Below are 118,733 nucleotides of genomic sequence, written 5' to 3' on the forward strand. Positions count from 1 at the left end.
CATAGGACTGAAGGGGGAGAGGAATCTTGTTATTTTTAAGGACAAAGAATAGTCAGCATTTGTTATTTTGTTTCTATTTTTAGATTTAAGCTTCAAAATCAATCAATATTTTTAGAAAATCTACCATGTAAAAAGCACTGTCCAGTCACTAAGGACAGAACTCCAAGTATAAACATAAAGACTAACCTACTGTTACTAAAAATTATAGCCATTTTACTTAGCTGCCTTTAGCAGTATTTGAGAGTGAATGCAAAATTTCTGGAAAAAACAAACCAATTTTGTAAGGTTTTATGAACAAAGCGTCCAAATACTCCTTTCTACTTCAAAAAACTTTCATTCTTAAATCTATCCACTCATAAATATAAATTTTACCATCTAACACACACACACACACACACACACACATTTTGGGGGAATTTAAAAAAATTCTTCACTTCGCGTCTATGGCATCTTATTTAGTTCCCATTATTTGTTTGTTGGGTCAGTGAATAACCTCGTGCAACAATCTTTCACCTTCCCAGCCTTGCAAGGTCCGCTGACCGCCCCTAACCCAGTTCCAGCAGCCTGGTTCCCTCACCCCCAATTTCCTTTCCATTGCACGCTTCCGTGTACCCCGGCTTTCCTCTTCGGGACAATCTGTTCCCGGCCAGAGGAAAGGGCCCCCAGCGTTGGATCCTGAAGTCCGAGCCGGCCAACACCGCACACATGTCCTGCGGCGGGACCCGCGCCGAGGGAGGAGCTGGCGAAGGGGCCCCGGGCAGTCGGAGCCGCCGTGCAGCCCTGGCTGGAGCTGGCTGCGAGCTGGAGGGCGGGAGGGAGGGGCGACACCCTCATCGCGGTTCGGAAGAGGGACAGAGCAGCCGAAGTACACTCTGACGCGGAGTTGCGGCTTGGGTGGGAGGCAGCACCTTCCAGCGGACGCGTCGGTCACCTGTGAGCAGTTCGCAGGGACCTGGTGCGTCCGAGGGGAGCTCCCGGGCGACCGGCTTGGGCGCTGCGGACGCGGGTGCCAAGGGGCGGGGGTCGGTGGGCGGTGCGAGGGCGAGGGCGGCGCTGCGGAGCCCGGGATCCCCGGAGCCCCGGGGATAACTTCGGGCCTCGGCGTGACGTGGAGACCCTGAGCGGTTTCTGGCTGGTGGAGACAGAAAAGCCGCAGCCTTTCTCAGACGTGGCCACTGCATTTTCTCCTGGCTTTAATTCAGCTTCCAGTCTCAGTCCCAGGACAAGCTGCCTCAGAAAGGAGAGCTTCTGCCAGTGGACCTTCTTCTCCTGAGGATGGTAGGGTTTGCTTAGGACTGCAGTGGTGCGGGAGACTGACCCAGTCCACCGGAAGAGGGGCCCAGAACGTGCTGGAGAACCGGGCAGGGCGCCGGGCACTGTCGGGGCTCCTGAGAGGGTAGGGTGCTGTGCGGTGTTTCGTGGATTCCAAGGTCCCTGCCGGTGCCTGCGTTGATTTCGCTTAGGAACCAGGTGCTTTGGTCTGTAGCCGTCCTGTGTCCCAAGCCAGTTCCCCAGTACCACTTGGGTCCACCTCCTCCACGTAAACTTCGGATTCTGTTCCTTAGCAACTTCCTCGAAGAAGTTCGCACGGAACTGCTGGTGACAGCCCCGAGCAGGGAGGACCGGCAGTCTCCTGCACCTAGAAGAGGACGCAGGTTGGACAAGGGTTAGAGTAGCCTTCTGACGGCATGGTCCCCATGCTTCTGTCATGGCTAACAGGATTAGGGACTGGAATGTTCTTCCTATACTTCTGGCAGACACTCCTGTTCCCTTTCTTCTGGGCTGACTTCTGGTACACGCTGAAGTTGGTGCGCTATGGAATTAGGCTGAAGATGTACAGCCTGAGAGGGGAATTGGTCACTATGCTGGATAGATTCCTGAGCCATGCTAAACAGCAGCCCCAGAAACCTTTCATCATCTACGAGGGAGACATCTACACCTATCAAGATGTGGACAAAAGGAGTAGCAAAGTCGCCCATGTTTTTCTGAACCATTCCACGCTGAAAAGAGGGGACACTGTGGCACTGATGATGAGCAACGAGCCCGATTTCATCCATGTGTGGTTGGGCCTGGCCAAGTTGGGCTGTGTGGTGGCCTTCCTCAACACCAACATCCGCACCAACTCTCTCCTTTATTGCATCCACAGCTGCAAGCCCAAGGCCCTAGTGGTGGGCGCAGGTAGAGTATGGGATGTGTCTGCTTGTACAGAATGGAAACCCTGTCCGCCTTCCTGCCCTCTTGTTTCATTAGAGCAGTTCACAACTAATGTTTTGTGGGTGTGATGAAATGCACATCTTAAGAGTACAGAGTACAGAGTGGTTTTAAAATCCCATGACTGGGCTAATCATTTCCTCTGTTGTAGATCAGTAAATATCAAGATAGGTTCAGGAAACTTATGAAATCTCTGTTTCCTTCTCTTTGGGGAGAGGGGTAATTTTCCTGCTTATTGGTACCTTCCGTAATTCCAAGAACATGGAGAGATGGAACTTGGGTTCTAAACTTTGTGTTCTACAATTCTAAACTTTATCAGTTCTGACAAAATATTTAATGATTAGGAACATCGTCTTGACTGCATTATGGAATGCTTACCTACCTCTAATCATAAGATTGCCAAGGTTGATTTCATTTTCAGAACAAATATGTTTAATCTGATGTGCATGAATTCCTGTCTCTGTGCCTGCTCTTATTTGCCTGCCTGCAAGTTAGGATCTGCCTGGGAGGTTTGGGCTCCCACTTCTGGGCCAGTGGGTGGACTCTTGACTAACCTAGTCCTCTTCCTCTATTCCTCTACCCCATCTGTGCATCATTTTCATTCTCCTTTTGGTTCCCCCTACCCCAGGGGATTAGGATGGCTTTGGATACACATATTCACATTCAAGTTTGAAGAAAAGTCTTTGGTTAGTACCATGACTAACATTTTGAAAGAACACAGAAAGATGGGTTGCTTAATGAAAAGGAATTGTTTTATGAAAGTTGATACTTATTTGGTATAATACAAAGTTTTTTTGTGTATTCTTCTTGTGGGGGCAGGAGAAAGGATCCTTGGCAAGGGCCTTAGTGAAATATGTAAGTATTTTGGATTAATAGATGCCTACAGATATGTCAGATAAAGTTTTTAAATTCACAGAGCAGTTTGAGCTAATAATCTACATGTATATACCAGTGAACCCTAAAGTATAGAACTTTCCAGGTATCCTTTATCACATAAAGTTCACACACCACATAATAATGAGTTAGGCAATATACTGAGAAAAGGATTAGTCCTTCAAGGCTATGTAACTCTTTCTAATTCCATTGTCCTTCCAGCTCAACTTGTGACCTGATAAAGCAGCAAAATGTTTACTCTCAGGCACTGATTTTTATTGGGTTTAAGCAAAGCAGAGAGGAGCCAGAAAACTTCCCTTGTGTAATTTGTGTTTATTTTTTCACGCAGCAGTCATGTTCTTCAAGGTTGAATTTGGAAAGAGGCTAACTTGTGGTAAAGATTTTTTGTACAGTACCAATAAGTAGAATAAATGGGTCACATCACACAGAATTTTGATAACTTGGTGAAACAATGTTTACCACTTGTGCAGAGGCAAATGAAAATGTGAATGCAGCAGGATGTATCTGCAGATATATTATGATCTTTTATTCCACTTCCCACACTACTGCCCAGTGTAATTTAGATTGCTGAGTTTCTGGAGCAAATGGCGACTTCAAATTATGCTAAAATTGATAAAGCCATAAATTCCCTTTAGAAGAGCAAGCTAAAAGGGCCAGAGTATCTCTGAAAAGATTTCGGTGGCAACCCGAGAAGCATACCATAGCTGGGTGTCTGAGGGATTGCCCTTTAAGTGTATAGGGCTATTTACCTCTCAAAATAGAGCACTCAGACTTTGCTGTTGACTGAATTGTTGATTAATTAGGTCAATTAATCTCACAGTTTAACTTGTGTCAGCTCTGGCTTTGCTTGCCAGTACCTAATTGCATAGTTTCCTTGTTTTTGTTTTTATCACCAGTAGCCAGTTTTTGCATAAAAAGCCACTTTGGAATGCTGAAAATTTAAGCCAAAACCATTTGTTTGATTTGCTCAGTAAGTAGGTGGCTGTGGAAATCAATCTTAAATCTCACTAACTACTCTTTATAAGGTATCCCCAAAATACATAAATTACATATGTTTCTTTGAAGATGGCAATTCCATTATGATCAATTAGTCGATCTTTTTTGTAAGATAGAGCTTAGATCATAGTCACCTTGCATTTGAAATTCTCATTGTGAACAATTGTGTTCTTGACATCTTGATTCTAATTGGTAAACAATATATTCATGTATTTTTTAGAATTTTTAATTTTGGGATTCTTAGATTCTCATTGGGTGTTTCTGATGGCAACATACTTTTGAATCCTTATATCCCCAGGGAGAGTGAATGGAGATAGAAAGATAGTCAAGTGATTTAGACAGAGAGAAACCAGACAGAACTGAACTTCTTATGGTCTGCCACTGTTAACTGTGTGATTGTAGATAGGATTATCAACCACCCTGGGCCTCATTTAATCCATTTGTAAAATGGAGAAAATACCATTTACTTCAGTGTAACTCTGAGGATCTAATGACCTGGCTTTTGTAAAGTGGTTATTATAATGCCTGGTATGTGCTAACTAGATCTTTGGTGAATTGAAATAATTGCTATTGTTATTGCAGACTCGTTCTGGGACTCTTGGTAGGGAATCTAATTTGGACTTTGCTGTTACAACATGATTTAGTGTCAGCTATAAAAGAGACAAGTATTATATTTGGAACACTTTATTTACGTGTTTTAGCAAAATTTTACTTTTCAGAAATTGTATAGAACCAATTTCAAACAAGTTTTAAAGGCCAGGCCAGATAATGTCCATAGGGGTAGGCAGTTTCAGTCATGGCAGAGTCAGTCTGTCAACTGTATCTCCAGGAACAAGGAAAAGGAAAAGATATCAGCTAAGCCACCTGGCAAATGTTATTCTTGTTATTTTCATTAACAATATCACCAGTTGTCATTTCCTCAGGCTGACTCTGTGTAAAGTACTATAAGTGATTTGCATACTATTTATTGTATCTATACCATTTTGCCTTAGAACACATGTCCAGTGGCATCCCAAATTCTCCTGGGATATTTTAGTACTTATTGAAAATTAAATAGGACTTAGATTAAAGGGTTTATATTAAACTTAGTGCTCTCCTTCCCTCGCCCCATCTTTCAACTCTGATATTGCTAATAGTACATGTTTCCAAGATTACCATCTACCTGTTTGTGCTTTTCTCTTTACTTAGAGCAAACAAAAATGTTGGGATGCTTGTATACCATTTTAATAATTGTATGTAATTATCTGTGTATCCTTTGGCAGGTTTAGTAATATAATAATACCTTCCATTTTTAAAGTACATTATAGATTACAAAGTATTTTTACACATACTATCTTTTGTGATCCTTACCACAGCTAATATTAGCCTTATTTTAAAGATGAGGAAAGCATGGTTTAGAGTGGGTAGGTGACCTTCTCAAACACTTTTATACAAGAGAGGCAGTATGGGGACTGCAGTTCAGATTTTCTGACACTAATTCATAGAGCCTGTTTGGTTCAGCTTCTCTCTCCTCTTTATTCCCTCATCTCCATCTTTTCCTTTCCTTTCCCCTTCACCTATCCCCTATCACCTATCCTTCCTTCTCTTACTTTCCATCCATCTACCTTTATTTCAGTGTCTTTTCCATTGAAACCTCGTACCTGAACATCCTGTCGCTATTTGTGGTCACTCAGTGGCATAATTAAACTTCTCCTAGCCAGTTCACAAACAGATACTTGTGCAGCCTTGAGAAATAGGCCAAGAACTAGGATATAAGCTCTTTGAGCTGAGGAAGTTTGTTTTGCTCACTGCTAAATTCTCGGTACTTAGCACACAGGAGAGACTCAATAAATATTTTTTGCCCAGATGAATGAATGAATAAATGAATGACTTAATAAAAAACTAAGAGGTGTAGCTATGGGCAATTGGTAACTTTTTATTTGCTTAGACATTTTTTGCTAATAAATTGTCCACTCTCTGCTGTCCATTTGGTAACCTGTTTGAGAGTAGAAATATCACTGGGATTTCTTTTTTATGTTATTTTTTATGTGTTGCTAAGTGTTAGAATCACAACACACTAAAAGGTCAAAGTCCTTTATTCACACTAGGCATCTACAAGGTTTTGGGTTTAACTTGCATGAATATATTTTTGCTCTCTCTTCTTTCTCAGTATACCACATGTATTTTAGATTTGATAGTATTTTCTGTTCCAACATAAAATCTTTTGAAGGATTTCAGGATTCTCTCATAGTTCACAAGAAGTAAATATCCTGTCAGCTCTATAAACGTATACAGTAATGCATGCAGTCTTGCACTAGTTTTCATGAACTGTTGCATTCAGACATGCAGGGCAAATGTTCCAGTTAACAGTTGGGCCATTGTATGTCTCCAAATGACTTCCGACCACAAAGGCATCTGCTTTTTAAGGACCAAGAGGAAGAGGTAGAAGAAAAATAAAGAAATAAAGACTATCTAAGTTTTCTAGCAAGGACTGTGTATTCAGATAGATAGGATGTATGGCTTGTGTGAACTTTTACTATCTTATTCATATGAATGACAGCCATACACATGTATTTTAGTTATTAAAGCATTTCTTTTTAATTATATTTAGTAAAATGACTGTTTTGCATATATGTTTTTTTTTTTCCATTTTAAACTTGGCTAGACCACTTCCACTCCAAAAAAATAATAATTAATAATTGAAGGGAAGCTTAAATTGCTTCAGTGATTCATGAGCTGGAAAAGATAGTGTTCTAAGCACTGATGCATGCATGGTTTTTCTTTACTGATCATGGGGACACTGACTCTGGGTTTTTGTTTATATCAACTATTGAACATGCGTTTACTGTGAGGGGATACTACTTGAATACTGGCAGAAGCGAAATCAATTTAAAGGGAGGTTGTGCTTCCTCAGGGATGTGGCAAGGCTGAATGGGAGAAATACACATCTTGGAGTCAGGCAAACATGGACTGTTAATGGAATGTGAGCACTTAGCAGATGCTCAATAAATATCATTGGGTCTTGTGTAAATTAAATGTAAAGCACGCAATAGGACGTCTGGACCATACTGTATATTCAATAAGTGGTTGCCATCATTATTTTTAATTGCACAGTGGCAGAGACAGACCCATAAAGTAAGAGATAAGTCTTTGCACTGTGCCTCTTGGGTTGGGGATTGCAGTGGGTACAATACTATATGGAGGGAGACCCAGGCACGTATTACACAACCCTACTGAATTGCCTCTAGGCAGCTGTCCTGTCCTTCCCAGTAGCAGTGCAGTAAACCTGAAATGTTGTCAGACAGAAATTAGGAGCTAGTCAGTTAGCTCTTCTCTGGCAAAGAGGAGGGTTCTTTTGCCATTTATAACAAAGAAGGTATGAGAAAAATAGCTAACCACTTGAAATGGGGCTTAATCCTGCAGATTAAGCTTTTGAGTTACCTTTTAAAAACTATGATGTGCTTACTGATGGGTCTAACTGTGTCTTGAGGGCTATGCTCTGCATTTACTCTTCCCAATTTTCACTATTGTCCTTGAAAAATTGCAAGCCACATCCACATGCCATTGTGGTCCCATTTGAGTAAAAAATTATTAATTGGCAAAAGGAGATGTGCTGGAAATAACAATGTCTGTTGAAACTTTCTACTTTTCATTTTCTTGAATAATTTTGCTTATAATAGATATACTGTCTACTTTCCAAAGATCTGAGATAAAAGGAAGTGAGCACATAAACCCACTTTCAAACTTGTGTGCATGGATTCAAGGCAGCTAATAAAATTGTTTGAAAAATATGTTATCACAGTTGAAAGACTGGGGCTCCTGTCATACATCAGTTTTGTATCTCGTTTCTTGAGAACATTGATACTTTGAGGAATGGAATCCCAACTTCCCTCTGTCTAGTTATATACTCTTCAGCAGGAGAAGGAAAAGCAATGATCTGACTTGAAAACAGACCAGACCAGTATCCCAGGAACACATTACCGATGGAGGGACCTGGACTTCATCTGTGTCTCAGACTAGGACTCCTCTCCCTTTGGTCCCTATGATCTCCTTCATTCAGCTCTCAACTCTCTGTATAATGAATGTGAGCTCCTTAAATGATCATGTTCATCATCATAACAAACAATAGGAATAATAATAAAACAATAACAATGGCCACCATCTACTGAAGTCTGACCGCGTGCCAGGCACCATAATGAGTGCTTTGTATATAACATTTAATTCTCCCAATCACTGTATGAGTTGCAGAGAGTAATTTTTCAGATAAGGAAATGAAGGCTCAGGGAAATGAAGTGACCTGTCCAAGATCATACAGCTAACAGCTTTTCTATACAGAAGAAGCAGAATTTCAATCCAGATCCATCTGGTTTGAAAGGCTACACTCTAAGGAATCAACCAGGAACTCTAATGTTTTGCTGAAATGATGTGTTTTCATTGGTGGGATAGGGTCCACAGTATAGATTGGAACCCACTCTTGGTGAGTCCCTTTGTGTCCCAAGTGTTAACTTTTCCCAGTCTTCATTTCTTTCTCACAGACTCCAATTCCTGCTCCCATAAACACAGAATAAAGCCAACGCTGTATGTAGGATTGTTAATTTTTTCAAGAAAAACGTATTTAATTTTGCCACACCTGCATGTGACCTGCTAAATGAATAAGAAATTAGATGCATAAATCTTTAAATTAACTTGGCAAATAACAAATGAAAAATGAAGTGAATTAGAGGAAATGAGAATTTTATTGGCTTTTTTCAGGATGAAGACTTTCAGATGCCTTCACTGGTATCACACTATAGGCTGTCTGTATTTGTCAGGGTTTTCCCAGAGAAACAAAACACACAGGATATATACATATATATATAAAATTATAAAGAATTGACTCATGGGACTGTGGGGACTGGTAAGTCTGACTTCTGGAGAGCAGGCCTCAGGCTGGAAACTCTCATAAAGGTATTGCTGAAATGAAATTGAGTCCAAATTCTCCTAAATTCTTCTTTCTGACCACTGAAATAATCCTCAGTTCTTGCTTTTAAGAACTCTAGCTGGTTGGTTGAGGAGACTCCCTACATTGCTGAGGGCAATCTACTTTGTTGATTGTAGATGTAATCAGCTGTACAGGCAATCCATGAAATCTCCTTGCAGCAAAAAGCAGGCTAGTGTTTGCTTAACCAGTCAAGTGGTCACCACAACCCAGCCAACTTCACACACGAAATCAAATATTAGACTGTCCAGATATGTGTTTTGATTTATAATTTTTCTAAGAATACTAACAGCATTTATTTTGTAGTAATAGGAAATTTAGAAGATAACAACGGCAATTTGAAATTATCTATTACTTCATAAAAAATACAGTTTAAAAGCCAAGTCAAGTAGACTATTTTCTCTAATGCCTTTTTGTTATTGAGCCCATGTACTGTCCACAGTGAGGACAATCTGTCAATTTCCAAAGCGTATCAGAACAACATAGTTTTTAAAAGGTGATTGTAAACTTTGTATTGAAGAAGGTTGAAAATAGCAAAGAAACATTTGAAATAATAATGATTAGTGAGAGAATAATAGCAGAACCAAATCTGCTTATAAAGCAGCAATAATTAAAAATTATGGTATAAGCACAAAACTAGACAGAGAATTGAGTGGGACGGAATAACTTGAATCACCTATCAAAGGAAAAGAAAGGTCAATAGATTATATTGGGACAACTGATTTTGAAAATAATTATGAATAGCAATATAGATAGGTGTTAAACTTTAGGGAATAAAGTTTGGAGTCTAGTACACTTGCATTCAAATACAAGTTCTGTCATTTATTAGCTTAGGCAGATCAGTTAATTTTTCTGACTTTCAGTTTCCTTCAAATTCCTTATATCCACCTCCTTAAAATGGAGATAACACATACCTCCTCAAGTTATTATAACTATTAATAAATAAATATTTGCAAAATTAGCCGGCATGTTATTCATAATGAAATGAGTACAAGGGCCTGATATGAAGTATTTGTATCTACATCTTCATATGAATTGCTTTAGGACATTCCTTATTTAACCATCATTTTTTTTAGAAACCGTAGCCTCCCTGTGCATTCTGTGACAAGCCTGTGGAGATGCTCTAAGTAGTAGGACAGTAGGTATAAGCATATGGTGAGATCCCTAATTTCTCTTTGGATATTTTATGAATATTGTTTTGTAGTATGGAAGCTAATTTCGTAGTAGGTTTATGAATGCATAGAAGTTTAAATGATTGACAATGTCAGTGCATTAAGAGCTATAAGCAATTGATTCCCTTTCCATACTTTTAAAAGAGTTTGTTTCATGTAGTATAAGATAATTTCAAGAGCTTTTTAGTTTTTAGTGCAGCATAACATAATTTACACTAATGGCACTTGAGAGGGATATATTAAATTTTTACCCCATTGATTTTATAGTCTCAGAAATGTAAACAAGAAATATAATAATATGTAGAAACAAGAAAAAAATTCAGACACAACGTGCAAAAGAATGATAGGCAGGGATCATATTTTACCTGTTTTTATGCTTACAATGACAACACAGTGTATTGCACATGGGAAAATGGATATGTATTTCTTGAAAGAACTATTGCTTTGGAAAGGGAGCTTGAGCCTTTTTCTGCAATGTAATCTTTGTTACAGGTCATATGATTCATATGTTCGATATGTTGAATGACCCAGTATGTTCAAATTAAGCTGTCTCATCTTGTCATATTAGCTTTCTGTAAAGACCTGAATCTACAATGGACCAATGGGCAGAGCTTACTTCTGTTGGCTAGACATCTATGCAGCAGCTGTGGTGTGTGTTTCCGGTGCAGTAAGCAAAATGATGGGCCCGGACACACAACCTTCTTTTGAGGCACTTAACGCTTCTGCAGGTGGTAGTACACTTCACTAAAGTATATTTAAACACATACTAATTTGTGTCAGGACTTAATATTCAGGACTTACTTTTTTAAGTGATGCTAAAAAGTTTTCATTTTATTAAGAAAGATTTGCAGTGATAAGTAAATAATGATTCTTTTCCTCTCCTTGAGTTTTATAATTTTTTTAAAATCCCAATTTCTACCATCCTCACCCATTATCACTATTAAGGAGAAAAGTAATTTATTAGACAGAATGCTATTTGGGAATTCTAAATGTGTCAGCTAAATCAATTTTAAAATATGAAGGAGATGAAATAGTATCTCCTCAGATTCCTGGAAATCTGCTCACTTCCTTTTTCTTTTAAAAGTTACCACTGTTCATAAAAACTGGCTGTTTTTTAGACTCTATATTTCCAACGAAGATTTGGTGACACTGTTAATCATATTGTCTTTTTATTTTCATTTATGTCCCAATTTAGACTACATGTTAAGAACATACATATGTTTGTGCTGTTAATTTACAATTCCAGATGAGGGATTTGAAATTAATGTCAGAAACTCATATGTTCAAATCACCAGAGAGAGTCATGAAAATGAAATCAAGAACTATTTCTATTTTTTTTTTTAAAAAAGTCCAGATAGTTTCCTTCTCCTGTTTTTAAAATTTATTTCTGTCTTGTCTTTTTCCACAGCATTCCTTGTAGTTTTTCGCTTCTCTTTCTTGTCAGAGTAATCTGTATATGGCAGTATGCTGTCTATACTCACTGGAACTAGGTGTTTTATCTGGACTTCTGTATTTTCTTTTATGTGGATTTGTTACAGAAATAAAGATTGAAGAAAAACTTTTAAAGTACCAAATACCCCCACCAGACATATCAACCCCTTATCTGTAGCCCCTTTTATCTGATAATAGTAGGTCTTTTGAAAAACTTTACATTGGATGTCTCTATTTAGCATTTTTAAAAACTTGTTGACTATTGAAACATCTACAAATCTGAAGACAAGAGTTATTTTATTAAATTCTTTTTCGGTCTTAGCTATAGTGATCCAAGTTCTTTAAACCTTAAAAATAATGTCTCAGATTGAAAACTGCATTAACTCCAAAAGTATTCAGTATGCCCAAGAATGTTAATGTAGATTTTTAAGATAATTAATACAGCATTCAGAAATCCTTTATATTTTAGAAGAATATGAGGTGTTATAAGAATAAGGAAATAAAATTGGAGTACCCATGTGGAATATAAAAGTTGCATTTTACCTCCAGAAAAACATGTTGTTAAAGTAAGGGAGAACTAAATTTAAAAGAATTTAAAGAATATAAATAACTGCATGTGTCTCTGAAAAAAAAAAAATGTCTTGCTTATACAAAAGACTCTACAGGAATGGTGACAGTCAGTTTCTTTTGTAACCCCATGATGCTGGGTACTTTAATAGGCAGTGTTTCCTTCTCAAGGACCCAGTCTTGCCCTCTAACTCCCTTCTCTGCCATTACTCTCCTGAGCAGATGACATTTTCCTCTACAATTAATGGCAAAAATGAGAAAGTCTGGTTCAATCTCCAGATTAACTCAACATAGCCTCACCTCAGCAGCTGCTGTTTTGTTATCTTTCCAGGAGATGCTGGCTGAGAGAAGTATCCTTCTTTTCCGAAGCCTGAAATTCAACCCAGGTGCTTGATCCTGTCAGGACAGCTAAGTCCTTCAGGCCCGAAGATGCCGGTTCTCTAGGCTTTTCTACTTCTCTGCCTTCTTTTCTGCTTGGCTTTTGGTTCTGCACCAGCCTTCGTTGATGGCAGGTATGCTCTCATCAGCCTGCTCCCGCTAGAGTCATCACACTCTCCTCTGCACCAAGGAACTCGGCATCTTTTAGGAAAAGTATTCTTTCTCTCCTTTTACTTTCAAAGGCATTTACCTTTATTTATCCTGCTCTAGAGAAAAGGGCATCTCTACATCTCGCTTGAGTTTTGGCACCATTTCAGTGCCAAAAATATCTAAAGCTCAGTGATCCTGTGATTTATAAAGCCATCAGGGAATTCTTCAATATTTAGTGCATGAAAATAGAACTAAATGGTGACAGACAGATGGCTTTTTGGAATAACTAGATACTGAGTTATATTTCAAGAAAACTGTTCAGTGCAGGATCCTGAATTTAGGTTCAAAGCAGGATATAAAAAGTATAGTTCAATTTTTAAAATTAGAAAAAATATAATCTGGTTAATGGAGTTCCCAAAATTCAATGTGAATTGGCCTATTCACATTGATTCAATCAAACAATAACCAGATTTCCTTTTCAGTTGGTCCTCTTGAAACAGAACCATAAAAGGGCTGTGATATTACTCATCCAACATGAGGAGGAAATCAGCATCGTATTTACATTTTATCTCTGTTCCCACTGGCCTTTAATTTAAAAACACAAAAACAAAGACAAGCTGAGTGGTTTGAAATTCATGTTTTGTTTTTTTGTCCCTAACCCTTTGGTTTTATAGATTTGCTTGGAACAGTAGAAGAAATCCTCCCGAAACTCCCAGAAGGCATTAGTGTTTGGGGGATGAAAGATTCTGTTCCACAAGGCATAATTTCGCTCAAAGAAAAACTGAGCACAGCATCTGACAGGTCTGTGCCACGCAGCTACCATGCTATCTCGAATTTGAAGTCTGTTCATCTTTATATTTTTACCTCTGGAACTACAGGTATGATCAGCTTCTTTCTAAAGCTTAACAAGAGTGGAAAATATTTGCAAAGCCACAGTTTTGGGCAACTTTTTGCCATGTGCAATCAACAAATCTGAGAAAGCACGAATCTGAGAAGACCTATGCTTCTTAGATCTTAGTACTTTCAAATTTGGATGAAAAGTTAATTGCTTTAATTTTAACTTTGTAAGCTACCATGCTCACATGGGCATTATCTCATTTGAAAAGATATTCTTAAAGATTTGGTAGTATAAGGTGCACTGGAATATCTGAAGACCCAGATCCAGGCTCAGTGGCTACAATGTATGATCTTTGGCAAAATTGTAAGCTTCTCTGATTCTTGGATTTCTGACATAGAAAATGAAGAGATTAGTTTAAATATAGTTCCTAATATCCTTCTATATTTAAGAGTCTGTTAATCTACTTCAAAACAGTTCTCTGTATTCTTGTGTAACAGTTTAATTCCTAAGCAAAATTCCAGCTGCAAGTTAAGCAACTGTACTGGTTCTGATTTTTCTTAGGGCAGTTGGAGCACGGGGCAAACAGGAAGTCTTGAAAGCATTGAAGGTTTGAGAGAAAATACAAAATAGAGTCAAGTAACTGAACTTCGTTTTAGGTGAACAAATGAACAACAGCAAAAAAGAATGGTAAAATTGCTTGAGAGTACAAAAGAAATGTTAAACTTCAATAATTCTTAGGAAAAATTGAATAGAAGGCTTTTGTAGTTACTTTGAAGATGAAAAGGGTTTGATACAGGCACATTAAAAATATTCTGTTACTGATTCTGTGCACAGGTGGTATTTTAAGCAAAAGTACAATTCACAAAGTTTTTCTTCTTCAATTTTTTAAAAAATAATTTGGGCCTAGCAGAATAGAATAGAAAGTAGACTGAATTTTTGATTAAGAGCAGAATGGCTTCAATAAATGGACTGGAAAATGTAATACCATATCAATTTGCCAGCATAAATGCAGGGTGACTTTAGGCTTTGAAAGAGAATAAGATTTTTGAAAGTGATATGTTTGAAAATGTTCAATGGAAGTTACTGAACTAATTTGTCTTTATGATAGTTTTCTTGTGAGAAATTGAAACTGACTCTGGTCTTCCAAACAGTGTTCACCACTCCACCCCTCTCCATTAAAGAGGACAGGCTGATGCAGGCTATTTATGGCTTTTGGTTCTGCAATATTAATACGAGAGTTTTTCATGCCTTTGCAGAACAGACCAAAACAAAAGCACTGCTAATATTTTGTTTAGTATTTATTTGTCAAAGTTATGCAAGCAGAAGCTTGAAAATTCTTACTGTTTAGATATTTCAAGCCATTTCTGGTTCTGCAAAGCCTCTATGATTAGTATTTTTAGCACTTTCTTTTTATGATTACCTCCACATCTCTAAATAGAATGAGTATGGTACTAGAGACTTAAAAGATATTTAATAGCGAATATCTATTCATTTCTCACAATGGAAGTTGAGGGTTTTGCCTTCTTTCAGGATCATCCCCTCCCTCCACTCATTTTTTCTCTGATGGCTGACACTTTTTCATTTGAGAATAGTCCTAATATTGTTATATAATAATTTTTTATTTGATCAGTATCAGTGTTTATAGTATCATAAATTAGTAAGCACTGTTCTTAGCTGTGCTATATCACATAATAAAATGATATTTATTTCTGTTCATGTGCAACTCCCTTCACACTGGAACAACAGGTATGATCAACTTCCAAAAAGAGTGAAAAGTATTTGCAAAGCAATACTGTTGTTTAATTGCTTACTTAGTTTTCTATATATCTTTGACTGGTTCATATTCAACCCTTTGAGAAAGGGTAACTCACATTTTGATATTGAAAAGAAAGTTTGTATTTTTGTCAAGCCCATCTCTAATATTTTGGTCTTGATCTTTTACTATCTCAGGTTCATTCTTCACCATCATACTAGGAATTCTCTTCACTCTCTCCACTCTTTCCTTTTTCTGATCCCCTAATTCCTAAATCCTAAATTCATTACCTTGGTTTAGTCTTCATTTTGTCAGTGCACTGCTTTCAGTAGCTGACATGGGAGGTAAGTTTTGAGGTCTCACATGTCTGAAAATGGCCTTTTCTCTACCCTTAAAATTAAATTGTAAGGGTAGAATTTGTAGAAATTCTAGGTAAAATTATTCTACTGCAGGGTTTTGAAGGCATTGCTCCATTATCTTCCTACTTCCAGTATTGAAAAGTTTGGTGTCTTCTCAATTTCTTATCCTCTTGGTTTCATTTTCCTTTTTTTGGAAATTTTAGAATTTTTATGGGTCCTCCTCAGTTGTCTGTAACGTGACTTGTCCCAGGGCTAGTCTTATTGATCTACTCTGATGGGACCTATCCGGTGTAAAGACTCATGTCCTGCAGTTCTGAGAACTCTTTTTTTCTTTTTTCTTTCTTTCTTTCTTTTTTAAATAATTTCTGCCTCCCCTTCTCTTTCCATTCTTTCTTTCTCTTCTCTCTTCCTGTTCCCTCTTTCCAACCACATTTGTTGGTTTGTTCATTCTTTCATCTTTGAAACACCTAGTTTTTAGAGATTGGCCTTCTTGGACCCAGTCTGTCTTTTTCTAAACTTTTCTATCCCATTTTCCTTCTCTTACCTTTTGGTTTACTTTTTGGGAGCTTTATCTTCCAACCCTTGTGTTCTCTGAATATTCCTTTCTGTAGCATGTTATTCTTGTGTTATTGATACATTATAGTCTCATTTCGGAGTGTTACACTTTTCCTTTGTTTTCTCAGACATCCTTTTAATCTGTTGGTTTATATTGGTCTCTATCTTTTCTTCTGTTGATCCTTGGCTGTCAGTTCATGCTTAAAAGTGCAGATACCAACAATCAAGATAAACAAACAAAATCCTGGCTAGAAGCTCTGTATGCCTAAATTGGGCTCGTTGACTGCTCAGTTTCTGTGTCTGGGACATTTTGTGGGTGGATCCACGACTGTCAGGATCTTTTAGCTTATTCTTGGGGGCTACTCAGATTCCCCAGAAAGAAGAATCTTGAGGAGTAAAGTCTGTCTGCTTCTGTTCTGGTGGTCAAATGTTAGGAGCTGGAGGACTTTGCAGACTCCTTGTATTTCTCCTATTTTTTCAACCTGTCTTCTTCCTGGTGTTTCCAGAGATTCATCTCCTCCAGAGAATAAATTCAATCTTCTACCAGAGAGGAGGAGGAAATCCAAGACTCTTGACTTTGCTCTTAAACAGAACTTTCAACCAGCCTCCACATTTATCTCTTACTCTTTGAGGTGCCTGGGCCTTTCTGGAGCTCTGAGGGGTCAAATCAGATTTGTTTTGGGCTTCATCTTAAGTTTTAGCTTCTTGGGCCTGCAGTGTCAGTTACCACATTCATCTATCTCTCTAAAATTTTGTTGCTGCCATCTCCAATCCCCTCCCCCCCCCACCTTTTTTTGGGGTCCTGAGGGTTTATGTTTGTGTTCAATCTGCCAACTTATACTTATGTTAGTACTCTTTGGACTTGATTATGTGTGGCCTCACAAATCCCTATGAAAGGCCTTCTATTCCTGGGCAGAGAGGCCACACATTCACCCACTGCTGTGAGGAGTGGAAGGAGGAAAGCAAGTTGCCTGTCTGCTGCTCCATGCCCAGGAGTCATTGCCACTGCCATCCAAATCTCCATTACCTTTTGACTCTCCTTCTTAAAATAAATGAAAGGGATCTATTTTAAGAATTTGGCTCATGTGATTGTGGGGGCTGGCAAGGCTGAAATTTGTAGGGTGGGCTGGTAGGCTGGAAATTCAGACTGGAGTTGATGTGGTAGTATTAAGGCAGAAGTTCTTTTCTGGAACACCACTGTTTTTTGCTTGTAAGGTCTTCAGCCGATTGGATGAGTCCTACCCACATTATCAAGGGCAATCTCCTTTACCTAAGGTCAACTGATTGTAGATGCTAATCACATCTACTGAATACCTTCACAGCAACCTCTAGGCCAGCATGTGACCAAATTATACATATAATTTAAAAACAATTTTTCTTCCAGGTCTACCAAAAGCAGCTGTGATTACTCAACTAAAGGTTTTACATGGCTGTGCTGGATTGTGGGCTTTCGGTGGTACTTCTGCTGACATCCTTTATTTAACCCTTCCACTGTATCATAGCTCAGGATCTCTCTTGGGAATTGGTGGGTGTATTGAGTTAGGTAAGTTTTAATTTTCTGTTTGGTAAGTTATCAAAATGTTTAGTAATCAGAACATGTGCTTGTTAAACTTTGAAACTTTACCGGTAGATTTCAGAATCATTGTGCACATATTATATGATTATTACTTAATATTATGAAAAGAACACAATTTCATGGTATACCCAGTGTGATCCTGAAGTGGAAAGAGCAGTGCCCTGGGAATTTGGCCATGTGGTTTAATGTATATGGTTTGTGTGTACCTGAATGTGGGTCTCTTATTTTCCTTTCCTTCCTATTTTTTTTTTTTTTACATAATTTTACTTAATTTTCTTGTTTAATTAGTGTTTCCAGAGTATAAGGAGCAACAGTTCTTTAGGGGAAGAAAAATGTTTCTGATGTGTGGCATTCTTATGTACACAGAACAATGCTCTCAGCTGTGTTCCTCAGACAAATAAAATATAAGGACTCTATCCAGGTATTTTTTATAGCCTTCTTCATTGGAAACCAGGAACATAACAAAAAAAAATGCAGTTCAGTGAGGGAAATTCTCTAGAAAACAAGGCCAAGGAAAGGAGCTTTGTGATGGATGGTCCAATTTGATCTAAGCTAGAGCTTGGGAGACTCCAAGGAATGGATGAATTTAGGCATTTCACAGGCTCCTCCATAAAAATCCGATCTCATCAGCATTCTCTTAAAGGTGGCATTCCTTGGAAAGGGCCTGGAGACAGGTATTCTCTATTGTCCAGTGTGGGTAGATTCACTGATGGGGTCAACATTCCTCTACAATGAGTAAAATGCTGTGATAACAAGAAACTTTGAATAGATCTGGTACCAGATTATTTTCATTAGGGGGTATGCTTAAGGTAATCAGGGCCTGGACATTTTTTAAAGAATGAAATTTTTGATATTCAGGCCCTAAGACTTCTAAGAAATTACCAATTTTGAGTAACAGAGCTTTTTGATAAATCTACCAGGTAGATTAGTTGATACTTTTACTCCTCTTAAACCAAATCAATTGAGTTATTCAGTATGGACCTAATTACGTTTAGAACTTTGTCAAAAGGATAGTTTTAACTTTAGAACAGGTGATGCTAAGCTCTATGGTTTTGCTTGAAGTAGATAGCAGGGACTGTTTTGTATTGAAACCACTCTTACTTCAGGCAATTAAACAATATGATCAGACCATGGAAGTATATTTATTCCTAGTTCTCTTTTTCAGGATGGCATATATCCAAATGACATTAAAAGTGATTTGCATTAAAAGCAGCAAGCAATCAGAATATTCTTACATACCACTCCAGAAGGTGATGGTATGGACCTTAGTCAGGGGTGTATTACTGATTGGCCAGAGCAATCCAAGCCCAATGCTTGCTATGGAGAGAGCTGACCAAATATCTATCTGAGCTATCCAACAAAATAATGGGTCTGCAGTTTTGAAAGAACTTATTGTCTATTCTGAAAATAGGGTAGAATCTACTAAGAGTCTGCTGAAAAGATAAAATACCAGTAGTGTTACGCCATTTTTATACCATGGCATGTAAATTACATCTAGAGCAATTAAAAAAAATTCACTGTTTCTAATGGATAGATTTTTTTCTTGATCTTGTACTTTTCAAGGGCTGCTTTAAATTTTAGAATCTTTTTTCACATAAACAAGTGTTAGGATGCCTACATATGAACAAAAATTGGTAAAAGCTATCTGGATAGTGTTATAAATAATTGAGAAGATTATTTTTTTGTCTTAAAAGGTTCATCCTCTATTCAAAAAAGTCATATTTTATAGATAACTTCTCTTGCATGTAAGCAGGGAATAATAGCTATACTTGCCTTTTAGTTTGAATATATTGGGGAGCCAGTGCACAGGGAGCTTTTAAAGCAGTGCCTGGTGCATAGCAGTCACTCAGTGGCAGCTACTGTAATATTAGTAGCCAGAGGCATTGCCTTTGAGGAGGATAAAAAATACGTCTCCTTGTAAGCTTATATGAAAAATGAGACTAATTGTTAATCAGATATGGGTTTGTAGCAATTTATAAAAACTTAAAATCACTAATTGATAGTGGACATAATAACCTTAGCTTCTTGGTCTCTGGTTCTTTTTCAACTCATTGTGATCATTAAACTCTTAAAAATTGTTTGACAAGAGTTAGAAGAATTATGTGTGTGTCTAAGACAAAATGGAAATGATAAACATTTTATTTATCAAAGTAAGTAAAAGGAAACTTGGTAGAAAATAGTTTACTATACTGGCCCAAAAGGTAACAATAGGTAATTATTTAGATTGCACATTTCCACAAAATTAGATTTAATATCACTGTCAGTAATCTACTGCTGAATAACAACAACCCCCGAATTTAGTGGTTTAAAATAATGATTTATCATTTCTCACAATTCTGTGGGTTTACTGGGCAGTCCTTGTACTGTTCTGCCCTGGGCCCACTCGTGTGGCTGTGTCAGTTGGCTGCTTGCCTGGAGCTATGAGGTTTAAGATGTCGTCATTCACGTGGCTGGAACTTGGGGTTGATGTTGACAGGACTTCACTCTCCCCATGTTCTCTCCTCATTTAATAGACTTCCCTCTGCTTCCTGACTGGGTAGCAGGAGCATTGCAAGGGGGAATATGGAAGCAACATGGTTCTTAAGGCCTAGCCTCAGAAAGTACACAGATAGGAAGTGATCTCTTCCTCTGCATTTTGCTGATCAAAGCAAGTCACAGGGCCAGCCCAGAGTCAAGACTCCAGGGGAGGGGACTGAGACTTCACCTCTTGATGGAGGAGAAACAAATTCCCATTGCAAAAAGGAGTGCATGGAAGGAATTGTGGAGACCATCTTTGTGAACAATCCGCCCCACATACCCAACAAGTCAATTGTTAGAACTTGTGATTCCGTAGATTCCATTCCTAAACTTGCTGAGGAAATCTGTCAGGTACTAAGCCCTGAAATAAAATATAGAAATCACTCACTGCTACTTGTATATGTGTAAAATGTTAAGTAATTTTATAAGATACCATATTTAGAATATGATCATTGTCCACAATAACCAAAGGTGAGGACCAAGACATTAGAATTTTCTTGGGAACGTATTCATATAACATCCATTGTTATATGAAGGTTCTGCAGTCTTTAAGAAATCTTTTTTATTGGTGCTACTTTACCATCTCTTGACTTCAACGATATTATGAGGTGGCTTTTTGCTTGTAAAAATAGACTATGTACTAGGTGTTCAAGGTCAAAAGAAAGTGCATATTCTTGGTCTCTATCAGGAAAGGTTCCCCTTATCTGGTTTATTTTTCTATGTTCATGCTCTAATTCCTGTAACTCTCCTAATTATTTTGACTGCCAATTTCATCCTGTTTATTGCAAAATGTATACTGGCAGTCAAAATATAGAATTACAACATGAATATTTTAAGAGATTTATAGGACCTTTTAGCCATTAACATCTTATAAGTTACTGTTCTCAAATGAACTTGATATAAATGCTCCATGCTGGATTATGCAACCTAAGAAGTGAGCAAAAGTGTTCTAGACAGAACAATTTCTGTTTTATATTAATTCTGCCCTTGAATTTCTTCCTTAGTGCCTGTCTTTTCCTTTTCTGATAGGTGCCACTTGTGTGTTAAAGAAGAAATTCTCAGCAAGCCAATTTTGGAATGACTGCAAAAAGTATAATGTGACCATATTTCTGTATATTGGAGAACTGTGTCGCTATCTTTGCAAACAACCCAAGGTAAAAGTAATCATTATCAGAGAGAAAACATAATTTAAGAGAGAAAATGTTTTGAGAGGAGAAAAGTAATTTTTGTTTGTTTATTTATATTCCACCTTCTTCCAGAAAACATTTTAGCTGCCTTACAAAGATATATACAAAACCATAAGATAAAATAAATATAAAACAAGGCACAACAAATTAAAGGATATCTATCTGGGAATGTACTAATGTGATTTGTATTGTGGCAAGGATAGGACAGAACCACAGTCCAGCCAACTTCATGTTTAGACTGACTAAAATTTCAGATTATGAAATTAGATATGTGCTGTTTACAGAGAACAATTATTCTAAAGTTAAAGTAAATAATCTCTTAAAATGCTGTTCTTTTAAAAAAGGACTAGTGACATGTCTTATTTTGCCAGGCTGCTATGACAAATACCCCACAATTAAACAAGAATTTATTGTCTCAGTTTCAGAGGCTGGCAATACAAAATCAAAGAGTTACAAAGCCACACTTTCTTCCCCAAGTCTGCAGCATTCCAGTGATGGCTTTTCCAATCCTTCAGACTCCTTGGTTTGAAGTGATCTCTCTCTCACCTTGTGTCTGCTCTTCTGATTTCCACTGACTTCTGGCTCCTCTTGTGTTTCTCTGTTTCTGAATTTCTTCTGTTCATAAAGGACTCCAGTAATCTGGATTGAGATTTACACTGATTCAGTTGGGCCATTTCTAAATAGGATCTTAGAAGATCCTATTCACAAATGAATTGCACCCTGACTCACCTTACCATCTTCAAAGATACTATTTACAAATGGTTTCACAACCACAGGACCTTGGATTAAGAACTCATCTTTTGATGGAATACATAATTCCATCTATCACATGACACTATTGTGCTTGTTTTTCTTTGTATTTTTTCTTATTTTTTCCTTTTGAATAAGTGATTGCATTAGAGTATCTTTTGTTTTGTTTTACTTTAAACTTAAAAAGGAATTTTGCTTTGACTTGCATTTGCCTCCCAACTAAACTTTTGATAAAGTACCCCCATCTGAAAAATAGGCAAGCAGAGAGAGTTGAAACAGCCTGAAATTTGTCTTTGTTAGTTTGTGTGCTATTTTGCCTTCTTAAGTTGTTTTCCCTTTCCCAATCTCATGTCTTTCCAAATGCTATATATTTTAACTGAATGATTTTCAAAACATTCTTAAGGATAAAAAGAAGTGACTCTGCAATAAAATCAACACCAGACCCTTTGGGAATGACCATAAAAGATGTGTCCCCATATGGGGCAGCGCAGCAGACCCTGATGAGCTAATCATGGCCTTTGAGCTGCACCTCTCCTGGGCTAGGGCCTTCTCACTCATCACCTGTGCTCTCACCACACCTGCTTAGGGCATGGATGATGGGCTGGGATGGCATCTCTTTTGTCCTCTAACTAGAATATAGGCACACAGTACTTCCTTTAATTGCCCACGGCACAGCTGAGAACAGGCTACAGGCACTTAAACAAGACTTTTTAAGGAGCTGGGACTACAGAGGAGACATAAACACAGTAAGGAATGTGAAACTGGATAATCTGCTTCATCAAATGCTTTTATCCATTTTGAGCTCGGTGTTTTAATCCGTTTTGAACTTGGAGTTACCATGGAAAGATCTATCTAGCTCTTGACCTGCCTCCTTGTGCCTTCCTATTCTTTTTTTGTGTGTGTGGAGTAATTCAAATAACTAGATTCCCTGAGATCCACAGCCAAGAAACAGAGTCCAAGAAAATTGCTTCAGGGTTTTTGATCTTTCTTCCTTTCCGGGAAACTTGGCCAACCTCAGGATTGTGGTCTTATCTGATGAGCCCCAATAGACCAATCACAATACCACAACTTTACATATTTTCTCTTCTAGTTGTCATCTTATTGTTGGTAATGTTTGGTTATATCTGGACCAGGTTAATTTATGAAATTAATCCCCCCCCCCCCAAATAAAAGAAAAAGCCACCTCAGATGACGTTCCATAAATATAAGTAGTAAAGGACATGGTAGGTACAAGCTAATGAAGTTCTTCACCATCATGCTAAATTGTACCCCTGCCATTCCTATTTCTTAACATCCTTTAATAATAATATCAGCTCTTTCAGGGTCATTTTCTCAGTGTATATACATATTCATTGAATGATTGAATGCAGGCATTTTTTTTCTAAATTACCATCTGAAATAATGCCCCAATAGAAATGAATGTAAATATTCAAAGGATATGGATATTTTTGTGATTTTTAAGAAACAGTTCCAGATTTCTGTTCAAAGTGGTTGAAGCAATTTAGCATGTCATCTACAATGTGGGAGTATGCCTATTGCACAGACCCATATTAGTACTGGGTATTATTCAGCATAATGGTCTTATTGTTGAGCTTCATGGAGAATGGCTCACCATGGCAATGCTTTCTCCCCAAAGACTAAGACATTCTGGGGATGGCTGCTGGTAATCCTTGGTTCCTGCCTTTTCTGTCAGGTGGCACAGGGTGGCATCTTCTTTTTTCTCTTTTGAGTTCCATTGACTTCCAGCTTCTTGCTTCCCATGGCCTTTTTCATCTATGGTTGAATTTCATTCTGCTTATATATGGACACCAGTAATCTGGATTAAAATCCATACTGATTCAGTTGGCCCACCTTACCTAAAAATAACGTCTTTAAAAGGTTCTATTTTCACTGGGTTCACACCCAACGAATGGAATAATGTGATTCTGTGGTGCATAATTCTGAGCCACCTCATCTTCTTAATAATATTTTGTCTAAACAAAGGACACCTAAATGTTTTGTTTTGTGTTTTTATGGAAAAAAAAAGCTGATTTAATTTATTTATAATTTTGTAGACTAGAAACAAACATACAGCCTTTACTTTGTTGAGATTACCTGCAAATTTGGATAATTTTCTAGTTGTAGTTCCCTTTTAAATTTTCTGCTCTGAGTCTTTTACTCATTTATCTGTTTAGCTCTTAATATTTTACCTAATCTGTTTGAACTTTCACTGTATATAATAAAGGTGTTAATAATTTGTTATATTTGCTACAAATCTTTTTCTCAGTGTATTTTCCTTTTAATTTCTTTATGAAATGAAATCTCCTTTCTCCCATCCTAATTTCTATTGCACTAATTTTGGGAAAATATTACAGGCATAGAGAATTTGAGAGAAATGAGAATTGAATCAGAATTCCTGACTGCTTTTAGTTTATTAAATATTTTAATTCTTAACTAAATTTCTGAAGAAAAGATGCTGTTTGTGAAGTAATCTCTAAACACTTACCTGGATGCAAATTGTGGGGGAGGGTGGGAAATAAATATATCTTCACCCAAATGAGAACTTTTTTTTTCTCTTTTTTAAGCAAAGATGCATTATATTGCCTAATCGCCTTTGTTGACTTTAAACAAAACAAGTACAAACAGTTCTTGGCTTTGAAGATTAGGAAAAGGAGAAAGAAGTATTTCTGTTATAACATATTATCCTTTCAAGGACATCTTGTTTTTTTGCAGCCCTATATCTCTTTCAATGAACTTCCCTTGAGGCACAGAGTCTGCTGTGCAGCCAGCACAGCTGGGGGATTCAGGTAAATGCCAGAGAGTGAACAAGCGAAATAAAATGGAATGTCTTAGAAGCCATGGTTTGAAGCCCCATAGACAGTTATTTAAAAGAAATCTTTAATGAAGGAAACAAAACCACATGTTCCCTAAATAAATCCAAATTTGTTGTCAATGACAGAGGAAGTCAGACCCACCTAAGCAACCTCACTCCGAGTTGAGTATTTATGTGCAGTTGCATAAAAACTACCTAGGGTTGGTTTGCCCTGCCTAGAAGCTTTTACCCCCGTCCCTTTCCTTCTCTTTTTTCAAAACCCCAGTTACAAAATTTCCTTTGGCATAAGCAATGGATGTGCCTCTTTAAAACTGTTGGCAGCTCACCATCCTTAAAAAGCCAGAGGGACTGACTCCTCTTTGTCACGGAGAGATGGAGTAATTATTCTCTTTCTCTGAGACTAGGAAAGCAATTCTTTCTGATTTTCCAATTTTCCAAGTTTTCTACATTACTGAACACAATCATATATGATTTTGGATCAGATCTAGTTTTATATTTCCTTAATTAATTAATATTAGTATTTCCTTAATATCGGGGGGCTGGGAATGTGATGGAAGTCTAGATATCGGTGATCTTGCTGCAAGAGTTTATTTTATTTAACTCTGCATAAGGCAATTGACAACCGTGATTATAGTTTCTCTATGGATAAGTTCATGTATGTCACTCATTCATTCATTCAAGTAATACTGCGAGGTTCTGGGTACACAGGAGTGGTTGCATGGTCAGGGAAGGCTTCACTGAGATAGTGACCGGTGAGTCCCTCTGAGTTGACAAGTGAGAACCAGCCATGGAAGAGTTGGGGGATTACGGTAAAGGCAGAAGAAACTGAAAATATGAGGCCCACAGAGATCATGGCTTGAATGTTTGTGTCTGGGACAGTCCATGGACCGATCTTATAGGGCTCTGTAGCCATAGGAGGAGAAATTTGGATTTTATTCCCGTCCGTGCATTTGGCAAAGAGGTAAATGGAACTGGAAAAAAATTATAGCGATTTGGGGTCTGTTTTGAGGGGGAACCAAGACTTGTTAGATGAAAAAGAGGGAGTGAAGGACTGACTAGCATGTAGGATGAGCACAAGTTTTGGTTTAAATGTCAGGTAAATTATGAACCAGTTGCTGAGAAAAAGAACACAGAGATTTGAGGAATGAAAACTAAATCTCTTTTGATTTTGGCATGTTAATTAGCTATCCAGGTGGAGAGATCAAATAGGCAGCTGTAGACAGATTCCAGCAGGAGTCTGGATGCAGAGAATACAGGGCCTATGATGTTATGGTGTGTATATGTGATGCCTGTTTTTCAAGTTACTATTTATAGTTTAACATTTAGGCTATATAATTTGACCATAACTCTCAAGAAATGGTAGGGCACCCATATTTTGATTCTCAAGGCATAGCCTATACTTTTCAGTAATGCATTTTCTTTAAATTATGTCCCTTTTCTCTATTCCATTTTCCTAAATGCTAAGAAATTCACTGGGAGCAAGAAAGTATCCTTGTGATTCTGGATACTTTCCTTAAAGCGTATTAAAAGTTTGAAAAATGGGTTACACTCACCTCCCATTATAAAAAGAGAGGCTTTTAATGCATCTGGATACTCTATAAATACTGATTTTAAAACCATACAAATTGTACTAAATTTTTCACTAGTAATATGCAGACAATCCTGCAGTGATCCCCTAAGTGTTTGCTGTTTTCTTGAAAGGTAACAAAACTAAAATGTTGAATGACAAGATTCAGAAGATGGCAGTGTGAGTTTTTTTTTTAAGACTTCAGTTTAAAAGAAATACACCCATTTTATTTCTTCACGGCAGCCTTTCATTCCTTTCAAGAAGTTTTAAGAGTTTTCCTTATCAATTTTAGGTAAGAGGTGGGGATGAGGAAGATGCAATAGAACCAGAGAGTATAATTCTCATCAGGAAGCTTGAATGATGCTAGATTGACCTGGGTTTCTTGAACTTGTTTGTTTGCTTTACCAGTAATGTTTTGAATGGTTCTGAAGACAATTACAGACTAAAAGCCGTAGCAGTACTTTCTCCATTGTGAAGTGTATTCCTATTTATTGTTTCTTTCCTATCAAAAATGGATATGTTAATGATTGTCTACATGGAAAATCCCAAGGAATCTACAAAAAGCTCTCACAACTAATAAGTAAGTGCAGCAAGTTTGCAGAATACAATATGAACACACAAAAATCAATCACATTTATATGTCGCAATAATGAACATGTAGAAACCAAATTTAGAAACTTAGTATAATTACAGTCACTCCAAAGAAAATGAAATACTTAGTATACACTTAAAATATGTGCAGGATAATCTGATATTATAAAATGCTGTTGAAAGAAATCAAAGAAGAGTAAAAAAAAAAAAATGGATATGTTAAAAATACATTTGCTTTCCAAGAGCAATTTAACAAGTAGTTAAAGAGCAAACTTCTAAGAATGTTATGGCTTGCTTACATTCCACAATTTAAAAAACAATTTTAAAAAATCAAATGGAAAAAAATACATTTGCTTTTTTCTCATGTTTTGTATTTTCTTAGTTTCTTTTTTTTTTCTTAATTATATGCAGCTGTTTATTTAAAATAATTTTCCAAATCTTCCCATAATTTAACAGGTTTTGCTTCACTTTTATTATCTCAAACAGCTAGAAATCAACACAAACATTTTTGTTTTATTTTAACCCCCACATATGCTATGTTAATAACATTTGTCTTTATTAATACTAGAACCAAGCATATCCACCAATAATCAGCATAGATTTAATTCATCTTCCTCATAGCTGTGGTGCCAGTGACAGAGACTTGAGATTTAGCTGATGCTGGATACTATTTCAGGCTCTGTCCCCGAAAAGCTTCATGATTTGGGGAAATCATGCCACCCCTCTATATCTACTTTCTCATCTGCAAAATAAAGATCTAGGTGAGATGATTTCCATTGTTCTATCTGGCTGTAAAATTTCTTGACTTTATTCCCCAACATCTTCATTTACTACTCCATTTACAAGGCATAATTTTCCATGCTCAAGTAAACATGGACTCATTAAATAGTAAACACAAACCCAAATTACTTTTAGTTATTCTAAAATATCACCATTAATAGATACTTTCACATGAACTTCTATTTTTTCACTTCTACCTCTTCATTTGAAGTTCATAATAAAGTCACAACTGTAAAACAAATGCATTTAAAAACACAGAAGATACATTGTAATGACAAAAATATGCAATGATCATGAATATCTACTGTACATTTTGCCAAAGTCAAAAGAATGAAAGACAATACAAAAAAAGTCAATCTTCAAATATATCCTTAACAAAAACTCTCTCCTAAATAGTAAAATCCTCATTTAAGAATATACATCTTTACATGTCTGGACACCAGTTGCAACAAAATGGTGGGAGTTGGGGGACAATAAGACGATACTCTCTCAAGGTTTTCTAGATAAAAATATGTGGGCACCAGGAATTCAGGATTAAACTTTTAAACACACATTTAAAGCAAAATAAAATGAACATTTCTAACATGATAACTGGATGAAACTATGCTACATTTTCTTTTCTTGATAGAAATGAGATGGGATATTTCTCAACAGTAACACCTTAGTAATCACCTAAAAAAATGTGGAGATCCACCTACTCCCCACCCCAGTCATTCGTACAAAACAAGTATCTTCCATGAAATTATCTTTCACATTTACTAAAATATGCTAATTTTCTTAGGACAAGTAATGCTTGGAATACTTTTGATACTTGTTTTCAGATGTGTAGAATTATCAGAGCTGAGATTTTTGAAACCGTCTATGTATTACCAGTATTTCAATCTTTGCAAAGATATAATAATCCTTCCACTGCTGATTGACTGAATTTCCTTAAGCAAATCTGATTTACTATTACAACAGTGATGCTGGTGTAATAAGTAATACTCTCAAGTTTTTCTTTTAAAAAACATGCAATCCATGTAACAGTAAGTGGTAAATATGTTACAATGTACAGTTTCTTGACAAGGAATGACTTTTCAGAGCCTACCGGGAAAATAAACCAAATAAACTGAAAACAGCATTTATGACCTGTTTTATTACTGATAAGCTACAACTAAAATTCAAACAATGGATAGTTTATGCATGTGATATTAAGCAAAAAATCAAAACCATTATAAGTTCACCTGAAGAAACTAAGGATAAGACGGGAAGAAGTTAAATGAGTACAACAACATAGGTCCCAAAGATTATACTATGATTCTCAACAGGATTTTCAACATGAAAGGCATCTACATACAATTTCTATGAATATTACTTATATTAAAAAGATGAATACCAAAGCAAATGTCAGCTAGCTCAGCCCTACCTTGTCAAAGATGAATATTCAGATGAAAAGAAGCTCCATTTGCTAAAGTGCATCTGCCAAACAAATCTGCTTGGCTCTGCTACTCAGAGCTGTCCAAGAGGGGACGGTCACTCATGCTTATTTGTTCATGGTCTGGGCTATTAAAAGAGGAACACAGAATGATGGACTTTTAAATAAAACTAAGTAGTTTATACAGTGGACTATAGAAAAAATGATCCTAAATACATCTTCTTTTAAAACTCCAGAGAGTAAGATAACCTCATTATTTATAAATACTGAAAATGTAAAGGATCCATAGAAATTAAGCATAGACTTTTACTTGAACATTCACTCGATGTGCTCTTAAGATCTCTATGAGAGAAGCACTTATTTTCCTCATATATTTTGGCAATGGATTCAAAAGCAAAGTAGCAGGGCTGTTGAATTCCATGAAACTTTTTTCTTCTTTAAAGCTAAGTTATTCAATATCTTTATTGTTATTGCACTCCTTTATTGCCCGGAATACATCTACAGCAACTCAGCAATGTGGTTGCAACAAAAGTAAGGTAAATAGGTTTACAAAGCATTTGATTTCCTTATTAGATAAGAAAGTTTTCCTAGCAGAAATTCAAACAACTGCAGTTCAAATCAAATTATATATGCTTAACCATTATTTAACTTTATATAAAATTAAATTTAACCCTCACCACTACAAATCTATTAGGAATCAGAAAAGGATTTACAGTACATAAAGTCTTGATCATTGCTGCATTCCACTTTGAAATCACTCAGAGTCAAAACAGCATTTTTCTGAGATTTAAAGAAAAATAGATTTTATAAAAAGGATTCTTTTTAATCACTGAATACATTATTTATTTTTTGTTACTAAGACAGAAACATGTTATACTTTTTCCACTACAATTCTCTCTGAAAGTAATAATTTTCTCTTTTAACTTCTAACAAATGCTACATTTTCAAGACTGAAGGAATTATCAGTAGGCATTCTTTCTTCTTGATCTAAGTTATTTTTCTCTAAAATATGTCAGGTAAGCCTTTAAAGATTCGGGGAGGGGCAGCTTCATGATTTTTTCCCTCAGTAAATTTTGAGGAGGTTGCTCTGGCTTCATGGCTTCATTGTGCTCTTTCTCTTCCTCTTCTTTGTTATCTTCTTCCATTTTTCATCTTCCTCACTGTCTAGAGGCTGAGGAATAAGCTGATTACCCACAAACACATAAGTGTTAATTCTTTGTTTAACTCTCTTCCGTTTCCTTTTTGGTGGCACTCTTTGAGGAATCCCCTTGGCCTGCATTTCATCATTTATGAAATTTCTAAGTGTGTGTCGAATGTAAATACGAGCCAAGTCCTGTAGATTCCTGACAGCACGTGGGGGAGCCCCACTGAATCTGGTCTGCCATTGTCATTCTTACTTGGTTGAACAAGTGGAGCAAATGAAACAGCAAAGATATTTTTACTTTCCCAAGTGTTTTGTCCGGTTCGCATTTGTGTTAACTGATCCTCTATAGGCATGACTAGAATGCCTCCAACTTTTAGTAATATTTTCATGTAGTTTTCATGGTCTTTCTGGATGCCAGTGCCACATTAAATTCGATCATACTGATGGCTGTCAGATGCTATTTGGAGGCAATTACCAACCACAAATGCAGGTTCACAGAACTCAAATCTTAGCAGTGGTTTTCTTTATAGGTTCATGTTGGAATATCTTCATCTTGAGACGGACAGATGATTTCGTTCACAGCAGGGACCTTTGCCAACTTGCCCATATAATTCTTTTGATAAGCTGCTAGGAGATCAGGGTGACCTAGCCTTGCCCTGTAGCTTCCCTCTTAGACGGCTAGTCTAGGTCTAGGAGCTGATTATCAAAGCTATCAGTATTTTTGATGAGGCTCTCCAGTTTTTCGTTGGCATATTCCACCACATCTGAATGAAGCTCAATCCCATGATTTATTCCGACAGGACCTGGGCGGTCGGCGGGTCGTTGGGGCCCGCCGAGCTGCGCGCGGGTCCAGGCCCTAGGGCCCCACAGGGCGGCAGCCGGCCGCCCGCCTCCGCCACAACACTACCGCCGCGCCGCCCGGGGGGAAGCTCTTAGTTTCTTTCTAACTTCAAGTATTTATCATATTTTCTCCTTTCCACAGCTTGTGATATATATAGTCTATCAAAGCACTAAATTTTGGAAACTTTCCTTACTGTGCTTAGAAACCTTTAAAGAATGACATTTTTGAATTATGTAAAATTTTGTTATCAGGGTGTTCTGATTTAGCTTCATTATAATTTCCTTCTCTGTAGCATTCAATAAAAAATTCATTTCATCTCTCTGTGTGACTTAGTAGTTTCAAGCTATTTATAACTTTTTTATTTCTTTTCCCCACATACTTGAAGCATATTGTTATGTGGGTTGAGAAAATTACCTAGTCTTTTGAAATCCAGTTTTTCTTAAGTAAATCAGTGATGCATTTAGACATCTCATAATAGATATGAAAGCATTTAGAAAAGTTGACAAGGTACCAGATCCTTCTTTTCTGCTTAGAAACTACAAATGCAGAAATATGAGGGACTAAGATAAGAAATGAGTAGCAGTATTAGCAACCTAAACGTTAGTAGCACTTGGAGGGAATTCATGAATCTTTTAGAGTGTTTTAGAACCGTGAATGTTTATCAAAGGTTTTTTACAAGTGCTAAGTTTAATACTTAATGATTCATATTTCATGGTTGGTCATTCATATAAAATATCCATGTCTTTTTCTGTCTGTCTCTTTGCTTGTATCAATCATGCTGTCATTTCCAATAAGACTACCTCTATCCATCATTTATGAAATTTCCAACAAATTAGCTTTCTGTAGAAAGCCATGAGATAGTGCATTGGCTGTGGGATCAAAAGACACAGGCTCAAGTTCAAGCTCTTGATATTGTGTGTCTTTGGGCTGGTCACTTCTCCTCTTTGAGCCACAGTTGCTGTCTTCTTTAAGACAGGTGACAATATCTGCTTCTCCTAATTGACAATTCTTACAATCTGGTTATGAGATGTATGTGAAAAAATGTAAACCAGGGAGCCCAATACAAATGGAAAGATTTTATTTTTAAACAAAATATAATGCTTTTCACAAACATCATTATAACTTTAGGGTAATGTTTGTGGGTGCTGAAAATAATTGTTCTTCAACTAATAAAAATCATACAACACTGATTATAAAATCTCACTTAAATGGATAATAATTTTTAAGTAAAACTTTAATGATATTAAATTTAAAAAAATTTAAAAGACTAAAAATAAAAATTAAATGAAATTAAAATTCTGAAAATATCACACCTGTCTCCTCTTGGGTTATATCATCTTGTTACTGAAGATGTGGTATGTTAGTTAGGTTTTCCTCCATTTCAAATTGGTATAACATTTAAAACTTTACTAACCAAGGTTTTTTATTTAGTTAATTTGCTTATGTTCACATTGCCTATTCCTTTATTCTGTCTGTTCCTGTTTTCCTTGCTGTGGACATATAAAGTCAATGTCAGCGTATTCAATCTCTCTCCTGTAGTGGGGGCTTATTCCACTACCTGCTGGAACATCTGGCTCACCGGCAAAGACAAGAACCTTCAGTCAATGATAAACAATTAGAATTTCTCTTTGTAGATCATGTTATTCCCAATGGAAAAAATAATAATGAATTTAGATTAAAAGGTCCAGGATCTAATTCCAGCTTTTCCTCTTGGTCACTATGTAACATTGGATAAGTAATTTCACTTCTTTGCCTCTTGGAGTGAAAGAGCCTGAAATTCAAATCTAATCTTCAGGTTGTACAAGCTCTGTAATCTTGGGCAAGTTACCTTGCTTTTCTGAACACCTGTCACCCCAGTTTTCTCATCTTTATTACAAAATAAGTGTAAGAGCAATTACCCAGGGTTGATATGCGGGTTAATGAGTTAACTTAAGTGTAGCTATTCAAATAGAAAGAGAATCACCGCAATGGTGGGGGTTCTCTGGAAGGGGAGAAAGTAAACTGTTGGAATATATAGTTGTTTCTCTTATTACGTATGGTGTGTTAGTGCAAGCACATGTGTGCATGTAATTATTAGTGGGTTTTAAGAAAAAGGGGCCTTATGTTAACTAGAATCCAAAGGGAGGACTGATAATCCCTAACATATATTATTATGCATTTTTGATAGGTGATCCTTTAGAAATTAGACCAGACTTTTGTTTTACTCATTAAACAACTAGTTAATCCAGGGCCGATGGCACAAATGATCAGCCCCTTTGTTTTCATTATGAATTTATATTTCTTTTCTGTCTCTCCATCTATCAGCAAGCATTCTTTTGTTCCCTGAGAAATCAAGGTTGATACAAAATTAACTGCTATTACACTGAGTTTCCAGAATGTCACTATTCTAGGCATGTAAAGGGACTCTTCAGCTGGGGTGTCTCCGAGATTCTCTGAGTAGAATTAAGCAAATATTCTGGGAGAAAGAGACTGTTTCTAGGAAGTCATTGTTAGAGGCTTATATATTTTAGCAAATGAATAAATAAATCTCTGATCCAAGTAGGAGGCAATTACAGTTCAACTGCTGCCTTGCTTATCACAGCTCAGTAATGACGCTGGTGGGAAAGCAGCTCTCAAAGACCTTTTTGAACAAAGAGAGTCTTGGTTCAAGTTGATGTGACTCCTGTACTTTTATGATCACATCACTTTGATCCCTAGTATTGAAAGCCAAAGGGAAACGTGTCCATTGAAATCTAAGTCCTTGAGATTTGAAATCTCTTGTATTAAAAGCTGTCTCATTCAGCAAAACCTCTTTTAAGTTTTGAAGGGTATAATAAATATCTGAAGATATAATGAGTGCTTTCTGTGTATTGTAAAATGACATACTTTTTGTGTGTGTGTGCGTGCCACATGTGCATAAACATTCCATCACTCCAATAAAACTGTGAGATATTATGAGTGCCTTTTCAGATTCATTGAATAAAGGGCAATACTACTGGATTAGAAACTTGTGTTTTGATGGCTTCCTGTTTTTGACATAATGAGGACAGACTTGGCAAAATAGAATGGCCTTTTGAAGCTTGTTAGAGTTGGTTTCCTTCTTCCCTCCTTCTCTCTTTTTCCCTCCCTCCCTGCTGCCCTCCTTCCTTCCCTTCTTTCCTCCAACAAATATTCTGTGAGCTTATCTTATGCACCAGGCCTATTTCAGGAACTGCCCTAGGCACTGGGTACAGCAGAGGACTGAACAGACAAAAGTTCCTGTCAACAGCCTCATTTTAGTGAGTTCAAATACTATCCCCTCCACTTGTCTGGTGTGTCACTTGGACCTGAACTTCAGTATCCCCATGTGCAAAAGAGGGATAATGTTTCTTATTTTATAGTTATTATGATGATTACAATGAGATCATACAGTAATCTGGACATGGGGGCTCAAACATATCCACTTTCCTTGCTTCTCCTTATTTGACTGCAAACATGGCTTTTCTTCCTGCTCTGCACAATCTGTCCTTGCCGCCTTTGTCAGTCTCCCTCCCTCTCAGTTTCTGTTTGTGTGTTTCTCTAAGTGTGTCTCTTTCTGCGTTGTTCAGCGTCTGTCTCCCCGTATTTGCATGTCTGTGTGTGTGTGTGCACCTCTCCCTGTAATTTTCTTTGTGTATGTCTCTCTGTGTCTAATTTGTCTTGTCCTTTGTCTCTCTCTATATATTTCCTTATGTGTGTCTCCAGGTGCATGTGTATGTCTCCCAGTGCATATTGTGGTGTCTCTGTGAGCCTCTCAGTGTGGGGTCTCTGCCTCTGTGTATGCCTCTCTCCTTGTGTCTGTCTATGAATGTGGGTGACTGCCTCTGTCTCTCTGAGTTTTTCTGTGTCTCTCTCTTAGGGTCTGTCTCTGCCTCCATGTGTGTCACTCTGTGTCTGTGTCTCTGTGGATCTCTGTTTTATTCTCTGACCTTTTCTCTGTCTTCTTCATTTTCTTTCTCTCACCTGCTCCTGGCTCTCACTCTCTTGTTTTATTCTCCATCTCTCTCACTCTTTTTTCTCTTGCTCTATATGTCTATCTCTCTTGAGAGAGATCTGTAGGTCTCTCTCACTCTTTCACTTTCACTGTCTGTCTGTCCATCACGCAGTGTGTTTCTCCCTGTCTCAGTTCTGTCACTCTATGTCTTCCCTTTGTATTCATTTGCTCATTTAATTTTATTCGTTGTATTTATGCCTGCTCTCATCATTCCATTACCAACTTCACTTAACTATTCAGTGATATTTAGATGGTGACCTCATGTCTCAGTTAAAAAGAATTAAAAGGAATATGAATTTCTTCTAAAGAAATCCTGGGTGCACTTAGGATGAGATAAAGAGATTTTTTAAAATGTAGATGACATTCTGCTAGTTTCACAGCTATTTCAATACTGACACATAAATAAGTGTGTTTAAATAGCTGCCCATAGACCCTCTTTTCAGAAAAACGTCTGGATATCCCAGGGTCACGTTTTTAAGCCTCCTGTCACCAATTCTGATGATTCTTTCTTCCTCGCATGTATCACTTTCTGCCCACCCTCCTTTTTCATTTCCATGGTGTGTTCTTGCCTCGCCATCTCTTATCTGAACTGCATCAGCTGCGGTCGTTAACACCTGCCAACCTCCCCATCCGTCATACCAGTTGAAGCCAGGAGAATGTTTCTGTTGCGATCAGATCACTGCCTGAGGCCCTTGCCTGGCTTCCAGTCATCTTCCAGAGTCAACAAATGAGCTTCACAGTATCAACAGCTAGGTAGTCTTTTTAAAAAGTCTCATTGGACAAGTATTTCGCCCACCTACCAGTATGCCCATATGCTGCATAAGAAGTCAAGTCTTTGAATGCTTTGACCAGCTATCACTCACTCCTCTTTACAAATAAAAACAATTTTCAGTTATTTCCAATGTGATAAACCCTTTCCTGAGAAGGAAACATAAAATGTAGACACATGGGAATCGGTATGAGGACGCTTAATGAGCCAATATTTGTAGCATTAATGTACTGCCAAATTAACCAGATGGTGCTTTACTTGTGTTAATATCAAAAAGGTTTTGCTTTTTTGACATGATTTATAATTTGGGCCAGGGGTCTGCTAACTTTTTCTGTAAAGGGTCAGACAGTAAACATTTTAGGCTTTGCGAGCTGTGCTGTGTCTGTTTTCAACTGCTGACCTCTGCTGGTGTATTGCAAATGCAGCCATGGATAATATGTAAACAAATGGGTGTGACTATGTTCTAATAAAACTTTATTTACAAAAACAGGAGGTGGTCTGGATTTGGCCTGCATGCCGTAGTTTGCTGACCCTTCTTGATTTATACTTCATGACATTGTCTTATTGTGTATTCCTTTCAGGTAAAATTTCCACTCCTGTGCAAACTTATTTTTAAAACTTCTGTTTTTTTCTCTCACTCTGTCTATATTTGCATGTACATGTGTATGTGTATATGCCAAAAATAATAACTTTTGGTCTCATTATGGAGGTTCATACAATTTTTTGATGCCTTAGGTGCATTTAATTGGTTTCCTTTCAGAATAATTTTCACATTATTATTACAGAAAAGGAATCATATTATTTTCATTAACATATGTTTCCATGCTGATAATTTAAATCAAGCAAAAATATGAATGTCACAGAAAATTTAGATAATTATCAGAATAAAGTATACTATAGTAACGGTAAATTATATCCCTTATGTAAATAATGTCATTTATGTTTTACTCTTTCAGAAGTACTTACTTTGGGATTCTCAGTTGAGTTATCTTTATGAAAAATTACAAAGAATTGTTTGAAGTACTTTATGCACATGTGCCTACTGAATTAGCTTAAAGATGTTTGTAAAATTTGAAACATATTAGCTGAGGACTTTCCATTACAAGTATTCGGTGAAGTGGAATAAATTTAAAATTAAACTTTCATAAAGTCTGGATTGGCTATAAATGATGCAAATCACTATGTGAAACAAAAAGTTAACATCTTTCTCACAAAATTAATTCTAGATAAATGCAATAATTCAATGTGAAGAAAAGAAGAAGAAAATAACCTATGGAATTTTTTGGCTATGGGATGTGAAAAGACTTTTTAATCACAGATTGAATAGGAATATTAGCAAGACAATAAAAATATTTAATTACAAAAATAAAAGCAGTGAAAATATTAAATTTCAAAATAAAATTAAAAAGAAACATGCTTGGAACTATTGAAACAAAAGGTTAATCGTCTTAAAATATTATCATGGGCACTCAAATTGCTAAAACCAAAGAAAAACAAATTAAAGCCAAAAAAATCATGTTTCCTCATCAACTTGACAATGTTTTAAATTAAATGAAAATCCTAGTGCATTGAGGAAATAGCCTCCTTATCCTCCTCGGTAACATGTAAATAGGAATGTCTTTATTAGAAATAATTTGGTAACAAAGTATTAACATACTTACAACTATTGACCTCTTCCAGGAATCCATTCTAACGAGATGCAAAGATTTATAGACAAGATATTCACTCTATTATTTATAATGGTGAACATTTAAAAATAGACAACTGAGGAAATAAATTGTGGTATAATTAATATTATAATCATGTATACATGGAAAATCATTGTTTTGAAGGATATCTAATAGCTTAGAACAATAGTCAGAATATAACATTGTGTTAATAAAATAGAACATATAGCCATATACATATTGCAACTTTTAATGTATACACATCAGTATATATAAACCAATAATATTATATATAGGATTATAGATAATTTTTATTTCCTTTTTTTGCTTTTCTGTACTCTTGAAATTTTCTATGATGTGTGTGCATTTCAACATCAGAAGAAATTTGCATTTCTCTCCCAACAATATTAAATAAAGTGTCTTTATTGATCTTTCTTCCTACTCCTCTTCTGGATTTTCCTTTAAAGGAGAGGAAGATAGAATAAATTTATTTTGGGAGTTAGATAAAAGAATTAGATACTTCTGGACAAAAATCTTGATCCTAATTTTGATAATTTGATTATTTCAATTACATTGTTTTGGATGACTACTTGTTTTTATTTAATGAGCTTGTAGAGGTTTAGCCCATACAGGTTACAGACTCTGCAATTTGGCTTATAAATCACCTCCATGGTGTTTCCTGAGTTTGCCAGTACATTTTATAAATAATGATACTTGCTAAAACGTATCTCTGATCTGAATAGCATCCAAGAGTTGCACCATATAAAAGATCTTCTCTGTTCAAAGCAGAATAAATCCCAAGATTTGTTAATGGTTTTATACAGGAAAATAGAAGTGGAAAACCCAAGAGCTATTACCATGTCAGATAGGCAATATCTGACCTGTGCATGGGAGGTGGGAACCAGGAGAGATCTGCTCAGGGTGATATTTAATGATAGAAAACTCCTCTGTCTCAGACAGAGTTGCTTGATCTGAATGATTTCTTTACTCGATCTGCAGAATGTTTATCTTAAACTCCATTGATGTGGGTCTAAGGAAATCAGCAGTTCAGAATGCTATTTCTGATATATCCATGACCTTGATTATCTCATTTTATTTTTTAATTTAATTTTTATTTTATCAAAGTAGTACTTTGTACATACTTTATAAGAAAATCAAATAATATTACCTAAGAAACAATACCTCCCTGCTAACAATACTCGATCTCTAAAGGTAAAGACCTTTAATTCTTTTAAGATGGTTTTATTATTTATCTCCATATTTCTCCATAAAACATATGTGCTACCATTTCTGATCTTTCAGTTTTAACTATCATCTATCTGGTTTTCTACTCACATATGCACACATACATGTTTTGTCTCTCTTATGATCCCAATATAATTATGATAGTTTTTCATATGCTATGTTTTTCAATTATTATAAAGACATTCTAATATATAAAGTTTTTCATAAGTAAGCCACATTATGTGTTTATGATTTAATTTTTTATTCAATTTTTTATTTCTTGTAAATAATTATCTAGTTTTCTTTTTTAATTTTGCTTTCTATATGTTACACTAATTCATTTCAAACTCTGTCATAGCTGAAATTTCTCAGTGTGATTTAATAGCACTTCAATTTTAATTAATTTTATTTATTTTTTCCTGAAGACATCCCCCTGGAGCTTTCTAATGAAGGCTTACACCATTCTAGGCTAGAAGTCCTATCATGGAACTTCCTTTTCTGAAAATTCTCTTTGCCTTTTTCCTATGTTGACTCTCCTGATTTCTTGTTACCATCTTTCCTCTTTAAGTAGTAGAATCTCTTGTTTTGGTGGATTACTTCCATCATGATGCAAATGTTCTAATTTGATACCATATCTCATTAATAGTAAAACAGGCCTTTTTTTCTTCACATTTTATCATTTCTGAGTACATGATGAGTCTACACTGAAAGGTATGACGTAGTTCAATAGGTAATGTTCTTCTTTCTTAATTGTGTATAGAATTTGTGTTTTAGAATTGATGGTTTTACATATTAAAAGAAGTAATTTGACTAGGTATGGAATTGTAGAATAGAAATCATTTTGGCTCAAAATTTTTCTATCAATTGTTTTCAAAGTGTATCATATATATAGTAAACTGCATAAATCTTAATTCTTATATATCAATGATTTTTTAACAAATCAATCACATCTGTGTATGAATAAATTTTTTACAAATTAAACACACTAAGGTATAGAATATTACCAGCACCCCAAAAGCCTTCCCCATGTGCCTCTGCCAATTGTTTTCTCCCCAAATGTGAACAATATCCCGATTTCTATTGCTTAGATTAGTTTTGTCTGCTTCTTAAAAACTACAAATAAATTGAATCATATATATGCATTTTATTAGCCCTGCTTTTTTCACTCAACACTATGTGAGATTCATTTTTGATTTTGTGTGTAACAGCAGTTCATTGTTCTCCATAGCTGTAAGTGTCACAGTAGGGCAGAAAAGTGGTCCCCAAAGATATCCACTTCCTAATCTCTGGAACATGTGACTATGTGTTCAGTGGAGAGAGTATCCTGGACTACTGTGATGGGCCCAATCTGATTTCATGATCCCTTAAAGCAGAGAACTTTATTTGACTACAAGCCAGAGAGATACAGCAGAAGGGAAAATCGGAGAAATTTGAAATGTAAGAGGAACTCAATGTGCTATTTCTAGGCCTGAGATACAGTGTCCCACATGCAAGGATGGGAGATGAGCTTCTGGGAGCTGAGGGCAGCCATCAAAGAAAAGGGAGCTTTGATCCTACAGCCTCAGGAAATTACATTCTGCCAACAACCTGAATGAGCTTGGAAGCAGGTTCTTTCACGCAGGCTCAGTAAGAGCCAGCCAGTCTACACCTTGATTTCAGCTTTGTGAAGCCCAGAACACAGAAACCAGCTGTGTTAGCTTGGACTTCTGACCCACATGAACTGTGAGATAATAAATTTGCATTGTTTTAAGCCCCTAAGTTTTTGTTAATTTGTTATGGCAACAATTAGGAAGCTAATACAGGATTATTCCATTGTATGATTATACCACAATTCTTTAAAAAATTTCTTTTACTGCTGATGGATTTGGATTGTTTCCATTTGAGACTAATGTGATTAATGATGCTATGCACATTCTTATATATGTCCTTTGATGAATGTTTGCACATATTTTTCTTAATATACAATTAAGAGTGGAATTGCTAGATCATATTATATGCATACCTTCAGCTTTAGAGTTGATACTGCCAAACATTATTTCCAAAGTAGTTCTACCATTTTATATTCCTACCCACAGTCCGTGAGAGTCCCAGATGCTCCACATTCTTGCCCATACTTGGCTTTGTCCATCTATTACTTTTTAAGCTATTTTTGTAGATGTTTAGTGATAGCTTATGGAGTTTTAATTTGCATTTCTCTGATGAATAATGATGTTGAGCATAATTTTCATATAGTTGTTGGACTTTTGGATATTCTTTCTGCAAGATAGCTGTTTGAGATTTTATCAAGCAGGCAGTCAATCCCAGAGCAGCAGCAAAGCCACTTTGTTGGTTCACTACACTTCCAGTCGGTAGGGAAACATGAGCCCAGATGAATGTATATAGTTTATTACTCCACAGCACAGAAGGCATCATAGTTTTCATGTTCACATCTCATGCCCACAGCAGTTTCCTTTCCCCCAAGTCCCAGGAGTACAATGCAGAGACAAGTCCAGGTGGGTGCTGCGCACATAGGTCCGTACCACATGTCCTTAGGAAACTTGCAGTCATTTAAGTGGCTGCTGGCAAACTTGTGCTCCCTTTAATGCCAAGCAAGGCATTATCTTTATTAACAAGTCTCCTCCAGGAAGAGGAGAGAGACTTTACTATCATGTAACATAAATAAATCTGTTCTGTGACCCAGAAGCTATCTTTAGCTTCCAAAGCAATTTGACATACAAACATCCTGGAAATGATAGTCTGACATATATAGAAATGTCAAGGAGAATTGTCTCCCAACAGATTTTTGTCCATCATTCACTTCAAACTATTTTCTAATTTCCATTGTAGTTTTTTTCATTTACCCATTATTTGTTTAGAATTGTGTCCATTATTATTCAAATATTTAAGGATTATCTAGTTCTTTTTTGGTTATTTATTTCTAATTTAATTTTTTTTATGGTCTAAGAACATAATCTGAGTAAGTCCAGTGCTTTGAAGTTGCTTAAGACTTGCTATAGAATCCAACATATTATAATTTTGGGAAATGTTTCACTGGCACTTGAAAAGAATATGTGTTCTTCAGTGATGATTATAATGTTCTGTATATATAATTTGGGTTAAGTTGGTTAATTATCTTGTTTAAACATCTACATTCCTATAATTCTTTCTTTGCTTGTTCTAGCAGTACAAAGAGAGATAAGTTGAACAGAGATTTGTCTGTTTCTCCTTTTAACTCTGTTAATTTAGCTTTATACATATTGACTATATGTTATTAGGTAAATAGAAGTTTAGGGTTGCTATATCTTCCTGTTGAATGGATCCCCTTATTATTATTGAATGACCCTCTTTATCTCCTGTAATTTTTTTTGACTGAAAGTCTACTTTGTCTGATATTAGTAAAGTTATATAAGCTTTATTTTGGACATTGATTGCATAGCATATCTCTTCCACCCCACTACTGTCTACTTTTATGCAGGCTAAAATGAAAGGTATGTTTCTTGTGAGCAGTATGTAGTTGGGTCTTTTATATTTGTATGCATTCTGGCAGTCTTACTCTTTTACATGGAGTATTTATTCCATTTACATTTAATGTATTTACTAATATCTTTGGGTTTATATCTTCTACTTTGTTCTTTATTTTCTGTTTTTTTTGTTTTTTTCCTTCCCCCTCTTTCCAGTCTCATTTTGGATAACCATATTTTTATTTTTATTGTTTTCCACTGATTAGCTCTTTAGATATATATTTTTTAAATATGTTTTTATTTCTTTAAATATGTTTCCTTAAATACTTTTATTACCTTAGAGATTACAGCATTCATTTTGTCTGACTACTTCTATCTTAAAATAGCAACTTTTCTCCTTCTTTGAAGAAGCAAGGACTTTACTGGGCATTTGGCATTAACTGTATATTGCAGAATATAAATGAGATAGGTATTATTATCTTCTTTTGAAGATGAATGAATTGAGAATCAGAGTAGGGTTCAACATCAACTTCAAATTTATATAGATAACAAATGATAGAGCTGGGAGTACAATCTCAAGGTGTTTTATAAATTTTTTAGAATAAGATTTTCTTCTTAAAATATGCTGTCTTCCTTACCAGATGTTTACCCCAAAAAGCCTTTAGTAATCTGAAATTTAGGAAGAGCTTTTTCCAGATGTGGGGAAATAAAAGCTATACTACCCTGGGCTAGGCTTGCTTGTGTTAACTATTGGACAAAATTACGCAACAGACTTACTTGATTTTTTTTTTTAACTTTCCTTCCATTATTGTATGTATGCAGCTTATTCTATCATTTGCCGCTTAAGTAACAATAACAAAGAAATATTTGGAACCTGGACTTAATAAATTATAAATCAAACCCCTTCTTTTAACAGAGAGAAGGAGAAAAGGATCATCAGGTACGTCTGGCAGTTGGAAATGGTGTACGGAGTGATGTATGGAAAGAGTTTTTAGACAGATTTGGAAATATTAAGATGTGTGAACTTTATGGAGCTACTGAAGGAAACATTTCTTTCTTGAACTATACTGGGAAAGTTGGATCAGTTGGGAGAACAAATTTCTTTCACAAGGTAAGCACAATATTTTCTATAGAGAAGAAATACCTTAAGGTTTGCTAACTCTCTTCTAGATTTTGTGCTTATTAATTAGGGTAAATATTATTAATTTTTTTGTTAAGTTGAGAACTTCTATAAACAAAGTTGTTGCCTCTAAGTGAACTGTGGTGCTTTAGGTTGTGAAAACCTCAACAATCTCCAACTCAAACATAGGAGGGTTTAATAATATCTAATTCTTTTGCTCCATTTTCATATTTAACTTCATAATGCATAAACAGAAAGATAGGCCCTGCCATGTATTAACTTGACTCTTTCAATTTACTTTGAGTATTTTTAAACTACTAGTTCTATTTTGTCTTTTATACCACTCAAAAATTATATCTGTCTCTAATAAATTTTTTTAAAACTATATCAAGATATACTAAAATCTTAAAAACAGCTGAAGAAATTATCTTCATAGGAGTAAAAAACTGACAGCTAATTTCTCAATAGCAACCATGGAAGACAAGAGGCAGTGGATAGCTATCTTCAGCTGGGATGGAGAAAATAACTGTGAATCTAGAATTTACAGTCAACAAGAACATTTTTGAAGAATAAAGGTGAAATAAAGAAAATAATCTCAAATTTATAAAGCAAAATTAATAACATCTCAATGGGAAATAAATCCATAATCATAAGTAGGGTCTTTTATGATAGCTCTTTCAGTCTTTGATAGAATAAGTAAAAAACAACAAACTCAAAAACACAATTAATGATAAAGATATTTGAATAATACACTAAATAAACTACGTGGCATAATAGATATATTATGCCACTGCATCTAATAACTGCAGAATACACATTCTTCTCCAGCACATATGAAACATCTGCAAAAATATACTGCGCCACAGAGAGAATCTAAAAAATTTCAAAGGATTGAATATATATGAACTATGTTCTCTGAAAATAGTTTAATTAAGTAGAAATAAGTAAGAAAAATACAGCTAGATAGTTTCCTATGTATTTGTAAATTAAATATTTCTAAATTTCCATTGTGAAAAAACATCATAATAGAAATTAGAAAATATTTTGAAATATTTTAGGAATATTTTGAAAATGCTACATTTCAAAACTCATGGACTCATCTAAGAACAGCTGAAAATTAGTGAGCTAAGCCTCCATGTCTATAAGTTAAGTTAAAAAGCAACTAAAAGAGACTTTAAAAATTAAAAGGAAGGAAATATTAAAGCATACAAATAAATGAAATAGAAAAGAAGTAGAGCGTCAAGAGATAAAAACATAATTTTTAGAAGTAAAAAAATTGTTATTAATTAATTGATATGTAGAGAGAACTCACAAATAATCAATATCAGAAATGGAAATGGGGACATTCCAGAAGTTTTAGACGTTAATCATAAGAAAATATGTTCAATGATTTCATATCAATAAATTTGAAAATTTAGACAAATTAGGCAAATTCCTAGCAAAATACAACTTATCAAAACTGACTCAAAAATTATCTTTTCACACTAAAGATTATTGCATCTGATTCAAGAATTAATTCATCACCCTAAATAAAAGGAATCAATAGTAAAATATCTTCCCTCAGTCACAAATGGCTTCTCTGATAAGTTTACCACATATTCAAAGAGCAAATAATTCCAGTCTTACAAACTATTCCAGAAAATAAAAAAGGAGATAAAACTTCCTGACTTACTTTATGATTCCCAAGCCTGACATAAGAGTGCAAAAACAGAAGTTGACATGTAGGTGCCAGTCATAGATATACTATGAAGTAAGTCTTCGTTGGTCAGTGACCTGACTCCCCCTCAGCTGTGTTTTCTCAGTGACTTCACATCTACCCTAAGAGTGGAATTGTCACATGATATTGCTGTGGAGGTTTCCAGAGAGCCCTACCAAGCAGATATAACAATTTCCCTTTGTCTTTGAAAACAGCTTTAAGAAGTCCATAATGCAAATCTTAGTGCATCTGAATTACTTGCATTCCAACTTGCTTAGTTTTATAGTATTAGATTTCTGTGTAATAAATTGCCATATATCAAAGAACACCTTGAAGCAATGGAAGAGGGAATATTTAGATTTTGAATCTGTAGTGATTTTTTTCATATCTGAAAGTTGTTGACATACATATGTAGTTTTCATGCTGCAGCTGCTCACCTTTTAGTCAGGCTACTTATTCAAAGCTGGTGTAAACTGCTCTGATGTTAAGAATCTAAAGAAGGTGCAAACTATTTTTATAATGCATTCTTTTTGGATTTTGAGGGTCCAGATGACATCTCGGAAATGCATGTACATTCTGAACATTATGTTCTGAAGTATTTTGGGAATGGAAGTGATGATATTTTTGAGTTTTACATTCTTTGCAGTAAATTTTCTCAATTCATTGCACTGGCTCCAGTACAGATTTGGTATTCATATTAAGTCTCCTTTAGTGAAGCTGAGTCATTCCAAAGTAATCATCCAACAAAGAGTGCAATAAGGAAGGTTTGTATTTTATATTACTGGCTTGACATCCATTATGATTTTATAATGTGTTAGGTTCCTTATCAGACTATACAAATGTCGGTAATGCAAGGAAGTTATGATTATCGCCAGTTTAGTTGAGTAACTTCTGATTTTTCAACTCTAGTTTTTTTTTCCAGTTTGGTAATGAAAGATAATCATTCCTAATACCATATGGATTCTAGCCTGAATTTTTCATTTCATTACGTGTTGTTTTGTAACATAGCAGCAGATAACCAGAAAAAATTGGAGAACAACTGATTTCATAAGTAGGTAGGGAGATTTGAAAAATCCTTCTCTCAAAAATTTACACTTAATGGAGGCTTCTACTTACTATCCCAGAGGGGAATCAGCCTTCAAACAGAGAGAGACTGTTGTAAGTGAAGGAGGAGATACGACAGCAAAACAGAGTTCCTGGGACCCAAAGGTGCCCCATATGTGCTCCCAAGGGAAACAATATAAAAAATGTGGTCACATTGTATTTGGGAGACAAACCCTAGTAAAAGTTATAGACTGCCTTCTCCTTTTGTACAGTATTTTTCATCTGGAGATAGCAATTAGGTAGGAATCAACATGAAATACAAAGAGGAAATACAACTTGAAAAAAGAGAGAAAGTGAATCTGAATAAAGGCAGCTGAAATGTTGTAAAATGCCCCACAAATGTTTAGGAAAATAATTTCCTATAGTCTTAAGACATTGCAGTAATACTCTCTTTTAAAATAAGACCTCAAAAAAGAGGAAAATTCAAGGAAGATGATATAAATCAACAAAAGGAGTTGAAAATTAGGCACGCCAAGTAAAGAAAAAATAGAAAAAAAATGAAAATATTACATAGGTGTACACCACAATAAAGAACTGAAAACTAAACTGGACTGTAGGCATAACGAAGCAACAAGATGGATGGGCTTAAGGAATCATATGAACACAACAAAAAGCAAAGGCAAATAATAATGTCAAAAATAAAGAAAAAAGATAGATACTGAAAACATAGACAATGATTTGACATTTGCTTAACTGGTGTTTCTGCAGAAAAGAACAGATCAAGGAGGAAAAAAAGTTCCAAACCTAAAAGAAGGAAACTTTCTTAAAATGAAGACTTGAATGTTCAGATTAAAAGTGCACATGGCATTCTGGAGGGAAATATGATAGAAAATGAACAGAGAAATATATCCTTGGAAATTACTGAATAAAAATTAAAGAATTCTAAGGAGATACTGAAGCAGAAAAAACAAGGAATGAATGAAGTGTAGGGTAAAGATGGGAAACAAACTCTTCTCAGGCATCTCTCAAAACAAAACCAAAGGACTTAATGCCAGAAAAAAAAAAAGAGAGTAATGTCTTAAGAATTTTTAATCCTAACTAATTTGCTCTTGAAGTATAAAAGCAATGAAAAGATGTTCTCAAAATTTTAAGAAATCAGAAAATATAAGGCCCCTGTATTTACAGAGATGTGATACTTCTTTATGAAATTCACTAAATGACAAATTCTGGTCAACCTAAAGATGAAAAAGAATTTAGAAATTAAGGAATCATGTTGAAAGATTTGATAGAAGTTACTCCATTTAAATATAGAAGATTGTGGTAGGTTGATTTATGTACCCCAGTTTGAACCTGTTCTTGGTGTTGGTCCTCTTTCTGGTGGGTGTGGATCCCTTGTAAATAAGATCTCTTCAAGACATTGCTGTTACTTCAGTTAAGGTGTGGCCCTCCTGAATCAGGTTGGGCTTTACTCTGGATGAGTGGAGTCCTTTATAGGCAGAGTGAAAGTCAGTTGGAAAGAGAAGCAAGGAGAGCCCACCATGTGCATTGCCATATGACAGAAAAGCCAAGGCCAAGGTTCACTGGCAGCCAGCCCAGGAAGCCACGGTATTCAGGAAGAGTCACCTCGCTGACAACTCGATTTTGGACTTCTCCTAGTCTCAAAAATCATGAGCCAATAAATTCCTGTTGTTTAGGCCAACCCATTCCAAGATATTTGGTTCAGCAGCAGGGAAGCTGAAAGTAAGATCAAAAGCCCTGAATTATGATTAGAGATAGAATGGAAATGTAAAACCTGACAACATAAAGACAACACAAACAAAAATGGGGGTTAGTGTGGGAAGAGGAGGAAGTAGAACTGCTAATTCTCTCATCTTTTAGTGGTAAATTAATAGAATATATGTAAAGATAAAGCATGTAATTAATAAAAAGGCTTGGTCTTTTTTTTTTTTTTTTACGTTTTCATAAGTTTTTTTTTTTATTATCCTAAAAGTAAGCATCTGTTAGGGACTTTTAGTGATTGAATCAAGTCCCCACAAAAGGTATGTTCAGGTCCCAATCTCTGATCCTGTAAGGTGAAGCCATTCATAAATAGGACCTTTGAAGATATCAGTTAAGGTGTGCTCATACTGAATGAGTGTGGGCCTTTACCCAATATGGCTAAACTCCTTAGAAGCAAAGGAAATCAGAAATGGGAAAAGCCACGGGAAGCAGCCAAAAGCTAAAACTCAACAGAACCCAAAAGAGAAAGAAGAAGATGCTGCCATATGCATTGTCATGTGACAGAAAAGCCAAGGGACACCAAAGATTGCCAGTTAGTCAGAAGATACTGACCCTGGGAAGAAGCAAACCTTCTAGCCCCTGAAACCAGAGCCCATACATTCCTATCAAAGCCAACCCATTGTTATGATATTTGTTTTAGCAGCCAGGAAACTAAAACAGGGACTGATACCTCTTTTGCTAAAGAATCACTCTAATTTCAGTTCCATTTTCTTTGGTTAAATTCAAGGAAATTTTAAAGCTGAATGTATTTATTAAAATGGTGTGATCCCATTTTGTACAAATTATTGTACTAATCGCTTTGACATCTTTCTCTCTGTCTTCAGATTTAAACACGTTTATAATGTGTTCATCAAATTCGTTCTTTTATATATATTTATGAGGACTTTTTGATATGCCTAGCACTGTAAACACAGTGAACAAATAGACATAAATTTCTGCCCCATGCAGGTTATATTCTGCTAGGGGAAAGAAAATAAACAAGATGAATAAGCAAAATATATTCTATATATAAGTGCTAAAGAGGACAATAAAAGGAGATAATGTCTCTGTATGTTGGGATGGGGGTTTACAAATGTTGGATAGGGTGGTCAGGAAAGGCCACACTGAGAAAGTGACATTCAAGGAAAGATCTAAGGGAAAAAAGGGAGTGATTTATGAGGGTATCTAGTGTTCAAGTTGAAAAGAGTAGCCAGTGCCAAGGTCCTGAGGTGGTTACATGAGAAATAAGGTGTCCAAGAGGCCAAAGATGGTGGTAGTGAGGTGGCAAAAGCTTTTGAGGGGAAGATTAAGCAGATTCCATTTAGCTTTACTGGTATAACTTTAGCTGTGTTGAGCATATATTGCACTGTGTTAATGATGGATAGTTTATTTTCAGCTGAGATTTGGGGAGATGTTACATTTTCTTCTAATTTTTTCTTTTTTGCTTCATTTTTTTAACAATGAGAATTATATATATAATTAACTCGTATAACCACACAGGGCTATGCTCTTGCATAACAGTGCATTCTAAGAATAAATGTTCTTTAATTTTCCAACTGTTACCTTACCAAGAAAAGATCTATTTAGGGCATTGTGTTTAAGACAACAGATACCAGCCTTTACCTAATGCACCTGATAAATGAGCCACTACTATGGAGGTTCAGGCAATGTGATATAATGTTGAGGGAAAAATCCTGCATTGGGATCACCATAGAAGGGACTCTAGTCCCAGTTTTAATGCTGTTGGCTTTGTGGCTTTGAAAAGCCACTTCCCTTCTGTGGCTCCCAAGTCTCTTCATGTAGTAACCAAGTATATGACTTCTGTGTTCCCTTTCTGACTTCTGAATTTCCAAATCTGAATATACAAAGGCAAATAGGTATGTGTGAGACTCCCACACCAGTGTGTACAGCTACATAGGAGTGTATTGTACAGTTCTGGGGAGATCCAGACTATTAGGACTAGCACCCCCTGCAGTTGTGCAATATTATGGCTCTGGATATATACACATTTAATTATATGTATGCATTGCATACACATACAAATATACACATGTATTTAAAGGCACTTTAAACTGTGGCATTTGTCTTTATTTAATTGCATTATTATATAGCAACTGTTTTTGTAACCTTGTAGGGATCTCTTGAAGGCAGGAAGAATACTAGAAATTCCTCTAGCTAAGCAATAATGCTTTGATCCAGCCTACTTCTAGAAGATTCTCTGGTACAGTTAAATTGCATTTGGTTTATAAATTTATCCAATTTCTGACCATCAAGTCTACTTTATCTGGTAACAGGCACACTGACATGGCCCACACACATGGTTGCCAGACTAATCTAAAAGAAACAACATTAGAGTCAATATCACCAATGGCTGGGCTAAGTTTTTAAAAAAATAAAGCAGGTTAAAACAGGAGAGAAAAGAATGGATAACGAACAGGGCCCTGTTTTTGCTTGGCCACAATGAGAGATGCAGTTCTGGATCTTTGGAATCTCTCTAAGCTATTAGGAAAGTGTCCAATGTCCCATTATCCCAAATACAAACGAAGACCAACATGATGCAAGCTTGCATTTTAATAAAGAGTCTTTATGTCCAGAGAATAACAATATATTTGTCCAGAATAACAATATATTTTGCCTTGCTATCTCTTCATTGTCCTCATCTTAAAATAGGGTAATATTAAATCCAATCTGATAGTGTAGTTTTGACAATTAAATTAAATACTGTTCTTAAGCTCTTAGCACAGTGCCTTGATACAGTAATTACTTAATATTAATTGCAGTTCTTCATATTTTAATTCAAATGATGAATGGTGATGCTAGTTACATCCTCATTATATGGAGATTAAAACCAGAGAGAGATGATAATGTTTGATCTTTGATAATAAATAATGTTTATATTTATCTTATTAATCATATTACTCTTTTCCCACTTGTTCTTTTTTTCTTAATTTTCCTCTCTCTGTCTGTCTCTTTCTATTTTCCCTGCTTTCTTTATTCTATTTTTCCTTCCTTGACATTTTCTCCACTCCATTTAATTCTTTCCTGTTAGTTTACTAGTTTCTAATTGAGGTTAAAATGATTGCTTATTTAGTTGGTCAGTAAAGCCTCAGTTTTCTTATATATAAAATGAGAAGGTTGGATCAAACCAATCTTCAGTTTTCATCCAAGGGCAGAATTTAGTGAATCTGTGAATCTGAATAACACAGTATGGGCATTACAAGGGCAGGGATGTTGGGATTGTTGGCAGATGAGGGAGAGGTGCAATTTACCTTGGTTTCCAATGGGATGTGGGTGTTCCAACAAATTTGCCTTATACAAATTGTTCTGTACACAACAGTGTACAGAAGTACTAAGTGTTGGTTTAGAGGCATTAAGGTGAATGACCCAGGGATAAAGGGCAAAGTAGGTGTCGTGGTAACAAGTACATTTTAGGTATCTTGTCAATTTTCCAGGGATTATGAAGAAAGCATAGACAACAAAGTCCTTGCACCCACATGGATTACCTTTTATTTCTATTAAAGCTCTCCATTTCAGGGGATGTTTTGAATGACTGCTAAAAAGAGACGGCATGAAAGTGGTCCTCCTACTTATAGTTAATAGAGTATGTATGTGAATGCATGCATTGCTTCTGTACTTTCATGTCACTCATTCATAAATAAAATTATTAGTATTTTGCCAGGGTAAAGTGCAAGCATGAGTGATATGAAAGTAAATGCCTGTAGTAAGTGCTGTTTATCAATACCTTCAGTTTTGATTTTCAAATATGTATTTACGTTTTCATTAGTAAATATAATTGTTTTAATAAATCCACATTCTAATTACTTCAATTGACAGAGCACAAAATCTACTACCAGTAAAAAACAAATAACCAAATACCTGTTTTGGTTTGTTTGATTGTGTTTTTACAGCTTCTTTACTCTTTTGACTTGATAAAGTATGATATTCAGAAAGATGAACCTGTTAGAAATGAGCAGGGCTGGTGCAGTAGTGTGAAAAAAGGTAAGATTCTTGTATTTGAAGATGTCCCCTCAAGTAAAGTTTCTGAATTTCTACTTAATTACTACCAAATGTAGAAAAAAAGAATGATTATTTCTAATATGTACTTTTATATATTTGGAATTTCAGTGCACTTGAAATTGTTTAATTATTAGATGCTAAGAGGCACAAATGGTTCACTCAGATAGTACATTAAATTTGAAAGGGATTACTATTTGCTCATATTTTTCTTAATCCACTGATAGTTTTATATTAGTTGCATATGTCTAATTTCCTGTATCAAAAAACATAATATAAAAATTAATGAAAATTTATCATTCTAGGTTTAGTAGAAAGTCAGGCATGCTTGGGTTTAAATCTAGGCTCTGACACTTGTAAGCTGTGCAACTTTGGGCAGGATACTCAATCTCTCTGAGTCGTGTCTTCATATGTAAAGCAGAGATGGCAATTTTTTTTTTTCATGAGGTTTATTGTTGACAACTAAATGAAATTATGTATGCAGAGCCCTACATGCAGCTTGATACCTTCTTTCCCTTCTCTTCTTCCTCTCACTCCCCTCTCCCACCCCAAGGTTGACTTTCTTATAATTTTAGGTTACAAATTTTAATGAATACAAGTGCTCCAATTAACTGCTGATGAATATATCAAATTAGAAAGTAAGATGTAGAGAAGTGCACTTAGAATTTTTTAGTGATCTAGTCTGTATAAGTAAATCAACCAAAATTACTTTTCTCTACCTCTGAATATGTTTAAACTACATTTCAGAGATTATTTACTAAATCTTTTACTTCACATGTGGAGATAAATGTTTCAAGACTGTTTTGATTCTTGGTAGGTAGAGAAATTTTAATACATATTATATTAAAAATATACGTAGCCCTTATTTATTAAAAATAAATATCCCAATTGTCTGAATTTCAAGCCCAAGGGCCTTTATAAAATATAGTGTCCTGATTCAAGTGAAAACCAATTTCTGAAGAGATTACAAAGAACTTTTTAAAACACAATCTCCTATTTTATTTGTTATAATTACGACAGTATCTGATATTGGAAAGTTGATTTCCAGAACTGTGCTTATGCAACCTCAGGGTTTCTTAAAGAGCTGGTAGATCCCAAATATTACTTTGTTTTTGGAATTCTCATTATGAACTGTTCATCTTTTTTCCATTACACCATTGTGTCTTCACAATGTAAATGATGTCTAGATGAGAAAGATAAACACTGTGACCTATTGAGGCATTTGCAATAACTTTTCAGGGAAGAAATTGTCTCCTGAAAGAGAAAAACAAAGAACACAAATTTTAAAGGAGCTATAAAAGACTTGGAAAATTCTGGAATATTACAATGTAAACTGACAATATACCATGGAGGTGAGGCTTTGGAATCAGGTGGACCTGGTAAAACTCCAACTCTGTCATGTGGTAGCCGTATAGAATTAAACAAAGTTAGTTTTTCTTCCTCATTTTCTTCACCTGTGAAATGAATACACTATCAATGCCTACCTTACAGGTTGTTAGTGGGATTAGATGGGATGTACACGTAACACATTTAAAATAGTGCCTGTGTCCTAGGAAGTGCTCAGTATGTGTAGCAAGAGTGGTGATGCCTATTATGATACTGATGGTGATGGTGATGACAATGACGTCAGAGGATGCTGATGTAGAGGTCTCTGCTGAAGTAAAACAGGCTTGTGTTGGCCAGTGATGTGTGTGCCCTTGGAAGCCAGAATGCCTGGAAGGGGTAGGAGCAGTGGGAACTAAGTAGTGGTAAAAGGACATAAATCACTATACAGTTTACTGGAATTTAACCCCATCTTAACTCACTACATGAATGTGTCTCTTTATAGCAAGCCAAGCAAATAAACATTGACCTTCTGTTCCCCTTTATCTTCTTACCTTCCAGCAGAAGCAGCTTTTCTTTCCAGGTTGCTGGGCAAAATCTTGATTCATTTGGATACATTTGAATGGAAAGTTGTTTCATAAAATATGTCTAAATAGAGGTAAAACTAATGCTTCATGGGATAAGAGATCCTTTCAAAGTCAGGGATTTCCAGAATAATATCCCAGAGGAATAAACTATGTTCTCAAACTTTTAACAACATATTAATTGGATCAGAGATAATATCGTAAAGAAGCCTTGCTGAAAAGTCATAGACTTGAATTTGAGCTCTAGATCCACTTCTTTCTATTTGTTTGACTTTGGCAACTTACTTCACCTCTCTGGGCCCTAGTGCGCTCCTTGAGTAGCAGGGATTCCAATGTAGATTTCAAAGGATTTCTGTGAAGAAAAAAGATGACAGTTACAAATGGTTCATAGTGCTTGACACAGAATGTGCCCAATAAATATTGCTACTATCATCATTTTACTAAAATTATTATTGTGGTTGTAATGTATATAGTTGTTGTTGTTATCAGTGTTACCTACACAACCCAGAAACAAAAACAGCCATTGGTTTATCCACTCAGGATTTAAAAGAAATTTAAGACACCTTTCCTTTACACTCAATTCTCTTCTGGTTGGCTTTCCAGAGTAATAAGTGTTTGTGGGAAGTTGGGAAAAAATATGCTAGAAGAGGCACCCAAAGTAAATGGTGTCAAATGCAATAAAAACAAGTTCAGAGGAAAGTTAAGATAGATGAGTAATATCGGTTGTGTTGGTCCTATATAATTTAGGTACATGCATGGTGCATGTAGCAATAGTCTTAAGCAGAATGCTGAAAAAAAACCCTACTCTCTTCTTTCAGGGGAACCTGGACTTCTTATTTCTCGAGTGACTGAAAAAAATCCCTTCCTTGGTTATGCCGGAGATAAGAAGCATACAGAAAAGAAATTGCTTTTTGATGTTTTCAAAAAGGGAGATGCTTACTTTAACACAGGAGACTTACTGGTCCAAGATCAGGAGAATTTCTTTTACTTTTGGGACCGTATTGGGGATACTTTCAGGTATGAAATATCATTAGATGTGCTGCTTGTGAGCCAACTTCAGAGCAAAGTTTTATGGAAACATTATGGACAACATGCTCTTTTGCTTTTAGGAGGCAGACAGAGCCATTTTATCTCTATAATGTCCCTCTATCTAAAAACCCATTGGCCATCTGTTTCTAGATTGAGCCATAAATTAGACTTTTATGTCAATTTTTATAAGCATTTTAGTGAATCAGTTTGGTCCAAATCAGTGAATTCCATTTATAGGATATAAAACGAGTAGGCAGATGTGAATTGCTAAATGGTAGGGTGAAAATAGAAAACCTAATTTGGCCAATTATGGTCCAATTCTTGGCCTAATGATAAAAAATATGGAACAGTGAAATTTCCTTTTCTCATATTTCCATTTTTTAATTCTCTAACTTTATTTATGGGCTATGAAATTATTTTGCTTTACTAGTCAGTGACCACAGAACCTTGAGGGGCATATAGTAGACATTCAACAAATGCCTGAATGAATAGGTGAATAAATGAATAAAACTTCCTACCTCCTCACTTTGTACCATGTTATGAACTCATTATGGAGCAAATTGCTACACGGTGCATCCTGGTAACACAGTAGGCACAACAGAAGCTTTCAGCAAATGACTGCTTTATTACTTACACAGCACCAGGGGTCCAGAAGAGCAGGGGAAGAGATCCCATGGTGGCTAGTCTCCCAGGAAGGCCAAACTGCTCAGGTCAGGGGCTGTGGATGGCAGCTTTTCACATGCCCCATCTCGCTTCTGAAAAGAGAGGCCTTGTGCTGTTTTAGCACTAAGCATTTACATACCCCAGGGGGTGGGGACTCTGTCACTGAGATTTCCCTCTCTGATAAGCAGTTGGGCTGCTTGTTTTGGGTTTCCAGTCAAAGTATGGTCAGGCCTTTTCATTAGACCTAACATCTTCTCCTGGCTGCTTGGGAATGGAAACATCTGCACACAATATGAAAAGGAGGGGCTGGGGTAGGCTAAGGTTGGTGGGAGATGGTCGCTGTTCTAGTTTGTCAATGCTGCCAGAATGCAAAATACCAGAAATGGATCAGATTTTATAAAGGGGGTTTATTTGGTTACACATTTACAGTCTTAAGGCCATAAAGTGTGCAAGGTAATGCATCAACAATCGGGTACCTTCACTGGAGGATAGCCAATGGTGTCTGGAAAACCTCTGTTGGCTGGGAAGGCACATGGCTGGTGTCTGCTCCAGAGTTCCGCTTTCAAAATGGCTTTCTTCCAGGACATTCCTCTCTAGGCTGCAGTTCCTCAAAAATGTCACTCTTAGTTGCTCTTGGGTCGTTTTTCCTCTCTTAGCTTCTCTGGAGCAAAAGTCTGCTTTCAACAGCTGTCTTCAAACTGTCTCTCATCTGCAGCTCTTCTCTCAGCTCCTATGCGTTCTTCAAAATGTCCATCTTGGCTGTAGCAATCTCGCTCCTTCTGTCCGAGCTTATATGGTGCTAATCAAGGCCCATGCTGAATGGGCGGGGCCACACCTCCATGGAAATTATCCAGTTAGAGTCATCACCCACAGTTGGGTGGGTCGCATCTCCATGGAAACACTCAAAAGAATTACAATCTAATTAACACTGATATGTCTGCCCACACAAGATTACATCAAAGATAATGGCGTTTTGGGGGACATAATACATTCAAACCAGCATATTCCACCCCCTGGACCCCAAAATGACATGATCTTTCCACATACAAAATACATTCATCCCATCACAATATCACAAAAACTTAAATCATTTCAGTAACAATAGTTAAGTACAAGATCCCATCAAAAACAGTTACAGGCAAGGTCTGTCCTAAGGCATAATTCCCCTCTAGCTGTGGACCTGTGAAACTTAGAACATGTTATGTACTTCCAATGTACAGAGGAGGGACAGTCACAGGATAAACATTCCCATTGCCATAAGGAGAAACTGAAAGGAAAGCAGGGTTTAAGGGACCAAAACAGTTCCTAAAACCCGCAGGGCAAACTCCATTAGATTGCAAAGTCTGAGAGCCACTTACAGAACTATGTTGCATCCTTGGGGCTTGAGAGAGCAAGAGTCTAACCCTTCCTAAGGGCCTCTGCGGCAGCCCTTTCCTCTCCAAATGCTGGGTTGAGTGCTCCAACATATCTACACATTGAGGAGACCACCTTCTCGGCCCCACCCTCCTCAAACATCCGGGGCAGCACCTGATTCTCTTCCATCTCTGAGGCACACACTCAACCCCTTCAGAACAGTAGGGTGGTGGCCAGGCTCTCCTCGACCTCTGGGGCAAGCTCACCCTTTCCATGCATGTGGGCCACTCCGCTCTCCCAGCCTGAGACCTCTTGACTCCAGACCTCAACCTCCGTGGCTCTGTCTTTCGAGGAATTTTTCCTTCAATTTGTTCCTTCTCTGTCTCCTCCAGTCCAGACTGGCAGCATCTCTGTCTATAAAGACCTTGCAAAAATTCTGTTGGCTTTGCATGAAGCACACAGTGGTCAAAGCCATCAGACAACAGGACTTTCCACAAATCCTTTCTGGATAACTCCATTTCCAATCTTGGCTTGTTCTGAAATGGTAGTCGGGTTCCATGTTTGGTTAAATCTTCATGTGGGGCTGTAACTTCTGTCACTAAGTGTGTCTGTGACTTTTCCAGCATGCAGGCTATGTAAAATTATTCTAATTAAAATAAAATATCCATTCTTATGCTTTTAAGGAGCTAAAGAAATCAGAAGGGGACATTATCCTGAAACCCAAGTATAGCTTTCTGTTCAATTTTTTATATCCCTACCACTAGAGATAAGAAATATTTTGCACTTAAAAGTATATTACAAAATATATTTGTATTTTTATTATTGTGTGCATTAATATATTACAAAATAACTTATTTTTTTTAATTTTTATTTTATAACATAAAGAACATTTTATGGCAAGCAATTTATACCAACTAAACAAAGTTGGTATAACTGAAAAATAGATAGCTGATTTTGTTGAATCACCAACAATGTGTGTCCTTAGAATTGCCTTTCATCTTGGAAACTGCCATGATTTTTGGTTGCTGCGTACTTCAGCAAAGCCAAATGCAAGACTCCAAAACTAAAATAGAGTTCCTAGTCCTTCAAATGCAGGTGTACTAACTGAAATTTACTTTTAATTTAGATGGAAAGGAGAAAATGTTGCAACCACAGAGGTTGCTGATGTTATTGGAATATTGGATTTCATACAGGAAACAAATGTCTACGGTGTAGCTGTGCCAGGTATGAATATACTTTAGGTTTTGGAAGAATTTTCAGAGTACAATATTCCACTGTAAAGTTTTGCAATGATCTTACTGAATTAACATTTTAATTTTATATATTAAAATAAATATCTCAGTCTTTGTCTTGGCAAGTAATGCCCTTAAACAAGCTAACAAACTTCACAGTCACAGCAGGAGAAACTTATCAACTGAATTTTAATGTTGGTGTGTACTTTTAAGCAGAACTTGAAAACTCTGGCCAGTGACTCGTTATTTGAAAATAGTTACAGCTTTTCAATAGTCTATTATTTTTCTCTTTATGACAAGTGTTTATACATACCACTAAACAGGAACTTGTTCTACTTTAAATGTTTAATAACACTGACTTGTACTTAAGGGTAGGTCTTTGTTTCAAGAAACTTCAGAGTTGGGTTCTTTTTAAAAAAATTAGTTTAAATCTGTTTTGCCTCTTTTATCTTTATAAATATGCATATGAAGATTTTCTCATGATGGTGAAAATGGCTCAGAAGACCATTCAGTCTGGAGTTACAGAACAGCCATTCCCTTTCTCTGACCTTTTTTACAAGTGTCAGTATTCTCCAGCTAATGCTTGGAGGAGCAGAGGACACTGAAGGTGGGAGAATGTGGATAGGAGAGCAGAGAGATGTTTATTCTAAAAGTTACTGGGTACTGGAGAAAAACTACTAGAGGTTCTGATCCATTGGTAGGTGGCATGATAAGCATTAAGTAATCTGTGAAATTAGTTCTGGAAATACCAATTTCTAGTCCCTTACCTTAAAAATATGCTTTTTTATGAATGTTTAAAATGGACATTTCTGTTGGAATATATTGGCCCTTAAATAAATGCTTTCTTTCTTAATATTTTATGTTAGTGTTGGCAGAGTGCAAATTATGGCTCATTTATGGTATTTTCCATTATATCCAATTCATTTTTCTAGTGTAGACAATTAGGGCTAGACTCTGGACTTCCCTGTTCCTAAATTATTTCTAGGGAGTAAAGCTACATTCAGATTTAATCTCCACTTGTGGCAATCAGTATATAAGTAGCAGAATTATAAATATTCATCTAGGACTCAAATTGACTATATTCTAAACTTTTTTTTTTTCAGATTATGAAGGAAAAGCAGGAATGGCTTCTATTATTTTAAAACCAAATAAGTTTTTAGACTTGGAAAAAGTTTATCTTCAAGTTGTAACATTTCTGCCGGGCTATGCCTGCCCACTATTTTTAAGAATTCAGGTAATTTTACTGTCTAAATTTACATAAGATTAGGAAACCAGGAGGTGGTTTAATTACAAAATGCTATTTTATCCTCTAGCTAATGTGTCCATTTTATTTATGTTAGAAATTTTCAAGAGGAATAGTGAAAAGCATTGGAATGTAGAGTTGATGCTGATTTATGCCATATTTGAAGCCTAATTATAGAAGGGAGTGTGATGAAATGCCAGGGTATCTTTGTCTCTGTCCTAATTATAGAATTGCTCCCTTGTTCTTCAGGCAGGACCTCAGAGCAAAATGAAGGTCCTGGGGATGATGGCAAGCTAAAATCATACCTTACACATACCATGTGATGCCTTTTGTGCTATGTGCCTAAAATTAGGTTCCACAACAGACAGACATCAGTGTTTGTAGAATGCACCCGGAACTAAAGGCAATTGGCCTGAAGCAATCCTGCTTTTAGATTTAACTCTCATTCTGCGCCACCTCCTCCTCCCTGGACCTTTGGGTGGAATTCTGAGTTCATTCATTTGAGGAAGAGGACTCTCTTCTCTTAGGTTACTGATCTAAAATACAATACACAAAAAACAAATTTACTCAGCTAGCTCCTTATGTAACTTTACTTATTCATTTAGTTAATCATTCATTTATTTAATTTTGTGTCTCAAATACAATTTCCCAAAACTGGTACTTAGAACCTGTTAATAGCCAATCATCTGGACTTTTTCTTAGTGCATTTGTTGTATCACAATTAGATTCCTAAAAGCGCAACAGACGCTTTCATATTCATTTTTAAAGCATTTGCTGAGCAATCCTTATGTCCAAATCACTGCTTGGCCAATGGGACATATCATCTGAACTGTCATATTTCATTTGCATAATATTTTTTTTATTTTTAAGAACTTTTACAAACATTACCTTAGATAATTTTCAGAACAATCCTTTGACATACTAACAGTAAATACATATGAGGCAGAAGTAATATAATGTATTTTTAATTGAAATTGTAATGAAGTAATTACAATTATGTAAGAAATATAAGTAATAGAATTTTAATTGTATTGTAAATTGTAATTAAGTAATATTACAATTAAGTAATTACAATTATAGAAGTAATGTAAGTAGTAGAATTTTAACTGAAATAATTGTTGATTCACATGCAGTTGTAAGAAGTAATAGAGAGAGAAACTGTATATCCTCTATACCCAGTTTCCCCCAACGGTAGCAGTTTGCAGAACTATGGTATAATACCACAATCAGGATATTGACGTTGATACAAGGCACTCATCTTAATCAGAGTTCCCCAGTTTTATTTGTAATCATTTGAGTGCATGTGTTAAATTCTATGCACTTTTATCACCTGTTGTATGGCCATATATCCACAATCACATCCAAGACACTGAACAGTTCCAATATCATAAGGATGTCTCATGTTGCCCTTTTGTAACCACATCCAACTCCCTCCTACTCCCTTTCCCTCCACAGAAGTAATACATTTTGATGGAGTGGAAAGTTGATGAAACAAATAATATTTTAAACATTTTTTTTTTCCCTAAGACAACTTAAAATTCACTTTCATTAAGCAGAGGAAATATTTTGACTTGAGGCTACTTTAGCCTACTAGATCAGCCTTGCACAAATTTAGAAAATATTTTAGGATCATGTTCTTAGGACCATAACTGTTTTGCTTATAATGGTATTCACTGTAGTTAACACAATGCCTGACGCTTAGCTGCAGTAAAAAATATTTATTGAAAAAAAAAGATATTTATTGAATAAATGAATTATGATAAGTGACCTGATATAAGCAATGCAAAATTAAAAGCTATTATGAGAAAACTAAAATAATGATCTTATTAAAAATCTACTTAGCATGTTTTTTTCTTTTTAAAAAGGAACATTTTTGCCTAACATATTTAAAAATTTGTACAATTGTGAGGATGCCTAGTATGCCTGGGATGAAATTAAATTGGTCCTTTTATTCTGTTTATGAAAATAAAATTGTTAAAACCTCTCTGGAAAGCAATTTGGTAATATATAATCAGAAACTTAGAATGGTAATTTCAATTCCAGCAAATTATGCTTAGGAAGTAATCAAAGATGCACAAATGTTGTATAGGAAGATGTTTCTCAAAGTATTATTTATAGTAGTAAAAACTTTGAAATTTTAAGTTCAAGAATAAGGACATAGTTCATTAAATTATGATAATTAAATAAGATCTTACAAAAATATTAAGAAGTGCTTTTTGAAGAAAATTACTTGGCTTGGGAAAATCTACCTCACATAATACTAATATATAAAAAGGCAGAACTCCAAATTGAATAAATACAGTGAGATATTAATTTTCTAGAAAAGAGAAAATGAATGTGTGTCCAAAAAAGCCACATCTAATTCTGGAATGGTAGTGTGGAATTTGGGATTGAGAGTGGAGAGTAAGGGAGGAGATTAGGGAAGGGAAGTTGAAGAGACGCTGACTTACAAAAAAAAAATTATTTTGTTATCACATATACTTTTAAGTTAGTCCAGAAGGATGAATAAAAAAAGCCAAGGTACTTCTCTACATATCATCTCATTTAAAACAAGGTTGCTTTTTCATGTCTGTATCTCCCACAAAGAAATATGCAATCTCCTTTAAATTCCTTAGTGCAGAGACCCCCAAACATTATAGATTCACCTTTAGTATGTAAGTAATTTTTTCATAGCACTCTTGGGCCAAAACAAATACTTAACTATATTGTTCATTCACTAGTTAGGGCCAAACAATTCAACAAGCACTGTGTCCTAGCAAATTAGTTGCCATTTGAAAAAATAATGCATAGGAATCAAATGAAAAAAATAATATTTTATTTCATTTTTAAATAATCACAATTACTTACTAGTGAGATGTAACTTGGGCACTGCACATCTTTTCAAGCCTTGAATTAGAGTAGACTGGACGGGGCCAGCCTGATTTCATGTTTCACATTGATTTTTGGTGGTAATTGCTTTTTATCACTGCACCCACTGAAAACCGAGTTTCACAAATATGTGATGTCATTGAAAGGAATGCATGGCAAACTAAGGCTGAAACTGTGAACTCCCTTGAACTAGTATTTTGCAAGCGGTGACCAACAGATATCCCTGGGTTTGTCTTGAAATTTTAAAATATGCCATAGGGACCCTGAAATTTCACTGAGATGCCCTAGGAGACCTCATTGTATAGTTTGGGAACCCAAGTTTTAGGGCATTCTTTACCCTCTGGTTCTTACAGTACTCTGCCTTTTGTGTGTTTATAATAGAAATGGCTGTCTTTCAGAGCTTTTAGTTCCTTGGTGTCTAATAGCAATGTCTATTCATAGCATTAAATTCACATTGAATTGTAGAGATAAGCCTATATATTTTTTACATATCTGAATTTACCTTGTTGACTTACATTCATAATTCTTAAATATTGGATGAGACAATAGTTGAATAAAATTAACCAGTATAAATCAAGCTAAAAATTTAAATGTTCTGGAGGACATTTTTTTTTTTTTTTTTTAATTTCTAAGGTTCAAAGAATTTTTACTAATAAATATAGAAATACTCATTGGATATAAAAATGTTATAACTAAATATTATAGTCATTGCTATTTAAATATTTTATTTCTATATTACAACTATTATAGATAATATAGAGTGATTCCATTCATCTTGGTAATTGTTTTGTAGGAAAAAATGGAAACAACAGAAACATTTAAACTACAGAAGTTTCATTTGACTGAAGAAGGATTTAATCCATCAAGAATTTCTGACCCACTTTACTTTATGGATAACTTGAAAAAATCTTATGTTCCATTGACCAAAGAACTTTATGATCAAATAATGTTAAAGGAGATCAGACTTTAAGATTTTGTGTGTATGAGATTTTCATATAGTTTATCAGGAGGGGTGAGAAGAGAGTATGTCATTCTTTAATATGAAATGGAGTAAGGGAACTAAACATTGATTAAGCATGTGCCATGTTTTATTAATTTTAATATGTTTTATTAACAAACTTTGGTTGATTATTCTTTTTCCTCTTTGGATTCAGGGCATAACTAAATCTTTGTCTTACTTTTAAAGACTTAAATAATAAATAAGTGGTTAACATTTTAAATACATAGTAAAGAATGTACTTTTTAATATTAAGTTTTCTAGTTTTGAATAAACGGTTAAATTTTACTCAAATATTTTATTTTTAAGTGTCCTATAACTCAATAAAAAACATTTTCAGTTAATGTTTTGATTTTTTGCTCTGATGTTTTAAATTTAAACTTCCATCAAAGAAATGGAATAGTCATATCTCCTTTTTCTTAAACTCATATTAAAATGATTGAACAAATATGAAACAGCAGAGCATGAAAACTGGTAAGCTCAAAGCATTTGGGAGTTTGGGGAAGCTACATAAAGTAATAGGGTCAAATTGATGATTAAATCCAACAGAGCAGTAGAATTCTATAATAATACAGGGAAAGAGTAGACCATAATAGAACCCTGGAATTAACATCAAGATCAGAGGCAGGAAGGCCTAGGAATTTGAATAGTTTGTAAATAGTTCATTAGAAATTTTATTACAATAATAGTGTAAAAAGCACAGTTGTTCTTATCTTCAGCTAGAAGAATCAGGCTCCAGAGTTTCCTTTAATCTAGAACCACAAGAATAACTCATCAAAACTATGAAGGCCAGAGAAAGGCTGAATAACAAACAGACACTGTCAAACCAGAATTTTATATCCAGCTAAAATATCCTTCAAGAATGAAGATGAAATAAAAAGAAACCTACAAGGAATCATGACAAATGATATCATCAACATGGTGACATAAGCCTCCCCAGAGATTTAGTGAATAAAACAACAAATTCCACTAACTTAGAACTCTGGAGGATGGTAGAGACTGGAAAAGGACTCCACAAATGTGGAACATAAGAGTCATAAAAATCTGAAGTAGGATAATTCTGTCCTGGACTGCCAGTCTGTTACCTGTTACCCTCTCTCTCACTCAGTCCAGTGCATCCTGGGAGTCACACAGAGGCAGCACAACCTGGTCCCTCCCACCATGGGCAGAGACTGTAGAGTGACTCACAGTAGCGAGTTAGAACCCCACACATATCCAGGCACAGGGACCTAAGTCTGAGAGACCCCAAGTGGACATGGCCTTCCTGATGCATGCAAAAATATTAGACATTAAATACATGTTGTCATAGCAGCATGGCAAACTAAGACACCTTCCCTCATATTTAATTGCTGACATACAAGTCATCAGATGAGGACATCCTCATTTTCATAGCACCCTAAACACCAACTTACTTGTATATACTCATTATCTTTATTCTTCTTACCATGGAATAAATGTCGTTTTTACTATGTCTCACCATGTGCTCTAGAACTCATCTTCTCTCCCCCTCTCAAGAAATGTTCCTGATTATCACCTTTTCTCAACCGCATCTTTAACCTCTCCTCTCTACTTGACTATTCTCCTTAGCATATAAATATGACCTATCTTCCATCTTAAAAAATCTTTCCTTTTTCTAGAACTAGAAATAATAATTTGAACGTTCATGTGGAAAAATAAACCAGGAAAATATCTAGGATAACTTTGAGAAAAAAAGATCAATGAGTCATATCAGTTACTAATACATAATATAAACTCTCAGCAATTAAAGCAATGTGGTATTGGCTCATGAATAGAACAATGGAATATAATAAAAAGTCCAGACCAATATCATAATATGCAAGATTTTACTATAAAATAACAGTGAAATCAATGGGACAAAGATGAAATTTTCAATAAATGGTCTTGGGACAGACAAGACAGCCATCTGGGAAAGATAAAGTTAAATTTGTACTACACGCTATATGCCAAAATAAACTCTAAATACGTGATATATTTAAGTGTAAAACAATTAAAGCCATAAAAGCACTGGAAGAAAATATGGACCAATTTCTTTATAACATTGGAGAGATAAAGGCCTTTCCAATTATGACTCAAAATTCACAAGCTAAAAAGAAAAATGAAAATATTTGAATTCATAAAAAGAAAGGAATAATGAGATGAAAAGTAAAGAAGAAGGTAGGTGGCAAAGAAAGGAGAGGAAGGGAGAAAGGAAGGAAGAAAGGAAGGAACAAATGAAGGAAGGAAGAAGGAAAGAGAGGAAAGGAGGAAGGATTCTGCTTGGAAAAACACTACAAAATCAAATGACAAACTGGGAAAAATATCTGCAACTCACATCACTCATATTTAATTGCAAACATACAAGTCATCAGATGGGGACATCCTCATTTTCATAGCACCCTAAACACCAACTTAACTGTATATATTTATTATCTTTATTATTCTTACCTTTTTACTATGTCTCACCATGTGTTCTAGAACTTATCTTCTCTCCCCCTCTCAAGAAATGTTCCTGATTATCACCTTTTCTTACCTGCGTCTTTAACCTCTCCTCTCTACTTGACTATTCTCCTTAGCATATAAATATGACCTATTATCTACCATCTTTAAAAATCTTTCCCTTTACTAGAACTATCTCTTAAATAAAGGGTTAATCTCTTAAATAAAGATCCCTTAGAAGTCAAGGAAAAGACAAGCAATCTAGTAGAAAAATGGGCAAAGGACCTAAACAGACAGTTAAAGGATAAAAACTCCCTAAGTGTTTAAAGAATTTTCAACCTTATCCATGATAAAAGAAACACATTGAAATTACACTTAGATTCTATTTTTCACTTATCAGATTGGCAAAAATTAAGTTTAACAACAGTCGGCAAGGGTATAAGGAAAAGGGCCTTCTCATTTATTGCTGATGGTGATGTAAAATTATATAACCCTATGGATATCAATTTAGCAATATCTATAAGTATTATAACAACATGTACTTTTGAACCAGCAATCTCATTTCTGGGAATTTATCCAACAGACACACCTGGGCATATGCAGTATGAAATATTTACCAAGGCGTTGACTTTGGCATTGTTTGTAACAGCACAATATTAGAAACAAACCAAGATTCCATCCATAGGGAGCTGCTTAAATAAACTTGCATCAAAAAAATGCTATAAAAATAAGGTGACTCTATATGCTAATTTGGAAATATCTCCCAAATATATTGTTAAATGGGAAAATTCAGGTGCAGAATAATATATTTCATATGCTTGAAGATGAGGTGCATAAGGCTATATGATCATATTTATCTTCATAAAGAAACACTGAAAGTTTTCACAAAAAAATGAAAAAAAAAATGGTTACCTGTCGAGAATGGGAGATGAAGTCAGGGTGGGATCATGAATTCTCAATGTATCTCTGCATACGGTTTTATTTATTTATTTAAAACAAGATGGTCTATTTAAAAAAAAAAACAAATAAAATGTTTGAATTCTCCAACTTCACATATCCCTCAAGTTCTTTATTTCTGTCCTTGTTTAATGCAAAATTTCTTAAAAGAATAGTGTACCATGTTTTCTCCACTTCCTTGCCTATCATTCACTCTTCAACCCATTTGCATTTGTCTTGCTACCACACCAATGAGCAAAAACTACTCTTGCTAAGGCCACTAATGATATCCACCTTGCCAAATCCATATAATACTTTTGTTTCTCTTATCTTTCTAGATCAATGAGCATTATTCTACACTGTTGACTATTCCCTTGAAGTACCTGTGGCACTTTAATGCTCACTTCCTTCTCACCTTTCTGATCACGACTTCTCTGTTTCCACTTTCATCTGAGAACTAACCTGAGGAGCACTTCAGGCCTTGGCTCTCAGGGCTTTCTCCTTTCGATTCATATAACGTGCCAAACTCCTGTACTAGGGCCTTCACACTTGCTGTTCAGATATTCAGTAAGTATTTGTCAATGAATGGATAATGTGTTTTTAAAAAAGTGGTAAAAGAATTCTATTATGAATGCATAATAGAGGTGGTAACAGTGCAAAATAAGGATAATATGGATTCAGAGAGTTAATATGGAGGTTAGAGATAATATGGAATTCATAAAGTTCCTCTATTATGCATTCTATCATGAATTCTATTACATTTTTACAAAAATACTTAATTTTAATGCCAAGTGACATGAGGCATCATACACAACTTGTGATTCCTCTCATATTTAGGATATTTGATCACAACTGCCTACCTAGAGTAAAGCTAGTGTGCATTTACATTCACTAGCACTTATCAGTGGGGCCTTTCTTAAAGTCCAAGAAAAATAAGATTGGTTTTGTTTGTTGTTGTTGTGTTTTTTGTTTTTTTTTTTTTAATAAATCAACCCCTTTTACAAGTACTAAAAGTTTGATATAAAAAATAGGTCTTTTTAATAGCATATAAAAATCTGTTGGCTATACCTTAGAAAGGTATCCTAAATCCAACTACTCTCCATCGCCCCCACTGTTACATCAAGCCAATAACAACTCTTGCTTATTTATTGTGCTGCTAATTTCTCTGCTTATGCTCTTGCTTCAGCACCATACAGAAACTAGAGTAATCCTTTAAAAACATAAGTCAGATCACAAAACTCCTCTGCTCAGAAGTTTCCAATGACTTCCTTTTTCCCTTAGAATAAATCTTAAAGTATGTACAGGTGCCTACAAGGCTTTACATGACCTCACCCCTATTCCCTCTCTGACTTTCTTTCCTGGCACTCATCCCCTTAATCTCTGTGCTCCAAGCCCACTGGCTTCCTTGTTCTTCCTCTATTATGCAAGCACACGATTGCCTCAGAGACTTTGCATTGCCTGTAACACATGTGGCTCAGATCTTCACGTCTTAATCCCTCTATTCCTTCAAGTCTCTGTTAAAATGTCACCTTATCCGAAAACATTTCCTGAACACTCTATATAAAATAGCATACCCTTCTTCAACTCTCTGAATCCATATTATCCTTATTTTTGCACTGTTACCACCTAATATATTATGTTTCTGTTTTTTAGCTTATGTTTATAGTCTGTCTCTCTCCATGAGAACGTAAGCTGTGTGAGCAAGGAATTATCTGTCTTGTTTACTACATTTCCAGCACTTTAGAATAGTGCCTGATATCTTGCACTCATTACATATAAATATATATATGAATAAATGGAGATTTCAGGTTTGTTACCATTTAAAAAGAAGAATGGATTATATATATAATTTTTTGTCTGTGTATATACAATTCAGTATGGTTTATTTTGGAATCCAATCCTAGGCCTATAATTACACACTGTGACTTTCAGTAAATTTAACTTCTCTATGTATTAATTTCCTGATCTATAAAATGAGGAGGATGTTACAAACCCCATAAAGTGATGATATGTCAAGGAGATATGCAAAACTATTCTACATATTTCCTGACTCACATGCAAAAATGTGTTGGGAGGCAATTCTCCATGAATCTCTCATTTTTCTGCACATCTTGTGAGCAACATATTGAGTGCCCTTTGTTTCAGAATGTGTTTAGGATATTTTTTATAGAGAAGAGCTTTGGAAGATAGAGCGTGTCTTCCTCCAGAGCAAAGAGCAGGCACACTGTCCAGTATAATAAAGAAAATGGCTCCCACTGGAGCAAAGGGCAGGCATGCTTAGTGCCAATTATAAAAGATTCGGGTTCCCTAAGCTAGCATTTCTTTCTTGTAACAAAATCCACCATATGTTCAAGTGTCATTTGGCCTTTTTCACATTGCCTCGTGGGAACTGGGGCTCTGGTAACTGGTGAAAAATATTAATACGTGGGTTACTGCTGCTACTATGAGTTATACTGTCCTTCATCTCAAATGTAGGAGTCTTGTGTCTACACCAGCATTCATGAAACTGTAGCAGGCTAACTTTTGCTTACACATAGGTAAAATATCAATCAGATCCTGCACAGATTTTGACAATATATTTTCATTAAGTATAAATTCTCTTTGTTTAAACATATACTAATGTCCTCAAAAATATAATTATATACAATTAAATTTGAACATAAAATGATTAGTTTATCACCAATAGAACAGTCTGTGATAAAGGAAATGCTCTGTATCTGTGCTGTCCAATTGGTAACCTGTAGCCACATGTGGCTATTGAGCACTTGAAGTGTTTTTAATTAAATTGTAACAGCCACATATGGCTAGAGTCTACTCAGGTTTAATATGGGGTAAGTTCCTTCTGAGACCTTCATGATAAAATGAAGTGATCATTCTTCAAATAAAACAAACAATTAGAACAGTATCATCCAGTCAGTAAAAATGACTAGCAGCAGCTACACATAAAAAAGAAAAAGTGAAAACTTGATTTCTGTTTGAGTTGCAAAAAAAAAGGAATCCAATATAATAAAATTTTCCAAATGGATTCTTTATTAACATCCATATTTCCTAATGAGTTCCTAGGTAAAGCAGCAGATTTATTTCCCAGGAAACCTGGGGATTAACATAGACTTTGAAAAACTGTTATTTGGTGCTACCTTTTCTTTACTTTAGGACTGTATCCAAACCTATCTATTAAAACTTGACATACATAATTCTTGGTTCTTTCTTTCTTAAGTCGATGCTATGCCTGAGACTAGCTAAGACAAGAAAGCAGCTAGAATGGGGATATGGCAGCATTTCAAGGAGATGAATCATATCACAAAAGCCCACAGATAACAGAAGTTGGCAAGGAGCAGCGGGATTACCAGGCAAGCTCGTACGAACAAGTAAGTGCACAGAAGCCAGCTGTGGCAAATTGTATTTTCCAAATATGGCCACAACTATATATCTGGCCCTAGAAAAGGACAGAAGCAAATTACATCAGCCCATATTTTAATGAAAGTCCTTCGAGCCATTTGTGTACTTTCTCTCAGTGTCACTTCCTTAACTGGCCCATTGTTACTATTGCTGTTTAACAAAATTATCCCAAAACTTAGTAGCTTAAAACAACCATTTTACTTTGTGCATCTGGAATTCAGAAGGGGCTTGACTGGGCAGTTGTTTCTTGAGATTACTCAAGTATTGCCGTCAGATGTCAGCTATGATTGCAGGCATTGTAAAGCTGCACATCCAAGATGGCTGCTCACATGGCTGGTCGTTGATGCTAGCTGGGAGCTGGGAGCTCAGCTGGGCTGCAGATTAGAGCAATTTCACACGACCTCTCAAACATGAAACTCTCAAAGTAGTCGGATTTTTACATGGCAGCACAGGGAACTCACAGAGTGTGACAGTGGAAATAAGACAAAAGCTGCATCACCTTTTACAGGCCAGCCTTGGACAGACACAGAATCATATTCATTATTCTATTGGTCCTAAGTTCACCCAGCTTCAAAGAGAAAGTAATTAGACTCCACTTCTAGATGACCGGGCACTGGGGGTCAGGGGCGGGGAGCCAGGATCATTGTAAGACAGGAAAAATTATTGCAAGCATTTTTGGAAAACCCAATCTGCTGCATCCATTATTTCTGGTTTCGTCTGAACTATGAATGGAGAGCAGCAGTCTAGCATTCTTGGTTGAGATGCTATAGAAAATTCAGTAGTTAGTTGTTTATGGTTAGTAATGTACTTTTTAATATCCTCTAAAATCTCTTATTTTCTATTCTTTTTCATAGTCAGAATTATCCAATTTATATACTTTTTTTTTTTTTGATCCACAACTCCTGGCTTATTTTTGGTCTGTCTGCAGTGGTAGTAGTTGAGTAGCTAACTAATGTTATACTTCGTAGTATCTTTGTTCACATCCATCACTGAAGCCCTGATAGAGTGTCAGTAGATCTCACTGTATGTAGATCATCCAACCTCATATCCTAGATCTGGATTGATAATGACTAAACCTGACTGTCAGTTGATGGGAGCTCCAATGCTGTTAATGTGAGATAATATTTTTGAAGTATTAACTGATGTTTTCTTTCCTCAGCAGTTCTCCCATTTGTCATTTCCCTCATTTAATCAGGTAATTTATCTTTGTCTGTTTGCCTTGGGGAAGGAATATGACAAAGTATCCAGTCTTTTTTCAATAAATATTTAGAGAGAACTATTTTCAGCACCAAAGATAGGAGAGTTAAAAGAGAAACTCCTTGCTCTCATAGAATAGGATGGCAAAAATCAGAGAAGTAACCTTTCTTACTTTCTTCCCACCATCACACTCTGTTCCCTTAGCATGTTTTATTTTCTTTACAGCACTTATCATCACTTGACATATTTTTGTGCATTTTTGTTTATTCCTGTTCCATTGGAGAATGGGCTATCTGTTTTGTTTCTATAATCCCAAGGCCTAGAAGAAAAGAATGCAGGAAAAGGGGGTAGAGAATGTCCAATGGAGTAAATGGTATGCTATTTTAGAAAAGTAAATTAGGAAAAAAAAAAAAAAAATGAAAACAAATAAAACAAAAAACCTTTCTGAAGTGTTATATAATCTGTAAACTGAGAGAGCAAGCCTTGAATTTGTTCCTTCATTCAATAAATAATTTTTGATCACCTACTATATTTCAACCACTCTTTTGGATGCTTAAAAATATGAATAAAGCAGAAAAAATTCCTGCCTTGGTGAAATTTACATTCTAGCATTTGAGGAAATCGGTTTCCTTGTAATAGAAATGTAACACATTTAGAAAAGGTCCTGAGGAAGAAAAATGTTTGATGGTTCAAGAAACAGCAAGGAGGCCCACATGGATGGAAGATAGTGAATGAGGTTATAGGGGGGAAAGTTCGGGGAAGAGCACAAGAGAATGCCATTGGCTGATCCTTGTAAGCCAACGTAAAATTTTTTACTTCGAAGGGAAGCCTGAAACTACATTTCCCAGAATCCATTTCTTTATATAGTTCTGGATGGAGCCAGCCAATGACAGGTGGATTGGGAAGGCAGAAGAGAAAAAAACATTTTTCTTGAAAGCAGTTGCAGATATGTGCGTGTCATGATCTGAACTCCTGAAAATCAAGAAATTTAGTGCTACAGGCAGTTAAGTTTGGAGGTGGTGGGTCTCCCTGAGATCCCAGGCACTCACAATAACTTCCAAGTGAGTTCCTGTTAGTCACATGCTTCTAGAAGTGATTTTCCTGACCTTTAGTCCCTAAACCCTTCCAATTATTCTTTAAACCTATGTTTCTCTGTACTAACACCCTTACTACTTGTAATTCCCCAAAAGGCTTCTGTTTTCCCAACTATAACCTGTCTCATAGAAATGTGAACAGCTATATTGTTAGGGAAGGCAGAGTAAAAAGGGACATATGAAAAAAAGGGGGGAGGGGGCAGATTTGTTGGTGTACAGATAAATGTTTCCCTTATAATTGCATCTATTTTTCTCAGTGAAAATATAATAGAGATCATAGGTTGAAAGTGAGGAAAAGGAGAGTATAGTGGAGACTTGAAATGGGAAGTAATGAGTAGATTTATTTGAAAAGGATAGTAGGCTAGGGATCCAAGACACTTCCTGATGGAAGTGGTCATAAGTTTAAAGAGACAAGTGAGCATGGTTATGTGATTTTCTCCATCTGTCTTAGGTAAGATTTTCTGAAGCACAGTCTGAAACAAGAATTCAGATGCAGAAGACTTTGGGAAGGACTCTAAGAGAAATGGAATTTGGGGAGTAAGATAGGGCAGGGGAAGAGGCTAAGAAAGAATGCAGTATCAGCTGATTTCTAGGTTCAATCTAATTCCATGGGGACCACTCAAAAAATGGAATACACCACAGACGGCTATCCTTCTATACCAACAGTTGGTTGGACATTTTCTGGGGCTGCCCTAAGAAGGGTGCAAAATCTCTCAGGCAAGATGAGCAAGGCAATTCTCTAGAAAAAGGAGTAGTTGCATATGTAAGCCTTGGCAGTCCCCTCCATCCTGCAACTCACACACTAGCTGGGAGATGGGTACACTGGCTTGATAAAGCAGATCTGGGCAGATACCAACAGTACTCACTACATTCAGCCAGTAGATTTTAACTTTTGGTCTACTCAGATCAACTTGATTCTCAAGTCCATTATATGTAGACAAGGTTCTCCTGCATTCTGTGAAAATAAAAAAGAGGGGGATTATTGGGACAAACTATAACTGTACTTGCCCTTGTACAGATAAAACTGGTAATGAGAATATCAGGACAATCCAGTAGATCACCTAAATGCCAAACAAATTCCTCCCTGCCCCTTGCTTTTCATGATTTTCAGAAGCAATTACCTCTTTCAATATAGTAAGTCCTTTCTTTACTTGATAGGCTACAAGTAGATGGAGCCCAAAATGACAGGGCAATAGACAAAGCCTTAAATTTAGTGAGGCTCTTACTGAGCCCCATGGGAATCAGAACCTCTAAACCTACAGAGCCTAAAGTTATGGGGATTGGAAGCACAAATTGCCTAAGTGGGTCCCTGGAAGTGATAGTGAGTCGAGCCATGTCTATTTTTACCCCTTTGTTGCAATACCTACATAGCCCACTTATTGGTTATATATTTCTCATCCTGGAGTACAGCATCTTACCTCATAGGGTGTCGTCTGCAAGCCCATGCCTCACCTGTACCTTCAAGAAGCTATTCCACCATTCTATCTTTCCAGCAACTTCTAGATGATGCAATATATGGTACAACCAGTTGGTCCTTTGGCTATGTGCATTCTGCCATACCTGAAATGAGTCCCTGGGTATAAGGCAACATTATAAAGAATTTGCATGTTAGTAGACTATCTCATTCTGTGAGCTCTCAGATAGTTGTGCCATCTAGGACACTCCCCCCACCCCCAAAAAATATTGTGTTAATTCATGTCTGGATGAATCATTGCCCCTCCAAAAGTAGAAGGGGTCCAATGTTATCAACTTGCCACCCTGTTGATCTCCATGAAAGATGGCGCCATTTCAGGGACTCAGTATTGGTCTCTATTGCAGGTTGGCCATTTAACAGCAACAATAGCTATATCAGCCTTTTTGAGAGGGAGCCCATGCTATTGGACCATTTTGTAGCCTCCATTGCTACCATTATTAGTCTATTACATAAGCACTGGTTACTGGGTACAGATGCTGACTGACATATTCTGTGTGAGCCATGCTGTCTATTGTTGATTTACTGCTTCTTCTGCAATGGATGTTTTCAGGTGGGTATTAAGATATATCACACAAAGATACTCCATTTTTTGTCTTTTCCATAGGTCCATCCACATGTCTCTCCCTCAGATTTCATAGCCCCAGTCTTTCAATTTTGCTTTTTTTTTTTTTTCCGGTTTGGACTTTTGCAATGAAGTTTTATCAGTTCACAAATTTACAATTCTAAGGCCATGAAAATGTCCAAATTAAGGCATTAAGAGATAGATACATTCTCTGAGGAAATGGCCAATAGCATCCGGAACAACTCCGTCACATGGGTAAGAACGTGGCTGACGTCTGCTGGTCCTTTGCTCCTGGACTGCATTGCTTTCAGCTTCTGATTCTAGTGGCTTTCTCCTTAAGCATCTGTGGGTTCTCACTAATCTTCTCTGGGGCAAACTCTGTGCTTTATCTCTTAGCTTAGCACCTCTAAATGTCTGGTTTCAATGGCTGTCTCCAAAATGTCTCTGGGCATTTCCTCTCTAAGTATCTCTGAGCTTTCTTCAAAATGTCTCTGCCTTTTATCCTCTCACAGAGGGTGCTAGTAAACTAATTAAGACCCACCTTGAATGGGTGGGGTCTCATTGTCATGGAAATAATATAATCAAAGGTCCCACCCTCAGTTGGATGGGTCACATCTCCATTGCAATAACCTAATCAAAAGGTCCCACACACAAAAGGTCTCCCCCCACAAGACTGCATTAAAGAACATGGCTTTTTATGGGGTACATAAAGATTCAACCAGCACATGCAGAAGTATTCATGATTTGCAATGGATGGAGGTGGCCTAAAGGTACAATGACTGATGAACAGAAAGGCAAACTGTGGTGTATACATACAATGGAATATTGAGAGGCTGCAAGAAGGAATGAAGTTGTGAAGCACGCAACTAGGTGAATGAACCTGAAGGACATTATGTTGAGTGAAATAACCCAGAAATGAAAGGACAAATATTGTATGGTCTCACTAATATAAACTAACTACAATGAGCAATCTCTGAGCATTGAATCTCTAGGTTATCAGGGATAGAACGTGGGAAGAGAGTGGGCAATCAATGATTTAGGAATACAGAATGTTCAATAAGGCTTATTGTAAAGAGCAGTCACATCTATTCCTGAGTTTTAACAGTTATTTCTAAATTCTGAGATGCTGAGCTCTCTGGCTATAACCTGGTAGTCTCCTGGAACTTGGGTATCTGAGTGACACCTGAGACTCAGAGAGAGAGTTCTACAGCTCTGAAAGGGAGCATTACTCCATACAGCAACTGCTAAAGAAGCTTCACTGAGGAAAGGCCGATGGCGTCCAGAACACCTCTGTCAGCTGGGAAGGCACATGGCAGGTGACTGCTGGTCCTTTGCTCCCAGGTTGCACTGCTTTCAGCTTCTGATTCCAGTGGCTTTCTCTTTAAAGTTCTGTGGGTTCTCACTTAACTTCTCCTGGGCAAATTCTGGGCTTCATCTCTTAGCTTAGCATCTCCAAACGTCTGGATCTGTGTTGGCTCAGGTTTCAAAATGGCTTCCTCCAAAATGTCTCTTTGCATTTTCTCTCTAAGTTTCTCTGTCAATTTTGCTTTTTATGGCCCCTGACAATCCTTCCAAGACATTTATCATTGCTTTTCATGTATATCATTACCTCACACTGCTTCTCTCCAAATAAAAAGTGGATGGCTAGGTATACTGCCTGAAGCTTTTCTCTTCAGAGCAATATTGAATTTTTGTACTATAGTGCAATAGTAGTCCACAATCAGCTTGCACCCACATAAAGAACCAATCCATCTAAGAATGAAGTTTAGCTTTTTTCCTTCTCTATCAATATGTCATAGGGGCACTTATCATGAAGCCAGAAGTGTGAACCAAAGGCAAGGCATCAGTGCAAAAATAGAGCATGATTTACCTAAAAACAGAGCTCTAAACACATGAAGCAAAACTGACATAATTGAAGAGAGACAGACAATTCAACAATAATAGGAGCTTCACTATTGCACTTTCAGTAAGGGATAGAACAATCACAGAAGATCAACAAAGAAGTAGAAAACTTGAACTGCAGTATAAATCAACAAAACTAACAGTTATCTGTAGAAAACTCTACCCAACAAGAGAAGAATGCACATTATCCTCAGGTGCCTATGGAAAATTTCCAAGGATAGACCACAATTTGGTAATAAACAAGCTTCAATAAGTTTAAAAGGATTGAAATCATACAGAGTATGTTTTCTTATCACAAATAAATTAAATTAGAAATCAGTAAGAGAAGGAAATTTTGTATATTAACAAATATGTGGAAATTAAATAACATGCTCCTCAACAATTAATAGATCAATGAATAAATAAAAGGGGAAATTGTAAAATACTTCAAGATTAATTACAATGAAAACTTATGAGACACATCTAAAGCAGATTAGAGGGAAATATATGCCTATAATCATCTATATAAAAAAGACAAAAGATCTCAAATAATATAGTATTCCATGTTAAGAAACTAGAAAAATAAGAGCAAACTAAAACCAAAGCAAGCAGAAGGAAAGAAATAAGAAAGATTAGAGCAGAAATAAATGAAATAGAGACTATAAAAACAATGGAGGAAACCAAAGAAACCAAAAGTTACTCTTTTTTTTTTTAAGATCATCAAAATTGGAATTCACTATGAAGCCTGAGGTAAGAACTGAGGGCAAAACTAGACTGATCAGTGAGAGAGACAGAAAGGGAGGGAGAAGGAGAGAGAGGACTCAAGTTACCACCATCCAGTCAGGAATGAAAGAGAGGACATTGTTAGCAACTTTAAAGAAATAAAAAGGATTGTAAGAACAATTATATGAACAATTGAACAAGTGTATGCTAATCGATAGGAAAACCTAGATGAAATGGACAAATTCAAAGAAAAATGTAAACTACCAAAACTGACTGAAGAAGAAATAGAAAATCTTAATAGACCTATAGCAAGTAAAGTGACTTAATTAGTAATTTTGAAACTACCCACAAATAAAAGTTCAGGACCAGATGTCATCACTAATAAATTTTACCAAAGTTTAAAGGATTAATATCAATCTTTTACAAACTCTTTAAAAAATCTAAGTGTATGGAACAGTTCCAAACTCATTTTTTGAAGTAACTATTTTCCTGATACCAAAACCAAACAAAAACATCACAAGAAAAGAAAACTATAGACTAATAGCTCTTATGAAGAGATACAAAAATCCTCAGCAAAATGCTAGTAAACTGAGTCTAGCAACATATAAAAGGATCATACATCATGACCAATATAAGGATTTATCCCAGGACTGCAAGATTGGTTTAACATTCAAAAATCAATCAATGGAAGATGGTGGAGTGGTGAGGAGCAGAATTTCGTCTCTCCCCTAGAGCAGCTGGCAGTTACCCAAGAACTATATGAAACAGTGTTTTTGGGGTCTCCAGTAACCAGTCACACATTGGACACAAGTTTGGAATTGGAGGAAAAGCTGAGATCGCAGTGAACATTGTAAGTTCCCCGGACCAGGGGTCTGGCGCCCCTCCCCACCCAGACCTCACAGACTGTCTTGCTGCCGGCTCCCTGAAAGGGGGGAAAAAAAAAAAACAGCAATCTTCTGAGGGCAAGAAGGGAGGCTCAACCCAGCCTCAATTGCAGAATTAATTAACAAATTAATTAACTAATTTTGGGAGCTGGGGTGCTAAAGAAGGGCTGGGCTCTGAGAAGTGGGGGCACGTAAAAGCGGGCACCCAATCCCAGACTCCAAAAAAGCCATTTTTCCCCCCTACATTTTGTCCCTTCTGGCTTCTCACTGATCCCTTATCTTTTTGCATTTCAATAGCTCCCGGCAGGGGTGGAACTGAAGCAGTTGGAGAGTAATTATCAGACAATAGCCCAAAGCATATCTTTAAATGCTCTGTTCTGACACTGACAAAACTTCCAGGCTGGGGAAAGACTTCTAAAAGAGAATCTTTTTTTTTTTTCTTTTTCCTTTTTTTTGTTTTTCTTTTCTATATATTTTTTTTAATCTAAAAGTAACATATGTGGTTATTTTCTATCGGAAAGCCCAGGTTGAGGGTCTAGGCTGTGCTTGGGGGGAGACAGAGTACCCACAGTGTCTTTGAGTTCCCTATTCACTACTGAAGGCCTCCACCCCTGTCTTTAATTGGCAACTCAGGCTGACCAAGGAATCTACCTGGAGAGACCCCAAAGAGGAGAGGGGAGAAGGGAATAGTGCCCCTGAGAGACAACTGGAGTTCTGAGGATTGGGAGAGTGGAGGGAGGCCCAGCTTAACTGGCAGTCCTCCTTTTGGGAACTCAGACCCCAGGGGCTGGAATTCAGATTCCGGCTTCAGTTAGCCACACCCCTGACAGGATCAGAGTCACCAGGAGAACTAAAGTCTACATACCTCCTTACACTGGTGGGGGAGCTGCGGGCTGGCAAGTGCCACCTGCTGGACAGGAGAGGAAAAGCACCAATTCTAAAGGCCTCATAGGAGGGTCTCATTCTTTGGAAAACTCCATACCCTCCCAAGGAGACCTGGGCCTCACTAGACTGGGAAAATCTGACTAGGGTCGACCAGATCTGAGGAGACCCACCTACAAAAAGATTACATAGAGGCAGAGCAAGAAACAGAAAAAACAAGGGGGGAAAAATTCTGATCAACTAAATAGAACCTAAGTTAGAGGTCTAGAATAAGTTGAACTGAATAACAGAGAACAAAGCCAACCAACAAGAAAACCACTAGGTAAAAGATAGAAAACAAGCTCCAAAATAAACTAATCAAGAAAATCAGATGCCTAGACAACTTAAGATAACAAGCCATACCAGGAAACACGAAAACATGGACCAGCCAAAGGAACAAACTAATAGCTCAGCTGAGATACAGGAGTGGAGGCAACTAATGCTAAATAAATTCGATGAAATGAAGGAAGATATAGCAAAAGAGCTGAAGGATATAAAGAAGACACTGGATGATCATAAAGAAGAATTCATAAACTTAAAAAAATCAATCAATGTATGTGATGGTTAGGTTCATGTGTCAACTTGGCCAGGTGACCCAGCTGTCTGGTCAAGCAAACACTGGCCTAACAATTGCTGTGAGGACGTTTGAGGCTGGTTAATAAACCAACAGGCTGCTTTATTAAATCATCAGTCAATTGACTGGAGCTGTGACTGACGACTCACCAAAGGGCGTGCCTTTCACAATGAGAGAATGCAATTGGCTGGATTTGATCCAATTAATCAGTTGAAGTCTTATAAGCAAGACAGATAGAGGACCTTCACTTCTTCTTTGGCTGCCCAGTGAAGCATTTCCTGAGGAGTTCGTCGAAGTTGCTGGTTCGTTTCCTGAGGAGTTCATCAAACACATTCGTCGAAGATCGCAGTTCATTTCCTGAGGAGTTCGTTGAAGTTGCCAGTTCGTTTCCTGAGGAGTTCATCGGACATCTTCCTTGGAGTTGACGGTTCATTGACGGCTCTACAGAATTTGGACTCGTGCATACCCACAGTTGTGTGAGTCACTTTTACAATTTGATAATCAGAGACACCTCTCATTGATTCTGTTTCCCTAGAGAACCCTAACTAATACAATGTAATATACTATATTAATAAAATAAAAGATAGGAACACATGATCATCTCAATAAACATAGAGCGTTTGACAAAATGGAACCCTTTCATGACAAAAACACTCAACAACACAAATTTTGCCTCTTTCTACCTGCTTTTTAAATTAGGACCAAAATAAGAAGAATATCCAGGAGATCACATTGGCTTCCATGTGCATGATGGATGCAAACAAAGAACCTATACTAGTGAAAGACAGGTCATAAGATTTATACTGAAAACTATGTGGCCAGATGTGAAAATGGAACTAATCAGGTAATGCATTTGCTATTTTTTTTAACCTTGGCTCTTCTTTGTGTTATTTCTTTAATGTTCTATTACTTATAAGTGGCTATGTGAGTTAAAAAGTGCCATTTTCTGCAGACATTGATTTTATAAATTGTCAATGACCCAATGGAAACTCAAAGCAAGATCTCCATATATTAAGAGCTTCAGTATTGAGCCCAGATATAATACCCTCATGCAAACAAGATAAAAATAATGAAGATGACACATAAAACTTATGAAAGAAATGCATTAATCTAATAAACAAATATCTGTAAAATTGAATTTAGCAAAAAAAGGCAATAATTTTTTGATATTACCATAGAAACCCAGTAAGGGAGAAATATTAACTAATTGGTTTATAGCAAATGTAATGATCGAATTGCTGTAAATCTCAAATTATTCAAATATTTTGGTGATTGATAAGTCAAAATGTTAAGCTTAAAAAGGAAGTTTATGATGGTCAATTTTTTTGTCAGCATCAAAATACCCAATTTTGCTATTTCCTTACTGTCATACTTATTTAAATCCAAAAAGGGAACATTATTTGAAGCCTATTGTGATCTAATGTGTGCTTCAAGAAAACACAAAAAGACATTAGGATCAAAAGGAGCTTCGTGTTAAAATGACCTGTTTCCACAAATGGAGGAAATTTCTATGTACAGTAGAAGAAATGGAATGCAATAATACAGGCTTCTCATATGCTTTTCTAAGACTTTAGTCATTGACATTGAACTCCAGTCTTATCATGAAAAAGCATTAGGCAAATCTCTATGAGAGACATTATACAAAATAACTGAGCAGTACTCCTCAAAACTATGAAGTTCATAAAAATCAAAGAATGTCTGAGAAATTGTCATAGCCAAGAGGAGCCTAAAGAGATATAACATCTAAATGTAGTGTGGTATCCTGGATGAGATACTGGAACATAAAAAGGATATTAAGTAAAACCTAAGGAAATCTGAATAAAACTGTAAACTTCAGTTAATTTTTTGTATTAATATTGATTCATTAATTGTAGCAAATGTACCATACCAATTTTGCCAGTTTGGAAGTATTATGGCCCCCAAAATACCATTATCTTTGATGCAATCTTGTGGGGGCAGATTGATTAATCATTTTGATTAGGGTGTGACCTTTTGATTGGGTGTTTCCATGGAGATATGACCCAGCCAACTGTGGGTGATGACTTTGATTGAATAATTTCCATGGAGGTGTTACCCCACCCATTCAAGGTGGGTCTGAATTAAATCACTGGAGCCATATAAATGAGCTGACAAACAGAAGGAACTTAGAGCAGCTATGAGTGACATTTTGGAAGAGCTCAGCTAAGAGAAGACAAAACACCCCAAGAGCAACATTCGGAGAATGCCATTTTGAAATGCAACCTGGGAGCAAGTGGATGCCAGCCACATGCCTTCCCATCTAACAGTTTTCTGGATGCCAGTGGCCTTTCTCCAGTGCAGGTATCTGTTGTTGATGCCATACCTTGGACTCTATAGCCTTAAGACTGTAACTTTGCAACTAAATAAACAAACCCCCTTACTAAAAGCCAATCCATTTCTGGTATTTTGCATAATGGCAGTATTAGCAAACCAGAACACCAATGTAATGGAAAAACTGGGAGTAGAGTATATGGGAACTCTCTGTACTACAAAATTTTTCTGTAAATCTAAAACTATTCTGAAATAAAAGTTTATTTTAAAAATTCTATAAATCTGTTTTAGCCTACTATGGTTCAAATGTCAGAGGATAAACACTTTAAAATGGCACCTATTGTGAAAATTCATCAAATTAAACCCCTTCTTTATTTTTTGTGGAAAGAAAAATCACAGAGGTAAAGTGCCATTTTCATCAAATCATGCCAAGGAAGAGTACATATTACCAACATGACATCCCTGTTGATGCTGACCTTGATCACCTGACTGAGGTAGTATTTGTTAGGTTTCTCCACTACTCAGTTACTCTCTCTTGCCACCTCCTTTCCTAGGAGGACATAGGAAGTCACCATGAGCAGCCCATACTTAAGGAGTGGGGAGTTATATTCCAACTCATTGAGAGAGATCTATCTACAAAAATTATTTGGGATTCTTCTACTTGGAAGATATATTTCTTATCCTCCATTTATTTATTTTTTCAATCTTTTATTTATATCAGTATGGAATCATAGATACTTATTTTATACTTTGGATGGTAATCCAGTATTATTTTATTTATTTTGCTTCTCAAATTGCTCTAACTTTGGCTATTATTCTTTTGGTTGGCTCCTGTGTACCTTTGACATATCCTCATCAGTGGGGGTATTTTGGGGCATGTTCTTACTTTCTGGCACTAGGAGATTCTCCAGGCTCATCTTGTATATTTCCTAGACTCAGTCATTTCTCAAAGGAGCTCTGATTCTTTTCATAGGAGAATGATATTAGAATCCAAGGTCTGGGTTGCTCCTGGGATGTTGATGTTCTAAGCTCTACCAGATGAAAGAAGAAGGAAATACGTGTTTGTGATAGTTAAGTTCATGTGTCAGCTTGGCCAGGTTATGGTGTCCAGTTGTTTGGTCAAGCAAGCACTCATTGATTGTTACTGTGAGGATATTTCATGGATTTAAAAAATCAGTAAATTGATTGCATCTATGGCTGGTTACATCAACAAATGAGATTGCCTTCAGCAATCAGAGAAGTCTCATTTAATCAGTTGAAGGCTTTAAAGGGAGAACTGATGATTTCAGCATCAGAAGAAAGAATTTCCATCTCTATTTCACTCAGCCAGCTTCTCCTGGGGAATTTGTCACAAACCTTCACCGGAGTTCCCAGCTTGTAGTCTGTCCTACAGAATTCAGGCTTGCCCATCACAGCAGTCATATGAGCCAATTCCTATAAAAAATCTCATTTTATATATATAATCTGTTGGGGTTGTGTTTCCCTAGAGAACCCTGACTAACAAAGTGCTGTGTAGTAATCTGCAATATACACATATCTATGAGTATTTGTGTATGTAATCATGAGTTTATGGATATCTCCAATTCTTTAATTTATCACTGCATGAATCATTCCAGCCTTCTCTCTTTGCTTGACAGTAACCTGTCACTCCACAGGATGTTCTTTAACTTTGCCATATTTCCTTCAGAACTGGCTGTTTTGATACTACAGTAAGCATTTGGTGACTCTGCAGAAATGTTTAGCATATTAATATTCAAGTTTTTATTCAAATACATGTGGTTTTGACTTAAAGTTATCAGTACCAAATGAAGGCTAAGAGGTTTAATTAAACAGCAATTAAAATTGTTTAAAATACACATTAATGAGCTTGCATCCATAATTGGAATTTTAATATTCTGGTGCTTATATATTAGCCAATTGTAGGAAAATTATTATCATTGAGTAGGAGAAATATGATATTAATTTATTCTATAGATTCTATAGAATAAAGAGTAGCAATCACTCTTGATTATTAATCTGTAGTGATATTCTTTAAAAATTCTTCTGTTCAAACTGTGGCAACTGTCTACTAACCCATACTATAGTTACATAAGTTTAACATGTAGTAAAACATTTTCCTTTAGTAAATGATATCAGAAAATCAAAATTCCCCCCCACCTTGACCTTTCTCTCTCTGGTGTCCAGTCACATTATTACTTCCTATTTCAAGTCATAAGTGAAGTGAAGGTAGAATCAGGATTACTGTTCTGCTCTATCACAGCTCTGCCATTTTTCTACCTGGGGGTTTCTGGGAAAGTCCTTCCTTAATCTTAATGGAGAGCAATGGAAAGCTAGATGTTCCAGCCAATGTGAATGAGGAAGCAGACTGCCCACTTTGTTGGCAGCAGCTGTATTAACAAATACTAGGGCATCAAGCTAAGGAAAAAACCAATGCATAGAGAAGGGTAGAGTTGCAAGCATTACAGAGAAATGGAGCAAATCTCTAATTATATCACTCCTGGAATTTGTTCTTCAACTGGGCTTCTAGTTGTAGAAAGCAATAAAATTCCTTTAGTTTGAGTAGAGTTCCCATGACTTGTCACTGGCATTGTCCTGATAAACTGCGACACATGTGAAAGGCATCCAGGAGAGCAGTTAAATTGAGTTCCTATGTAAATCAAGCACAAAGCCTTACGGTATTCTAAATAGTACTAATATACAACCTGAAGAGGAAGAGAATAGGATGTCAAATGGCCAATACTGTAAATAAATAATTTATGAGAATAAATTTTGCCACATATTACCTTATATGAAAGATATTTTAAAACAGGCTTCCAAATGCTAGAGTAGATTACATGAGTCAATTGCTCTGATGCCTTCCAGACATCAGTAGTTGGCTGCCTAGTCCCCAAGTGCCCAGCCTCGGCTGGGGTCTGCCTGTGTAAGCCCAGGTTGCCAGGTTCTGATTGTGCCCCTTCTTTACTTCAGTGGCGAACACCTGAATCCCATGTGTCTCCAGCCCTGTTAGAACAGTTCTCCTTATAGAATCATAGAATTTCATTTTCCACAGCATTAAACAGATTATTTACTTACTCCAAGAGAATATAATGCCTTCATGGGATGGTGCTTGGATTCTTTTCCTGTTACCGTGTGGAATAGTATTTACATTGTGCTTTTAAAAATACAATTGTCTAGTAAAAACACTGGTTTTAGTTTATTAAAAATACAAAAACGTAAGTGTGACAAAAAGAGTGAGAAAGAGAACTCCCTCTAAGAGTTTTTTGGCAGTGTCAGTGGTTTAGGTTTGAAGCTCTTCCGTAAGAAGGGGAGACGGTGCTGAGGAAGAGGTCTCTGTCTTTATTTTTTCAATCTTTCCTGAGGTAAAATTTTCCAACCACCATGTGACAGGAAGAAAACAGAAAGAAACTACCAAAGTGTGAGTGAATTCCCTTCTGCCTAGCACATTTCATTTCTTATAACATTCTTAAAACATGTAAAATTAACTATATCAAGAAAAATTTCAATAAATAAAATTCCACATACACAGAAGAACTGATTAGCTCGCACTTCTTTCTCTCTTGCTGAAATAGGCAAGTTTCTATTCTAGCCTGAATTTCACTCTCTAATCCTATCCTTTGTCAAGTACAGCTATTTCCACCTAAATTCAAGAACCTCACATCAGAATTTAGGAGCTTGTCCTCCAAATAGTTACTCTCCTATTTGTCCTTTTCCTTGTCTATAAGAGCTTGAGTAAAACTGTACACGTGTATCCTTCTCCCAGTTAGCCCAGGAACCTCCCCTTCTCCCACCCTATCTTAACCCTCTCCCCACCTACTTAACTGGTTGGGGCAAGAGGCAACCATTACCTCAAGGTAGGCTTCTTAATTTGAGCAGACTCAGAACAAAGAAGTTAGTACTGGTGTTTGAGCTTCAGAAACTTAAGCTGTAGGGTCAGAGTCAGGCAAAGCCAATGTTTCCTGTCTCTGGAAACACTATTCAAGTTTGCCAGACTGGGAGGATATGGAAGGGTTAGATGCTGGTGTGATTCCATCCCAGAGAAGGGATGGAAGAGAAGAACAATGGAAACTTTAATTAGGGCAGTGGTGTGTCTGAAACCCACTTCAAGCAAAGCCCTGGGCGGCAGCAAGTTCCTAAGCTGCTCTTGCACCCAACACGGTATATGTGTGTGTGGGGGTGGCAATAGAGTAGGAATTGCCTGTTGCATGTCCTAGGTAGGAAGAGTCTGAGATAGTCTGAGGGAATTCTTTTTCTAGCATGGCTTGGAAGCACAGCCAAGTATTTTCCCACACCCTCTAGAGGGGCATGGTAGTAATGAAAGGGAATTGGATCAAAAAGCTTTGAGGTTGGGGAGAAAGAAAATTCAGCACTGATTGCTGTGGCTATATCTGGGGACCAGATGGATTAATAGAATGATGGCTGTCTCAGCAGATGCGAGCATGAAGTGACCAAGGACGCGTCATTTCATGTGCACCTCACTTTGTGGCCTGATATATTCTCCAGTCACCGTTCACGTTTTTTCCATCCTCTCATTGTTTACTTTGCTGAAGGACAGGAATTGCTTCTTGTCATAAAACTTTGGACAGAAATAGCATTTGGCTACTTATTTATCAAATCAGGATTTGAAGAACATGTGTACTTCTGAAATAGAATTATGAAACAGGGAATTAAGTCTGATTTGTGGAAAAGTTTGAAACAATTTAGAGTACCATCTTTATAATTATTTAATTAAAAATTATTGTTGAAAACCTCCTTACTAAATGCTACATTTCTCTTATTGCAGTTTAAAATTGCAATATATTAAGAGTTTATTTAAAAGTAATAGTATACATTCTATAAGTGATTGTAGCTCATGGTGAGAGATGCTTTGGAGAAATATAAGCAAAATTAAAAGAAAAAATAAATAATTTTTAAATGTTCCTAATGGTGATATTTGATTGAACATTTCAAAAAGCAGATGATTCCCAGCCTTAATTAGCATAACTTAGATGATGATAATGAAACATTTTTCAATATATTTTTGCTAATAAACTGGCATAATCAGATACAATGTTAAAAAATTGTTGTACAAAGATTTTGCTGCGTTTAAAGTTTAGGTGTTTTCTACAACTGTAATGTGATTTTTTTCCCAGGCCATGTGAACCTAAAATTAAAAACCATAAAATGAGTATGAAATAACAGTACAAAGTGGAGAGTATCTCCATTATATAACATAGTAACTGGCACACAGGTGCTTTCAAAACAATGGTTTTTGAATTATTGAATACCACCTCCTTTTCTAAATATTGTACTACTATTATTTCAGTTTAAAAGTGCACTGACTTAAAAGTTCATATTGACCATGAAGTCAACTTAAAAATTATAACACTACTTTTGACAATATTTCTGTTAACAGCATGTCTTTAGTTCATGGTCTTTTCTACACTTAGTTGTGAGAACTTTTTATTTATATTATCATATACTTTTAAGATAAGCTGCCCATTAATTTATTCCTTTTTCTATTTTTGGGGGGTTGATCTCAAAATAAAGGATAATTTGACCATGTTGCCAGAATGTATGGGTTTCATGAGAGGTCTGGAAGCAACAATTAAGATGATTATTACCCTGTGTGTATAAGAATCCAATTTAAGAAGTTTTTCACAATTCATAGAGTAGCTTTTAGAGTCACTATGTCCTACCAAATATTAGAAGCATGCTAAAAATGCTTAACTGACACCACAGTTATTGTTAGTTTTATTTAATTAATGTTGAAAGTAATAATAATCAACAAAGAATTGGTATGTATTAGAGATGATAATAAAATGGTCCTGTGGTAGACAGAATAATGTCCCCCAAAAGATGCTTGTGCCCTAAACCCTAGAACCTTTGAATTTGTTCCCTTACTTGGCAAAGGGATTTTGTGGATGTGATTCAATTAAGGATCTTGAGATGGGGAGATTACTTTATGTTATGGATTGAATTGTGCCCCCCAAAAAGGTATGTCCAATTCCTAATCCCTGGTCCTAAAAGTGATTCTATTTGGAGACAGGATCTTTGAAAAGGGTATTAGTTAAGATGAAGCCGAAATGAATTAAGGTGGGTTCTAATCCAATATGACTGGTGTCTTTAGAGGAAATTTGGACACAGTTCAGTGGGAGACATACAGGGAGAGGACCACTGTGTGATAGAAGCAGAGATGAGTTACGCCGTGGATTGCTAGCAAGCCACTGCCAGAACCCTACAGGCTCCAGAGGAAGCATGGCCCTGCCAACAGCTTAGTTTGGGCTTCTAGCCTCCAGAACCATGAGACAAATTTCTGCTATTTTAAGCCATCCAGTTTGCAGTTCTTTGTTGTGGCAGCCCTAGAAAAGTAAGACACCCTAGATTACCTGGGTGGGCCCAGTGTAATCACAGGAGTTCTTTTAAGGAAAAGGAGGAAGGTAAGAGAGTCAGAGTCAGAGAAGGCAATGGGATGACAGCAACAGAAGGATTTGAACATGTGAGGCTGTTGGCTTTGAAGACTGAGGAAGTGGCCATGAGCCAGGGTTGCAGGTGGCCTCCAGAAACCGGAAAAGGCAAAGAAACAGATTCTCCCTTGACACTCCAGACGAAATGCAGCCCTGCTGATTTTAGCCGAGTCATTTTGAACTTTTGACCTCCAGAAGTATAAGATAATAAATCTGTGTTGTTTTAAGCCACTGCATTTATGATAATTAGTTACCACAAAAAAAAAGGAAACTAATACAGATACCAAATTCTAGAAGAAAAGATTGAGGCAAAGACTGACACTATGTCAGGCTGAGAGGCAACAACCCTGTTTCTGAAACCCTCTCAGAAGTAGCCCTGCATGTCATAGGATTGTGAGACTGTTGCCTCATTGGAACGCTATCCACCTGAGCCACTATAGAGCAGGGATGTTCCTGGCTTGGAAAACATACACCCTTCAAGGTAAATCAGGGATCTCAGGAGATTCTAACTATCCCCCCAGCCCCTGCACCCTTTCCCTGCAAAAATGTGTGCATTTATCTGGGGACTGTCCATAGGTTCTCCCAGATTATCAAAAATAATCTGTGGCCTAAAAAAAAGTTTAAAAACAACTAAATTAGAAAAATGGCTTACACCTTGTTTAGTTTGATTAAGTAATCTGTAAAATTGTAGATTGTCATTAGAATTAAAACTGTATGAAGAAATGAAGGGAACTGATGTTTCAATGACAAAACATAAGAAATAGGAGGATGCTAGCATATCCAGAGGTAAAAAGCTGCAGACTCTCAAGTTCCAGACTATCTCTTGCTGGCCTGCCCAGGTGTCTAAGTTGTGAACACTTGACAATTGATGGATGCTCTCATTTATGCTATTTGTCTGGCTCTATGGGCATTTCGGTTGGTAAGTAGAAGACTTTTTAATTTGTGATCAGAAAACATGGAAGCCATTTAGCTTAACATGTTTTAGCTTAAATTCTCACAGGAGCCTACTGAGGGTCAAGAAGTTCTCCTGAGGTGCATCACTAATAAGGACTGAACTGAGATTTCAAGGCAGGTCTGAATTTTCATTTAACCTAGGAAGCAATGTGGTGGGATATATTAGTTTCCTAAGGTTGCTGTAACAAATTACCACAAACTTGGTAGCTTAAATCAACAGAAATTTATTCTTTCATAGTCTGGAGGACAGTAGTCCAAAACCAAGTGTTTGCAGGACTCTACTTACTCAGGCAGCTCTGGGGGAGATGAGCTTCTGAAAGCTGTTGGAAGCCTTTGTGTCAGCAAGACTCCAGTCTCTGCGTCCGTCTTCACATGGCTGCCTTCTCAGATGGCCGTCTGTGTCTTCTCATCTTCTGTCTCTTATAAGGACATTTAGGGCCCACACAGATAATCTAGGGTGATTCTTCTTGAGATCCTTCACCTAATTAAATCTGCAAAGACCTTTATTCCAAATAAGATCACATTCACAGGTTCCAGGGTTAAGACAGGATTGTATCTTTTTGGAGACCTCCATTCAACCCACTTCATTGGTAAGAATGGATCAGGGTTTCTTAAGCACCACACATGAACATCAACATTACTAGGCAGGGGTCTGTAAGGATGGCCCTGGACTAGTAGCATCAGGATCACCTGGGAACTTGTGAGAAAGGAAATTCTCAGGTTCCAGTCCAGTCCTATTGAATCAGAAACTTGGATGAGCTCCAGCAACGTGTTTTAACGAGCCCTCCATATGATTCTAGTGCCAAAGTTTGAGCACCTTTGATCTAAAGAATAAAATTCCTTATGTATCTATGTAGCATTTTGCACTGATTTTGTAGTTACAAAACAATATTCAGGTTCTAAGTTAGTTTTTTCAGTAAAAGGAGAAGGATGAGGGAGGGAAAAGAAGGAATGCAAAACAAACAAAAAGGAAAAGAAAATAGTTGGCTTTTTCTTTCTTTTTTTCCTTCTTTTCTCCTTTCAAAAAAAAAATATATTACTATTCACAATCCTGTCCTGCTCACTTGTGGCTCCAAATGATTATTTCTTTCTAGGGAATGGGTTCTTAACTTAGGGACCACTAAGTGACTGTGTGAAAGCTTCCAGAGATTTATGAACCTCTTAGGCATCTTTCCTGTGATAAAATTTTATCATCAGGTCAATAGTTCAGTCTTAGCTAATACCCTGTGGTTCAACAGCTAAGCTTATAATGCCAGGCATGATCATCAAAGTCAAATTAGATTAAAGCAAAATGCATTGACAAGGAGTGACTTCGGGCAGACACCAAAGGATGCAGTGTACTCATTCAAAATTTTCTTTACTATCACAACTTAACATACTCTCTTCAACTGCAGTTGCCTCTTCTTAGTTCTGATGTTCAACCAGAGGGGCCAATATCTAGGATTACCATATGACAAATGCTAAATGGGATAAGAAGCAGTGACAAAGTTGAAAACCAGGCAAACAAGGATATATGATCCCTATCTAAATCCCAAAGGCCAGTATACATTTGAGAAAGTTACTGTGTGAAATGAATTGTGGTGAATGCCTCAAAAACCATTTTCTCGGCTCTTATTTTATAATATCTTTTTAGGCATGTCCTAAAATTCCCCCTATCCTGACCATTGGCATTTGCCTTGGTTGATAGACTGGGTGTCCTTTAAGTCCAAGGGCAGCCTTACTAATGAGAATATGGCCTCTGTGGATCATCAGCAAGTACCTTCCATCTCAGAATCATAATTCAACTCAGTCTTGCCTTCAAGATCCTTTTATTAAAATAATTTAATCTTATTTGGAAGCTTCTTTATGTGGATGACTCTTAGAAATTCTTTTATTTCTCTTAGTCATAATATTTGTATTAAAAATCAACTTCAGCTCACTTTTTAAAAGTATGACTTACTCAATGTATCTTGCATAGTTTAGGGTCTGAAAATGCATCATCTACACAGCTAACATTCTATAAACGTATTCACATCTGTATTACCTTTGTTAATCAACTTTTGCCTGGCCTATGGTGTTGAAAATGTCCCATTATTTTGTGGCCAACCACTTCCTTATTTTCTATCTTGATTTCTCCTTCTTACCTGGTATTTTCCCTACCAATTATGTCCTTTTTTCCCTGTATTTATCCTACGAGTCCCCTGGGTCTTTCTCCACCTCTACATTTAGCTAGCCCCTTCTGTTAAAAAACAAAAACAAAAACAACAAACAAAAAATCCCTCCCTTGAGCCTGCATCTCATCTCACTATAATCAAGATTCTTAAACGTTTACTAGGCCCTTATTATTTCCACTTCCTTACTTTGCATGTTAACTTACAGAAATCTTATTTGTGATGCCATAATAACATTAAAATTGCTCTCCAGAAGTCTTTAACAATCAATATATTGTTAAATTCAATAAGCTTTCAGTATTTTCTTTTTTAGGTTTCCAAGTTTTATTTGTCATCTTTGAGCACTTATCTCTTCTTAAAACGGTCTGATCTCTTAACTTATGGGATATGACTTTTTCCCAGTTCTCCTCCATTTCATCTCTGAGTTCTTAACCTCTCTTTTCCAACCCATTTCTTAAATATTGATGTATCTCAGGATTTAATCCTCCCATATTTTTGATCACAGTAATGACATGATAATCTATCCACCCAAATTCTCAACTCAGAAACTTTTGTCTGAGTTGAGTCAGAACAGCTTCCCACCCCTCCTTCTCATATGATAAAACCTTAAAATATATCTTCTAAATCTTTCCCCCAACCCCTCTCTATCTTGCTAATTCAGGCTTTTTATTCAACAGTCATCAGGGGCTTTGTCTTTATTAGGAAAATCTTCCTTACTCAGCAAGTAGTTTCTAAACAGAACTGCATTAAGCAAATCTTCAAGTATTAAGGTAGAAGGTAACAGAGGTTCTTCTCTAGCCAACTGACTGCATGTTTCTCATTCACACTAAGAAAGGTAGCTGCAAAGCCTTTGAGTTATTTAAGACTGACTGCATTTAAGTTCTGGTTGCTGTCTCATAGAGCCTGTTAACCGTCTCAGACCATATGGCTCTGTTTCCATTATCAAGAATAACAAAACATAACAACTATAAAACGAGATGGGAGGGATATTTGCATCTGACCCCAGCCCAATATTATTTGCATACTAGAAGAATTGCCAGCTATTCTAGAACAGCTCCAGAGAGCCATAGTGGGTCCTAGAAGAATTGTGAAAAAGGTGGAATTTATCTTCTGCGTGTACGTACCTTTATTTCTGTACTTTCTTTCAGCTTCATGGTGTCACTGTCTTTCTTGCCTCTTTCGGGTTATAAACATTTGAAGTATGTTTATTTATCCAGTATCTCGATCTCGAATATTACGTCTCTCTATCATTACTATGTTTTTGCTTAAATTTAGCTACATTAATGAAATTCAATATTAAATATGCTTGCATAAGACTTATGTCCATTTTAACATTGATGGAATTGGGTATGCTGGCAATGCACACAATGAATCTGTTGAACCCTTGACTTACAAATACTAAATATAACATTAATGATTGAATGCAGATTTCCTCCAGCTTTTAATAAGATTTTCACTCTGTTTTATTAAAATTCTTATTTTGAAGATGCTGAATAGAAGAAACTATTTTAAAGCTTAAATGACTGGATTAAAAAGAGGTAAAATGGTAGCCTTCTGAATATTTAAAAAAAATAAATAACAGGGAAATTCCCTATATGGATATCTAACTAGATAATTAGGACATGTGTTCCTACTGAGAACAACTAAAAAATCTGCATAAAGTATGTTGTAAAAAAACTGCATGAAGTTATAAGGATTCTAACAAGTTAGCAAAGAATTACTGGATGAGAAGACAGAAATTCAAAGAGTTGAGTCAGGCCCTTTGGGGCTGCTTTGTCCCAAGGTCTTTTGGTCAACCTAGAAGTAGTGGTAGGGAAGCTAAGCAGCACTGTTGAAAGAATTTTCAGGGTAGGGACAAAAGTTGGACTTCAGAGCCCACCAAGGGTGAGGGCCCCGATAAACCCACTGTGATCTAGATTAGTGCCTCAAAAGATTACACTCTAGAAATAAGGGTAAACTTGAAATACATCAGCTCTTGTAGAGCCTACAGAATAGCTGCAAGTTACCTGAGAGGTTCAGAAAAGTCTCATTCCTAGCACTTGATACATTTACATTTAACGCAACTGATCTTTGAGTTTATAACTAGTATAAATAGTATTTGCTTTTAAAACTGTAATCTTGCTGTTTGCATCCTATATATTCTGCCTCTTCATTGTTCCTTCTTCTACTTTTTAGACTTTTTTACCCTCTTCCCATTAATGTGCCTCTTACATAAATTTTATTTTGATTGACTTTTATTGAGTTTCGCGAATGTATAGATTAAATGTTTCATCAGTTTTGGGAACTTCTTAGCCATTATATCTTCAAATATTGATTGTCTCATTTACTCTCTTTTTCCCTCCTGGGACTCCAGTTAAATGTGTGTTAGACTTTCTCACCGTATCCTAAAAAAAATACAACTTGCTTAAACTGATACAAAAAGAAATAGTAAGTATGAATATTATTCGATTAGGCTAATTCAATTGTAATTAAAGACTCATTAAACAGCTAAAGTATTTAAGATATTGCCATAATATCACAAAAGTAGAAAAATAGAACAAGGAAGAGAATAGGGAACCCAGAAACATACCTGTATCCATTTGGATATTTGCCTTATGAGAAAAGTAGCACTGGAAAATATAGGGGAAATGACACTGATTTCAAAATAATGAAACTTGTTTCAACATCATGTCATAAACAAAAGTTATTGATTGCAAATCTGAACATGAAAGGCAGAGCACTAATATTCCTAGAAGATAAGATGACAGAATATCTTACTGAACTCAGGGAATAAAAAATTTTACACAGAATCAAAACATTAACTATGAAGGAAAAATAAATATCTCTCACTTGATTAAAATGTAAGGCTTATGTTTCTATGTTTCTATAAATTCATTATTAAGAAGATGAAAATTTAAGCCACAGAGTGTGAGAAAGAAATTGTTATACACATACACACATATGTATCTCTCTTGCTGTTATATATATGGCCAAATATTTGAGGGAAGTTCACTTTTTATTGAGAATATAACATTAAGTAAATGTCTAGAATAACAAAAATCTATAATACTACATTGCAAAATAACCTTCATATTTTTGCATTTTACTGTTTATATGCATAAATATATTTTATATTGTAATCATGCTATACATACAATCTTGCATTATTTTATTTTAACATAAAATGTTCCAGTGTTTCTATATTCTCTATTTTTAAAATCTTCACATATATAAATCATAAAGTATTTATGCATAAAAAGTTGGGGCTAATTTATATCAATATTTTAAAGAGAAAGAAAACATTTAACTGAATATAGTTTAATTTTTATTGATGCCAAAAAGTGCAGTGTAAGTGAATGACACAGGAGAAATATTTATTCAGTAAATTAGTATTTACCATGTTTTATGTTTTCCATTATAAAAATTGAATAGATTAAAACCAATCAAGTATGAAAAATGTTTTAGGCTTAAGACTTTATGATAACCTTTAGTGAAATCAAAATTTCTCTGAGTTAAAGCCTTGATGTTTAAACTAACATTTTCCACTATCTCATTTAGAAAGAGGAAGAGTCAGTCCATAATCATAAAATAACATAAAACTTTAAAAATATGAGATTAAAATTACGAACAATACTTAATCACAAGACGAAAATTTCATTTATTCATTTAGAAATTCCAGAAAATATGAGTATAAAAGTCATAACATTCAAACTGTAACCTGATTCTTGATTGAAATTCATTATAGGATACTACTGTAATTAATCTTTACAAAAATATTTAAGCCTCAAAGTTATTAGACATAATGTAAGATTATGGTCAGGGGAACTAGACTCTCTTCCATGCTCTGCCACTTACAAGTTTTGTGACCTTGGATACACTTAACCCCTCTGTGCCTGAGTGTCCTTTCTTGTCTGAAGGTATTTTACATATAATATACATATTAAGACATTTTATATATTTTTAAACATATTTGTGCATGTGTTAATGTATAGGGATATAAAAATATATAAATGATAAGGCACTCCTCTATTTAAATTTGGTTTTTCAAATGTTATATTTATTACTTTGCCATCTATGTAGAGTTTATTTCAGCAAGAATATTCTATACAAAGAAGTGTTTCAGAGGCAAAAGTGGTAGTTTGAATTTAACCATAAATAGTTACAATAACTAACTAGGTGTCAAGCACTGTTAGGTGCTGCTTTCTGAAAGCAAGAATAAATGAACTATTACAGTTTGTTTATCTTTTAATTCTTTCCATAATTACAGTCTAGTGACCGCAAACATTAACACGTATGAATCACCTGATGATATTGTTAAAATGTACACTGATTCTATAAGTCTTAAAACCCAAGGTTCTGCATTTCTAATAAAGTTCCAGATGATGTCAATTCTGCTTTGTGCACAGATCACACTTTGATTGTAAGGGTAAGCCTCTTTTACTCACTTCTGTTTTCTATTCTTTTCAACTGCTTATTTCTTTTGGTGTTTGGCACTCTGTATTTCTCAGGTTATTTCACTACTTTTCCCTTTTATTCCTCTTGAAGTGAAATCTACATACTAAAAGTTATCCCCATGTGCTTTCATTTAGAATTTATATTTCAGCCAACTGTGCTATCGATTTACCAAATATACTTGTGATATAGTCTTCTCCTTTGACCAAGGTTTCCTATCCTTAAAAAAAAAATTCACCACCACCACCACCACCACCCCCTCCCACCTTTTTTAAAAATAGATCTATCTTCTCTAAGTGGAAGACTCCGTTGGGAACAAACAAACTGGATGCCAGAAACATAGATGTTAGAATTTGGTCCAAATGAGTTCAGGCTGCAGAGAGCACAGGAAAAATAAAATGGGGTGGAAATCGATGAGAAATGCATTTGCAAAAGGAGATCTGGAGTTTAAATTTAGCCATCCCATGAGGGAATTTAATTTTGCACATCTAGAGGCTGACAAACGTGCCTGCAATTACAGTAAACTGTGTCATATCCTAGTGCCTGTTTATCCTTATATATGCTACATAGGGTTTTTAACTTATCATATTAATTTGGCAAGTAATGGGAGCTCTTTCTGTCTGTCTCCTCCAGGCATCACCCTAGGTCTAATTTAGGGTGAATACAATGCCAGGCAGCCTTAAGATCCTGCCCATTGGTAAGGTTCTCAGAAAAATCACCAAACTGGCAGTTTTCAGCAGTTCTTAACCTCGTGAACTGGTCTCCTGCTGCTTCCAGCCTTATCACAGTTACCTGTTTATGCTACACTAATGTATAATTTATGCAGATGTATGTGTGTATGTGGGCATTGGGAGTTGTTAACCTGCCTTCTTAGACGATAGTTCTCCATATCAAGAGTAGTTAGCTACATCCAAATTTGAGGTGGAGACTGCTGCATATTACACAGCTGTTCAGTACCTTGAGATTAGTGCCATGACCCAGTGGGGATTTGGGGTTGTCTTCCTTGGATTGGGGGTAGATGTACTGTATGTATGGCATAAAGAATGAACCAAATATTTGGTAACTAGAATAGTGGTCTCTGGGAGTCACTGTGCTGTTAACCAAGTATTTCCAGTTTACTTCCTTTGCAGGCACTTCATGGAAGGTATATTGGTTCCTGCTGAAGTTAGAGGTGGCTGAGATTTACCTTGTTTAGTGAAGTGTGACTAGAAATGATGTAAGTCAATTTGGGGAGGAAGCTCTGATGATCACGGAAGCTTCTAGCTCCTGAGTAAATATATAAGGCAGACACCACAATGACCCATGCTGGGCATAATACCTTTTTTTTTTGGGGGGGGGGGGTTAGGCCACTATTATTAAGGATTATTTGTTACTGTAGCATAACCTAGCACCATTTCTGACCAATGCAGTCTTTAATTTGCTTTTCTGCCCTCCTATTCTTCTATGACTCTTTTCTCCTTTTACTCCCATCTCTCCCTTACCTTCCTCAAGCTCTTTTTCTTGTTTCAATCTGTAACTCATAATTTGTGATAGGTAAGTAGGCTTTCTTCAGAGTCCCTCAATATCACCACATAAGTAATTGTCATTTTCTGTTTTTAAGGTCAACCCTGGTAGATGCCACACTACTCAAATAGTATTCAGTCTGACAATATGAATTATCTCTATGTCATCTGGAAATGATTCACATTAGCTAATGGCTGGCCTTCCAAGTTCTGGCCATATGTTTTGTTGTAAATATTATTAACTGATGTACTGTAGCCATTATATAAATAAACAGATATTTAAGCCTGGATGAGCAGTATAAAAACCCTGGACACTTGGCAGCATGTTTAGATTCTGTTGTATTTAGCTGCAGGGAAGATGAACTGCAAAAGCTTCAATGGCTGGTCTTTCTTTGATGATGTGTGTGGTATATATGATGTTTGTTCTCAGAAATACCTTTACTAAGCTAGATATATTACTTATAGTAAAAGCAATATGAGAAGTATTATAATTTCCCACCAAAGTTACCACGTATAAGTTTGATTTTTAAGTTTAATTTTTAAGCAATATATCAGGCCACAAAATAGGTGATGGCATTTGGAATGCATGTAATTTAAAATGAATTTAGTTTTGAGAATATACATTTTTTTTAAAACCCTACAAATCAATAATGAAAAGACAAACACAATCAGCAAATAATTAAAATAAAGTTACTATAAAGACAAAAATCTAAATGTCCAATAAACTTAAGGAAAATGTTGAACCTCATATTTAATCAGTGAAAGGAAAATTAAAACCACAGAGATACATAATTTCTTGCCCATAAGACTGGCAACAAATTGGAAAAAGTCCTGAAAGAATTGGCAAAAAATGTATGGAAAATTGGGCTTTATATATTGCTAGTGGAATATATACTCAGTGGGAGAGCAATTGGGCAATATTTAACAAATCTGAGTGTGATCAGACCCTATGACCCAGCAATTTCACTTCAGATTATAAACCCCAGAGAATCTATCACATACATTCATAATAAGATACATAAAAGAATGCTTTTTTTTCCCAACATTTCCTTGGAATAGCAAAAAGTGGAAACCTTTTAAATATCTACTGATGGTGAATAGATAAATGAGTTGTAGTATATTTATTCAGCAAAATACCACGGAACTGTTAATATAAATGGACTAGTTTTATAGAATCAACATGGATATATATTGTGTGAAAAAAGCAAACTGTAGTTGGATACAGAACAATACCATTCATGTAATTTTAAAGATTCTAAATAATCTTATTTTTTATGGAAAAATACTTATATAACAAAAGTAAAAACCCTATCAGGAAGGTTATACACCAACTCAAAAACTGTTTTGTTTTGATTTTTTTCTTAAGAGAGGGTTATTAGGAGGGATTATAAAAGGGATTTCAACTATATCTCTATTATCTTATTAATTAAAAAAGTTTTAAAACCTGAAACGGAACAAAACAAAAAGGTCAAAAACAGTAAAATAGCCATTTAGAATACCTCAAACAGAAAAAGTCAAAATTAAAATAGTGAAAATTCACAGATAACATAGGTTAACATTTTGCTGCATTTTTCTCATATCATGCTTTATTTAAGAGTATTTTTACCTGGTTAAATTCATATTGTTTACAAATGCTTCTCCCGCTTTTTAAATTTATAATATTTAAAATGCTTTAAAAACATTTTCCTATAGTATAACACAAACTTTACAACAATCATTTTTAGTGACTGCAGTCGATTCTGAATGGATGTGCCGTGATTAATTTCCCAATGCATCTAGATTGTTTTGGTTCAATAGGAATAACTATCATAGATATACTTGTGCATAAAACCTTAAAATAGCAACACTGATAATAATCATTTTAAATTGTTACTATGTAACAAGTTCTTTCTGTTTTTTTCTTTGTTTTGTTATGTAACAAGTTCTTTCAGTATAATATCCTACTTAATAGTCAGCAAATCCCCATGAAAGATGATTATCCCCAGTATAAGATTGACTCTTGGCCGATTTGTAATTTGTCAAGAGTCACAAATTTGAGAGCCAGAGACAGCATTCAAACCCAAGTCTACCTGTTCATCTTTGAAGCTCTTGTGCTCTCAGTGCTGGGAATACGTTGCCTCTATCCCAAGTTTTCTATATTATATTCAGGCTTATTTCTTTTGAAAGATTGATGAGGCAGAAAATGCTAGTTAATCAACAAAATGTAGGTCTATGATGAGTTCCCACCAATGGAATGTGAGGGGAAGTGGTGTGCATCACTTCTGTATTCAATTTTGTAAATGCTTTTGTCTTCCCCAGGCTCTCTTTCCTCTTCTGTTTGAAGATGCAGATGATAAGGACTGTAAGGATAGCAATGCTTTTAGAAGGAAGGAGCCTGGCTCTGAATCACCATGTGGAGAAAAGCAACTTGACTAAGACTGCTGTATGAGTGAGAAAATTCTATTGTGCTGAATTCATTTTACATGTTTGTTTCTATTGATTACAGCATCTTAACCTATCCTGACTTACACAATGAAATTTATAGATCCAAGCTTATGAATATTGTGAAGGTTCTCGATATATGATGTTAAGTTGCTTTTCAAAATGATTGTATTTTACCTGCTCACCAGAATGTGTCATGATGTCTACCAAGGCATGATATTTTTAAAAATCTTTTAATTTTTGACATGGTCTTATTTGTTGGATACATTTTTCTAATATATTATAAAGCAGCAATGTCTGTGGTATCCCTGCACTGATAGGACAGCTCAAGGCAAAATGCTGATGTGCATGTGATCTATTGTGCTAGTCTGATCAAGGAAAATGAAAATAATATGGTAGGAAAATGTGCCCTTCAGGTTGAATGTCCCTACTCTCAGTGTATAGAACTATGAAGAACTATGAAAACTGTTTTGGTGAAACTCTGAGTGCATGAGGGGAGAAAAACCAAGAATGAATTGATTAAAAGGGAGCTTTAAAGAGTGTAGATCTGGGAAAGGATATAAATACAGAGCTGTTTGAAATACACACCAGAACATGCATTCAGAAATGGACAGCTTAGTTCCAACAGCCTGCCCCAAACAGTGAGCTGAGATGGGTAGGTCAGAGATTTCACGAGGCAGAGCCGTTGGCAAATCCAAAAGTCACGTGGCTGTCTGCTAGAAGTCTGATTGTGATGCCACAGGGTGTTCAGAATAGAAAACCCTTTCCTGGGATTTAAGGGTTACAGAAGAAGCTCCAATTAGGCCTAGATTTGGGGGTTACAGGAATCTGTGTTTAAAAATCAAGGGTGGAGGGCGGGGCAAGATGGCAGACTGGTGAGCTGTATGTTTTAGTTACTCCTCCAGGAAAGTAGGTAAAAAGCCAGGAACTGCGTAGACTGGACACCACAGAGCAATCTGTCTTTGGGCATACTTCATACAACACTCATGAAAACGTGGAACTGCTGAGATCAGCGAAATCTGTAAGTTTTTGCGGCCTGGGGACCCGCGCCCCTCCCTGCCAGGCTCAGTCCCGGGGGAGGAGGGGCTGTCAGCTCCGGGAAGGAGAAGGGAGAATTGCAGTGGCTGCTCTTCTCGGAAACTCATTCTACTAATTCAAACTCCAACCATAGATAGACTGAGACCAGACACCAGAGACTCTGAGAGCAGCCAGCCCAGCAGAGAGGAGACAGACATAGAAAAAAAAACAACACGAAAAACTCCAAAATAAAAGCAGAGGATTTTTCGAGTTCTGGTGAACACAGAAAGGGGAAGGGCGGAGATCAGGCCTCGAGGCGCATATGCAAATCCCGAAGCAAAGCTGATCTCTCTGCCCTGTGCATCTTTCCTTAATGGCCCTGGTTGCTTTGTCTATTAGCATTTCAATAACCCATTAGATCTCTGAGGAGGGCCGTTTTTTTTTTTTTTTTTTTTAAATCCTTTTTACTTTTTCTAAAACAATTACTATAAGAAGCTCAATACAGAAAGCTTCAAAGAATTGAAATTTGGGCACGTCAAGTCAAGAGCAGAACTAAGAGAGCTCTGAGACAAAAGGCAATATTCCAGTGGCTGAGAAAATTCACTAAACAACACAACTTCCCAAGAAAAGGGGGGTGTCCGCTCACAGCCACCATCCTGGTGGACAGGAAACACTCCTGCCCATCGCCAGCCCCATAGCCCAGAGCTGCCCCAGACAACCCAGTGTGACGGAAGTGCTTCAAATAACAGGCACACACCACAAAACTGGGCGTGGACATTAGCCTTCCCTGCAACCTCAGCTGAAGGTCCCAGAGCTGGGAAGGTGGAGCAGTGTGAATTAACAAAGCCCCATTCAGCCATCATTTGAGCAGACTGGGAGCCTCCCTACACAGCCCAGCAGCCCAGAACTGCCCTGGGGGGACGGCACTCACCTGTGACATAGCACAGTCATCCCTCAACAGAGGACCCGGGGTGCACAGCCTGGAAGAGGGGCCCACTTGCAAGTCTCAGGAGCCATACGCCAATACCAAAGACTTGTGGGTCAGTGGCAGAGACAAACTGTGGCAGGACTGAACTGAAGGATTAGACTATTGCAGCAGCTTTAAAACTCTAGGATCATCAGGGAGATTTGATTGTTAGGGCCACTCCCCCTCCCCAACTGCCCAGAAACACGCCCCACATACAGGGCAGGCAACACCAACTACACACGCAAGCTTGGTACACCAATTGGGCCCCACAAGACTCACTCCCCCACTCACCAAAAAGGCTAAGCAGGGGAGATCTGGCTTGTGGAGAACAGGTGGCCCGTGGACGCCACCTGCTGGTTAGTTAGAGAAAGTGTACTCCACGAAGCTGTAGATCTGATAAATTAGAGATAAGGACTTCAACTGGTCTACAAACCCTAAAAGAACCCTATCAAGTTCAGCAAATGCCACGAGGCCAAAAACAACAGAAAATTATAAAGCATATGAAAAAACCAGACGATATGGATAACCCAAGCCCAAGCACCCAAATCAAAAGACCAGAAGAGACACACCACCTAGAGCAGCTACTCAAAGAACTAAAGATGAACAATGAGACCCTAGTACGGGATATGAAGGAAATCAAGAAGACCCTAGAAGAGCATAAAGAAGACATTGCAAGACTAAATAAAAAAATGGATGATCTTATGGAAATTAAAGAAACTGTTGACCAAATTAAAAAGATTCTGGACACTCATAGTACAAGACTAGAGGAAGTTGAACAACGAATCAGTGACCTGGAAGATGACAGAATGGAAAATGAAAGCATAAAAGAAAGAATGGGGAAAAAAATTGAAAAACTCGAAATGGACCTCAGGGATATGATAGATAATATGAAACGTCCGAATATAAGACTCATTGGTGTCCCAGAAGGGGAAGAAAAGGGTAAAGGTCTAGGAAGAGTATTCAAAGAAATTGTTGGGGAAAACTTCCCAAATCTTCTAAACAACATAAATACACAAATCATAAATGCTCAGCGAACTCCAAATAGAATAAATCCAAAAAAACCCACTCCGAGACATATACTGATCACACTGTCAAACATAGAAGAGAAGGAGCAAGTTCTGAAAGCAGCAAGAGAAAAGCAATTCACCACATACAAAGGAAACAGCATAAGACTAAGTAGTGACTACTCAGCAGCCACCATGGAGGCGAGAAGGCAGTGGCACGATATATTTAAAATTCTGAGTGAGAGGAATTTCCAGCCAAGAATACTTTATCCAGCAAAGCTCTCCTTCAAATTTGAGGGAGAGCTTAAATTTTTCACAGACAAAGAAATGCTGAGAGAATTTGCTAACAAGAGACCTGCCCTACTGGAGATACTAAAGGGAGCCCTACAGACAGAGAAACAAAGACAGGACAGAGAGACCTGGAGAAAGGTTCAGTACTAAAGAGATTCGGTATGGGTACAATAAAGGATATTAATAGAGAGAGGGAAAAATATGGCAAACATAATCCAAAGGATAAGATGGCCGATTCAAGAAATGCCTTCACGGTTTTAACGTTGAATGTAAATGGATTAAACTCCCCAATTAAAAGATATAGATTCGCAGAATGGATCAAAAAAAATGAACCATCAATATGTTGCATACAAGAGACTCATCTTAGACACAGGGACACAAAGAAACTGAAAGTGAAAGGATGGAAAAAAATATTTCATGCAAGCTACAGCCAAAAGAAAGCAGGTGTAGCAATATTAATCTCAGATAAAATAGACTTCAAATGCAGGGATGTTTTGAGAGACAAAGAAGGCCACTACATACTAATAAAAGGGGCAATTCAGCAAGAAGAAATAACAATCGTAAATGTCTATGCACCCAATCAAGGTGCCACAAAATACATGAGAGAAACATTGGCAAAACTAAAGGAAGCAATTGATGTTTCCACAATAATTGTGGGAGACTTCAACACATCACTCTCTCCTATAGATAGATCAACCAGACAGAAGACCAATAAGGAAATTGAAAACCTAAACAATCTGATAAATGAATTAGATTTAACAGACATCTACAGGACATTACATCCCAAATCACCAGGATACACATACTTTTCTAGTGCTCACGGAACATTCTCCAGAATAGATCATATGCTGGGACATAAAACAAGCCTCAATAAATTTAAAAAGATTGAAATTATTCAAAGCACATTCTCTGACCACAATGGAATACAATTAGAAGTCAATAACCATCAGAGACTTAGAAAATTCACAAATACCTGGAGGTTAAACAACACACTCCTAAACAATCAGTGGGTTAAAGAAGAAATAGCAAGAGAAATTGCTAAATATATAGAGACGAATGAAAATGAGAACACAACATACCAAAATCTATGGGATGCAGCAAAAGCAGTGCTAAGGGGGAAATTTATAGCACTAAACGCATATATTAAAAAGGAAGAAAGAGCCAAAATCAAAGAACTAATGGATCAACTGAAGAAGCTAGAAAATGAACAGCAAACCAATCCTAAACCAAGTACAAGAAAAGAAATAACAAGGATTAAAGCAGAAATAAATGACATAGAGAACAAAAAAACAATAGAGAGGATAAATATCACCAAAAGTTGGTTCTTTGAGAAGATCAACAAGATTGACAAGCCCCTAGCTAGACTGACAAAATCAAAAAGAGAGAAGACCCATATAAACAAAATAATGAATGAAAAAGGTAACATAACTGCAGATCCTGAAGAAATTAAAAAAATTATAAGAGGATATTATGAACAACTGTATGGCAACAAACTGGATAATGTAGAAGAAATGGACAATTTCCTGGAAACATATGAACAACCTAGACTGACCAGAGAAGAAATAGAAGACCTCAACCAACCCATCACAAGCAAAGAGATCCAATCAGTCATCAAAAATCTTCCCACAAATAAATGCCCAGGGCCAGATGGCTTCACAGGGGAATTCTACCAAACTTTCCAGAAAGAACTGACACCAATCTTACTCAAACTCTTTCAAAACATTGAAAAAAATGGAACACTACCTAACTCATTTTATGAAGCTAACATCAATCTAATACCAAAACCAGGCAAAGATGCTACAAAAAAGGAAAACTACCGGCCAATCTCCCTAATGAATATAGATGCAAAAATCCTCAACAAAATACTTGCAAATCGAATCCAAAGACACATTAAAAAAATCATACACCATGACCAAGTGGGGTTCATTCCAGGCATGCAAGGATGGTTCAACATAAGAAAAACAATCAATGTATTACAACACATTAAAAACTCGAAAGGGAAAAATCAATTGATCATCTCAATAGATGCTGAAAAAGCATTTGACAAAATCCAACATCCCTTTTTGATAAAAACACTTCAAAAGGTAGGAATTGAAGGAAACTTCCTCAACATGATAAAGAGCATTTATGAAAAACCCACAGCCAGCATAGTACTCAATGGTGAGAGACTGAAAGCCTTCCCTCTAAGATCAGGAACAAGACAAGGATGCCCGCTGTCACCACTGTTATTCAACATTGTGCTGGAAGTGCTAGCCAGGGCAATCCGGCAAGACAAAGAAATAAAAGGCATCCAAATTGGAAAAGAAGAAGTAAAACTGTCATTGTTTGCAGATGATATGATCTTATATCTAGAAAACCCTGAGAAATCGACGATACACCTACTAGAGCTAATAAACAAATTTAGCAAAGTAGCAGGATACAAGATTAATGCACATAAGTCAGTAATGTTTCTATATGCTAGAAATGAACAAACTGAAGAGACACTCAAGAAAAAGATACCATTTTCAATAGCAACTAAAAAAATCAAGTACCTAGGAATCAACTTAACCAAAGATGTAAAAGACCTATACAAAGAAAACTACATAACTCTACTAAAAGAAATAGAAGGGGACCTTAAAAGATGGAAAAATATTCCATGTTCATGGATAGGAAGGCTAAATGTCATTAAGATGTCAATTCTACCCAAACTCATCTACAGATTCAATGCAATCCCAATCAAAATTCCAACAACCTACTTTGCAGAGTTGGAAAAGCTAGTTATCAAATTTATTTGGAAAGGGAAGATGCCTCGAATTGCTAAAGACACTCTAAAAAAGAAAAACGAAGTGGGAGGACTTACACTCCCTGACTTTGAAGCTTATTATAAAGCCACAGTTGCCAAAACAGCATGGTACTGGCACAAAGATAGACATATAGATCAATGGAATCGAATTGAGAATTCAGAGATAGACCCTCAGATCTATGGCCGACTGATCTTTGATAAGGCCCCCAAAGTCACCGAACTGAGCCATAATGGTCTTTTCAACAAATGGGGCTGGGAGAGTTGGATATCCATATCCAAAAGAATGAAAGAGGACCCCTACCTCACCCCCTACACAAAAATTAACTCAAAATGGACCAAAGATCTCAATATAAAAGAAAGTACCATAAAACTCCTAGAAGATAATGTAGGAAAACATCTTCAAGACCTTGTATTAGGAGGCCACTTCCTAGACTTTACACCCAAAGCACAAGCAACAAAAGAGAAAATAGATAAATGGGAACTCCTCAAGCTTAGAAGTTTCTGCACCTCAAAGGAATTTCTCAAAAAGGTAAAGAGGCAGCCAACTCAATGGGAAAAAATTTTTGGAAACCATGTATCTGACAAAAGACTGATATCTTGCATATACAAAGAAATCCTACAACTCAATGACAATAGTACAGACAGCCCAATTATAAAATGGGCAAAAGATATGAAAAGACAGTTCTCTGAAGAGGAAATACAAATGGCCAAGAAACACATGAAAAAATGTTCAGCTTCACTAGCTATTAGAGAGATGCAAATTAAGACCACAATGAGATACCATCTAACACCGGTTAGAATGGCTGCCATTAAACAAACAGGAAACTACAAATGCTGGAGGGGATGTGGAGAAATTGGAACTCTTATTCATTGTTGGTGGGACTGTATAATGGTTCAGCCACTCTGGAAGTCAGTCTGGCAGTTCCTTAGAAAACTAGATATAGAGCTACCATTCGATCCAGCGATTGCACTTCTCGGTATATACCCGGAAGATCGGAAAGCAGTGACACGAACAGATATCTGCACGCCAATGTTCATAGCAGCATTATTCACAATTGCCAAGAGATGGAAACAACCCAAATGTCCTTCAACAGATGAGTGGATAAATAAAATGTGGTATATACACACGATGGAATACTACGCGGCAGTAAGAAGGAACGATCTGGTGAAACATATGACAACATGGATGAACCTTGAAGACATAATGCTGAGCGAAATAAGCCAGGCACAAAAAGAGAAATATTATATGCTACCACTAATGTGAACTTTGAAAAATGTAAAAACAAATGGTTTATAATGTAGAATGTAGGGGAACTAGCAGTAGAGAGCAATTAAGGAAGGGGGAACAATAATCCAAGAAGAACAGATAAGCTATTTAACGTTCTGGGGATGCCCAGAAATGACTATGGTCTGTTAATTTCTGATGGATGTAGTAGGAACAAGTTCACTGAAATGTTGCTATATTATGTAACTTTCTTGGGGTAAAGTAGGAACATGTTGGAAGTTAAGCAGTTATCTTAGGTTAGTTGTCTTTTTCTTACTCCCTTGTTATGGTCTCTTTGAAATGTTCTTTTATTGTATGTTTGTTTTCTTTTTAACTTTTTTTTTCATACAGTTGATTTAAAAAAGAAGGGAAAGTTAAAAAAAAAAAAAGAAAAGAAAAAAGACAAACAAGGAAAAAAAAAAAAAAAAAGATGTAGTGCCCCCTTGAGGAGCCTGTGGAGAATGCAGGGGTATTTGCCTACCCCACCTTCATGGTTGCTAACATGACCACAGACATAGGGGACTGGTGTTTTGATGGGTTGAGCCCTCTACCATAAGTTTTACCCTTGGGAAGACGGTTGCTGCAAAGGAGAGGCTAGGCCTCCCTGTATTTGTGCCTAAGAGTCTCCTCCTGAATGCCTCTTTGTTGCTCAGATGTGGCCCTCTCTCTCTGGCTAAGCCAACTTGAAAGGTGAAATCACTGCCCTCCCCCCTACGTGGGATCAGACACCCAGGGAAGTGAATCTCCCTGGCAACGTGGAATATGACTCCCAGGGAGGAATGTAGACCCGGCATCGTGGGATGGAGAACATCTTCTTGACCAAAAGGGGGATGTGAAAGGAAATGAAATAAGCTTCAGTGGCAGAGAGATTCCAAAACGAGCCGAGAGATCACTCTGGTGGGCACTCTTACGCACACTTTAGACAACCTTTTTTAAGTTCTAAAGAATTGGGGTAGCTGGTGGTGGATACCTGAAACTATTAAACTACAACCCAGAACCCATGAATCTCGAAGACAGTTGTATAAAAATGTAGCTTATGAGGGGTGACAGTGGGATTGGGAATGCCATAAGGACCAAACTCCACTTTGTCTAGTTTATGGATGGATGTGTAGAAAAGTAGGGGAAGCAAACAAACAGACAAAGGTTCCCAGTGTTCTTTTTTACTTCAATTGCTGTTTTTCACTCTAATTATTATTCTTGTTATTTTTGTGTGTGTGCTAATGAAGGTGTCAGGGATTGATTTAGGTGATGAATGTACAACTATGTAATGGTACTGTAAACAATCGAAAGTACAATTTGTTTTGTATGACTGCGTGGTATGTGAATATATCTCAATAAAATGATGATTAAAAAAAAAAATAATCAGGGAGAAAGTACATACATGAATAAGTTTATGGCTCAGAGCTGGATTAATTTTTTTAAGTTTGGAATTTTCTAAAATAAAGAGCTAAAACAAAAAAAAAAAAAAAAAAAAAAATCAAGGGTGATAAAGAGTTTCTAGGAAGGCTTGTTTACTGCTTATTGTCAACTCAAACACGGTGTTCTTTTGATGGATTGGCTAGTAAGTTCATTCGTTCAGCAGTTACCTAAACTGTAAGCAGTTTATACAGCACACGTTTCTTACATTACTCTAAAAGCTCTGCACTTAAAGTGACTGTGTATGTATAAGATGATAAAGTACACAATGGAACAAAGAGTCCTGCCAAAGAAGAGAAAGTTGGGAAATTCCAAACCCAGGGAGTACCATTTTTAGAGGAGAAAACTCTTTCCGTTTGGCTTCTATCTTGGTACACTCTGTCTGGGAAATTCTTCTATAAGAATTATTTTTTCACTTACAGTCAAGATCACAAAATTTCTGGATTCAAATCCAGACCGCTTAATGGCTATTTGATCTTGGACAAGTTGTATAAACTCTCTTTGCTTCAATATTCCTACAATCACAATATCTATCTCAGTGGTTATGTGATGATTAAGATAATAGGTATAAAATAGTATAGTAGGCTGAATAATGGCCCCCAAAGTTATCAGGTCCCTGGACCTGAACATGTTACCTTCTAGGGGAAAGGTGTCTTTGAATATGTGATTAAGTTAAGGATCTTGAGATGGTGAGAGTCCCCTGCATTAAATGTATGTGGACCCTTATCCACATGTATCCATGTATTGTCATATGTATCCATATAAGAGGGAGGCAGAGCAATATTTGACCATAGACACACAGAGGACAAGGTGATGTGATGATTGAGGCAGAGATTGGGATGATGTAACCACAAGCCAAAGAATGCTGGCAGCTGTCAGATCTAGAAGAGTGAAGGAACAGATCCAGAGGGAGTGCAGCCGTGTGGACACCTTGATTTCAGGATTTCAGACTTCTGGCCTCTGGGACTGTGAAAAAATAAAACTGTTGTTTTAAGCCACCAAGTTTTTGGCAATTTGTTACAGAAATCACAGGAAACTAATACAATACTTATATCAGTGCCTGCAACACACTAATCATTACAGAAGAGTTTGTGATGAGTATCCCAGAAGATGGCCAGAACTTTACACTCAGAATTATGGAGAACTTGGACAGATGTATTTTCCCTCAGTGACTTTGCGCTTGCTCCAGTCAAGAAGTGGGTTCTAGATGGAAACTTACTGTGATGGAAGAAATGAAGAAAACATCAATTTGGTGGTCTCCCTTCCACCAATATAGCTTTTAATCAGTTATAAAGGAGAGAGGGACCAGTTTAGTCTTAGAGTGAAGCAGCAGCTACCTTTCATGACTTATTCTGCTAATTGAGTTAGAAGATGTCCTATTTATATTCCAGGCAGCAAAATCATCTGGAAGGGCCCTGAAAAGTTGTTAAAATGGTGATAACAGTGGCTCCTAACAGTATCTGGAGCTAAAATTTGCTTCCCAAAGAATGATAACAAATCGATGTGAGAGACGGCTGTCTACTATAATGGTTAAGTGCTGTTGAAGTGAGATAAACTGACCCCTTACTGAGTCCCTACTCTGCCAGTTATAGATTACATGAACCCCAAGCAGTCATTTAACTTCTCTGAGCCTCAGTTTCCTCTGTAAATTGTGAAAAAAAGAGATGGCCTTATTGGGTTATTGTATGAATCAAATTAAATAATACATGTAAGTGTTTAGCCTTGGGCCTGATGAGCAGTAAACGTTCAATAACTAGTCTCCGACAAAGTGAGGACAATGCAATGTAATTCGTGTGGAAACATGGAGGGTTAAATAGACAATTGATTTAGATAAGGCTAAGGGAAAGTAAAATATTTATGTACAAATAGCCCCAATAGGTTTTGTTGTTGTTGTTTGTTTTGGTCCCAAACGTCCTTTTCTTTACTTTCTAAGGCTTAAAAATCCAGTAGCACAATAGTAACCAATTAGGGTTAGGGTGGTTGTTCCTGAGAGAGAAACAATAGGAAATCAAGTTAGTTCAATCAAGTTTTTAATAAGTTTAAGTTGGGAAAATATTCTGTCAATGAAAGTAGATGCTGGCATCACAGCAATATTAATTATAGAAATACTATTCCTGCCAAGTAAGTTTAAGCTCCAGAAAGAAGGTTTTGAGAAATCACTTAAAATCTCCATAGCTAGCTTTAAAAATTTAATAGAGGTGACAGAAATGACAGTATAAAGTGGCCACAAAGGCCATGTATGAAAATCTGATATATATGAGAGGAATGTACCTTGCTGTCTGCTTTAATTGCAATGTTCACATGTTGAAAACACTCCAAGATTGTGGACAGTGTATTAAGTGGAAACTGGGGCAATTGCCATCTGCTCCTTGAATAAGCCAGACCCAAAGATGGAAGGTAGAAATAGGTTAACCTTGTGATAGCTGTATAGCGATTACAATTTGTTGTCCATCTAGAAGCTATTCCATCTTTATTCTTTACTGCAAAACAAACCTACTTTTATAAGTCTAAGGGTTGGCATGTGACCCAGTTCTGGCTCATAACATGCCATGGGAAGCCTGTTCTAGACCTTTTGTAAAAGATATTTTCTCTCTAATAGTGACAAATATTGGGGATTAAATCATACACCTCATAAAAGACATTTTAAAGTCTTAGTCCATGTTCCTGTGGGCATGAAGCCATTTTTTTTAAATTCAGTTTTATTGAAATATATTCACATACCATACAATCATCCATGGTATACAATCAACTGTTCACAGTACAATCATATAGTTATGTGTTCATCATCACAATCTATTTCTGAACATTTTCCTTACATCAGAAAGAACCAGAATAAGAATAAAAAATAAAAGTGAAAAAAGAATACCCAAACCATCTGCCCATCCCACCCTATTTGTCATTTAGTTTTTATCCCCATTTTTCTACTCACATGAAGCCATTTTTAAATAGGACCTTTGAAGATGTTATTATTAGTTAAGGTGTGGACTTGCGTGTGAAAAGGATCTTTGAAATTTCTGTTTAGATGGGGCCAAACTGAATAAGGGTGGGCCTTAATCCATATGACTAGAGCCCTTACAAGGCAAAGAAAATTTGGATGTAGCCAGTCAATAGAAGCCAGAGGTCTGAAAAAGCCAGAAAGGAGAGAGGAATCTCCACATGACAGGAGGCAGAGATACAAGCCAAAGAACCCCAAGGATTGTGGCAAGCCAGCATCAGAATGTTACACACTCTGGGAGAAAGTATGGTCTGCCAAGACCTTGATTTTGGACTTGTAGCCTCCAAAACTGTGAACCAACAAATTTCTGATGTTAAGCCAACCAGTGTGTGGTATTTGTCACAGCAGCCCTGGCAACTAAGACAACAGGGTAAGTGGAGTGCTCTTGCTTCCAGCCTCTGAAAATAGTTTTTTGATGCTTGGAAATGTAGCAGTTGCCATGGAACTATGAGAAGAAGGGTGAGATAACTGGAGAGATGTCAACCTTAAAACTATGATACAATCGAGCTGCTGGCCTCACTACCATCACACTCTCTTCTGGACTTTTAGTTACATGCAAAATATTAAACCCTATTTGTCTAATTCGCTGTTAATCAGGCATTCTGTTTTTGGCTAGCAAAAGTATTTCTAATTGATTCAAATGTATAAACACATTCAGATAATCAATAATTTGGGTTCAGGGAGTACACTAAGACATAACAATCTCTTAATATCTTTGGGGAAATACTAGTGAGGAAGCAATTGCAAATTAATCAACCAGAGAATCAAAAGAATATAAGGAGAAAGATAAATCAATTAAATTTAGATTTTTACTAATTTGTTCAACAAATATTTGTTGAGTGTGTATTATTTGATAGGCCTTTTGCTTTCCTGGGAATATTGTGATGAAAAAGCCAAAGTCTCTGCCTTCACAGAATATGCATACTGTAGTGGGAGAGAAAGATCATAAGTAAACTTATGAAAAGGATGATTAAGAAATAAATAAAGGCAATACTATGAGAAGAATGGGGGCTTAATTGAGGGAAGGTACTCTAAATAGACTTAAAGGATGAAAAGGAGTCAAACATAGGAAAATCTTGGGAAACAGTCTTACAGGTGAATTAAGTGCAAGGCTTTTTAGAGACTCCATAGTGACTGGAGCAGGAGGAATTAACCATAGAAAGATAGGAGGTGAGAAAAGACAGGTAAAGCAGAAGACAGACCTTTTTACACTTTGCAGGCCAAGGTGAGGAAATGGATTCCATCTTAGATACAGCCCGAAGCCAGTGAGGGGTCTTAAGCAGAGAATTGACATGTTCTAATTTATGTTCTTAACAGTTCACTCTGTCTCCCGTGTGGAGCATAGGGTACAGGAGGTAAGAGTTGAAGAAAGGAAACTACCTGAGAGCTATAGCAATAATCCAGGTGACAGATAATGTGGCTCAGTCTAGGATGGTTGCAATGGAGTACAGAAAAATCACCAGCCAGCAAAATAATTGGTTGGTAGAAGCAATGGAATTTTCTGATGAAATGGATATGGTGAGACCACTGGTGACCTTAACAAGAATAGCTTTAGTGAACTGAGGAAGGCTGAAGCCCTGTTGGGGTGGTTTGAAGTAATTGGAAGTAAAAAAGTAGGGTCACCTTTTTCAAGAAGTTTTGCTATGGAGAGCAGAGAAATGGGCCCATATTTGAAGAAGAAGAGGAGGACAAGACTTCTTTTCTAAGTGAGGAGATAAAATATATCATATTTCTGATGGGACAGATCCAGTAGAGAAGGAGAAACTGTTCATGGGAGGCAGTGAGGGAATAATTACAGGACAGAAATCATTGAATGATGGTGGATCTGGAGCCTAAGAGGAGCCTTTAGTAGGAGCAAGGATGCCTCCTTCATCTAATTGGGAGGGAAGATGTGGATGTCAAATGCTATACCGACCTGAAATGCTCTGCCAACTTTCAGTCCAAGAATGGCAAGTCACAAAACTTGGGTTTGCCAAGGGAGACATGCCTACCTATAGCAGTGTAGTGATGACAGGCAACAATGTGACAGAATTCCAAACCAGCAATACTTGAACTTGGGGCAATTAAAGCCATGCAAGATGTGATTGGTAAGATGTTCCTAAATTGTCTTAGGTTGTTTGATTTCAAGATCTTAAGATAAATTTTGAAGGCAAGGGGTATTCAGGGTTTGGGAAAGAGTTTATAATTTTGCTACTTTTTTCTTTCCACTCCAGGATTTACTTCATTGAAAAATGGACCAGACTCAGGTTTGGACAGAAACATCCTGATGAGATACATGGAAATTCTGAAATACAAAATGTAATAAATTGTAAACATCCTACTGTCCTCAAAGGATAGTCATTGTGATGGGAATGTATTAAAATAGAAATGTGGTTCTGAAAGCATATTCTCTGAAAAGAAAAGAAAACAGAGCTAGAAATACCAGACCAGGTCAAAATTATGACTGCTTTTAATATAGTAATATGTATCTAAACTACGCTAAGAAATAAGGATAAGAAGCATATAAGGATAGTATACAGGGTTATATAAAAACAGAAAATATATGTAGTTAGACAACTCTCTAATCTTCCTATTCCAAAATTATTAACTTGCCTGTATCTTTATCCATTCTCTGCCTTTCATTCTCAATGAAACAAGTATCTCTGATCTTGCCAGAAGTCAAAAAACCCTTTGTGCTCTGGATCTCATCCTTGTCACCATTCAAGGACTTCAATTATCCATTCTCCCCATGCACCATACACTTCTCCCCTTCTTTTGATTAATTTTTACCAAGGTAGAACGATAATCTAATGTTTCTAGCATTTCCTATGTTTAAAGAAATTCTCCTAAACCCATGTCACTCTTAATAAACAGAATTGACTGACTTATTTTTCCCTATCAACTCCTTTTTGAACTCAATAAAGCCAGGCTTTGATGTCGTCTATTCCACTGGAAGTGGTCTTTTCAGTCTACAACAATTTTTGTGTCCCTATATTCTCCATGCCCATTCTTATATTTTATCTCTCAGCAGCATTTGACGTAGTTGCCCATCTTTTCTTTTTTTTTTTTTTTTTTTTTTTAATCATCATTTTATTGAGATATATTCACATACCACGCAGTCATACAAAACAAATTGTACTTTCGATTGTTTACAGTACCATTACATAGTTGTACATTCATCACCTAAATCAATCCCTGACACCTTCATTAGCACACACACAAAAATAACAAGAATAATAATTAGAGTGAAAAAGAGCAATTGAAGTAAAAAAGAACACTGGGTACCTTTGTCTGTTTGTTTCCTTCCCCTACTTTTCTACACATCCATCCATAAACTAGACAAAGTGGTGTTTGGTCCTTATGGCTTTCCCAATCCCATTGTCACCCCTCATAAGCTACATTTTTATACAACTGTCTTCGAGATTCATGGGTTCTGGGTTGTAGTTTGATAGTTTCAGGTATCCACCACCAGCTACCCCAATTCTTTAGAACCTAAAAAGGGTTGTCTAAAGTGTGCATAAGAGTGCCCACCAGAGTGACCTCTCGGCTCCTTTTGGAATCTCTCTGCCACTGAAGCTTATTTCATTTCCTTTCACATCCCCCTTTTGGTCAAGAAGATGTTCTCCGTCCCACGGTGCCAGGTCTACATTCCTCCCTGGGAGTCATATTCCACGTTGCCAGGGAGATTCACTTCCCTGGGTGTCTGATCCCACGTAGGGGGGAGGGCAGTGATTTCACCTTTCAAGTTGGCTTAGCCAGAGAGAGAGGGCCACATCTGAGCAACAAAGAGGCATTCAGGAGGAGACTCTTAGGCACAAATACAGGGAGGCCTAGCCTCTCCTTTGCAGCAACCGTCTTCCCAAGGGTAAAACTTATGGTAGAGGGCTCAACCCATCAAACCACCAGTCCCCTATGTCTGTGGTCATGTTAGCAACCATGGAGGTGGGGTAGGCGAATACCCCTGCATTCTCCACAGGCTCCTCAAGGGGGCACTATTTTTTTTTTTTCCCCTGTTTGTCTTTTTTCTTTTTTTTTTTTTTTTCTTTTTTTTTTTTTTTTTTTAACTTTCCCTTCTTTTTTCAAATCACCTGTATGAAAAAAAAAGTTAAAAAGAAAACAAACATACAATAAAAGAGCATTTCAAAGAGACCATGGCAAGGGAGTAAGAAAAAGACAACTAACCTAAGATAACTGCTTAACTTCCAACATGTTCCTACTTTACCCCAAGAAAGTTACATAATATAGCAACATTTCAGTGAACTTGTTCCTACTACAACCATCAGAAATTAACAGACCATAGTCATTTCTGGGCATCCCCAGAACGTTAAATAGCTTATCTGTTCTTCCTGGATTATTGTTCCCCCTTCCTTAATTGCTCTCTACTGCTAGTTCCCCTACATTCTACATTATAAACCATTTGTTTTACATTTTTCAAAGTTCACATTAGTGGTAGCATATAATATTTCTCTTTTTGTGCCTGGCTTATTTCGCTCAGCATTATGTCTTCAAGGTTCATCCATGTTGTCATATGTTTCACCAGATCGTTCCTTCTTACTGCCGCGTAGTATTCCATCGTGTGTATATACCACATTTTATTTATCCACTCATCTGTTGAAGGACATTTGGGTTGTTTCCATCTCTTGGCAATTGTGAATAATGCTGCTATGAACATTGGCGTGCAGATATCTGTTCGTGTCACTGCTTTCCGATCTTCCGGGTATATACCGAGGAGTGCAATCGCTGGATCGAATGGTAGCTCTATATCTAGTTTTCTAAGGAACTGCCAGACTGACTTCCAGAGTGGCTGAACCATTATACAGTCCCACCAACAATGAATAAGAGTTCCAATTTCTCCACATCCCCTCCAGCATTTGTAGTTTCCTGTTTGTTTAATGGCAGCCATTCTAACCGGTGTTAGATGGTATCTCATTGTGGTCTTAATTTGCATCTCTCTAATAGCTAGTGAAGCTGAACATTTTTTCATGTGTTTCTTGGTCATTTGTATTTCCTCTTCAGAGAACTGTCTTTTCATATCTTTTGCCCATTTTATAATTGGGCTGTCTGTACTATTGTCATTGAGTTGTAGGATTTCTTTGTATATGCAAGATATCAGTCTTTTGTCAGATACATGGTTTCCAAAAATTTTTTCCCATTGAGTTGGCTGCCTCTTTACCTTTTTGAGAAATTCCTTTGAGGTGCAGAAACTTCTAAGCTTGAGGAGTTCCCATTTATCTATTTTCTCTTTTGTTGCTTGTGCTTTGGGTGTAAAGTCTAGGAAGTGGCCTCCTAATACAAGGTCTTGAAGATGTTTTCCTACATTATCTTCTAGGAGTTTTATGGTACTTTCTTTTATATTGAGATCTTTGGTCCATTTTGAGTTAATTTTTGTGTAGGGGGTGAGGTAGGGGTCCTCTTTCATTCTTTTGGATATGGATATCCAACTCTCCCAGCCCCATTTGTTGAAAAGACCATTATGGCTCAGTTCGGTGACTTTGGGGGCCTTATCAAAGATCAGTCGGCCATAGATCTGAGGGTCTATCTCTGAATTCTCAATTCGATTCCATTGATCTATATGTCTATCTTTGTGCCAGTACCATGCTGTCTTGGCAACTGTGGCTTTATAATAAGCTTCAAAGTCAGGGAGTGTAAGTCCTCCCACTTCGTTTTTCTTTTTTAGAGTGTCTTTAGCAATTCGAGGCATCTTCCCTTTCCAAATAAATTTGATAACTAGCTTTTCCAACTCTGCAAAGTAGGTTGTTGGAATTTTGATTGGGATTGCATTGAATCTGTAGATGAGTTTGGGTAGAATTGACATCTTAATGACATTTAGCCTTCCTATCCATGAACATGGAATATTTTTCCATCTTTTAAGGTCCCCTTCTATTTCTTTTAGTAGAGTTATGTAGTTTTCTTTGTATAGGTCTTTTACATCTTTGGTTAAGTTGATTCCTAGGTACTTGATTTTTTTAGTTGCTATTGAAAATGGTATCTTTTTCTTGAGTGTCTCTTCAGTTTGTTCATTTCTAGCATATAGAAACATTACTGACTTATGTGCATTAATCTTGTATCCCGCTACTTTGCTAAATTTGTTTATTAGCTCTAGTAGGTGTATCGTTGATTTCTCAGGGTTTTCTAGATATAAGATCATATCATCTGCAAACAATGACAGTTTTACTTCTTCTTTTCCAATTTGGATGCCTTTTATTTCTTTGTCTTGCCGGATTGCCCTGGCTAGCACTTCCAGCACAATGTTGAATAACAGTGGTGACAGCGGGCATCCTTGTCTTGTTCCTGATCTTAGAGGGAAGGCTTTCAGTCTCTCACCATTGAGTACTATGCTGGCTGTGGGTTTTTCATATATGCTCTTTATCATGTTGAGGAAGTTTCCTTCAATTCCTACCTTTTGAAGTGTTTTTATCAAAAAGGGATGTTGGATTTTGTCAAATGCTTTTTCAGCATCTATTGAGATGATCAATTGATTTTTCCCTTTCGAGTTTTTAATGTGTTGTAATACATTGATTGTTTTTCTGATGTTGAACCATCCTTGCATGCCTGGAATGAACCCCACTTGGTCATGGTGTATGATTTTTTTAATGTGTCTTTGGATTCGATTTGCAAGTATTTTGTTGAGGATTTTTGCATCTATATTCATTAGGGAGATTGGCCGGTAGTTTTCCTTTTTTGTAGCATCTTTGCCTGGTTTTGGTATTAGATTGATGTTAGCTTCATAAAATGAGTTAGGTAGTGTTCCATTTTTTTCAATGTTTTGAAAGAGTTTGAGTAAGATTGGTGTCAGTTCTTTCTGGAAAGTTTGGTAGAATTCCCCTGTGAAGCCATCTGGCCCTGGGCATTTATTTGTGGGAAGATTTTTGATGACTGATTGGATCTCTTTGCTTGTGATGGGTTGGTTGAGGTCTTCTATTTCTTCTCTGGTCAGTCTAGGTTGTTCATATGTTTCCAGGAAATTGTCCATTTCTTCTACATTATCCAGTTTGTTGCCATACAGTTGTTCATAATATCCTCTTATAATTTTTTTAATTTCTTCAGGATCTGCAGTTATGTCACCTTTTTCATTCATTATTTTGTTTATATGGGTCTTCTCTCTTTTTGATTTTGTCAGTCTAGCTAGGGGCTTGTCAATCTTGTTGATCTTCTCAAAGAACCAACTTTTGGTGATATTTATCCTTTCTATTGTTTTTTTGTTCTCTATGTCATTTATTTCTGCTTTAATCCTTGTTATTTCTTTTCTTCTACTTGGTTTAGGATTGGTTTGCTGTTCATTTTCTAGCTTC

The 118,733-nt window shown here is 36.4% G+C and overlaps 1 protein-coding gene, 1 long non-coding RNA gene and 1 pseudogene across 2 annotated transcripts; 1 reads left to right on the plus strand and 2 right to left on the minus strand.

The window, feature by feature from the left end:
* Positions 1-1,073: 1,073 nt before the first annotated feature.
* On the plus strand, positions 1,074-63,763 carry SLC27A6 (solute carrier family 27 member 6). The gene is made up of 10 exons (XM_037801930.1): positions 1,074-2,178; positions 13,431-13,634; positions 17,646-17,804; positions 21,384-21,508; positions 43,448-43,642; positions 52,058-52,148; positions 54,889-55,087; positions 58,242-58,339; positions 59,451-59,581; positions 63,252-63,763. The coding sequence occupies exons 1-10, from the start codon at positions 1,689-1,691 to the stop codon at positions 63,426-63,428; spliced, it is 1,869 nt and encodes a 622-aa protein (XP_037657858.1). The 5' UTR covers positions 1,074-1,688; the 3' UTR covers positions 63,429-63,763.
* On the minus strand, positions 30,448-36,142 carry LOC119508374 (annotated as a pseudogene).
* Positions 53,159-62,493, minus strand: LOC119508302. The gene is made up of 5 exons (XR_005211447.1): positions 62,438-62,493; positions 55,734-55,854; positions 54,356-54,422; positions 53,509-53,617; positions 53,159-53,417 (listed from the first exon to the last, which is right to left on the minus strand). It is a non-coding gene; the product is annotated as an uncharacterized LOC119508302 (long non-coding RNA).
* Positions 63,764-118,733: the final 54,970 nt, after the last annotated feature.

The sequence above is a fragment of the Choloepus didactylus genome, chromosome 13 (assembly GCF_015220235.1).
Source record: "Choloepus didactylus isolate mChoDid1 chromosome 13, mChoDid1.pri, whole genome shotgun sequence".
Taxonomy (NCBI): domain Eukaryota; kingdom Metazoa; phylum Chordata; class Mammalia; order Pilosa; family Megalonychidae; genus Choloepus; species Choloepus didactylus.

What these genes read in the sequence shown, in the direction of transcription:
- SLC27A6 (XM_037801930.1), top strand. Translation starts at nt 1,689, where the DNA reads ATGGTCCCCATGCTTCTGTCATGGCTAACAGGATTAGGGACTGGAATG. An exon ending in ATCTTTGCAAACAACCCAAG is followed by an intron (nt 21,509 to 43,447) that starts GTAAAAGTAATC and finishes TTCTTTTAACAG; the next exon opens with AGAGAAGGAGAAAAGGATCA. An exon ending in CTACGGTGTAGCTGTGCCAG is followed by an intron (nt 58,340 to 59,450) that starts GTATGAATATAC and finishes TTTTTTTTTCAG; the next exon opens with ATTATGAAGGAAAAGCAGGA.